General features: G+C 34.6%; 1 pseudogene; it reads right to left on the reverse strand.

The window, feature by feature from the left end:
* Nucleotides 1-29,777: 29,777 nt before the first annotated feature.
* Nucleotides 29,778-121,629, reverse strand: LOC149553404 (floricaula/leafy-like protein; annotated as a pseudogene).
* Between the last annotated feature and the right edge of the window lie 5,600 nt (nucleotides 121,630-127,229).

The following is a 127,229-nucleotide window of genomic DNA, read 5'->3' on the forward strand; positions in this document are numbered from 1 at the left end:
ACATATATGTATATATATGTATATACATATATATATATATGTATATATACATATATATATATATATATACATATATGTATATATATATGTATATATACATATATATTCATATACATATATACATATATATATGTATATATGTATATATGCATATATGTATATGTATATATATATATATTTGCCTAACTAGGATTGTTGTATTTGTTGTAATAGAGAAGTGAGCTTCAAGTAAGTACCTAAGTGCATGTACATTTCCTATTGTTTAACATGGTTTTATATGTGATAGTATATCATCTTGTGAGTTTTATCCCCACTGGGGCTTTCCTTGAGAATAAAATTTTGGTGATATATGTTATGGTATTATTTTCTTTGCATTGCATATAATATTCAAATCAAATGAGTTGTGAATGGTTTAGTGTTTTCATCTAGCCACAATTGATTCACACCCCCTCCCACCTTAGTTGTGTGTTGTGTGTTGTTAGTCCTAATAGGGTCTCACTTTGTTGATTGCCAACATGACCATAAGGTATATTAATATAGCCACCTAGTAGTTTTTACCTCTGTTTCTTTTGATTTAGTTAAATAAAAACATTAACATTATAAGTGGAGACTAAACAATGAGGATCATGAAATAATATTACATGTTCTCCAAGAGTGGGTTGAACCATTTGAGCTGGTCTAAATAATAGTGTAATACCCTTCCACATGTTTTAATTTCTATCTCCATGGTTAAGATTTCTTTGAATGTACTGATTGTTGTGATGGACTATTTTTCACATTTTCATTATCCAAAACTTCATTACAATGACATATGATAGATAATACTTTGGTGACATGTTTATGATAACAATGTGCTTATTCAACTATTGATGATACCTTTATCTCATTTATGTGTCTATATGGTTGGATATATTATTTTTACATCTTTCTTTGTTGATGTATTATAGCTGGTTCAATATATTATAGATGTCTCAAATTTATGTACCAAATTGAATTATTTACATTTACATGTCTTAAGGAGATATATTAAATTGATATATTTATGTTTACATGTCTTAAGGGGATGTATTAAAATTTTGTATTTACATTTTGATGTCGTAAGAGGATGTAGTAAATATGTTGATGAGATGTTCTAGGTCTATTACTTTGCTAATGATATAAAAATTTATGTTTTCATTTCTTAATTGGTGTATTAAATTGACATTGAATAAATTAAATTTCCCTAAGGATATGTATTCAATCAACAAATAGGATTAACTTATGTGTTAAATAGGTTTAATCAATAAGAGAAGGCTAAATTTCTTAAATGACCTTAAATAGCCCAAAAAAAAATATTAAGGGGGTGTATTAAATTGATGTGTTTGAATTTTAATGTCTTAAGGGGACATATTATTTGACATAAAGTATGTGAAATTGACTAATTGATGTATTGATTCTAATCCAAATATTTAAAAATGTGAATCATCATAAATGCATATAAAAAATCTAACATGATATATACAAACTTAAACACATGGAAAACATCACTAATATACATATTATTTACACATGTGAACATCATAGACACATATATGCCTTGACTATTATAAACACACATGTTTAACTTCTAGACAAACATCAAATATACAAACAAATACATGTAAAATATTGCTAATTTATATATTAATTATGCATGTAAAACATCATAAACATGTGTATTTTGTTGTCTCATTATAAAAACTTGTGTAAAACATCTAGATAAACATCATATATAAAAATAAACACATGTAAGATATATCTAGGTAAACATGTGTAAATAAGCATATGATCAATTATAAACAACACGTAAAGAATATTGTATCTAGATGTCAAGCATAAAAAAAAAACTATTTATTTCTACATCTGAAGTATATAAATTTATATGTCAATCATAAACAACACATAAACATGTATTTAGATGTGAAGCATAAATACATAAATCATATATTTCTATGTGTCAAGTATATAAATATATGTCAAATCATAAACACATATATCAAAATATATAATACTGAGATTTACAAGTATAGTAGAATTAGAGATGCAACATTGTACACTAGGTCATCAAGGCACATACGAACTAGGTGAACCTTTGACTGTGAATTGTGCTTACAATTGTCTCCTACAAATTTAGTACAATAATTAGTTAAGTATATAATACTGTAAAGTTTGACAAGTCAAAATAATGTGTAGGCTTATAACCTATATATAAAAATATAAACTTTACATTTACACACATGTTTTATTATTTAAAAATTCACATTCCTAGTAGAAGCTCTCAGATTAACTAAAAATCTCTTGTGCACACACCAACCCCATTCTAGGGGTAATGTGACAAAATTGCACCTCCAAAAATTTATACATACCCACCACTACACATGAGTTATAAAATAATTGAACTATTTATAAATAAATTAAAAATTGAATAAGTGTATATTCATGTTAAAAAGAGAAACTTAAATACCTAGGTTTCAAGTGTAGGCAGATCATGTGCTAACATCATATGCTCCATGGAAGTTGCATTGTGTTCAACATCTTTGGTCCTAATCCACTCTAGTAATGAGGGGGGGATGTGTATCTAAGATGGGAGTAGTGTAGAGTCTAACTATAGTAGCATATCCATATACCACATTTGAACCACATGATTTAATCTCTAAAAATGTTTCTTAAATGTCTCCAGACCCTCAAGTGTGTGTGTGGTTTCTGTGTGTGTGATTCATGTACATTTGAGAAATATCCATATAGCATATTCATGTTGTGTAGAGTGATGTGTGGTTGATTCACATTACGTAGAGTGATGTGTACACTAGATATGACTTAACATGGTTTGATTCAATGACACTACAAGTTGTCAAATTGTAGTCAAATCTCTAAAACCTATATTCTTATGTGATGGATCTATGAAATAAATTAACATACCTATAGAAGGTCCTTAGCAAAATAACCTAACATACTGTCTAATTTTGAGCTCTTTGAAGGGCTCATAACTCTGATGGTATGGGGAGGCCAACAACTTTAATTGCCTTAAAATTTCTTTATGTATTGGATGATGCCTCTAAAGATGATCTCTCTCAAGGCTCACTAAAATTATATCTATCAAGTTTTGATGTAATAGTGGTGGTTGTTGATGCAATATCATTGACTATGTCAATTTCTTTCCTTTGGGAAGAATTGAGAACACTATTTGCAGTAAGTGTCATGGATGGTGCTATATTAGAAATATATAGTCAACTAATTATCTATGAGATGGTGCAACTTTAGAGACCCTATGGTACTACTCATGATCAATAAAGATACTATGCCCCTAACCATAATAAGTATAAATATAAAGGTAGTTGATACTAAAACCCAAATGGACCTAAATGTATAACTAATGTGCAAAATATAATGGAATCTAATCATTATTAGGATAATCACCTTGTGTGGTAAGGAAGCATGGGTAAATGTGAGTGGATATCTCTAGATCAATGCATCATGTCACTTGATAGGCCCTCCCCCTAGTCTTCCCCTCATAAAATGGGAAGACCTCTTATTTGATGATATCTTTGGAATTATCTCTTTGGACCATTTCTAAGGATGCAATCCTTGAGATATATTCTCTCATTGACTAGAAAATCTGAAAAAAAATTCATGGATTATATGTGATATTAATTCTTAAGCACTCCCTCAGTCTCTGAAGACTTGAAAAAAAGATCGTGTATATATCTTTCTACACCCTATTAGATATATGTACAATAAATCTTAGTCTCCCCATATAAATATGAGTGCATTAAAAAATAAATATTAGTGATGTTAGGAATAACATGCTCATCAAGACGTGTGTCATCATGAGGTGCATCATTATGAGGATGGGTCATCTAGAGGTAACATGGTTTTTCACAAATTACATGAGTATGTATGTAACATGCAAATAAATTTGATATTAAACCATGTCATTATCAATTAATTTATATTAAAATCTAACATACATATACAATTCTAATTGATAAGAAAATTAATTTATGTATTTAATATTAACATGTATATCACCTAAATTAGATTAAAAATAACATGTACATCACATGTATTGAATTGTAAATGAGATAAATCATAACCTGTACATCCAATAAAAAAAATCATGTATTTAAGAAAAATAATTTAAAAAGGGGTTTAGAGAGAGTGGGGGCTGAGGGTATCAAGAGAGGGGGGGTCTTAAAGGTTTGATTATGTCTGTGTGTGTGTGTGTTTAAAAGGTTTTCTAAAGTTTTTGTATTCTTGTTTCTAAATCTTCTTCAAGTTTTTCTAAAAAATTATAAAACAATAATTAAAAGGTAAAATGATGAAGCATGTAAATAAGTCTTAAGTTTTATAATCATTTTCTAATTTATTTAATTTTTTCTTATAGTTTTCTAAATTTTTCTAGTTTTAAATAAAAATAATTAAAACTTATAGAAAATAAAAAATATACAAGTGCATAAGATTAAATTCTAATAACTAAATAAAAAAATTAAAAACATAAAATGTACAAACATAAATAAACAAAAAGGTTGGAAATTGATGTGCCTAGTATGAAATTTCATCAACGTCCACAACAAAATAGCTTGAATGTCATCTTCAATAGCCTCCTCTATCTATTTTTTTTTCTCAAACTATTCTAGTCCTCAAATGAAATAGTTAAAAATGACATAATACATATCATATATAGTATAGTTAAAAGGTGCTTCACACAAAGTTCCCATTTGCATGAGCTAGCCAACTTTACTAGGTCCACATGAATAGGGGACTTCATTCGACCTTTTTGACATCATCAAGTTCACATGAAATCCCTTGCATTGTGTGAACCATTGTCTTTTTGTAGATGATCATAGTTTTTTTAGATTCATTTTCCCTCTTTTCTTTTGTGATAAAAAGTGGGACACGCTATTGTATGATCAACCTTGCAAACTATAAGTTTATCGCTTGAGAAGTTCAACTTGGAATAGAAATAATTAATTATGCTAAAAAAATATGATTCAATGTAATGTCTATGAGAACGGGGTTACTATATAACAAAATGGACTCTAAGAGGGTATAATGTATGATACTTGTGTTAGACTAATTAGATATTTCCTAATTAACTCTGGTTTTCTTAAGCTAAACTTTAGGCATATAATAATTAATTATTTTATTAATTATTATGATGCAACCTAGGTTAGACCTTTTTAGAGTTTTTATCTCCTTTATAAGTATGATCTCTTATTATAAATATTATTTTGAGAACCAATTCACTTTTGATAAAAGAAATTTCTCTTTTTACTCATCAAGAATGTCTCATCTGTGGATTTGGGAATTCCAGCCTCCATAGCTTTTTTCTTCTCTCTTTTTGTGATAGGTGTTTTCATGTAGGTGATTCTCGGGAGCTATGGGGTTGACCTTTTATAAACTTCAACATCATATCAGAGCTCCAGATCTTCATGCCCCTGTTCTATTTGTGAGAGATTTGGCATCAATTTTTAGATATGAGCTTTCAACATAATTTTTATTGGATTTGGGGGCTCATTGATTTTCAAGGAACTTTGAGAAAAAATAGACATCACCGTTGAACTTAGAATGCTCGAAAATCCCCATTTCCATATAAAATACATCTGTTTTGGATGTTGTTGAAATTTGAGGCAAAGTTTTTTGTATGCAGGTCATTTTGACTTGGGCATGCAAACCAAGGTGAGGCCCTTTGATGTTGTCAATGTCATATTGATAGCCAAAAACTCTCCTAATCCTAATTTCTATGCCCCACATTTTCTATGGGTCTTTTTGAGTTTGATTGGCCACGTGGACTCCTTATCTTAGGGTTGGCACACATCTATTGAAAGAGAGATTTCAACTCAGTGGCATGTTTTGCATTGAGGATTTCATCCCTTTTCTTGATCAGTTTGATCTTAAAGGATTTTATTGTGGCATGAAATGAAATCATGTTGTTTTTGATGATTTTTTTGTGAAAGTAATTGAGGATCATGTTACTCATAGGGAGAGTATTGATTGTGATGCTAATGATGATCATGTGAAAGACTTGGGCGACATGCTACTTGACTTGGCCTTGTCACTAATCTTAGACTTCCTGCACTTATCTGCTCACCGTCCTCAAGTAGTGGATAGATTTGGAGATTTCATGAAGGATTCTGCATGGAAGGGTCAGATATCTATTATAGCAACATTATGGATGATAAGCATGTTTCCCATGAGGAGTGAAAGTCATGTCATATGGCCAAGTGGAAAAGGATGGAGATCTGGTGGTTTTTCCATATATAATTCTTTGTGCCATGTTTCTAAAATTTGGGCCCTCCCATTACGAGCTACACAGTGCCATGATTTTTTTTGCAAAGTTCCTTCACCCTCCTCTATGTGTTGGTTTTCTTCCAACTACACTCTTTGGTTCAGTCAACATTGAGCCCACTGTCTACATCAACTAGCACTCTAGCTTCTCCCACCATTTACATTTTACCTTGTTGGGTGTTTCTCATGGCAGCTTTCTTGGAGATCTATACCTTATTTTTGGGCATGTCCTCCCTTTCCATCTGGTGGTAACAAGCTTGTCATGAAGCATATGCTAAATTTGTGGAGGCACCTTTATTTTTGGTGCCAATGAAGGAAGTTGGTAGGCATTCTGATAGGTCCCTTGACCCTTAGCCTCTTATATCCTTGGCACCATGCACAAGGTCAGCAAAAACTTTCTCAAGGTTTTTATCATTCTTAGAGGAGAGAGTGATCCTAATTTGATGTAGCTACTCCTGAGATTCTTCAAGACCAGCCTTCATGGGTTTCATCATATCCATAGCCATGTTTCTCCATGTGGTTCACCCCACTAGGATTTCTTAAAGGTTATAATAATTTCTAGCAACTTTCATGTTTGTTGTCAAATTTTTGGTGATGCCTTGACCTTGCAATTTTCTTGGATTTTTGGTCTCATGTGTCTATTCTGTGTCTTGATTTTTAGCATTTTTCTTGTCATATATGGGATAGTCCCTAAGTAGATTTGATGGAGGATGTGCAATTGGCTAGGTAGTTAAGAGTATGAGACACTTTTTTTTGGGGGAGACTTTAACATCACTCAAAAGTTCCTATGCATGGTGACTTAAAAAATTATAATGGATGACTCCAATTATTGTATGGTGGTAGTGTTTCATTTTTTTTGTTGGCAAATCACATGACATTTTTCCATTATTCATGGGAGTTTTGGTGGATTTTGCCAATCATGTGGCAGGCATGTTTGGAGCCTCTATGACAACACATGATTGGACTCATGTTTTTTGAAGCTCAGGAAGACATGACTCCAATTTGGATGATTTTTTAAAATATCCAAATCTTTTCTCAAACTCATGTTTGACCTATGATGCTCACTCATGCCATGTCACATAGGCCCCACACTTATCTATGCAACATTGATTGGCTCAGATCTGGAACCCATCTTTTGTGACCTTGTTGGTGGTCTATAGTGGTTTTTTCAATATGATTATGCTTTTCTCCACATATTGATTTATGGCCCTTTGAGAAGATTTTTTTTTTTTCTATTATTATGCTTTTTCATTGGCCACCAGTTTTTAATCTGGCACTAGTCCTTTGTTTTTGGGGAAACTATTTTTTTGACAAACTTGGTGTTTTATTCTCAGACATCAGGGGTCATTTTTTATGCTTTTTTTGCCTTGACAGTCATTTTTCCATCAAATTTGGGCTTGTCACTTGCTGATGTCAATGTCACATCAGCATTACATTAGTGTTCATGACACCTCCTTAGGCTCTATTTGAACCTACCTTCGCTTGTTTTCTCATATCTTGGGCAAATAGACTTCATTTTTTGTAAATAAGATATCACCAAAAATTTGGTTTCGAGCCCATCATAGTGGTACACATTATTTTCTATTTTTCTATTTTTTAATGGCTTTTTTCTGTCAAAGTCATGAGTTCCTTCTTTCAATTTTGCTATTTTTTTATGGCTTTTTTCTATCAAAGTCAGGAGTTCCTTTTGTAATCCTAGAAAAATATCTTGAGCATTTGATCTTCAATTTGGAAATTCTTTATATTGTTGGAAATGTCTTTCCAAGATCTTTTTAGTGATACTAGTTGTTTTCCCAAATTCTGCTTCAGGCACATTTTATTCAATTTTTTTGCATTTTTGAATTTTGGTGGATATCTTGGTTGTTTTAGGTCCAAGGATCGATTTCGTTGCTTCAGATGATTTTTCATGACTTGTATTATCTATTGTATTATTCTTATGTCTCTTCTGGTCTATTTAGACATCATTTATATCCATTCTTGCAAACACATTGAGATAAGGTGTCACATTGCATTTGTATTTTCATATTAGTTGTTTTGTCTTGTTTTTCATTCTAATTCAAGCAGTGTCATCTAAGGACACTCATAGAGATTATTGTATTCTTGGGATTCACCATTTCTTATGCCTTATTGTACATGTACTACTCTGATAAAGTGCCATGGGGGATTGATGTTTTGCCTTTTTTTACCATCTTCCGTTGTCTAGTGAGTGTCCCTTTTGTGATATTAGCCTCATGATGTGTCTGAGATTGATCACCTCAGTACACACATATGTACTATTTTGTGGATCTTGATCATGGTTCCTTCATATACAATTCTTTTGGCCCACTTTTCTTGTTTTTTGTTAGCTCACCCTTGTCTGCATTGGGGGGGTTTCTTCTATTGTTTCTCATGCTTCCTTGGTTTGATTTATTAGCTTATCAGGCTTTGATGTTTCATGTCATCTATATCTTTGAGTTTATTTTTTTTCCTCTGTGTGCCTCCTAATTCGATGTAGATTACAGGTCTTCTCTACTTGGTCAAGTTTTATTTTAGTGGAGGTTGTTTAGATCAGTATTTACTTTTGATAGAGCTTTGTAGCTTTGACATGCTTTAGTAGTGTTCTTCATGATCATCATTTGTTCCTATCTTCTGAGACATTCCCTAGTTTGGAGGATTCTTTAGTCCTTCACTAGTCTTTCAAGCATTATTTCCATCTCCTTTTGGAGTATGGTTTTCCCCATGTGATTTTCTCTATTTATCCTCTTTTCAGAGATTTGGTTGTGCTTGGGTACCTTATCAGGCCTTGTTTTTTGAGACCCAAATCTACTTTTTGTAGTAGTTTCTAGGTTTTTAGCTACTACCTAAGTTTATCTTAAGGGGGAGTGTTAGAGTAATTAGATATTTCCTAATTAACTCTAGTTTTCTTAAGTTGAACTTTAGGTATATAATAATTAATTCTTTTATTAATTATTATGATGCAACCTAGGTTAGACTTTTTAGGGTTTCGATCTCCTTTATAAGGACAATCTCTCATTGTAAACATTATTTTGAGAACCAATTCACTTTTGATAATATCAATTTATCTTTTTTCTCATCAAGAATGTCTCATCTATGGATCTAGGAATTCCAAACTCCATAGCTTTTTGTTTCTCTCAATCTACGATAGGTGTTTTCATGCAAGTGATTCTTGGGATTGTGGGGTTGACCTTTCATTAACTTCAACAATAAGATGCTTACAACTCGAACCCTCACACCATATTACAAGTAATGGATATAGGATCATTAAAATAGTCAATTATGATACATGTCAATTGAGAAATAATCAATTCTACAACTACCTATTTTCTATTTAGCCAATTTAAAATTAATCAATAAAATAATGAAAAAATACTAATAAGTGTCTATTAACTCAACAGTATCATAATTGATATTTTTTCCTCATTATGAATAATGAAGTGGTGAACAAATGGTCCAAAATCTATTAAAATATAATCACTAAACCCATATGAGGAATATTTTGGATATTAATTGACCTTAGCTAATAATCTATCATAATCATTGAATTATATAAAAGAGCCAAAATTTATAATAGATAAGCATCAAAATAGATGACTGAAATAGATAGTTGGATTATATACAAGTAAAACTTATATAAAATAAGCATCAAATAAACTAAGGAAAATAAGATTTAGAGGACATGATAAAATCTTTCTAATGAATGAAGGAAAGGGCAAGTGAGAATCATGATAGGAGGAGCGAGCAAAGAATTTTGAATCTTGCATAGGAGGAAGGAAGAAATGTTGATGATGACAATGATGATCCAAGAAAACAAAGGTAGTTTGTGGTTGCTTGGCTTTGTTCTCTATTTGGTAACAGTTTTTGAAAAATTTGGATGGGGTTTTCTTGCCCCTTGGTCTCTATTTTTTGATGGCTCTCCTAGTTCTGGGAATTTCCCCCTCCCTTGAATGGCATTTTTTGTATCTTTGGTTGTGTGCTCTTTAATGAAATACATTTTTTCGTGTATCTATGGGGTTTTTTCCCCAAATCTATGGTCATTCATACTAGTTACAAGGATGGAGGTGAAGTTTTTCTTGCCTTTGTGTTGGCTGAAGGATTTCTCTCTCAGATGCTTGCAAATCATAGGCCAATCTTTCTCTTGGATCAATTTGTGGAGGACCATTCTATGGTCTTGTTTTCTAGTGACATTAGTATGGGTTGGAGGCATCACTCTACTTTTATGGAGTGAAAGAGAGAAGAAGTGACATTGGGGTTTCTATGAGCACTGGTGAGTGTTGTGGTTCCACAATGTACACCCCATTTCTAGAATAAATAGGGACCCCCTAGTATTTTTTTAAAGCTTTCTAGATCCCTACTCTTGCATTTGAGTCTTTTTTAGGGTTCTATCTAGTGTTTAATCTAGTTTGGCCCTTTGCCCAAAAGACCCATTTTTTGAAAGTTGGAATTTTAAAGTTAAAAAATGAATTTTTATGTAGAAGGGTGCACTAGAAAACTTAGTGCACCAAGAACACCCTTCAAGGTGTGCTACTATGCTAAATACACCATTACAGGAGCACTTCCCTTTGGAAGTGCACACTTGTGCACATGCACAGGTGTGCTCCTCCAAAGGTGCACTCTTTCTTGAGCCTATAAAGCCCAAGATCCTTCCCCCTTTCCTCAATTCATTTTCTTCCCCCATCTTCTAGCAAGTGCACCTCCACACTTTGTGAGGTGTGCTAAATCTCCTTTGAACCTGCACACACAAACATTATGTTAGAAGGTATGCACCTTGCATAACTATCTAAGGTGTGCAAGGTGTACACCTTTTCTCCCAAAACATTTAGTAAAACTAAAAACCTAAGCTAATTTCACCCAAGGAAAAGTGCACATGTGCACCTTTACAAAGACAAAGCATCCCCAACATTCAAAGTAAAGGGTGTGCACCTTTTTTATTTTCAAACATGAAACTTTGCACTAAAAGGTGAGCTATGTGTGCACCCTTAGTTTTAAAGTCTTCCTACAGAGATAAGGCACACCTAGCACACCCTCAAGGTTTGATAAATGTGTCCAAAATCTAAAAGTTGGGTTTTTAGGTGTTTTAATAGTTTTTAATGTTTTGGGTCATTTTTTTAGTAATTAAGGCTTATTTAAATTAATATTTTCCACCTTCCAGACTAATGGATGTCTATTTTGGGAATATAAAATGAATTCCTCCTTGTCCTCCCTCACTGCAAAGATGGCTCCAAAGCTAGTGGTCTTCAAATTTCAAGGTGTTCTATCAAAGTCATTCTTCTAGGATACTCATTTGGAGATCTAAGACATTGAGTTAGGCCATATTGATTGGAACACATTCTTAGTTCTATGCAACAAACCAACTGAGAGGCCTCCAATGGTATTTGCACTTGTCAAATTGGGACTAATAAATGTAGCTTCACACCTTGTTTTAGTATAACCTTCTAAGTTGATCATGACATTGGCAAAAAATTATGTTTCAGAGGAGAGAGTTATGAAAAGAATAAGTAGAGAGATCATCCTAGATCTAAGGCCCAAGAATATAGAGAAAGTATTTCATCTTCTGAGGGAAAATCAACATATTAGGTTGACATGCCATCAAGTGAAAAGGTGGTATAAAGAGCATGAACAAGAAGCCTCAAAAATTATTTAATCCTCGTATCTCATTGATAAGACTCTTCTTGGGTGAAAAGTAGGCAAAGTAGATATGACAATAGGTTATAATAAAGATAATATTGGACATTCGATAGTGCTCTTGAGAAGAATCATGGGATTGCCAATATTAGGACACTTAAACATATGGATGGTACACTTCATTGAAACCATGAAAATGGTAAAGATGCCAATTGACTGGGCCTCAATTCTCAATGAGAATTTAGATGAATAGCTAGTGGTGGTAAAAAATGATCAAAGGTTTTATATGACATCTTATTTAGTGTATCTATTAGCTACAAGAGCAATAGATTATCTAGGGTTGTTAAAAAGGGAGAAACTTGCAAGATGTTGATGCATGACCTTATGTGGTATAACCCCAATTGGTGAGGAAAAAGATCTCAGATCACATCAAGGAATACATAATAGTTAATAATGCCTTCATTTTTGCAATCATCTGATTTATTGAGGAAGATTATGCGAAAAGGATGTCAGAAGAGGTAGCAACAAAGATTACAAAAATAGGTGCCTACTACATCCAATTTAAGACATTCACTTATTTGAGGGTAGTGGATACAAGTATAAATCCAAAGAAACTCCCTATGTATTCATGTGATAGACTTATATTGCTAGAGATTGCATAACAACTCTCATCTACACATGAAAGAGTAAGGAAGCAACATAAGAAGACTTGGGTATGGCCCATCATTATAGGTCCATTTTGTGTCAAATAGAAGCAGGATATCATGAATTATGAGTATGAATGGGATCAATATCCTTTGGAGGATTATAACTCCCCTCATCCCTATTTTGATAACATTGGTAGAGTTTAGTACTTGGCAAGAAAATAGTTCCAACATGAAGATGCCATAGAGGATCATTGGATGATTGCAATAGATGACTATGAGATTTGAATAAGGGATTATTGTAGGATGACTCTTTATTTGGCAAGTAGTGCCCTAAAAATGAAGGTCACATTAAAGGTTGTGCAAAAAAACACTAAAGAGATCTTAAATCCCTTATATAACCAAGATAAGACATATGATTGACCTATAATGAATGTAGATATTGATAGAGAGGAAAACATAGATATCAATCATAGGGTGAGGCATATCATCCAGTTAACCAAGGAATGGATTAAGAGACCATTCAAGCTAGATCCAATTCCACAAACAATAGGTTTCCAAGCTACAACCTACCTAGTGAAAGGTAGAGGAGATAAAGTGGTAGTGCTAACATTCAGAACTCAGTCTCCAGTAGGGCCAGAAATGGTGCATCAGCTTGATAGAGAAGTTGGATACTTTAGGGCATAGAAAGGTAAGAAAGAAAGGAAAAGAGCTTCCCTTTAGCAAGATGAGCCTAAAGAGGAGGCTACTCAAGTACCTGAGAGTCAAGGCACAAAAAATGTAGAAGTCATTTAGATGCAGGATAATCTGCCAGTGCCACTGCCGGAACAAGGGCAAGAAACTAAAGTTGAAGCATAGGAAGTATCTCCACCTGCCCAAGAGGAAGAAGCTTCTCCATCAGCTCCCAAGAAAATAAATATTAAAACTCTAGTTAAAAGGACAAGGAGACAAAAGGTGATAAGAAAGGTTATTCCTTTTCCATTAGCACCAAAAGTTATTCTGGAGGAAGAAGAATAGGATGAAAAAGAAGAAGAGGATAACCTTCCATTGAGTCAAAGGACTCATCTTGCTAGGGCTACTAAGGTAGAATAGAGAAGGAGCTCTAGTATAACACCACCATCCATTTATATACAACCTATTCAAGTTACAACTTTGGAGGATGAGTTACAACAATGGATTGATGAGCAGGAGGACCAAGCAGCTAATGTCTTTAAGATGTTAAATTTTGATTTCTTGCTTGTTGGCACTGAACTGGTAGGTGATTAGATAAGGGATACACCAACAAATCAACTTCAACAAGAGGATTGGAGTTAATTGTCACCTCAGCCACAAGGACCTTTAATTTCTCCACCATCACCAAGTCAAGGTTTATCCTGTGTGGATAAAGGTTCAATCACTCCTCTCCCTCCAGCTAATGAAGAATAGGTACAAGTTAAATAGGAAGAAGAGCCACAAAAAAGATCTACTAATGAAGTATTAGAGTAGAGGAAAATATATGAGGAACCTCAATAGAATTCCCAAGATATAGAGGTGAGGACTATGAACTCAACAAACAAAGATGCTTGATGTGGATCTCTCACAAAAGGAGAAGACTCTAGAGATGAGTTATAAGGGAAAAGGCCTAGTGGTACAAGCTCCCTCTTTATCTAAGGATAAATCTCCAATGGAAGATACTCTAAGATGGTTGAGAAAAGAAGTGATGTTTAGACACAAAAAGTAGTTGTATTGTACTGAGGAAGAGGGAATGAGAGAATTAATCAAAGCTCTCAAGAAACCCAAGCCACTTGTGGGTGTTGCATGAACATTGGCCTTCATTATGAGTAATCAAAATTAGGACTTGTTTGTCGATGTTGCTATCCCTCCTCTACATGTAGATATTGAGGATTTGACCCCAAAATATTATCAAATCAAAGATGTATTTCTTGGGAAACCCATTGTGGATACTACTAAATTAATGGTCACTGCGAGAATCAAAGAAGTGTTTAGGCACTTAGAATAGGATGAGTCTAAATTGCTAAACCTTTGGAGGTAGAATGAAATCCTAAGAGGTTATTTGAATGAAGTAGTTGGTCTATTGGATCCTAAAAATCTCAAGGAGACTTTAGGTGTGGCACTCGATAAGAGGGATAAGGAGACTGTACAATTAGATCTATTTTTGCATGCTTGTTAGCAATGGCAAGAAAGTTTTGAAGAAAAAGGTGTGAATATTATACAAGGAAATATTAAGCTACTACACCACATGTAGAATATTATAGATAAACTAGTTGCTATATTGAACCAAGATTTTAGGGTAATGGATGAAGTACATACCTGGGGAGATGACCTTTGAGCATTGTAGTCAATAAAAGGTCAAAGGTATTAGATGCTAATGGATTTATATATGATAGATGAGTTAGATAAGATAAATGATTTGATTGAGAAGATTGCAAATGGTAATAAAGTAATTGAGACATTATATGTAGATATTCAAAAGCTCAAGGATCAAACCCAAGAATAGATTTTGGAAGTGGAGAGACATTACATTGATGCTTTCCTTGACATTTTTGAAGATGAGTCAAGGGATAGACTTATGACTATTCAAGTAGTTGTAGAAAAAATTGAGAAGACTTTTGAAGAAGCTTCCATCGATGAGTTGGGAAAGTATTGAAAAAAGGTAAAGGATAAATATGAAGCTTTATATTTTCTAGATGTGACCCAAGTGACAGAGATTATAGAGAAATTTAAGAGCAAATACCTAGACATAGGTCTGGTATGAAGGGGAAGAAAACCCAGAAGCTAGAATTTTAGTTTTTCCACTTGGTAAAATTTTGCATTTTTTGAACTTGTCTCCAAAGGTGGGCTTCTCCCAAGGTGCACAAGTTACACAAGCTGTGTTTCTCCCAAGGTTTCTTTCTCCAAAGGTACACCAATTTTTTTTTAAGAATTCAAAGGTGCGAGAACAGTTAACTTCTAGTTCTAAATTTAGAGCTTTCCATGCATCGAAAACACCTTTTGATGATAGTTTAATTCCTACAAACATCTAGAGAAGGTGGAGCTTCTATTTTTGGCATCTTCAGAGACTCCTACATCATCTAATGGCTTTCTTATTCTTATTTTATCATGCTTTCTTTGTTTTAAGACATGTAAAGGCTCATGCACTCATTAAATCATATAAATAAGGTTGGATTCCTATTTAACACCAGTTAGAGAGTCAATTTGCACATAAATAGATTTGTTTTATTAGTTTAGAAGCATATGTTTCCATAAAGAGATCTCTCACTCTCAACACAGATTGAGGAGATGATTTCTTATAAATTCAGGAATGTAACATGTATTCTAGGTCATTATTTTGATACAATAATATATGTTATTGGTGCTCTCATTTAGAGCGTAGTTATTCTTGCTTGATTGTGTTATAATTTTTGAATGTATGTTCATGGAATGTAATGGAGCCAATTGTTTTATTGTGTTATTTTGATTAAGCAATCTTTTAGTTTTGGTGTTTGCCACATATTTATGAATTTTGTTGATGCACTTAGTTGGAGAAGAGATCAACATATTGTTCTTGCATAGCTTTTTGTCTTGTATGAGTGCCCTTTCTATGGCCTTATGATCTAATGAAAAGTGAAACATCTTATGGCAACTAAATTCCCATTGACACTTGCATCAGTGGAATTGAGGAAGCACTACTCCTATTTTCATTGGTTACCTACTGATCTTTTCAAAGGCTTAACTCGTAGACATGTTGTTTCCTTAGTTTATGTCTGTTAGGGATTTAGTTTTCAAGTTATTTTCTTAAACTTCTTGTTACCTTATCTTAATTATTTTCTTTTACAAACACTTGGTTAATTTAGGAATTCATATAGTTGCATAGTTAAAACTGCATTCATTATAAATAGAAAAATACAAAAATATATTCCTTTTTTGTGTGGTAACTTATTTTGAGATAGCAAGTAGATTCAACATCTTATCTAAAATTGGTCAAAACCAAAAGAGGCCTCCTCATGAACACTCACATTTATCTTCTACTAAGCGGATTCCAAAGGTTAGAGTTGATCCCAGATCATCTTTTCAAGAGATGAGTTCGAAAGGATTCATCTATTAAGCATCATGCAAAATGATAGCTTAATAGTCAGGAAGGATATTTTGTGGAAGATGATAGCTACCCACTTCTTGTTTGGGTAGATTTGATGTTAGAGGCTCTTTGTCTTCTATCAAAGCTTTTTCTTTGGTGCAAGATTTTGGGTTAAAATGTGGTCTATTGTTGTTTATAGAGGAGGGACTTTTTCTCTTCTTTGTGTCTTACAACCCCATTATTGGTTTTGCTAGTGGCATGGAAGGAATTTTGGAGATGAAGTTTCCTTTTGTTGTTTGGTTTGGCCTTGTCCCAACTTGGAGTAGGGGTGGGTTGTAGCTATTTGGTGATGCTACCTCTTCCTTGGTTTATCCCCACTCCTCACAGGTGGGGAGCATGGTTACTTGTCGAATGAAGTCAAGGTTTTTTTTTCTTAGTTCCCTTGTTTGGTTCCTCCAAACTCAAATAGGGATGAATAAGGAATGGCCATAATGGTTTTGGTACATTTAGATGGCTTCCTCTTTTTTAGTTTCTATGGAGATGGATGAGTCCCCTATTGAGGTGGTGACTTCTATTGTGAAGCTGGAGGTTGTCATCTCTCCTATTAAGGTGGATTTTTTTGGTGTAGACCCTCTTAGGCTTTAGCTTTTGGAGATTTTTTAGGCACCCTCCTATGAAAAGGTTTATGGTTGGTGGTTTTTTGGCTTCTCAATGGTGTTGTTCATTTGGCTTGTTGTTCCTATTAAGGTGGACCCTTTTTCTATTAAGGTGATAAGGGAGATTGTAGTTGGAACTCCAAATGACATCCATGTTATTTTTGTGTACAAGAAGATCTTTTTCAGGGTTTCCCTCTCCAAAGGTTTTTTTGATCTTTCTTTTTTGGGCAGCTGTCAATATCTTGTCGGTTTCCTCACTCTTAACTATAATGATAGTATCTTTTAGTTTCTTTTCTTCCTATGACCTGGTGATTTTTGATAGTTTTAAAGGGCTCACTTTGGTCCCTTATTTTTATTTTTGGTCCAAGCTTGTATCTTTTGTGGGGCTTGTCCCATGATGATCTCTGAGAATGTTGACAATGTTTGGTGGCTTAGTCACTTCCAAACATTTTTTTTACAGAGGTAGATCTAAGTATTGTTTCATCTAGTATTGTGGTACTAGTCACAGTTATTACACTATTAATATTCCATTAATGTGTTGTTAATGTGATATTAACATGTTGTATAATTGTGTCTAGTGTCATCCCTTTGGGCTTTCTCTCTATTGTTCCATGGTCTAGCACCATTTTTTTGTTGCTTTATTCAAAAAAATTATAATGAATGACAATAGGCCCATGATAAATTTGATGTCAAGTTATATAAAAAAGGACCTTTAGAAGAGTTAATGATAAAAAAATTCTAATGAATGTCAATAAACCCATAACAACTATGATGTCAAATTATCAAACAAAATGACCTAGCTTGACTATGGACCAATGTGTGTGTAATGAACTCCCTTGATATTACTTGTCGTAGTTTCCTATTATAACCATGTATTGGTTGATTTTATAGAATAGATGTATTGCACATGGTCTTAATAGGTTGGATTTGTCCACCTATATAATTTAAAGGTCATACATTATCGTCATATTCATGAGGGGTTGTGATCCTTTATAATTGACCCTCTTTCTAAAAGTCACAACACTTCATAATCATAATCCTTTTGAAAAGTCACAACCTTTCATAATCATGGTCATTTCAAAAAGTCACAACCCTCCATAATCATTATTGGAAACTACAATTGGAAAAAAATTTGTGTTGTCATTGATGTCAAATCTATTAGTGAAATAGTTTTCTATCTGATCTAAATGTCATATCTATTTTATTGGTGAAGATGATTTGAGAAGTTGTTCATAACAAAAGAATCTAGAGGAAAGGTTGAGTTATGAAGAGGAAACTACAAATGGGAATTTGATTGGTTAGACTTTGATAAAACAAAGTGATTGTTTAACTCATGTTGATAGAGGAGAAGATAGTAATGTTCAAGTCATGGAAGTGTGAGAAAAGTTAGATCACTTGTGTAAGCTTGACTGAGAAATAGAGTAAAAGACTAAGGAATTTTTATGAACATGTCAAGTGATGCTACTGTCAACCAAGCCAAAGTAAGTGCTGAGAAAATTTAGTTTTGACCAAGGATTAGTATCAACTAAGTGATAGTGTTGATCCCAAGTGAGAATTTTTATAGCAATTGAGTAATTTAGTGATGACCGAGAGTTAGAACTTAGTGTTGGCCAAGGGGAAAAAAAAATTGTTTGCAAGGAATCATAATTTCCATCCAACTAAGTTGATTTCTTGGGATATGGAAAACATATTGAAGATAAGGATTAATTAGTTGGATCATTTAATTCTAATAGAGGATTAGGTAAACAATCTAAGAGATGAATTCAAGGAGAATTTTCTAGAAAAGGAGAAATAAATAGAATGGCCATTAGATGCATTCTATCTAATGGATCAAATCATGAACCCTAAGACCTATGGTGTTGATTAAGTGTAAAAATATCATAACTTCCTATTTAAGGAGGTACAAAGATGAACTTTAAGTGTATGCATGCATGGAAGAGTTTAGAGTGAATAGAAGTTGTGTGCATGTGAAGGTGATGAAGGAGAATCCTAGGCTTGCTTGCAATCTTGCATGGTTGGAAGTATTTTGGTTAAGTGTTGTGGACTTAGTCACAAATAGTGGTGCATAGTCAGTTAAGGGTCCAGTTTTGGCTATGGAGCTTGATTGACATTGGGAGCTCAACATACTCTTTGGAGCTTGACATACTCTATGGAGCTTGACATATTCTTTGGAGCTTGACATACTCTATAGAGCTTGACATGCTCTTTGAAGATTGGCATACTCTATGGATCTCAACATACATTGGAAGCTTGACATGCTTTGGGAGCTTGAAATTTCTTATGGTTTCATTGATGCTCGGCTTGGTTTTCTCTAATAGTTGGCTTGGTCTTGGTTCTTGTTGGTTTTGAGTTGTCTATGAGCTGACTTTTGGCATTTAATTTATGTATGGGTACTTAATTTGTGTTGTACTTGACTTGTGCTTCAACATAAATTTTATGTGAGGGATTTAATTTAATTTGTAATGAAATGGGCTGACTTGTGACTTAGTTGGGTATAAGTAGGAGGTTTTGTGGAGTTTTTAGGCATTTTTATGATCGTCCAACTTGGAGATGAGGATGAAGGGTAGATGCAAACATTGAAGAGCTAGTAGTTGTGTTTTGAGAACCAAAGTATTACTTGTAGACCTGAGGGTACAAGTGTGAATTCTTCAAGGTGTTCTTATCCAATAATGGATCTGGACTATTTGGGATTGAGATTGTAAGTTGGATCTTGTAGAACTGATAGTGTAATTGTTTTTTGTATTTGGCCCTAACCCAGAAGGCTTTAAAGCCAAGCATAAAGAATGTAATCAGTTATTTTATGAACAAGGAGTTGTGATTTGGTATCAGATCTTGCATTATTTTTGCTTGTTGTTGTGTTTCCATTGTGTGGTTATTCATTGGGGGTTTGGACATCTTTGGGGATTCTCCTACCTTGCACTGCATTAGGTGGTATGAGAGAGAAGGTTTTCCTAATTGTGTGGATAGATCACCAAAGTTAATGTAGTTTGCACCAAGAACTTGGGTTGGAGAAGGTTGATCTTGTAGAGCTAATTGATCTTCTAGATTTTTGGATCTACTGGCTAGGGCATACAATTTTTTTGGAAGATTCCTCCAAGAATATTGGACTCTAGGATGATTGATGATCTTAGTGATGTTCTGGATGAAAGGATCTTAGAGAAGATTAGAGTTGAATTCAGATCTAAGATTGTACTGATGAAGAGTGAAATGATTTCTGAAATTGTAAGTTCTTTAGGTGGTGTACCTAGGCATGTGGGTACTAAAGGTGGTTATGAGAAAGTTGTTGAAGACTTTGAATAAACTAGATTTAGTAGTGAGGACAAAAATGATTGTGTTGAGAGACCTATTGTAACTAGGGATGGTCAGTTTGTTAGACCTAGATCTCAGTTGAATTTGAAGCATAAGATGGAGCTTTCCAATTTCTTAGGTACTTTAAATCTTGAAGACCTAATTGATTAGATTGGTGAATTCGATGAGTACTTTGATATTAAGGATATTGAGGATCCACTTAGAGTGAGGTTGGTACAAACTAAGTTGAAAGGACATTCTACTCTTTGGTGGAAAGAACTACAAAGAGACAAAGAGGAGGAAGGTTAAATAAAGATCACTAGATGGAGATTGATGGTGACCAAATTGAAGGCTAAGTTCATTCATGCTGATTATGAACTTGAGTTGTTTAAGAAGTTGCAAAATCCAAAGATGAAAGATATGTCTATCAAAGATTATACCAAAGAGCTATACATGTTGACTATTTAGTTAGAGCACAAAGAATTGTCAAAGGAAAAGGTAGCTTGATACATTAATGGTTTGAGATTCAATATTCAGTATGAATCTAGTATGTTGAATATCTCTTTAGTTGAGGATACTTATCAATATTCTCTAAAGGTAGAAGATAATTTGAAGAGGAAAAGTCAAGGTAATGCTAGAGGAAAGGAGAAATAGGATAGCTTGACAAAGGCTAAATTGAGTACAAAAAATGAACTAGAACCTATTGATCAGAATAGGAGGATAGGTGGAGGTGAGTTTAGAGGTACTTGCTACAAATGTGATGAATTAGGGCATAGATCTTTTGAATATCCTCATGGTAGGAACTTTATTGTTGTGAATGAATTTGTAGTCCAAGATGGTCAACTTGAGCAAGGAGAGAGTTTGCAAGCTCAATGAGCATTGGTTGGTCAGAGGACTAGTTTGTTCAGGACTTGTTGTAATTATGGTGGTAAAGTTTGCAAGGTGATTGTGAATGGTGGTAGTACGGATAATCTTGTTGCTGATGAGATGGTGCAAAAACTTGGTTTGAAGAGAGTGAGACACCCTTATCCTTATAGTATTGGTGGGTTGCAAGGTGAACATGCTTTGGAAGTGAGGGAGCAATGCCTTGTTGATTTCTAGATTGGGCAGTATAAGGATCAAGTGTTGTGTGATATTGTGGACATGAATAGTTGGCATGTGTTGTTAGGTAGACCTTGGCAGTATGATTGCAGGATTGTGCATGATGGTCTCAAGAATGTGTTTATTTTTGAGAAAGGTGGCATGAAGTTTTCCCTAATTCCTTTCTAGAATGAAGAGCTTGATAGGAGGAACTTGAGTATTGGAATCCAAGTAGAGTTGGTAGACTCTAAGAAGGTTGAAAATCAGTATGGAAAGTAGACCTGTGGCACACCTAGGATGGATGTAAAGAAGTAGAAGAAGAACAAGGGAAAGAGTGTAAAAGTTGAAGACTTGAAGGATATGTATGTGAAGAACCAATTTTGGATCTATGAGTTGAATCCCAGAAGATGTTCTTCCAGCTACTAAAAACATCTTTTTGAACCTAGGGTGTCTAATGCAAGAGCATCCTGGGCTTGCTTGTAATCCTACATGGTTGGAGGTATTTTGGTTAAGTGTTGCAAACTTGGTCACCAAATAGTGGTGCTTGGTCGCTAAAGAGTCTAGTTCTAGCCGTGGAGCTCAGTAGACACTAGGAGCTTGACATACTCTATGGAGCTCAACATATTCTTTAGAGCTTGGCATACTCTATGGAGTTCAGTATACTCTTTGAATCTTAATATACTCTAAAGAGCTTGGCATACACTAGGAGCTTGACATGCACTGGGAGTTTGGCATGCTCTAGGAGCTCAATATTTCTTATGGTTTGGTTGATGCTTGATTTGGTTTTCTCTGATAGTTGGCTTGGTCTTGGATCCTTTTGGTGATGAGTTGTCTATGAGCTAACTTTTGGCATTTAATTTATGTATGGGTATTTAATTTGTGTTGTAGTTGACTTGTGGCTCAACATATTTTATGTGAGGGATTTAATTTAATTTTTAATGAATTGGGCAAACTTGTGGCTTATTTTGGTATAAGTATAGGGTTTTGTGGAGTCTTTAGGCACTTTTATGATCATCTAGCTTGGAGAAGAGGATGAAGGATAGATGCAAACTTTGAAGAGCTAGTAGTTGTGGCTTGAGAACTAGAGGATTTTTTGTAGACCTAAGGGTACAAGTGTGGATTCTTCTTGTTGTTCTTATCTAGTGATGGATCTAGACTAACTAGAATTGACATTGTAAGTTGGATCTTGCAGAACTAATATTGTAATTTTTGTTTGTATTTGGGTCTAACTCAGAAGGCTTTACAATTAGGCATATTCCATGTAATCAGTTATTTCATGAATAAGGAGTTGTGATTTGGTATCAGATCTTGCATTATTGTTGCTATTTTTTGTGTTTCTACTATGTGGTTATTTGCTGGGAGTTTGGACATCTCCTTTGACAATTCTCCTATCTTGCATTGGGTCAGAAGGAGTTCCATAGATTAGGAGTTATTACTGATGTTGTTGAATGGTAAATCTAAGTATAAGGCTTAGTTGAGTTGAGAGGAAGTGAAGGGTGATCAGTTGAAGGGTTGCCAAGTGAATCTAAGATTGAGATGACAATGGGGGCTAGACAGTAAATTAGTATGAGGAGTTGAATAGAGATCTGAACATGCAATGTGAGTTGTACTTAACAGATCAAACCTGTTATTACTTTCTAACCATTGTGAACAATATTTGAAATCCTTTAATCAAGGTTAACCTAACAATCATGAAGACTTAACAGTCTATTTAAATCCTTTAATTAACCCGGTGACATTCTAATGGAATGTTCTAAAGTCCTCTAAAAAGGTCACTCCTAATACGGTGATTAAATCCTTTAACATGGTAACATTTAACATTATGTATTGTAACCTATAAAAAGGTTGGCTTTTAATAGGGCTCACTTCAGAGGAGTGAAAATTAGTGACATGTTGCTAGTGGGTTTTCCCAAATTGGGTTTTCATGATAAATCCTAGTGTCAAACTTTGTGAATGTTATTATGTTGCTTTATTGGTTTAAGTTTATATTATGAAATCTTGTTAATTTTTAAGAATAGTGGATAGCCAACTAATGTTGCAAATAGTTTACACTAAAGGCCAAGAAATGGAATCATAAGATTTGAAATTGTTGAGTGTTTATTTGTTCAAGTGGTACATCTGGACCTTGGATAACCAATTCATAATTATGACCATTTTGAAGAATCACACCCTTTCAATACCATTGATATCTTCTAGAAAAATCACTTACTTATTTTCTTGACATTACTTTCTTCTTCCATTATTTCTTCTTTTACTCCTACAATTCCTTCCTCTTCCTTCCCCTTTGAAATAAATTTTTCTCCCTTTTATATCTTTTTATTTCATTAGATTTAATTAGTCTATATTATTGTATATGTTACTATCCATTTACTTTTTAAAATTATTATAGCTTATTATTAAACCTTATTTAGAAAGGTACATCATCTTTTTACAATATTAGTTCTTTGCAGATAATTTTGATTTATTTATTCATGGTAATTTTATTTTTTAATTAATATTTATTTTTAAATCTTATGTTATCGATAATAAATTACACCATATGGTGTTATTTATCTTATTATATTAAATATTTAATTATAGACTAATATGGAGGGCTGGTAAGAATGGTAAGTATAGTGTCAAAAAGGGGTACAAGATTTTGGTCAAATCACAATGCTGGGATAAGATAGATATTCCCCTTAACCTCTAATGGGGCCTAACATGCCTTCCAAAAGATAACATTTTTCTTTGGGAAGCCATTTAGAAAATAATCCTAATATTTAACATATTTACAAAGATGGGATTTGAAGGACCATCAAGATGCCCTTTATGTGAAAATGAATATAAAATAGTGGAGCATCAGTTGTTCCAATGCCCATTTCCATCAAATGTTGAAAATAGTTATGTAACAAGATCAATTGGAAGGTAGCCTTTCTTAATAAATTATGGGACTTCCTCAGAAGTTGGCCTCATCGTGAAATTTTCAAGGTTTACAATTTTTTTTGCAAAATATCCCCCTCCATTCTCCTTTGGGAGATGTGGAAAGAAAGGAATAGAAGAATCTTCACCAACAAAAAGATGGATACATAACCTTTCCTCAATAGAGTAGAAGCCAATATAGTAGAGGTAGTAAAAAAAAAGTCTTTGGAACTCATACAAAGAGGAAGGCTCCTCTAATTGGGATGTTGAAATGTGAAAGCATTGGCATAATTTAATCAACCCCCCTTTTTTATACTCTAAGGTTAATAAAAGCTAGGTCTAACTTTATCTAGGAGCCTCCTTTGATTTTCTAGGAAAAACTCAAATTTGATGGAGCTCTGAAAGGAAATCTAAGCATCACTGGGTTAGGTTGCATTATTCATTTAGCTTCAAGAGCATGGATATGCAAAAGGGATAAACCATTAGGATTTCAATCTAACAACTTGGCATAAGTAGAAGCATTGATTGAAGGCTTAAAATTGCATTTGAAGTGAGGAATTAAAAAGCTAGTCATTGAAGGTGACTCTCAAATCATTCTAAATGTTATTTGGAAAAGAAACACCCCCAATTGGATTCTAAATACCAAATCAGAAGAAGCTCTTTAGATTTTGGATAAGTTCCAAGAAATGAGGATTTCACATATCTATAGAGAACGAAACAAAGAAGCATATGTCCTAGCAAATAAAGGTACAAATGGTAAAGAGTTCATACTAATATTAGGGATCCCATCTCTTGATACCAACAATAACTAAGATAAGAAATCAAACACAGTCACCAACCAAATTAAAAAGACTAGTAATATTCCTAAACTTAAATAGGGAGGCTTCCCCCTTTTCTTAACTCAGTTCAAAGCAATTAATCATTGATCAAGATCCCTATTTTCATAACTATCTCTATAATTTGTAAAAAAGTTAGAGTATATATCTATTGACATGTTTAATTAAAGTTTTGTATTATTTCCTTTGACCTTTCTTTGTTTCTTCCAAACCAGCTTTGACTCTCTTATTTAGTGTTTTTCCTTCTATATGTGTTTCTTCTATGTTTCTTCTAAGCTTGTTCTTGAAACTCTAAAATCCAACAGACAAGATAAATCTGAAGCACTAGGTAGACCCAAAAAAATCCATCTTTCACAAGGATGGACAAGAAGATATAATTTGGTAGATATTTCTTAAGTTTTCAATTCTTTGTAGATTTCAAAGTTCTCACTTAAGGAATTGGGCCAAAGGAATTACATGTAATCAAATCCACTACACTTTAAAAGCTCTTTTTAGAATACTTGAGAAACAAGGTGTGGATTAATTTTGGGCAAATAGGAAATTCGTGTTAGGCTTTGGTAATCTATCAAGATTCATTTGAAAGCATCGTTGGTTAAATTAAAAAATACACTCTTCAGGTTTAAAATAGACATAGAGATTTCCCTCATGCTTCATATCTTTTAGAGATGACAAATCCACAGACAATGGAATCTAGACAAATCGATAGCTACCAACTCCAAATAGTTACAATTCAACATAGCTCTCAATGAGGTGCTTTTTACAAACTAAGGGATAGGACCCAAACAAGTGAATCATAAAATAGAGCCTCCCTTATTGCACATAACTTTTTTCTTCTTTTCTCTTTATATTAACAAATAAATTATTTCAGCACTAAAATAAATATTGAAAATACTAGCAGACCGTTAGTTGATAATACCAAGAATGCTAGAATTAGACCTCCAATAGTTAAACAAATTTCATATATTTGAACACAATGTATATAATCTAGAATATTATATAATCTAGAAGATGTCTACAAACATAACACTAATTGGACCCAAATGTGTGAGGCTAATGGACTATATTTAAGTAGATAACTCAAATTTGCATTATTAAGGTTAATCTAACCTATGTTATAAATAACAATTAAGGATGGCAAAGATAAAGGAGATAAGTAAGAATGAATGTTTTAATTGATGCAAACTTTATTTTAAAAAATGATATCTATTTCTAACATTCATAGACAAAAAGAAACTTCTAATCAATTAAAGTAGTTGGGTATGTGTAGGATCATGGTGGGCCAAACTATACCCTTAAATGGTAGTCTAAAATCAAAAAATCAAGTTTATATAAACTTGACATGCAATTTTGAGCTAGTTATAAAAATTATATTAAAAATTTGTACAAATAGAATCTGTAGGAAATTGAATGTAGTTTCTATACTACTAGGCCTTATCTGAAAATAAATTAATTTGATTGGTCAAAAATATGTATTTTAATGTAGTAGTTCAACACTTTTAGGACAAAAATAACTATAGGTGTATGTCTAACCACCTAAATCACAATCATATGATGATATTTTTTTATAAGATTCTAAATACAAGAAGTAGATTGATGCCTAGATGTTACTATTGGAAATAATCAAGACTAGCTAAGGTTGCTGAGAGGGGGGGGGGGGGGGTATGAATTAGTGACCTCAAAAATTTTCATAAATTCAGCACTTAAAAATATAAATCATTCAGCATTAATTGATCTACTTTACTACATGCATGAAAAGCTGAAAGATAAACATTCATAACACATGAACACAAAATTTGGCGACCCAGAAACCTTCCAAATAGAAAGTAAAACTAGGGTGGGGATGATGCCCACAAAACTTCACTTCTGCAACATAAACTTGGTTGGTTAAGGCTTACATTGAACACTTCTAGTGATCTACCTTGTTAGGAGAAAATACGATTGCTAGGTCCACCTTGTTAGAGGATTTACAATCATACAATGAAGTATGCACTCTATTAAGAGATTTAAAGAAAGACTATTAAGTCTACCTTGTTAAAGGATTTAGAAGCTAATTCACCTGTTAGGATGAAATAGTATATCTGACTTACAACTTGATTTTTGATTAGATCCTTGAAGTACATATCACCTCTTATGATTGATATAACTTTACTGCTCCTTATAGACCTTGCTAAATACTCTGCTCTACTGATGATTCACATTCACTCTTCTCAAAACATTACTTCATACTTATTTTATCCATTTATTGGGTATGATATAATGCATTACATATATACCATTCCAATATTTACAATTACAAGGTTGGCTAAAACACAAGTAAATAAAATATTACTAAGTTGGCCAAATAATAGAAACTCAGGTTATGTAGGCTGACTTGGTGACCTTCTAATACTTGGCATCCACTGCATTACTCAGCATCATCATGCACTCGATAGAAGTAGAGGTTTGTTCCATACTAATCACACAACATAGCTTCAAACTTGATGACCATTGGAGACTTAGTAGATATAGTGTCACTTGGTAGATACTAAATACTATGTTTACCTTGCTTGAACTCGGTAAACACTACTCATCCATCACTTGGTTAGCACTGGCTTCACATCATAGAAATTGATGACTCAATAGACATTGTGAAGCTCAATAACCACTAACTACTTGGTGATAACTACTAGACTGCACACTATTTGTTTTCACTCGATAGCTTCTAAAATGCTCAGTGTGAACTGTGAAACTTGGTTATCACTAGATTGCTTGGCAAACACTGGAGATTGAATGATGAGCTCAATAACCATATAGAATTGAATAATTTTTGTCACTAATGACAAATATAACTTAATGACAACAATCTCCCCCTTTGGCATTAGTGACAAAAACACTTATAAGCCAAGACTTATGTATACTAGCATACTAATTTTTTATTTTTTTTCAAAATTTATCTTTGTAATGTTGCTATATATACATTTGCACATATCTCCCCCATACATAAGACATAATATATACATAGTCACTTTACATAATTATACACATTTTCTCTCTCCCTTTTATTCTATACATATGTCAATGTATTCTCTCCCTCTTTTTCTCTCCACAAAATATCTCTTACTCCCTCTTTTTGACAATAATGCCAAAGAGTTATACAATTTATTCATACAGAGACACCAAAACGTGAGAGAAACTTGAAATGTACCTTGAGAATAAGAGCTAGTATCTTATCTCAATTTTCTTGCAAAATTTTGCAAGTGTGAAGTGCCACTTGAACCTCTACTGAAAGTTTAATCATATGGTCTGCAACTGAAAAATTGTTATCTTGGACCAATGACTTTGAATATGAAATATTCTTTTGCATTGTGTCCATGATTGGAAAGATCATGTTTTGGATGTCTATCAATGTGGATCTAATCCTTGCTTCCTCTCTTAGTAGTTCAACTTACATATCTGATAGAAATCTCACCTTAATGTGATGTGCTGAGCTTGAGCTAGGGTCAAGCTACAACCTTTAAGCACTGGCCTTCGTATCTTTATCAATCTTATTCAATTTCTCTTTTACCTCCTTAGTGAGCTCAGTAACATCACATAGCTTCGAAAAAAGTGATGTTACAATTGTAAAAGAATTTTCAATGTTAGCCAAAATGGAGGATAGTTCTAACTTATTTATGGAAATGTGCTGAACAATGTGTTCAAGAACTTTATTATCAAACTTTTTCTCTGCCTTTTCAATTAACTTTTCCTGTGTGGTAGAATCCTCATTAAACTTGTGCACTACCTCCTCTAACCAAAACAAAATGTGTTGAGATGAATCCACATAAACACCTATGGCCTTTGTTAGTATATTCTTTGCACTTTCAATTATTTTGAATTCCCTATCCCTTTCATCTCTTAATTTCTTTTTCCTTGCCTTCTATTCTAAAAGTTGGCTAACCAATCTCATTTCACCAACTGTAGCAATATCAAGATCCAACTTAAGAATTACAATTTCTTTGTCTAAGTAAATATCTTCATCAATTTATTTTCCAATAATCAGAAGTTTAAGAGGTGTCCTTGGTTCTACTTCTGATATTACTACCTTAGACTTAGGAATAGAGACAATTGTAGAGATGGTTGGACTAGCTGTAAAAACTTGAATGGGACCAACTAAAGAAATACTTGCAGGAGTGCTAAAAGAATCCAAAATTGATGTGCTATCCAAAATTGAAGTAATAATAGGTGGAGTGCTGACTGAAGTACTTGCAACAAAAGAACTTATTGGAACAAAAATTGGTGCAAGCAAAGTTGTAGTAGTCAAAACTATAGAATTTGAACTTACTGCACATGTTGCTGATGAAGTTCCTAACTCAGGAGCTGAAGAAGAGGGCTACAGCTTGATAGATGAAGTGGCTAGCACTTCCATTGATGATACCTAGAGCTGAGAGGTAGCAAAGTGTGATTGAGTAGGTGATATATCTGTTGATGTTACAATCACACTTGCTAAAGCTGTCTCCATGCCAAATAATGTAGTAGTCTTTGGTGGAGAGTGAGGAAGGGAGGCTATAACTTGTGCAGCTATCCTTATTGGATCATTTTCTTCATCTACTTCCTTATCTTCCTCATCATCCTTCAATGCCCGATAATCCTCAGCATCAAAAGTGATGCAAGGTGTATTATCATTTTCACTATCATCATCATCATCTTTGATCTCAACTGGGTCTTCACTTGGCTTATGCAAATGATAAACATTTTTCCATATATCTATAGCATCTTTAACTACATACTCAATATCTTTGACCAAAATCAAACAAGTATGAAATCTCATCATCATTTTCTCTTCATTTTTCTTCATTGCTTCCTTAACTTCTACATTAGTAAGATTTGGTAGCAACTATTGCAAAGATTGCTCAAATATGTCCTTAATAGTTTGAGTAGTAGATTCCCATCTTGGTTTTAACCTTTCTAATAATTCATTGGAAATTTGTGGGGCAATTTGATCTGGGAAATATTTCCATTTTCCCATCTTTGATAGCACTAGCTCCTTAATTTGCATCTTCTTTGCATCTGTCCTGGTTTCAAAATTTAATGCCTTGATGTTTGTAATACTAGCACCTTCTTCTAATTGGTTCAATATCTCTTGGAAGGTGAGAGGGGGCTTAATAAGCACAACTTCACTACCTCCTTTCTTCTTAGATCTCCTAGTAAACACAACTATGGAGGCCTTGGGTAGCTTGGTTATAATCATCTTACCTCTCTTTCTTATAGCTCTTCCTCCTTTTCTAATTCCTACTCTTCATCCTTTAATTCTTCTTTATCCTCTCCTTTTCCCTTGGTAAGCATAAGAGGGGCACTTGTAGTTTTTAGCTTTTCTATCTTCTTCTTACCTTTGTTTACCGCCTGAGGTAGCTTGATCTCAAGCTCTATTCTGGTTTTTGCTTCTTCATAGGTTCCAAAGGTAGGTAGCTTTGGATCTACTGGCTCACTGACTAGGGCTTCAATAACATCTTTTGTCTCATCAATGTTAACCTCATATGGAAGAGGTTTCATCAATGCAACTCTAGGCCTGACTGCCTAGATATAAACTTTATCACAATCAACCATGAAGCATACATCATCTTTATAATCTTCAACTAGTTTAGGAGGAATCTAGAATTTGTTGTTCATCCTGTCCTTGAAAACTTCAAAATAATTATCCATAATACTTTCAAAATTTTTACCCATTTCTACAATGAATTCATTAATCTGATACAAAATGGGAGTATCTTTCCTCCATACAACTGAACCTTTGGTGGGAAAAACTTTTGAACATAAAAGAAAAGACAAGTTAGCAAAGAAACAAATTTATAGGGGTTGTTCTTTGATTTCCTAATGCTTTCCATGTTCATGTTTAACTGTTCAACAATAAATCTGACAGATCACATTCTAGATTCTTCTTCACAACCTTGTATGCTAGATCCATAGCCTCACAAGGCACACTATTCAATCGATTGGAGCTATATATCTTATGTGCAATGATGTAAATTCCAAACCTAAGTTCCACATTAGATACATTACTGATCTTCAATCCTCTATCATCCCACTCAGCTAGGGTTTTCTTCTGAAGCTCTTCTTGACCCAGGGTTTTGGTTGTTTTAGCCTTGATGAGCATAGGGAGACCTATGATCTTATGAATCATTTTCTTTGTGATGAACACAATCTACTCTAATCATAATTGTCCATTATGTACATGGCTTAGAATATACCTAATCCACTTAATTTGGAAGTTCCTTGGTAAATGTGAGATATGGGTCAAGCCTTTGACCTCTAGATGCTTATGCTCGGGTTTCAAAGATCCATCAACACACATTTCTCCTAGGGCACTATCCATCTCTAGGGTTCCAATTTCTTGCACAATACATTTAAAATGAGTGTGAATATCATTAAAAAGGAGTACCTTTGGAGCACTTTGCGATTGAGCTCCATTTAGGTCGAGTGACTCTGCAACTGCTGGTACCAACTTGAAATTTGGTGCTTTCCATTCCACACCTTTCACTAGCATCTTGGAACCTCTTTTTGTCTTGCTATTGCTACTGCTTCTAGATGCCATGGTTGCTCGGTAAATGAGAAAATTCTTCAAAAAATCTTTGCTGCAAATTTTCTTGAGATTTCTTGGATGGACTAAAAATTGCTCTGCTCTGGGTATACTGAAGTTGTGGTGAAAAATGAAGTCAAATTCTATCCTTTTTGATGAAAATTTTCCATTAATGCTTGGTGCCATAATGACATAGTGCATGATAGACTGTCATCCACTGACTATGCTTGATAAAAGCTTATAACTCGGCGATCGAACAAAACTTTTATTACTCCCAACCTAGCTCAGTAGAGTCTATGACCAACCTTTCTCGGTATGACCTAATCTTACTCGATGAATGATGATGTTAAACTTTTGTGATCCCTCTGTATCTACAATACAGATTTGGATGGTTTGTTTTCATTTATTAGAATTGCTTAAGATATGGCTTGAAGATATAGTTCTAGTTCTTCCTTTAAGAATCTAATTGGCAATGGTGGAGTCACCCACTTCTTGAGTGACATGGCCATCATTTGAATTGGCTTTCTCGGTAGATTTGGGAATCCACTACTATCTCATTTACTTCCTAATTTTATTAGCTTTAGCTTTCTTTTCATCTTCAAATTTACCTATATTCATGCAATTCTTAACTATATGAGCAAGTTCTATACATGTATAACAACTTATTGTGGTATCCTTCTTTCTCAGGTGGTGCCTTGCACAGTTTATGCCAATGTGTCCATATTCTCCACAGTAATGACATCTACACCAAGTATTGTAGTTTCAACCAAACATTGCCTTTACAAATTGTTCAACTAGATTGAATGGTTTAGATCTGCATTCAAATGCCTTGTGAGCTTGTTTCTTGCATTTGTGACATTCACCTTCAAACTTTGATTTCTCCTTGCATTCATTAGCTTTATGACCATGTTGATTGTAGTTGTAGCACTTTCCATTGAATTTTTCCTTTCCATTGCTCCAACATTTTTTTGATGTATGACCTATCTTACCATAGTGATTGCAAGTAGGTCTTTGATTCCTTTGGGCTTCTTGTTTGGAAGATTCACCTTCTTCTTTGTATCCAAGTCCTACTTTACCCTTTTTATTATAAAGATTCTACTCACTTTGTTGATTCAATTGATCCATGTCTACTTGAGATTTCATTATTCTTTCATTGAGTTGCTTCTCATAATTCAGATCAACTTTCAGTCTTTCATTGATTTTTCTTTTAGTGATTAAGTCATTTCTTAACCTTTCATTTTTAGATCTTAGACTCATGATTTCCTCATTTACATTGTAGAGATGATTGATAAGACTTTCTCGCTAAAGGGATTGATTTTGAGTTTCATTGTTTCTTGTCTCCAAGTCTTCATTTGCCTTATTTCTTTGTTCCAAGATTTCACACAATCTTATTGACTAAATTTCTTATTCTCTTTTCAATTTTCTTACCTCTTCTTGCAAAGAGCCATTCTTTTCTAGGAGTTCTTTGATTGCCACATTTGCTTCATCTAAACTGCTTGAGGGGAAGAAGTATTCAATCTTCTCTTCAACATACTAGTGGTCATTCATCTATTTTGCAAGTTCCTTCCTTCTTTTTAGGGATTTAGAAAGATTCTCTTTTGCTTCCTTGAGTTGAGCTATGGCCATCTCTAGATCTAGATTTTCATTTTCAATAGCTTTGTCAAGTCTGAACATCTCCATTATTCTTTGATCTTTGCTCAAGCTGTTAAACTTTATCCTAAAATCCATAAAGCTCTGATGCCAATTTTTGGAAATAATCAAAACTAGCTAAGGTTACTAAGAAGGGAGGGGTGAATCAGTAACCTCAAAAAATTTCATAGATTCAACACTTAACAATAAAAATCATTCACCATTAATTGATGTACTTTACTGCATGCATGAAAAGATGGAAGATAATCATTCATAACACATGAACATAGAATTTGGTGACCTAGAAACCTTCCAAATAGAAAGTAAAATCGGGGTGGTGATGATACCCACAAAACTTCACTACTATAGCATAAAGTTGGTTGGTTAAGGCTTATGTTGACTACTTCTAGTGATCTTCCTTATTCGAAGCAAATAGGACTGCTAGGTCCACCTTGTTAGAGGATTTACAAACATACAGTGAAGTATGCACTCTGTTAAGAGATTTAAAGAAAGATTGTTAAGTCTACCCTATTAAAGGATTTAGAAACTGATTCACCTATTAGGATGAAATAGTAGATTTGACTTACAACTTGATTGCTGATTAGATCCTTGAAGTATAGATCACCTCTTGTGATTGATATAACTTTACTGCTCATTATAGACCTTGTTGAATACTCTACTTTTCTATTGATTCACATTCACTCTTCTCAAAACATTACTTCATACTTCTTTTATCCATTTATTGGGTATGATATAATGCATTACATATATACCATTCCAATATTTATAATTACAAGGTTGGCTAAAACACAAGTAAACAAAATATTATTGAGCCAGCCAAATAGTAGAAACTCGAGTTTTGTAGGCTAACTTGGTGACCTTGTGATACTCGGCATCCACTACATTACTCGACATTGTCATGCACTTGGTAGAAGTAGATCCTCAATGCATACTAATCACACAATGTAGCTTCAAACTCGGTGACCATTGGAGACTCGATAAATATAGTGTCACTTGGTAGATACTAAATACTATGTTTACGTTGCTTGAACTTGGTAAACACTGCGCATCCATCACTCGGTTGACATTAGCTTCACATCATAGAAACCGATGACTCGATAGACACTGCAAAGCTCCATAACCTCTAACTACTTGGTGATAACTACTGGACTGCACACTGTCTATTTTCACTTGGTGGCTTCTAAACTACTCAGTGTGAATTGTGAAACTTGGTTATCACTGGATTGTTTGGAAAACACTAGAGATTGAATGATGAGCTTGGTAATTATACAGAATTGAATAAGTGTTGTCACTAATGACAAATATAACTTAATGCCAACAGTTACGCATATTTTTGAGTATTTTTATTCCAAAAGAAAATTAATTATGATTTTTTTGCTACAACATTTTCAAAAAAAAAGGCTCGTGTCTGACCATCTTAACTAATTCAATACATTACCATTTTTATAAAAAAAAATTGTAGTATGTGAAGCGTAGAATGTGATGCATCTTTTAGATTTTGAAAATGTTTTATGATTTGAAAGTAATAGCCATTTTTTAATTAGTATGTAAATCAACATTGTATAGATATTTTCATTTAAGAATACATAATAATTACTTCTTGAACTCATATTTTGACAAAAATTATATTGCTAGAAAGCTGAGAACATCCTCAAGAAGCCCTTTTCATTTTAACAAATTCAGTCATGTTAAAAGTCATCAGGTACCTCCTCAAATTTTGGAAGTCACCTAAATGGAGAGAAATCACATTTTTTGAGTTGAACAAGGAGGTTTCATAATTACAAATCCTAATTGAATATTTAATATATTAGGTATTTGATATATCTTGCCTAAATAAATAAACAAATCAAATTAAAATAGAGGGTGGGGATGGAAAGTTGAGGAAGGGTCCTCATTATCCCCTCCATGATCCATGTGAGGTGTTATAATTATTACAAATAGTATTTTTGTTAAAGTTTGTTATAAAATATTTCTATTATAATTTATTATATTATATTATATTATAATATGCTATATTATATTATAATATGTTATATTATATTATATTATATTATATTATACTATATTGTATTATATTATAATATATTATATTATATTATATTATATTCCAATATAAAATAAATTATATTAAATTATCTGATACAACATATGTCCCTAAGGTTCCTAAGACCCCTAGGGATATATGGTATCATCAAATGTGTCAAAAGGGGTCATAGGTTAACATACGACCCCTTTCGACACATAAGATCAATTAGAATATGTATGTAGGGGTCCTAGGACCCTTAGGGACATATGTTATCATGAAATGTGTTGAAAGAGGTCATATTTTAACCTAAAACCCTTTTCAACTCATATGATCAATTTTAATATGTCCCTATGGGTCCTAGGACCCCTAAGGACATATGTTGTCATCAAATGTGTTGAAAGGGGTCATAGGTTTAGATATGACCCTTTCAACCCATACAATCTTCTAAAATATGTCCCTAGGCATCCTAGGACCCCTAGGGACATATATTGTTATCAAATGTGTCAAAAGGGGTCATAGGTTGAGCTATGACCCCTTTAAACCCCTATGATCAATTAGAATATGTTCCTAGGAGTCCTAGGACCCCTAGGGACATATGTTGTCATCAAATGTGTCAAAAGGGGTCATAGCTTGATCTATGATCCCTTTTGACACATATAATCAATTAGAATATCTCCCTAGGGTTCCTAGGACCACTTATAGGGGCATATATTATCATGAAATGTATCAAACCCTTTTGACACATATGATCAATTAGAATATGTCCCTAGGGGTCCTAAAACCCATAAGGACATATGTTTTCATTAAATGTGTCAAAAGGGGTCATAGGTTAATCTATGACCCCTTTCCACACATAGAATCAATTATAATATGTCCCTAGGGCTCCTACGACCCCTAGTGACATATATTGTCATTAAATGTGTCAAAATGGGTCATAGATTGAGCTAAGAACCCATTTGACACATACGATCGATTAGAATATGTCCTTAGGGTTCCTAGGACCCCTAAGGACATATGTTGTCATACAATATGTTGAAAGGGGTCATAAGTTGAACTATGACCCCTTTTGACCCATATAATCAATTATAATATGTTCCTAAGGGTCCTAGAACCCCTAGAGACATATGTTATCATCAAATGTGTCGAAAGGGATCATAGGTTGAGCTATGACCCCTTTCGACACATGCAATCAATTACAATATGTCCCTAGAGATCTTAGGATCCCTAGGAACATATGTTGTCATGAAATGTATTAAATGGGTCATATGTTAAGCTATGACCCCTTTCAACCCATACAATCAATTAGAATATGTACTAGGACCCCTCGGGACATATGTTGTCATGAAATTCACTATTAGCTAAAATGCCCTCCTGTGAAAAAGTCATCAAATTCAAATGATAGGCCACTCAATGGTCACCTAGGGCTTCAAAAATTTGAATACTTGAAAAGACTTCACAAAATATTTCTAACATTGGTTATATCTTTTTATCCTAAGTTTCGTGGTCCTTATTTTCATATTATGCCTTTAAGCTTTAAGTTGTGACCATGTGATCACCCCTTGATTACATAGTTGCAACAAGTTAAGCATTAACCAACATTCAAATGACGAAGTGAAAAATTCCTTTGTTAGAAAGTTTGTTGATGGTTAGGCTCAAACCATGGTTAAGGCAATGATGAGGCAATTTATTTATGATCAATCAGTCATAGGGGTTAGTATTGGAGCCATGATTTAAGGATGTGGACGTGTGATAGGCCAGCATGTGGATACACTAGAAACATGGTAGGGAATTGTCTAGTCAAGTTGGCATACAATAGGGCCATGATTGGTCAAAGTGTTGATATGGGTTATAGGGTGGGCCACCCTTTTTTTGAACTATTAGATCTTGGAACATCAAGGGTTGTCACTTTGTCACTTTGTGAAGATGCATAAGTTTTATTTTATGCGAGATAGTGATGAGCCTACGTGTGTCATACAAGAACTATTTTAGTGTGGCCTTCAAGGTTAAAAATAATTTTTAGATGATGTTGAGGTTGAGTTCATACCATTTGTCTTGTCCAAATTTGACATAGATCTATGTGAATGCTGAGGTAGATGCTAAGTTATTAGGTGCCTAAGTTTGTGATGGTGCAATAAGGGAAAAATACTTAGTGCTTCAAAGATGAATTTTATGCTATTAGATCCTTTAGATCTACGACCAACATGCTATCGCAAGGAGTTAAACTAAAACTATGGTTAGAGTTATGATACAGTGATTCCCTTTGTTTCTCTTGGTCGCAAGGTTAAGAGATGAACCTTGGGTTAGAGCAGTGATAGTGCGAGTGCAATTAAGTTTCAGTCTTCGCAAGGTCATGGTGGTTAGTGAAGAATGTCAAGGGTAAGCCGCAAAGAGGAAATAATAGTTTGTTTGCACAATCATAGGAATTTGATGTTAGTTAAAAAGAAAGGTGGAGAGGCTACGATGGTATAAGATGGTCAAAGCATAAAGACATCATAGGGTGGCAAAACATGGTAATATGATTGGTCCATGTGGATCTTTTGGGTTGATCAACTCGATTGACCTACTGACATATCTAATTTGGTAAGCCTAGAGTAAAAGAAGATTGGTTTTCCCTATGCAATCTGATTTTTATGATCAACCTAAACACTTTTGAGTTATGATCATGCTAGAGGGATGTAAAAGACATGCTTCCACCAACTAGTTATCCATCTATAGGGTCTTTTACATTAATGGTTTCATTTCATGTCAAAATCAAGGTTTTTTCGATTGGAGTTTGATTATTTGAATGTCTCTAAAGTGTACAATATCTGATCTATCATCTAGATCTGAATCACCCTCTAATAGTCTTAAATGCTTGAATGAATTATAAAGCAATCTCTAAGTTATTCTTGAGCTATAAAAGAACATTTTTGTAATCTTGTTAATAATGGATCTTTCTCTAACTCTTTGGCATTGCTTTGCAAGCACATTGTAATATCCTTTTTGCCTCTGACGCATTGTAATCCTTTGTTGTATCTCCTTCAGCCATTAGCATACTATTGAAGACTTCTTTTCCTATAGTTAATGTTCTTATCTATGTTCTATAACCATATGACTATATCTCTCTTCGCATTTGAATGATATTGAGTGAAGTTTCCTCTCTATAGCATTCTTGTGTTGTCTAATCTATATGTGGTTGTTGGATTAAATGATGTCTAAACCTATATCCTTTGATATTATAATTAATTAACTATGAATTTATGGGTAGAGATAAGATCAAACACTCTATTTGGTGCATCACCTCTTTAGAATAGATTAGGTAGTTTTCTCTCATGCATTCCTTCTCCCTTTTCCTCTTTAAGTGTTGTTTAGGTGCATCCTAATAGTAAAGAAAGTCGACCTTCTCCTTAGACTCAACCTCATAGTTCAAATCCCACAACTTGGAGGTTTTTTCCATGTTTCACAAGGTTTTCTTTAGGTAAAAACTTTAGACAATGGTGCAAACTTTTGTGACAACATTTTGTGGCACACTCGGTGGGACTATTCTATCATGTCCCCTTTTCAAATAATTAAAAAATAATAATTTTTGCTAAGGCAGGCAGGCCCAAGAAAGTGAAGTTTCGGAAAAAGGGGGTTAATCTTTGGAAATCGTTGGACTAATAAATGAAAATTATTATTAAAATATGTTTCATTAACCTCTCTTGGATGTGATTTACAGTTATTCCCTCTTTTAAGGGGTTTTGGAGGCATTTTGGGCTCATTCCAGAACTTGATTTTGCTGATTTCTTTGTTATTCTTCAGGGGCTGCCAAACCTGTGAAGAAGGAGACCCAAGAACGGGAGTTTGCAGGTTTCCAGGGAGACCCAAGAACGGGAGTTTGTAGGTTTCTAGGAAGGCTAAGAATGAGAGTTTGAAGCCATTCCATGTGCATGCTCATACAGAGTTTGCCTTTGTGCTGAACAATGTAGATTTGTGGGTTTTTGGGTATGTTTTTTTTGCATGAGTTTGGTGTTTTCAGTTGAGCATTTCATATCAGTTTTGGTTGCTGCTGTATTTCAGACTTAAAGCTGTTAAAATAGAGCTGAATATATGTATTGGGATGTGATTAAACTTCTGAGATAGATTATTAGTGTTTTTGTGGTGTTTTCGGGCATTTTGTGTAAATTTCGAGAGCCCCATGAGCATAGTTTTTGTCCTACATTTGAGAACTATTGTGTAAAGGTTATACGGATCTGGAAATGTCATTTTGTAGGCTGTTATGCTGCTGAAATTTATGTAAAAATGTCCACTTTCAAATTTATTAATAATTGGTGAAGTTGTGAAGCTTTTGGCACAATTTCTGGCATACCCGATTTGGGGTTTCTTGAGAAATTTGGAGGATCTTTGTGATATTAGTTGTTTGATCTTAAAGATCTGATTAAAGGTTGGAAATATCATGAAAAATCAGAAAAGGAACATTTCAGTGGTATCAGAGCCATGATCTTGCCAGCCTGAGGGTTTGTAGAAGTTGCAGGTCAGTTTTGACAACTACCCAGATCTTGCATGTCAGTTTTGACAACTACCCAGAATTTGCATGTCATAATTTATGGTTGCATGTTTCTTCTAATCAGCTGCATGTCAAAATTTATGGTTGCATGCTACTTCTAATCATTTGCATGTTAGTTCTTGGTGAATTTGGTGGTTGTAGATGTCCCTTTTCTGATTTTACATGATATTTCAAGCCTCAAATCAGATCTTTAAAATCAAACAACTAATATCCCAAAGATCCACCAAATTTCTCCAGAAACCCCAAATCGGGTATGTTGAAAATAGTGCCAAAAGCTTCACAACTTCACAAATTATTAATAAGTCTGAAAGTGGACATTTTATAGAAATTTCAGCAGCATAACAGCCTAAAAAATGACATTTCCAGATCCTTATAGCCTTTACACAATAGTTCTCAAATGTAGGACAAAAACTATGCTCATCGGGCTCCCGAAATTAACACAAAAATGCCCGAAAACACCACAAAAACACTAATAATCTATCTCAGAAGTTTAATCACATCCCAATACATATATTCAGCTCTATTTTAACACCTTAAATTTTGAAATACAGCAGCAACCCAAACTGATATGAAATACTCAACTGGAAACACCAAACTCATACCAAAAACACACCCGCAAACCCACAAATCTGCACTGTTCAGCACAAAGGCAAACTCTGTATGAGTATGCACATGGAATGGCTTCAAACTCCCATCCTTAGCCTTCTTGAAAACCTGCAAACTCCCATTCTTAGGTCTCCCTGGAAACCTGCAAACTCTTGTTCTTGGGTCTCCTTCTCCACAGGTTTGGTAGCCTCTGAAGAATAACAAAGAATGAGCAAAATCAAGTTCTGGTATCTGCCCAAAATGCCTCCAAACCCCTTAAAAGAGGGCATAACTGTAACTCATGTCCAAGAGAGGTTAATGAAACATATTTTAATAATAATTTTCATTTATTAGTCCAACGGTTTCCAAAGATTAACCCCCTTTTTCTGAAACTTCAGTTTCTTGGGCCTGCCTGCCTTAGCAAAGATTATTATTTTTTATTTATTTGAAAAGGGGACATGACAAGTCCTCCCCTCCCAAACATTGCTTGTCCTCAAGCAATGGATGAACAATAAACCAATCAATCCATTTGGATCCCAAATGTAGTCATGAACTATACTACTACCAATTAACACAAGCTCCTGCAATATCCTCTGCAATATGACCAAGAGGAATCCATAATCAAACTGACAATTATAGCTCAACCAAACTCCAAAATCACCACTACCACAATCAAAAACCCATGAGGCACAAATTCTTAGAACATCAGAACCCAAGTAAAGTGGACTACCAACACAGTAAATACCATCAATGCATTCCACTGGCCTATACGGAATGTACAATCTAACTTTGCAACAATGGTGAATGCTCCCGAATGAAACTATACCAAGTATGGAGAATCCACACACTATACAATGCTTGTAGTCAACACAACTCTGTAGATCACCAACCACTATCTCATAACCATAACTACCATGCACCCCAGATGGTGAAAATCCATCACAAGATAAATAGCAAGAATTGGAACCCAAACCAAATTTTCCTGCCATCAACTCCTCAACACAAGGATCAAATGCTAACTGATGTACATACCCTACAATATAATGTTGATTAAAAAAACCAACCTCAGTCAACAGCTCACCATGAACAAGTGATACAACCCACTGTGACTGATCACTAGCTAAGTCAAGAGATGTCATAGCCAAAGGTGTAGAATCAATAACAACACCCACTGAAGCATCATTCCTAAACTCCTGCTCTAAGTCACATATTATCAAGCTGTCAATTGCAGAACCTATCACCATGTCATGCCCATCACAACTCTCATCTTGAGGCATCAAACTGTCCCATAACTGATGATAAGCACTAGGAACCAAAGTACATCTCTGTATCATCATCTCATCAACATGGTCATCAAAGGTAAATTGATGAGCGTACCTCATAGTGTAATGCCGATAGAATGCACCAATCTTAGTCAGTGGCTCAGACTATAATCTAGATGAAACTAACTGCAATTGATCATTAACCATGTTGGAACTAACTACTACCTCCGAAGATATCACCAAGGGAGTAGTATTACTAGCAGGAACCATGCCAACTGCCGACTCACCAACATCACACATGATCTTTGATACATCTCTAGTCTCCGTGCCTTTAGTACTAGAGGCCACCACCCTGTCAGGCATACAATAATCTGCTACAATACCCAACTCAACTAAACCTGACTCTAGTGGGAATGAACCTGATATGCCAATGTTAGTATCAAAGATGTATGCATCCTCATCTCCACTGTCTTTGACAATCTCGGCCATGGACATCCTCGGATCACCAAACACCACAGCTTGTGACTGTATAGAATCAGGTAAAGACTATAGTCGCTCTAACTCCATGGTCACCTTAGCCAAATGAAACTGTGACTCCTTGAAAGCCAACCGTGTACTCTCAAGAATCTCAGAAGTCACCTCAAGCTGCTCAGTAAGCTCACTCACCTCATCTTCCTTGGCCAACAATGCATCATATGCTGTACTACCCCACTCTATAAGACAATCTCTGTCGGCTAACAACTGCATATAATTCTGTCTCAAAATTCGAATAGCCTCCCATAAAGAGTGGATCTCTGTCAAGGAAAGATAACTGCCTTCCTGCTCATCACTAGTAGGAGAACCCCATCCATAAACTGCTAACAACTGACGAGCAGCATCGAAATGCTGGCAAGTGATAGCAATGTCTCGGTCACTAACTCTCAACTGATTAGACACATGATGGCACTGGCTTGACTATCTCCTACAAACCTCCTCTGATGCACTGTCTAAAGGAGTATCCTCAAAGTTACTAGTCTCTAGAGTATTACCATCCATATCCTATGAATCAAAACTAAAGCTCATATCAACATACGGAGTATCAAAAACATTAGCATTGCTGTCCAACTCCTCTATAACCAAGGAAACTAAGTCTTCAAAACTGCCCACTACATCCTCCTGGATGTCATCAATGCCAATATGATCCTGGGACTCATCTATACACACTGCCAAATATGAAATATCATCAACACATTCTAGCAAGTATGGTTGACTGGATATATGAACAATGCCCAACATCGGTGTATAAAAACTAATACCAACATCGAATAAGATACTGGCACAGGAAAAGACAACACCGTGTAATCTGCTAATCAAATCCATGATAGCACCCAAACAAACACTGCTACCAAAAAGTGTTAAAGATCTCCAATCAACTAAATTCCAAACGCCAATATAACAATCTTGAGTCCATATCTGTAAACTAGAATCAACTAGTAACTCAAGAAAACTCCTCACCTAAGTAATATGACCAATACCAACTAACTCCACATACCTATCATGATGAGATAATGAAGTCACAATACTATCTTTGTTCACCTTCAGCTGGTTGGACAAATCATGTGAAGTACTACCAGCCTCAACCTCATGTGATGAAGCATCTAACTGTGCCTGGTGCTCTTTCTCAGAAAATTCATGAATGATCAATGTCTGCTCATCCCTACCAGGTATCTCACCATCCTGCACAATAACATCCTCATAATCATCATCTGAACCCACTACACTATAGTCACTACCTGTTGTAACTATACCATCCTGAATACCTGTGGCATCACCCTTTGACAACCTGTAAACAATTGTCTCAATTTGAGTATCAAGTTTACCATTACTATCAATCTGTGTAATATCCTTTCCCACCACCTCCTGTGGCAGAGTAGAATCTGAGACCTCTACCTGGCTATCAGCTAGTTTCTCAAACTCCTCATGCAAGTTCTTGGGAATTGTGTCATCTGTCCTATGAGAAAATTTTCCAAATAGAAATCGAGTCAACTTATCCACCTTAGCTGGGTCAGATAACATGTCATTCATTATACGGTGGTGCTCAACCAACTATTTAGACATGTCATGGCTTATTTTCATAAGTTTATCTCGAATGTCTAAATAACCATCCTTTCTACTATTTTGACTCTAGATATCAATTGTCCAAGATCGTGTCCTCTGAGACTCTGTACTATACCTGTCCATTCTGGATAAAGTAGAGTGTAACCCCAATAGGATATAACTTCTTCAAACACCAAGAACTAACATGCAAATCATTAGAATTAGCATGCAACCATAGATTTGGACATGCAACTGATTAGAAGCAACATGCAACCACCAAATTATGACATGCAAGATCTGGGTAGTTGTCAAAACTGACATGCAAGATTTGGGTAGTTGTCAAAACTGACATGCAAACTTCTACAACCACCAAATTCACCAAGAACTAACATGAAAATGATTAGAAGTAGCATGAAACCATAGATTTGGACATGCAACTGATTAGAAGCAACATGCAACCACCAAATTATGACATGCAAGTTCTGGGTAGTTGTCAAAACTGACATGCAAGATCTGGGTACTTGTCAAAATTGAAATGCAAACTTCTACAACCACCAAATTCACCAAGAACTAACATGAAAATGATTAGAAGTAGCATGCAACCATAAATTTTGACATGCAGTTGATTAGAAGAAACATGCAACCATAAATTATGACATGCAAATTCTGGGTAGTTGTCAAAACTGACATGCAAGATCTGGGTAGTTGTCAAAACTGACCTGCAACTTCTACAAACCCTCAGGCTGGCAAGATCATGGATCTGATACCACTGAAATGTCCCTTTTCTGATTTTACATGATATTTCAAGCCTCAAATCAGATCTTTAAAATCAAACAACTAATATCCCAAAGATCCACTAAATTTCTCCAGAAACCCCAAATCGGGTATGTTGAAAATAGTGCCAAAAGCTTCACAACTTCACAAATTATTAATAAGTTTGAAAGTGGACATTTTACAGAAATTTCAGCAGCATAACAGCCTAAAAAATGACATTTCCATATCCTTATAGCCTTTACACAATAGTTCTCAAATGTAGGACAAAAACTATGCTCATCGGGCTCCCGAAATTAACACAAAAATGCCCGGAAACACCACAAAAACACTAATAATCTATCTCAGAAGTTTAATCACGTCCCAATACATATATTTAGCTCTATTTTAACACCTTAAATTCTGAAATACAGCAGCAACCCAAACTGATATGAAATACTCAACTGGAAACACCAAACTCATACCAAAAACACACCCGAAAACCCACAAATCTGCACTGTTCAGCACAAAGGCAAACACTGTATGAGCATGCACATGGAATGGATTCAAACTCCCATCCTTAGCCTTCCTAAAAAACTGCAAACTCCCGTTCTTAGGTCTCCCTGGAAACCTGCAAACTCTCGTTCTTGGGTCTCCTTCTCCACAGGTTTGGTAGCCTCTGAAGAATAACAAAGAATGAGCAAAATCAAGTTCTGGTATCTGCCCAAAATGCCTCCAAACCCCTTAAAAGAGGGCATAACTGTAACTCACATCCAAGAGAGGTTAATGAAACATATTTTAATAATAATTTTCATTTATTAGTCCAACGGTTTCCAAAGATTAACCCCCTTTTTCTGAAACTTCACTTTCTTGGGCCTGCCTGCCTTAGCAAAGATTATTATTTTTTATTTATTTATTTTATGATCATGCTAGAGAGATAGTACTACCTTCACTATTCAAGCCTTCAAGAGGCTCATTCTTCAAGTAGTTGGTGACTCCAAACTTCAAATACATCTAGTTCTAGACCTAGTTATGGTGATTCATGCCCAAAGCTCACACAAGGGCATCTTCTAGAGGTAATTTTTAGTATTTGGAGCTTTCATTTTCAAATCCTAGAAAAAAGAAGTCTAGATTGTCTCTATTGCTAGTTAAGAGTACTAAGGAGATACATACACTTGTTAGATCCATATCTACCCCTCATACTAATAGATCCCAACCTAGAAATCCATCTGGTCATTTCAATAGGCCACTTGTTTATATGCCTAGAGCTCATACTTTTGCCACCTTTAATGGTGGAAGTCCTCTCCTTCTAGCCCAAAGACATGACATACTAGTATCAAATCTTTAGAGTATACCTAAGTTTACTAGTGAAACTTCCATCTCTCCCTTAGAACACATCCAAGAAGTTGTAAATGTTTGCAACATACATGGAATATCTGAAGACGATGTAGAAGTTAGGCTTCTAGCCTCATCTCTGAAGGGAAAGCACTACAATGGTATAGTTTCTTCACAACTCTATTACTGATTGGGATGGGTTAGGAGCTGCCCTATGCAATCATTTTAAGGATAAAAGTGAGCATTTATCACTCATAGGATAGTTGACTACCATAAAGAGAGCCCCTCATGAATATATGATAGATTTAAATTATAGATTCCAAAAAAAATGGAACAAAATACCTACTACAGTGAAGCCTACCTATGGTAATGCTTTCTTACATTACCTTATAGCCTTTAATAGTGATATTACCACTACAATCCAAACCATGGGAGGGGATACTCTATTAGATGCTTATGAAATAGAAATAAGGGTAGAAAATATTTTGATACAAGGAGGAAAGTTAGCTCCAAGGCCTCCTATGCCCTTCTTCCTCGATATCCCAAATCACCAACCAATAGTAGCCTCTATTCCCCCACCTTCAACACCACAACCCCTTGCTATTTTCCAAAAGCTTCTAAATCTTCAAATGGAATGGATGAAATCAAGGAGATGATGTAGGCCTTGATGCTAAGTAATCAAAGGTTGCAAGACCAAGGCTCTACAATAGGCAAGAAGTTATAGGATCAAGAAAGGAAGTTGGAAGATAGCTTATTTGTGATTCAAAAAGTGAGAAATGAGGTGGTGAATTTGAAAAGGAAGAAATCTCAAGGTAATAAGGCTCCTCAACTGCAAAATCAGACCCCAAATAATGCAAGGTCTCCAAATCATAACCAAGGAAATGCTTCTTTCAATCCGAATAGGCAAAGTGGTCATGCTTCCACTTCAAATGCAAATCAAAGTAGGGCCTTAGTCCATCAAAACAATATGGCTCAAGATCAAGATTTTTGCCTCTCTTGTAACTCCTATGCCTATTATATGTGTCAAAATGTTGAATTGTATTTAACCTTGACCACTTAGGAGCTTGTAGTAGGACAATCTTTTAGTGTAAGCCAACCTAATGATGCCTCACACTAACAACAACAGGGCGATTTCTCCTTCATGAATCATCAAGTGGAAGAACATTGTCATGTTAACCAAGGTTGCATGGCTCACAACACTAGGAGAAAGAGAAGAGCTACTAAAGATTTCATACCTTCTTCACCTAATCATGCTTCAACACCAAATGCAATACCTCATGTACAAGCAAAAAATGATCAATCTATTGTCCCTCACCAACAAAGGCATAATGTCAATAGAAAAATAGATGTGAATGATTCTTAGGTTATTCCATCTCAACCTCCTACACATGTAACTCCCAAGGTCTCTACCAAGGAACCTAATGCACCATTCAGTGTGGTAGATTAGATGAAGAAGACAAATGTGAATGTTTCCATGTGGGATGTTGTGGCTACTATACCTATGCAAAAGAGGTTGCGTACAACAAGAATATGAGAACATTGAATCTAGAGATCAACCACCTAGCATGGAGAGTTCCACAAATATTATACAACCATCAAAGGAAGGAGAAATGAGTAAAAAGGTTAGACCTCCTCCATTTAATGTTTCTCTAATTATAGGAGATAAACTAGTCCATAATTGCATGATAGATTCAGGGGCTAGTAGTTCAGTGATGCCTAAAAGTGTTGCTGATGTCCTAGGAATGAAATATAAGCCCATTATTAGGTATGTATTGTAGTTGGATGGTAGTAATATTATGACTTTAGTGATTCTTAGGAATGTTTAAATGTCCCTACATGCATGCCCCAATTGTACTGTGGTGCAAGATATATTAGTTTTTGAAGTCAAGCCACACTTTTCCATCTATCTCTCAAGAGATTTCACTATCCAAATAGGTGGCTACATATCCTTTGATTGGTCATACATGCTTTTAAGAACAAGATATGGAATCAAATCTTTAATAAAAGTGGAACCCTTAGCCTCCACCATATCGAGCCCTATACCCCTAGTCCCATAAATATGAATTGCACCATTTATGAAGAAGAGGAAGGAGACATAATAAATGATCCTACTACTTCATTGGCAATGATACCTAATTTTCTCTTAGATGAATGGGTTAATGCATATTAGATTGATCCTATATCAGAAACCCTTCAGATAGGCCTTGGCACATATTGTATATCAAAGAAGGGTGCTCTTGTTCCTAATCTAATGAAAACCAACAAAGATATTGGTGGGATATGGATTATTTACTTTGAAGGATCAAGGAATAAGAATGGATGAGGGGCTAGTGTAATGTTGGTTTCTCCTACATTAAAAAATTATTATTTCTCCTTTAGGCTTCAATTTAGTTGCACAAACAATATAGTAGAGTATGAAGCATTGATTCAAGGTCTCCCACTTTCTCAAAAAAGAGGAATTCAAGCCTTAAATGTCTATGGAGATAGTAAATTGGTTGCTAATCAGGTAAGAAATTAGAACATTACAAAGAATGGTCTGCTCAAGTCTTATAAACATAGTGTGGGATTTGCTTGAATGTTTCAACACATTTAATATTCAAAGCATCCCTAGAAAAGAGAATAGACATGTCGATAGACTTGCAGTAGTTGGTGCATCTTATGATGTGCCAAGGAACCTTGAAGATTGTAGATGCTAAAAAATGGTTTGCATCTATGGTTTCATCACTTCTTCATACTAATTTGTCCCATTTTCTCATTCTACTAACTTTGATCTTTTGGCCAAAATTGATCATATTTCATCATTTGTATCCTTTTTCACATTAATTTCATGTCATTTCAAAATCATTTCATATCAACTCAAAACCATTTCATATCAACTCAAAATCACCCCAAATCAACTCAAAATCACTCAAAATCAGTCCTAATCAACCTGAAACATATCAAACATCCCAAATCAATCATCATTTATCCAATCCTAGGTATTGTTGTTTCTTTTAGTGCCTTGGAAACCTATCAACCTATCAATCTTATCAATCTGACCTTAATACTATCGTAGCTCTTAGTGCTAGGTCAAACTATCATTCATGTCATCTGATCTTTGATGTTGTTGAGGCTTTCAATATAGAATCATGGCATTATCAACCATTTTAATAATATTGACAATGTTTGTCAATGTTATTATGATCAACCTTATCAATCAACCTCGACCTTGTAGCATTTGCAATGTCAGTTAAATGTTACATATCAATCGATTCATGTCATGTGTCCTTGGCATGTTATCAACTTCAATCAATCAATTTGACCATGGCTTTGGTCTACTTGTCATCATCTCATTCGATCTATATCATCATCACATTTTCATCAAAGGATACGATCGCATTTATTTAATCAATTTGGCCAATCATCTACTAACTTTCCCTATAGGATTAAATAACCCATAATTTAATCCTATTATTCTTTCTAATTATTCTTCCTAATTATCATCCTTAATTAATTAATTTTATTATTTAATTGATTCATTTATCTACAAACCATGGAAATTCTTAATTTCCTAAGTTCCATTTTTCATCATTAATTCCATTTTCTACTAATTCTTATTTTGTGGAATAAAAGGATTTTTAATTCAAATATTCCATGAAATATTGCATCATAGTGACACTTGGATATGACACCTCATGGATTATAATTTGACACTTGGATAAGATATTTCATAATCAAATATTCTTATTCTCTTACACACATCCATATTTGGCTTATTTGTCATAGATTCTTGGCTTTAAGTGGGCTTGAGGTGTCTTATGAAGTGTCATAGATTCTCTTCCACATTTAGTCAAGTTTGACTTCCATGTGTCATAGAATCTTATACTTGGCATCTTTTTTCATATGTGTCATAGATTCTCAAAGGAATCTCTTGCCGCATTGCATATCTATGGGTGAAAAATCCAAGGCTCTCATCCTCCATGCCAATTATAAAATGAGCATTCTTCCTCTCATTTTCGATCCTTGATGTCATAATTCTTGAGCCTTTGAGTCCCTATTTTCTCTGCATTTTGCATTCTTTCTCTCACACTAACATCACACTTCAAGTATTCTCATGGCATTATCCCTATCATAGACTTTGCTTCAATATTGTATGCACTATAGGCAAGTTGGAGCTACATCATTTGGAGAAGAAAGAAGGACATGGGAGCTACAAATGAAAGAGGGGGTTTCTAACCTTGTGTTTGATTCTTTTGATTAGTTTGGCTTCCATGGTAGAATAGTGGGTGCTAACATATGATTATTGAGTTTGTGATTTTCTCATAGTATGTTATGTATTTAGCCTATTTTCTAGGTACTACAATTGGTGAACCTGACGTGAACATGCATATCTAACTTGGATTTTCTTGTTTTGTGCTTGTAGGTGCAAGGAAGGAGCTAACTTGGAAGGGTATAATGACTATCTACTCTTCCTTTTCACACCTATATTAATTAGGGGGTTTAGTAATATGGTTTTATCCTTTCATTCTATGCATTTTGTCAGCTTGTTGTCCTAGGGTGCACTCTTCTCTGTCAGGGCGCACTTGGGACCCCTAGGAGTAGTTTTAGGATTCTAGGAGCCACCAAAACCTATTTTTGCTATTTTTTACTTACCAACTACATCCAAAATTTACTATGTCATTGACATAGTTTTCACTATTTGGGCACACTTGGTAGTATAGGTGTCAAAGTTTGCAGTTTATGGGTATCATTTAGGGCACCATTTCCCCACAGTTTGCAGTTGACCTCCCAAATACATCCTAAAACTACCAACTATGCCCAAATAGCCCCCAACTATGTCATTGATGTAGCCTACACTATCTGGGCACACTTGGCCATGTTTTGAGCCATTTTGGTCTTCTAGGGTGCAATCTACTATATCAGAGCACACCTGGTTCACAGAAAACACACCTATCAATCAAAATCTGCATGTAAGGTTGCCAGTTACTTATAGAACATAGATTAGAGGATTTTTTTTTACTAATGGTCTACTTAAAATATGTGGCAATCATGGGGTGAAGACATGATCATAATAGACTACTAATGCTTTTTTTGCAGGATGTTGTCAAAGACATTGTGTGTTTGCAAAAACCATGTGTGTGGATTTCCCAGAGTAGATAACACTTCATTTAGTGCTTAAAATGAACTTTTTCTTTTCTACTTGGTGTGTCTATAGTGTTTAAATCCCTAGGAGTTACATTGGACATATCCTCTCCCCTTACCATTCATGGATCTTGGGTGTAAGAGAAATCCATGTAACTTCTATAGGACGCCTACCTTGGACCAAGATACTCAATATTGGGTATGCCAGGGGAAGACCTTAGAGTGGTAATGGGCCAAAAGCTAGGTCAACATTCTAGCCACTATATAAAACTCAATTACGATGAAAGACATGTTGGTGGTATTGCTACGTGATAGCTCTCCTCCAGTATCCTTGTGGTTCGTCAAACCCCAATTCTTGGGGCTGGGAGACCTTCTATAGTGTTTTATCATTCACTTGCTGAATGGAATTCCCTTACTAAAAATTGTGTTTTAGTGGCCAAAATCCTTTCTATCCACTAGCTCAAGGGGTCACCCATGCTCGTGAAGACATCCTAAATTCTCGTGGTCCTTAGTAGAAGCAACAGTCCCTTGGGAAGCAAATCTTGGTAGCCCCGAGAAGTGAGTGCACTGTAAGGGGGAGCCTATGGTGCCAAGATCCTAGGTTGTCCACTCTAGATAAGAATGGCTAAACTTCAGTTCAAGTAGGAATTCAGTTGATATAGTCCTAAAAGCCTAGGTTGTGGTGTGCTTGTTCACTTTTAACAACAACTATTCTTGTCTTAATGTGTCATGCATGTGTGTAAAACATAATCAAGATAATAGCCAACATTCAAATTTACACCTTTAATCTTCTCCAAACATTACACATTGTCAAAACTTTTTAACCTTTGTCCAAACTTTGCAAACTTTGGTTTAACACATTCAAACCTTGGAAAACATGGCAACTTGTGCTCCTAAATGTGCTTGGCAAAATGTAGATTTCATTCTTGCATAAACTCCACTTGCATTTACCCTAGTCTAGGCCTCATTTGTGCATCATATAGACTTCATATTGCACCTTTTAGTCCTCATTTAGTATCCAATACCTTTCATATTTCATCCATTTGGGTTTAGTTTACCTCCCTTAGTTTTTGCATTCCAATCTCAAAATCTGCACTTTACATCCACCACCTTGCATCTTTACATACCCAATCCTCATCTTGACCACTTTAACCATAATTTTGAGTGTCCTAAGAATCATTTGGAGCATTCATACTAGTCTTAACACTGTCCCCCACTGTTTACCTCTCTATGACATCAATTTGGAAATCATAGCTCCCAGAATTGCCTTAGTTTCAACCCAGTTTACCAACTGCGTCCTAAAATTACCAACTGTTACCAAAAATTACCAACTAAATCATTAATTTAGTCTACATTTTATGGGCACACTTGGTGGTCCTCAGACCTAGTTTAGGATTCCAGCTAACATTTTGGGGCTTTAACTATGTCTTTAGGTACCTGGCTAGCTCCCATTGCATTAGCAGGCCCAGATTTGTGTTCTGTATCATCTAGTCTTCATTACCTCCACTTAGGAAATCATTCCTTAGATCATAAGCTTTTTTTTACATCTCCCAACCCATCCTAACATCAACCCCAACACCTTATCTCCCTGGCATATCACCTTGGTAACCATACCCTTCAGAATTAGCAAACATTCTTCCTAGCTTACCAACTACACCTAGAAACTACCAAATGCATCCAGAACTTACCAACTACATTGGAGTGCACTTGGCACTATTAGGGTGCATTTTGGCACCTGTAGGACCATTTTGGGCCTCCAAACTGCACTTTAGAACCCTAAAACTACATCTAGGAGCCTTCGTACCTCCTCATTCTGCACTTGACCCAAAACCACATCTTGCACCCAAAATCCCATTTTTCATCATAGGTGTTGTCCATATTACATATTTTCTCAGCATCACCACCATTTCAAGTCCCTAAAACATCATTTTAAACCCCTGAAACCTTTGAATTTGGTCAAAAATCTAGACAAAGTATGAGTCTTAGAGTATCTCCTAGTGTTGACGGATAATGGATCTTGATTAGTCTTTTTATCTTTTCTTATGATTTTATTTGGTCAAAATATATCTATATCTTGATATATTTGACCTTGTCTTCTTTTATCAATTTGATCTTTTCATCTTTTATCACTTTTTGGTCAAGATCCAAAGTCCTTTATCACAAGGTTAAACTCCTAGACAAAATACTTTCTAAAGGTTTTACCTAAGTTCAAAACCTTACATATACCTCTATCATTAGAATAATAATATTCCTAAACATAATTTTGACTTACCCTAGTGGTATATCCCCTTCATCTTTCATTGATCAAAATCCTAGCATCATTTTCACTACCAAACCCTATAAAATTGTCCATCAATCAAATTGCTTTCTTGAGAATTTATCCTCATTTTGCATATCAAAAACATCATTCCAAACCCTAGAACACCATCCTTTGCATAATAAAACTTTCATAAACCTACCTTTAGTTTCATTACCAAGTCCAAAACATAACCCTAACCTTCATCTTCATCTTGCATACCATAATCTTCATCTTGCATACCTTCAAAACCACACCTTACATTCACATTTGCATAATATCCCTAGCACATTTTCACTTTTCATGTCAAAACCCTAGTTCATTTAGCATTTCCTCACATTGCATAACATCCATAAATGCTTGAAAATCCCAAAAACACTCACATCTTGTATACCCACATCTTAATTATCAAGTTTTGACCTATTTTACCAATTGCACACTTCAAGTGCACAGTTGGTGTTTTCAGGATGCACTTGGTAATTAGGTGTTTCTTTCTAGGTTCCAAAACCCTAATCTACACTTTCACACCTTGCATTGCATCCCAAGACCTCAGGAAACACTCTAAATCACTTAAAATACTCACTCTAGCACCTTTGTTTACCCATTGCATACCTCCTACTTACCAATCGCTTACCTTTAGACCCCCAACTACGTCATGGGTGCACTTGGTACTATCTGAGCATAGTTGGTAGTTTAGGTACACACTTGGGAGGCAAAAAAAGTCCATTCAGGTTTCCCTCCATTGCATCTGCATTCTTAGGTATCATGCCAGCACTCACTAGGATACAATCAGCTCAAAGACCTGAAGAACTTTACCAACCATTATTTTATGACACATCAATGCAACCAAAACCTCATCCAAGATAGAAGAAGGGAAAGAAAACCCAACAAACATTTGACAAAGGCTAAATCGAGGCATCACAACCATTATTAGCAGACCCCTTGAACATGTATCCGCAAGAGCACCATAATCAAGCTATGACACAACAAACCTTGAACAATGCACCTACCATGAGATTTCCTCCAAAAACTTCCCCCACACATGGGATGGTTTAATGGAGTCCTAAATTTGAACCTATATTTGTGTCGATACCACCTAGAGGAGGAAGTGTGCCAACCACACCCGAAGATGAACAATCACACTCCTTTGAATTCAACCAACCTAACACAAGTACCTTCAACTATAACACACAAAACATACAACAAGGTACTATACACCTAAGTGATGACTCTAACATTGACTATGGCATCTCTGATGAAGAAATGGCTAGGGCATGTCAAGACAAAAACTTTCGTAAAAACTTCAAACTTTTGGCAGCCCAAGAAATTGTCAAATTCAATCCAAACGTTGAGGGACCTATGTCCAAACATCAAACCAACACAACCATTGAAAATGTACAACCCATGATCAATTTGGACTTAGATAAGGTAAAACAACCTTTGGAGTTTTCAAACATGATAATGGCACTTGTAAGGTCCCATCAAGAATCAAACATCGAAATCCTCCAAAGTACATTCAAACACATCAATGTTAACCCCTTGTTTGATGAAATACCACCAATTCCTAAACACCCCAAAAGGACATTAAGACTTGATTTTAGTCACATGATGCAACAAAAAGACACACCTAAAGGGAATTGTGCTCTAGGGATGCTAGACATACCTTCTTTGGAGGCAAATCAACAAAGTGCACCTTTGCTCCTAACCCTACCAAGTGGTATGACATCAAATGTTACGGAGCCTCCCTCAAGTACACTATGTGCAACATCAACTATAAAAATCCCTATTGATGCACAAAGGAAAAGCCTTATTGACATTATACCCATTCCCAACAGGAACACATCTCATAGTCAAGTCAATATGATGTCACAAGGAGGAACCTCTAAAACACAAAGGAGCCAAAGCAACAATACCAACATGACGATCATTTCTCAAGGACATAACCAACTACCCCAACAACATCAACCTGTGATAGTCCAAGGACCTAATCTTTCCAACACATATCCAACGTATCAACAACAACATCCACCATGACAAAAACAACCTTGAGTGGTGCAAACATCCAACATCCCTAATATGCAATCCAACATAAACCCACTTGACCTCCATGCAATGTATCAACAACAATTAAAAAGACAACAAATGATGTTTGCTAAACAACAAGAGCAACTCAAGCAACAGTTGGAATACCAAATATGCCTTGAGCAAAAAATTGCATACCAACAACATTTGTTACAACAACATGTGCCACAACAACCCCAACAGATACCTCTACAACAACAATCACATACATGGTCTCACATGCAACCAACAAAGGTATCCCAACAACAACACATGGCACATCAATTGCAGTCGGTACTGCAACAAGTACCACATCAAATACCACAATAAGATCCCAAACAATAGGGGCCCTTTTTTCTTCAAGGTTCCAACATACCTCTACCACCTAGTGACACTTCACCAAACTCATCAGATATAGAAATGTCAGAGCCAAGTAGACATAGCTCTTGCCACAACAAACAATCTACTCATAGACAAAAAAGACTTGAAGGAAAGACTATCACACAAATTCCCAATGAAGAGTTATTACAAAAATTCAAACAACATTCCAAACAAGTCAAGGCATTGGGAGTCCAAAAGAAATAGGCTCTGTATATAAAAAGGGTCTTATGTCTTAATCCATTCGATAAAAGTCTATTTATGCCTCCATTCCCAAAATACTTTGAGGCTCCAAGGTTCGATAAATACTGAGGAAAAGGAAACCTTATTGATCACATTAGAGAATTTTGTGCTTGATGTACCAAACTCAGTGATGAGCCCACTTACCTGATGAGATTGTTCCCTCATTCTCTAGGTGGGCCCACACTTGAATGGTACTCCAAACTTCCCAGTAATATCAAATCTTGGTCAGAGCTAGCAAAAAAGTTCATCTCCCACTTTGCCTTCAACATTACAAATGAGGTGACACATTTTGATTTGTGCTCAACTAAACAAAAGATAGGAGAACCATTCATCACATTCTTACTTCATTGAAGAAGATTAGTCAACCAATGCTCACTAGACATTCCTGAAGAACAACAAGTTAACTTGTGCATTGAAAACCTAATCCCAGACTTTATGTATGAACTCAAAATCAAGAGTCCAAGCACTATTTCTAAACTGATGAAAAAGGGGCTAGTATTGAAGATGCTCTTATCCATAAGGGAATCCTCAAGATAAACAAGGAAAATAAAAACACCAGTTCCTCTAATGATAAGCCAAATTTTTTTTCCAAAAACAAGAATGTGACTAATGATCGTATTGTGGATGCACAAACAATTAGCACAACACAACCTCAACTAACTTTGAAAGGTGCAAATCCTACAAATTCACAAACTACTAATCAAACATCAGCCCCATAATAGAAGACTGAGACTCCCACGCAAGACAAACCTCGAAGACATCCTAGAACCAAGGATAAAAAATTCACGAAGATTGCATTACAACAATTAATAAGTAATAACTTCTTGGAATTACCCCTAATCAAAGATGAACTATTAACTAAAGTAGATTGGTGGGATAATAAAAAGTATTGTGATTACCATCGCACCAAAGGACATAAGACTTCATCGTGCTTCCAATTGAAACATGAAATACAAGACCTTATTGGTGATGGTGTAATCATGGTTGATCTGTCATTATTAGCATCCAACTTTGACCACACTATATTCAAAGATCCTTTGGGTAATCATGACAAAGAGAAACCCTCAAGTTCAAACTCAAACTCACAAGGTAATGTGAATTACACATGGACCAGATATGACTACACCATTAATTTCTTTAATGAGTCTAATTCCTACATATCCACATTCACATTGAAGGCTCAAGACCCTCATTTCACTATCACTACACACCATACCAAGATCACCCTACGTGGAGCCCCATCTAAACCTACTACTTCTACTAGACCTGCACCCTCTAGTAGACCTGCTGCTCCTACTTTGTCTGATTATAGCCTTGTTGAATAGCTCAGAAAAACCCCTACACAAATATCCATTTTGGACCTACTGCATGCCTCTCCCCAACATTATAAGATCTTGGATCAAGCCCTTAAAGAGTCAGTAATCCCAGATAACATTGATGTTGCCCAGTTCCAAGCCATGGTTGGGAACCTATCTGCATCATAGCATATCACTTTTTCCCCTTGAGATGTTCCTAAAGATAAACCCAACCACAATGATCCCCTCCACCTCAAAGTCTTTGTCCACAATGTTAAATTCAGGTGCATCTTGATAGATGGAGGAGCAAGGCTGAATATCTATACACTTAAAGTAGTCAAAGGTTTGGGTTATTCTAAAACTGATGTGGATCCCTCTCGAAGGATCACAATCAAATCCTATGATGATGGTGAATGTTTCTCTACAAGGGTTATCATCTTACCTATCAGATTTGGTCTAGCTACTAAGAACACTTTATTCCAGGTCCTAGATATAGAAATGAACTGCAATATAATACTAGGCTGCCCATGGATCCATGCTATGAAAGTAGTTCCTTCTACATATCACTAGTGCCTAAAGTTCTCCTATAATAATGTAGAGGTAACCATCCTAGGTGATCCAGATCCCTTCCAATTCTGTGCCAATCTTAGAGGAACCACTACATACCACTTCTTGACAAACCATGCAGCAAATCCCCTAGGGTCCTCCAAGTATGTTGATCCTTCCACACTCATACTCACATCCAAAGGAAAGCTCACAATCCAAGACCAGGGTTATGGTGAGTACTCCATGTCTCATGCCTTTCACATTGGGAAACTTCCTTTATCCACCAAGTCATATGGTAAACCTCAACTTATACAGAGCAAGCCTAAGTTCACATTTCAAAAGAAGCTTTATGTAGCTTTCACTAGTGGAGGTAGACTACATGAAGAACATGTCTATGAAAATACCTCTACATGGATTGAAAAGGCCAAAGTAGAACAAGAAATTACTCCTATATCCCTCGATAGGTATGGACTTGGATTCACCATCATGCAAAAAAGGGATATGACAGATGTAGTGGCTTGGGACTCCAAAAGCAAGGCATTGTCTAACCCATCACTGCATCAGGATGACCTCATAGCTTGGGACTTGGATTCAAACCATTTTTTTTGGGTCTTCCTAATATTGGGTCATCCTCATTTGAGGAGGTGAATGCTTCAAATGATGAAAAGGCATCTAAGAACAACCAACCCGAACCCACCCAGTTGGTATCTAACATTGATGATCCTGATATCTCCCTCGATCTTGATCATATGTTTGTAGACCCAAATAGCCTACCTATGGAAGATAAATATGTCAATCCACCTATCACTCAAACACACTCTTCACCTTGGATCAAAACATTTTGGGATCCAAGCCCTCCTACTTTTGAACATGATCTTGATGACATCACTGAAGTAGATATCCGTATATATGTCTTTGACCAAAGCTTATTCAACACCGATGATGGCATTTCCTTAGTTTTCCTTGAACTTATTGATTCAGACCAACAAGGACCACCAATGTTTGACCAGTTTGAAAATGATGATGCCATTGTAGAATTCTTTGAGCTCCATGAAGATGTACCACAAGGTGATCACAAGTCTAGATTTTCCATTGATCTCAACATCATGGCATATTTTAGGGAGTCAACTCCATATTCCAATCGCAAAATTGAGAAAATAACAAAAAAGGCACAAGTAGGTCTCTTGATGAAAATTGAAAGACACCATTAGACCATGAAAAAGTAAAAATAAAGGATGTATTTGAGGGTGAAAACCTCTCTAAGGCACCTGAGGATGGAAGATGGGATGCACCCCCATTGAAGGAAAGATCAACACTACTTGTGGAGATGACAGAAGAGATTAATTTGGGAACTCCTAACAACCCCAAAGTCATACACTTTGTAGCCTCATTATCACCAGAAGAAAAAGATGAATTTGTCAAATTCTTTCTAGAGAGGTGGATCAACTTTTCCTAGTCCTATGCAGACATGCCTAGATTAGATCTTAAACTAGTTCTTCATCACTTGCCACTAAAACCAAGAATGAAACCAGTAAAGTAAAAGTTGAGAAAAATGCATCCTAAAGTTGCCCTCCTTATCAAAGCTGAATTGAAGAAACTATTGGATGTTGGCTTCATAAGACCCATGATTATGTAGAATGGATATCTAATCTAGTACCAGTAAGTAAACACTCTGGGGGCATCCAGATATGCACTGACTTCCATGATCTTAACAAGGCATGTCCCAAGGATGATTTTCCTTTACCAAACATAGATATCATTGTAGACATGATAGCTGGGTATGAGATGTTATCACTAATGGATGGCTTTTCCAGCTATAATCAAATAAGAATAGCCCCTAAAGATCAACACAAGATAGCTTTTACATGCCCTTGGGGAACATATAGCTAGAATGTCATGTCATTTGGTCTTAAAAATGCTGGGGAAACATATCAAAGAGCAATGACCACCATCTTCCATGATTTCATGCACATCTTCATGGAAGACTATGTTGATGATTTACTTTGCAAATCCTATAAAAGGAAAGATCATTTGGGAATCCTAGATTAGATATTCACCAAAATGGAAAGCTATAAGCTCCATCTAAATCCAAAAAAATGTGTATTTAGAGTTGTCTCTAGAAAGCTCCTAGGCTACATTGTTTCTCAATGAGGCATTGAAGTGGATCCTGAGAAAGTAAAAGCAATACTTGACATGCCTCCAAAAAATCTAAAAACCCTAAGAGGACTAAAAGGAAGATTGCAATCTATCCATAGATTCATTGCACAATTGGCAGATAAGTGTCACTCCATTCAACACCTCTTGCGTAAAGGAGTATCCTTTCAATGGAATAAGCAGTGCCAAGAATATTTCCAACAACTCAAGGACTATCTTCTACATCCACCAATTTTAATGGCTCCTATTCTAGGAAAACCATTCATTTTATATATATTTGCTACAGATACAACATTAGGAGCTCTCTTAGCACAAAATGATGAACTAGGAAGAGAGCGAGCCATATATTACATAAGTAGAACACTTGTGGGCTATGAGCTAAATTATTCACTAATTGAATGAGCATTCCTTACTATTGTCTTTGCAGCCCAAAAGATCAGACATTACATGCTTCATTAGAAAATAATGCTCATCTCTAAGATCAACCCAATAAAATACCTCCTCAATAGAGCTTCTCTCACAAGATGCTTAGCCAAATGGGTCATGGTCCTTAGTGAATTTGACATAGAATATGTAGACAAAAAGGAAATCAAAGGAAAAGTGACAGTAGATCAATTAGTAGAAGCCTCTATGTTAGATGATCATCCCATGTTGATAGACTTTCCAAATGAAGCCATATTTTACATGGATGTAGCTAATGAATGGAAGCTTTATTTTGATAAATCACATACATGAAATGGTTTAGGAGCTAGCATCATGTTTATCACTCCTCGAGGAGTCATAATCCCCAAGTCATATAGGATTGCATCCTATTATACAAACAACATAGCAAAATATGAGGCACTGATCATAGGACTCAAGATAGCTATCCAATGGAACATCCAACATTTACAAGTCTTTGGGGATTCCCAGTTGGTCATCCACCAAGTCAATGATGACTATGACACCAAAGATGATAAACTAATGCCCTACAAGTAGATGTCAGCCTTAAGTCTAAATTTGTTACTATCTCTTTTATTCAGCTACCAAGAATATACAACAAGCAAGCTGATGCTATGGCTACCATCACTTCTATGATTGATATGCCTCAAAATGTGGAACGCTATGAATTCCTTGTTGAGCAACTTTTGATTCCAACATTCAAGCTCCCTCAATCTGAGTTTTTGTGTGAACTTGTTGGTCCTAATTCTCCTTGGTATCAATACGTTTATGATTACCTACATGCCCAAATCCTACCACCCAACTTATCCAAAAATGACAGTTGAGCCTTTATCTATCAAGCCGCTAGATATGTCATCATCAGTGACACCCTTTACAAGAGATCCTTTGACCAAACCCTTCTTACATGCCTTGACTTGCAAGAAGCTGAAACCACCTTGCATGAGGTTCACGAAGGTATATGTGGAGGCCATTTCAATGGTCTAAGTCTAGCCAAGAAACTTGTCAAAGCTAGGTACTATTGGCCTACCATGGAGTAGGATGCCCATGACTTTGCCAAAACATGTCATAAATATCAAATACATAGCAATCTGATACATGCACTAGCACAAGAATCACAGCCAATCATATCACCATGGCCCTTTTCACAATGGGAATTTGATCTTATTGGAGCTATTTCTCCTCCGTCCTTTGATCATCATAAGTTCATTATCATAGCAAAAAAATATTTTACCATGTGGGTTGAAGCTGTCCCTTTGACCTTCACCACTGGCAAGTAGATCTCAAGGTTTATTCTAAACTACATCATATGTCAATATGGAGTCCCCTTGGCTATCATTACTAACCAAGGTAGTCCATTTCAAAACAAAGATGTAGACAAGATTTGTGAGAAGTACAACATATACCATGAATATTCTAGTATTTACCATCCATAGGGAAATGGCCAAGCATAAGCATCTAACAAGACCATTGTTAAGATTCTCCAAAAGATTGTCAATGATTTGGGTCAAGACTGGCACCTCCAACTAAATCTAACTCTTTGGGCATACCAAAAAGTGTGTGCGCTTCTACTAATGCAACACCATACTCTCTTGTCTATGGCACTAAGGCCATGCTTCCCATTGAAGTTGAAATTCCATCATTGAGAGTTACCCTACAAGATATTGTTGATGATGAAAACTGCCAAATATCTAGACTCCATGAGCTGGAAATGCTTGATGAACAGAGATAAGATACCTTGACACATTTGCAAGCTTACCAAAATTGACTCAAATAGAGCTATAAAAAGAAAGTTTGAGGTTGTCATTTTGAGGTAAGTGATCTAGTCCTGAAGATGAACTACAAGACTCAGTAGCATAGAGACAAACAAGGCAAATTTGAGCCAAATTGGGAAGGACCTTATGTAGTTACTGCATCATTTGGGTCCAAAGTATATCATCTTGCAACTCTAGAAGGTGAACCATTTCCCATGTCCATCAATAGCATGCATCTTCACAAGTACTACACTTGACTCTATCTAAAAGTCCTGAAAAAATATCAATAAATAAATAAATAAATAACAAAAGGTCTTGAAAAAAAAAAAAAGTGAAAAAAGTCATGAAAAAATGGATGCCTTGATGAAAACCAGGCAAAAAGGTGTCTTGGCACAAAAAATTGAGTCAAGAGAAAAATTTTGTCGAAAAGTGAAAACCTAGCAAACAGGCACTTTGGGCAAGTACCATGGTGAAAACCTGGCAAATAGGCACCATGTATAATCAGTTGTTGCTCCTCCATCTATCGAGATTCCATCTAGTTTTTCCCCCTCTATCATTCCTTGATCATATCCTTCATATTGCAAGACATCTTTGGTCCCTTATCATGGCTCATGAACTGGTTAATGTCCTTTATTATCTTTCCTAAGCATCACTAGTCTACACACACTCTATCATTGGCCTTTGTACATAGTTTGCGTCTTGTCTAAGGGCATATTACCGACATAATGCATGAGTTTGAATGTGAACTAGGGGCATATCCCTAAGCACTTTTTATCCATTGGACCTATTGCATAACGGATTGGAGCTAACACTTGTATATGCTTATATGATCCCAAAAAAATCCTAAAAATTCAAATACGATTCTGAAAAAATCATAAAAATCATAAAATGTCCTGAAAAAATTGTAAAAAACATAAAATGTCCTAAAAAAATCTATAAAAATCATAAAATGTCCTAAAAAAATCACTAAAAATCATAAAATGATCTTGAAAAAATCCCTAAACATAATAAAATGTCTTGAAAAAAGAACTAAAAATCGTAAAATGTCTTGAAAAAATAAATCACACAAAAAAATCAAATATCCTCAAAAAACCTAAAAATCACAAAACCCATCAAAAATTTGCAATAAATCTTATACATATTCACTATGGATAACCATCCCTTTTGTATATACACTTGTACTTTGCAAATTGAAACTCAAAGCACTACACTTGCGAGACAATCACACTATCCGAGAAATGTGAATCGATAGTCAATCCAACATGTTACTATGAACCAATTAACTAAATCCACAACCAGAACTATCACATCATCAACATGTCAAACACCATCTGAATACCTAAAACACTAAAAAGAAAGTAATAATGGACAAGAATAGTTGTTGGCTCATGTTGTTTACTAAGTGATTTATTTTTTCTTTCTTTTCTTTTCAATCATGTTCCTATGCCACTCGATGATATAAAATTGATCGATAAGACTAGCCAGGATGGTTCATGGTCATCTTTTTCTATTTTTTTCTATTACAATGTACCTTTGAGAGTGTAGGGCATGTACATATGCCTCAGGAAGGACAAGGTCATTCTCTATCTACATTGTGCTTGTTTACAGAAAAGGCTTGCATTTGTGCTTTGGCCCTTTATGCCATGATGTGTTGCATTCCATTTGCCATATCAAAATAAAGCTCCATTTGACATATAGTGCACTTTACAAAAGCAAAAAGTCTTCTCATCGTACTAACAATCCTTCATTTATCTCCTTTGTCTTCTGCATCTTCTTCAGCCACTGCCTTGGTCTCATACTTTGATACACAAAAAACATTGTCATCCTACATTCCTACATGTGTCCAAAGTCCAAAATGATCTAAAGCAATAAACATGGCATTTATATTATATTCACATTTCATTTGCATCCATTTTACATTTTATTCGCATTCATTCCCTATCATTTTTAATTTCATTTGCATTCATTTCATTTCATTTACATTCATTTCATATCATTTACATTACATTAGGCATTCATTCATGAGAAAAAACATGTGGCAAAAATAAAAAGATGGCATTTCCTACACATAACATGTGATAAATAAACACATGATGTCATCATATATAAGTCCACATGAAAAAGCATAAATACATCCATATAAAACATCTAAAGCATATGCATAATTCATCTCATGTAGTCATCATAACATAAGTCCATCTCATAAATGTCTCACAAAGGTGTTAGAGTACATGACCACGGTTTACATCAATAATAACTGCCCGTAGGTGCGAACCATGAGAGGGAAAAATAGAAACCAAAAAGCAACATAGAGAGGCCCCTCTATATGTGAGTCTATCAATGTCATCCTGTGCTATCCCTAGCCTCTTGGCCTCTTTCTGGCCTCAAGGATGATCCCTCTACTCTTTATGGTGGCCTCATAGGCCCCATCACCCCTGAACTACTCTGTGCCCTATGTGTCTTGTGGGAATGAGATCTCGATGCACATAAAATCTCTACTCTCTACCCCAGTGGCACCACTCTCTCATACTGATCTCACCAATACTGTGCCTCCATGTGAGCCCTACTCATCATCATCGCTAGATCTCAAAAAAATTCATCTCGAATGCTACTAATGAACCCTTGAGACTCTTGAGCTACTATCTTTGCCCTGTGTACTGCTGCATCTCTCTTAGCCCTCACCTAATCTCTCTCAACCATCACCTGATCTCTCTCTGTTGTAACTGCATCCCTCTCTCCCACCATGACATCCCTCTCTACCACAATCTGATCTAACTAAATCTATAGCCCTCTGATCACCTCCATCAACTCTACCTAGCTAGGCCCTACCTCTACTAGTACTAATGCTCTCCCAGTGTCCTCCACATCCATTGTAGCTACATCCCTATCCTCCCAATAGTCCTCCTCATCCTCTCCCTTATCACCACCTCCAACACCATCCCCACCCCCACTACCTCCACCCTCATCATCATCTCCCTCCTCCTCTCCCTCAGCACCCTCCTCATCATCTCCCTCATCCTCCTCCTCAACATCTTCATCATCACCCCCCACATCACCCTCAACATCCTCATCTCCCTCGTCCTCCTCCTCCTCTCCTCCCCCCTCATCATCTCCCTCATCCTCCTCCTCAACATCATCCTTTTCCCCATCACCATCATCAAATCCCTCCTCATCCTCTCTTCCATCCTCCTCCTCCTCATCATCCTCCTCATCTTGTGGCCTCCCTTGGGGTACTAGTACTACTAGATCTATCAAAGGTCTTCGCCGATGCTATGCAAACCACCTATCATACGTTGTTGTCATGCCTGCATCCACTATATATGTTGTTGGCCCCCATAGTCTTGGATATAACTCTATTAACTATGCATATGCTACCTATGTCCTGATAGGTGGTCCCCACTCTCATACCTCTCCTCTAGATCAGGAAAATAATGCTAACACTATCGGTACATCCTGTGTCTCCCCAAACTATCTTTGTACCTACTCTAGCAAGTACATCTCTATAACTAGGTGACTGATCACTGTGTGCCATATGAGGTAGTGCTCCTACCTACAGTATGGCAAGTGGATTTAATCATCATCCCATCTAGGGAAATCTCTATATGGTCTCCATATGAACTATGTCATTGTATCTATCTAATGGCAGAAGTATCTCACATATCCCAGTGGTCCTTGGGCTAGGAGACCTCTATAGCTGTAAACATATGGCATATCATCCACCAAGGCTCACTCAACTAGAGGCCTAAATACTAAAATATACTCATAGGCCCAGATCTATAATAATGTGATGCCAGTGCTGAAGGATAGTCCCCCTCTATATGCTACCTGATGCAGATAATAATATAACATCCCCAACATGCATGTGCCTCAAGCAAACATGGTACCCTCCATGATTGTTTTCTCAAGTACTTGACCCCATCCAACCGAGAATCCATGTCCCCATCTATCTAGTATCAGCAATTTGCTAATCACTAACCAAATCACAACTGTCACCAGCTCATGGCATGCCACCAATAGGTCCCATCTGATCTCATAGTCTCAGATCCCTAGCTCTACATCTTTGCATCCAAATAATTGGTGTAGAGCTACTTGCCCTATAACTGGGTCATACATTGCTAACTCTCCATGGATAGGGATCCTAAGGATGTTCCATACATCCTCTAGTGTCACAGTCATCTCCCCAGTCTATAGGTGGAATGAACTAGTCTCTGAGTGCCACCTCTCCATCAAAACTATTAGCAAAGCCCTATTCCCCCTCACCTTTGGCATAAATGTTACATGCTATAATCCCAACCCAGCCAATATCTGTCACTCATCAAGTGTCATCTAATGATGTAATTCAAGTCTCTTTGGCCTATTTCCCCTTATCTATAGTAGGGGCAGCTCCTTCTGCATAATCATACAGTCTATGTCAATCTCCTATGGTTTTACATCCAGTTTACCCTACTTTTGACCCAAGTTTGACTCTAGTTTGACTCTATTTTGACTAAGTTTGACTTTTTTCTAAGCATGTTTGACTATTTTTACTTATTTTTTGAACTCTTCCTATGGTTTTGAACATGTTTGCTAAATTTCAAATCATTTCGAGCTCATTTGCATCATTTTGACCCTATCCCTATCCATCGGTCAACCTTTCTCCTCCATCAAAGCTAAGTTTAACCAAGTTTGACTTTTTTCTAACTATCCTAGCCTTAGTTAACCTATGTTTTCAACTCTTCCTAGGTTTTTGAACACATGTTCCAAATTTTGAGTCATTCCAAGTCTGTTTGCACCCTTTCGAGCCCTTTGCACGGTTCTCTGTCAACATTTACCCAAGTTTGACTTACATCTACCATATGTTTGACAAAATTCTAAGAATTTTGACCACCTTTGACTTAATTTTATCATTTTTCTAACATCCCCCTAGGGTTATGCTAGCCTCTCCCAAGTTTTAGCTCGATCTGGGACCATTTGAACCCCGATCGGAGCTCCGACACATCCTAGGACACAGTTGGGGTTCCCAACTACGTCATTGACACACTTGGTCATACCAACTACATCATTGATGCACTTGGGAATTTCAACTATTTCATTGATGCACTTGGCTACATTTTGGGCATAGTTGGGGCATTTGGATGCCCTACCTGGCCCTGGAACCCCCATTTGACCCCGTTTGACCCCTGTTTCCCCTTGACAGATTCCTAAGTGACTTAAAAGAAATAAAAAGTAGTAAAAAGCATGAAAAAGTTTTGAAACTACAAATATGGCCTTGATGTACTCACCGAAGGTCCAACATCTTCCCTCCATCGAAAGGTCTGCACCCGTTCACCATTATGTTGCTCCCTAGGTAGTCGATCCATTCTCCTTGCTCCAAAGCTCTTTTCTTCCAAATGAGAGAGTGAAAATGACATTCAAAACCCTTTGAAAGATTTTTTATAGCTTGCTAATACCTAGATGGATGTGCATGAGGTCCTTTCTGTGTTGACTGTAGTGCCCTTATTCACTTTGGAGCCCATAACTTTCATGTTTAACCTCTAATTTTTGATTCGTCAGTTGCTATGGCTTTGTTTTCTAATTGTCAATGAAATTGACCTATCATATTCCTACGTTGGTCAATTTGTTCAGGAGGCATAAATATATACCACATTTCTCGGGCATGCTTTTATGGCTTTTCCATTAGCATTCTTTGACACAACTCTCTAAATCACATTGTATCAAAGAGGGGCAAAATGTAGACGCTCAAAAATGGTTTGCATCTATGGTTTCATCACTTCTTCATACTAATTTGTCATATTTTCTCATTTTACTAACTTTGATCTTTTGGCCAAAATTGATCATATTTCATCATTTGTATCCTTTTTCACATCAATTTCATGTCATTTCAAAATCATTTCATATCAACTCAAAACCATTTCATATCAACTCAAAATCACCCCAAATCAACTCAAAATCACTCAAAATCAGTCCTAATCAACCCGAAACACATCAAACATCCCAAATCAATCATCATTTCTTCAATCCTAGGTATTATTGTTTCTTTCAGTGCCTTGGAAACCTATCAACCTATCAATCTTATCAATCTAACCTTAATACTATCGCGGCTCTCAGTGCTAGGTCAAACTATCATTCATGTCATCTGATCTTTGATGTTGTTGAGGCTTTCAATGTTAAATCATGGCATTATCAACCATTTTAATAATATTGACAATGTTTGTCAATGTTATTATGATCAACCTTATCAATCAACCTCGACCCTGTAGCATTTGCAATGTCAGTTAAATGTTACGTATCAATCAATTCATGTCATGTGTCCTTGGCATGTTATCAACTTCAATAAATCAATTTGACCATGTCTTTGGTCTACTTCTCATCATCAAAGGATATGGTCACATTTATTTAATCAATTTGGCCAATCATCTACTAACTTTCCCTATAGGATTAAATAACCCATAATTTAATCCTATTATTCTTTCTACTTATTCTTCCTAATTGTCATCCTCAATTAATTAATTATATTAGTTAATTGATTCATTATCCATAAACCATGGAAATTCTTAATTTCCTAAGTTCCATTTTCCATCATTAATTCCATTTTCTACTAATTCTTATTTTTTGGAATAAAAGGATTTTCAATTGAAATATTCCATCATAGTGACACTTGGATATGACACCTCGTGGATTCTCCTTTGACACTTGGATAAGATATGTCATAATCAAATATTCTTATTGTCTTACACACGTCCATATTTGGCTTATTTGTCATAGATTCTTGGCTTTAAGTGGGCTTGAGGTGTCTTATGATGCATTATATATTCTATTCCACATTTAGTCAAGTTTGAAATTCCATGCATCATAGAATCTTATACTTGGCATCTTTTGTCATATGCTTCATGGATTCTCAAAGGAATCTCTTGCCACATCGCATATCTATGGGTGAAAAATCCAAGGCTCTCATCCTCCATGCCAATTATAAAATGATAATTCTTCCTATCATTTTTGGTCCTTGAAGTCCTAATTCTTGAGCCTTTGAGTCCCTAGTTTCTTTTCATTTTTCATTCTTGCTCCCACACAAAAATCACACTCAAGTATTCTCATGGCATTATCCCTATCATAGACTTTGCTTCAATATTGTGTACACTATGGGCAAGTTGGAGCTACATCATTTGGAGAAGAAAGAAGGACATGGGAGCTAAAAATGAAAGAGGGGGTTTCTAACCTTGTGTTCTCTTCTTTTGATTAGTTTGGCTTTCATGGTAGACTAGTGGGTGCTAACATATGATTATTGAGTTTGTGATTTTCTCATAGTATGTTATGCATTTAGCCCATTTTCTAGGTACTACAAAGATAAGAATAAGAAATAGATTAGAATGGTGGTTAGGCATGTTGTCCCTAATAGCCATGTTAATTGGAAAGTGTTTGAATCTATTGCCCAATTTGTGAGATTCTTGCAGAATGAAGCAAATTTTTCAGAGAGAAATTAGTTAAGACTATATGACCAATATGGGGATCAGATCATCAATCTCAGTTCCAAAAAATTTCCTAAAGGTTTGATTACCTTAGAGAGTGCTTTCACTCTTGATGATAACATGAGAGATAGAGGCATGAACCTTGCTACAAGAAAGGATGATCATATACAAGTCATAGTTGCTGATGGAAGAACCTTAAACATGGGAAAGGTATGTACTAAAGAAGAGCAAGAAAATTTCATTCATCTATGTCAAGAATTTAGTGATGTGTTTTCATAGACATATGATGATCTAAAGGGTTTTGACCCAAGCCTATTTTAGCATACCATAGACTTAAAAGAAAATACCAAACCAGTAAGAAAAAAGAAAAGGCCAGTGAATCCTAAGATTGAACCATTAATGAGGAAGGAGCTATCAAAATTGATTGAAACCGATATTATTTTCCCAATCAAACATTCTTCATGGGTAGCCAACCTTGTCTCGATTAAGAAGAAAAGTGGAGAAATCAAATTGTGTGTAGACTTTAGGGATCTTAACCAAGCCTCCCTTAAGGATCATCATCCCCTTCCTTCCATGGAGAAGATTCTAGCTAGGGTCAGTGGTTCAGAAAGATTCTCCTTCCTGGATGGATTCTCAGGCTGCAATCAAGTGCTAGTTAAAGAAGTTGATAGATACAAGACATCATTTACCACAAAATGGGGCACCTATGCTTATAGTAAAATGCCTTTTGGGCTAAAAAATTCAGGTGTCACTTTCCAAAAGGCAATGGAGATGGCTTTTAAGAATATGATTGAAAAATATGTATTGGTCTATCTTGGTGATATTACTCTATATTCAAGAATGTGACAGATCACTTTGGCCATCTTAGACAAGTCTTCCTAAGATGTAGAGAGTATGGAGTGTCACTAAATCCAAGCAAGTGTGTCTTTGCCACTAACTAAGGGAATTTTTTAGGATACATTGTATCTAGGGATGGTCTAACTATTGATCCTAAAAGAACTAAGGTCATTCTTTCTCTCTCCCTTCCTAGCCACAAGAAAGGGCTGCAAAGTTTTATTGGTAGAATAAATTTTGTGAGGAGATTCATTCCTAATTTAGCTACCATGGTAAAGCCTCTTACAACTATGTTCAAGAAGAACATGATCTTTTCATGGACCAAGGAAGGGAATGAAAGTTTTGAAGAGATCAAAGTAGCCATAGTCTCAGCCCCTACTCTCATAAATCCAAATTTTGTGAAAGATTTCATCCACTATACCTTAGGATGGGAGTCAAGTATTTCTATTATTTTGACTCAAATGAATATAAGGATGAAGAATAACCCATTGCCTTCTTTAGTGAAGGGCTTAAATGATATGAAATTAACTACAGTTATGTGGAGAAGTAGGCCTTGGTAATCATAAGATCTCTGAAGAGGTTCAAACATATTCTATCCCATAATAAGATATATTTGTTGGTACCTCATGCAACTGTGAAAGACTTCCTTTTGAGCAAAGACATCAATGAGAAGAGACTGAGATGGATTACCAAGGTGATGGAATATGATGTGGACATTCAAATCACCTAGTTGGTAAGAGGAAAAGGATTGTGCAAGAAGATGGTCTCATCTCAAGAATCAGATGAAGAGGTTACCTTGGTATTGACAAAACAACAACAAGCAAGGGATGAGAATCCAAAGAGCTAGATAGATGACATGAGGACCTTCTTAGGAAGAAATTAATACCCTCAAGAAATGGATAGAGTAAGAAGGAGATAATACATATTGTAGTCAATTCCTTATGCCATATTTGATGGTATTCTTTATAGGAGGGACTTCAATGGAGCATTGCTAAGATGTATAGATGCATATCAAGTTGAGAGAATGATTAAGGAGCTTCATGATGGTTCTGATGATGGCCACTTTTCATAAATAACCACTTCCATGAAAATAATGAGGGATGGTTACTATTTGCTAACCTTATTCTATGATTGTCATAGGTATGTTAAAAAGTGTGAGAGATGTGCCTTCTTCTCAAGTAAGCAAAGACTTGCATCCCTTCCACTTCATCCTATTCAAGTGGATAAATCTTTTGCACAATGGGGATTGGATTTTATAGGCCCTATTAGCCCTCCTTCTAGCTCTAGTCATAAGTGGATTTTAGTTACTATATATTATTTTACTAGGTGGACTGAGGTAATTGCATTAAAGGATGCTACTAAGAATTCAATGGTTGAGTTCTTAGATGGAATAATCACAAGGTTTGGTACTCCTTCCACCATTATTTTAGATAATGTTAAATATTTTGTAGGATCTCAAATTTGTTCATGGGCAATTGATCATGGTATATACCTCAACACATCTTCCAATTACTACCATCAAGGTGATCGCTAGGTTGAGTCCTCCAACAAAATTTTGATTAGAATCATGAAGAGGACTATTGAAGATAATCAAAGGTGTTAACATCAGAAATTGAGAATAGCCCTATGGTCTAACAGGATAACACCTAAGAGATCCATAGGAAATTCTCCATTCATGCTACTATATGGTAGAGAAGCAAGGATTCCTATCTCATTGGAGTTTTCATCCTTAGAATTGGCTCATCAATTGGAACTAATAGAAAATTATGCTATGATAGTAAGGATAGAAGAACTAATGGAACTAGAAGAAAAGAGAAAATAGGCCATGCAAACCTTGGAAACACACCAACAAGAAGTTAAGAAGTCCTTTGATAGGAAGGCAAAAGTTAGAATTTTTAGACAGGGTGATCTTGTGATGAAATGGGATGCTGACAAGACAAAACCTAGGAGGCACTCAAAATTTGATGCATTATGGAGTGGTCCCTATGTGATTATTAGTTGCAAATAGGGAAAAAAAAATCAGTTAAGTAGGTCTAGTGGTGAAATCTTGCCTATTCTAGTCAATGGAATATATCTTACACATTATTTCTAATTAGGGTTAGGGTTTTCATGTATATAGTTAGTTTACTTTTAGTTTTTTCTAATTTTCCAAGAAATGAAAGGTGCACATTGTGTTGTTCCTCTAGAATGATATTTTTGAGTAGTTTCTTTGCAAAGTTATAGAGGTAGAAGGGCATGTTTTGTGGTTCAAAGTGCAACAGACATAGTCAAAATAGATAGGTCTTTAGATTGTAGAGACTCCATAGCCCAATGGATTTTCAAAGGTTTACTAGTCATATGTCAAGTAGGATTGCATCCCCTCTAAGTCACCAAAAATGTTAGCCAAAATGACTTCTTGCCAAAAAATATCAAATTCAAATGATAGGCCACTCAATGGTCACCTAAGGATTCAAAATATTGATAACTTGGAAAGACTTCATGAAATATTTCTAACATTGGTTAGATATTTTTACCCTAAGTCTCCCAACCCTTACTTTCATATTATGCCTTCAAGATTTAAGTGTTAACCAACATTTTGATGGTGAATTGAAAAATTCCTTTGTTCACAAGTTCACTGATGGTTAGGATCAAACCATGGTTGAGGTAGCGACGAGGTGATTTCTTTATAATCGCTTAGTTAGAGGGGTTAGTATTGGAGCCATGAGTTAAGGATGTGGACGTGTGAAGGGAAACCACATGGACATGCTAGAAAAATTGTAGGGAATTATCTAGTTGAGTTGGCATATGCAGGGCCCTAATTGGTCAAAGCGTTGACATGGGTTATAGGGTGGACCACCCTTTTTTTGAACCGTCAAATCTTACAACATCAAGGGTTTTCATTTATCTCTTTGTGAAGATGTGCGAGTTTTATTTCATGCAAGATAGTGATGAGATGACACATCTAATATGAGATCTATTTTAGAGTGGCCATCTAGGTTAAACAGAATTGTCAGATGATGTTGAGGTGGATTTCATAACATTTGTCTTGTCCAAATTTGCCAAGGGTCTATATGGATGTTGAGGTGGATGCTAAGTTTTCAGGTGGGTTAGGTTGTGATGGTGTGATAAGGGCAAAATATTTAGTGCTTCAAAGATGCGTTCCATATTGTTAGATCTTTCAAAATTTATGGCCACACAATGCTATTATAAGGAGTTATGCTAGAATCGCAGTTAGAGTTGATCGAGTGATTCCCTTCATTTCACTCAGTCACAAGGTTAAGAGATGAACCTCAAGTCTAAGTAGAAATAGTGTGAGTGTAGTTAAGTTTTATTCTTTCCAAGGTCATGGTGGTTAGTGAAGAATGTCAAGGGCAAGTCATGAAGCAGTGATAATATTTTGTTTGCACAATCATAGGCATTTGATGTTAGTTGAAAAGAAAGGTGGAGAGGCTGCGATGGTATAATATGGTCAAAGCATGAAGATGATGTAGGGTGGAAAAACATGATAATATGATTGGTACATGTGGCACTTTTAGGTTGATCAACTTGATTGACCTACTAACATATCTAATTTGGCAAGCTTGTAGTAAACAAACATTAGTTTCCCCTGTGTGATCTAATTTCTATGATCAACCTCAACCACTCCCAAGTTATGATCATGCTAGAGGGATGTAAAAGACATGTTGTCACTAATTGGTTATCCATCTATATGGTCTTTTTCATTAATGACATCATTTCATGTCAAAATCAGGGTTTCTTTGGTTGGGGTTTGATGATTTGTATGTCTCTAAAGTGTACCAAATCTGATCTATTATTTAGGTCTCACCCAATCACCCTCTGACAATCTAAAATGATTGAATGAATTGTCAAGCATTCTCTAAGTTATGATTGAGATATAAAAGAACATTTTTTTAATCTTGCTAATAATGGATCTTTCTTTGATTCTTTGGCATTGCTTTGCATGCACATTACAATATCCTTTTTACCTTTGAGCCATTGTAATCCTCTATTGTATCTCCGTCATCCATTAGCATACTGTGCAAGACTTCTTCACCTCTAGTTAATGTTCCTGACTATGTTATGCAACCATATGATTGTATCTATATTGGAATTTGAATGATATTGAGTGAAGTTTTTTCTCTATAGTATTCTTGAGTTTTTTGATCTATATATGGTTTTTGGATTAAACAAGGTCTAAACTTATATCATTTGATATTATGATTAGTTAACTGTGCATTTATGGGTAGAGATAAGATCAAACACTTTATTTGGTGCATCACCTCTTTAGAATAGATTAGGTAGTTTTCTCTCATGCATTCCTTCTCCATTTTCCTCTTCAATTTTAGTTTAGGTGCATCCTAATAGTAAACAAAGTCAGCCTTCTCCAAAGACTCAACCTCATAGTTCAAATTGCTCAACTTGAAGGTTGTTTCCATGTTTCACAAGGTTGTCTTTGGGTAAAAACTTTAGACAAGGGTGCAAACTTTTGTGACAACATGTACCTAAGGGGGCTATGACCCTTTTTGACTCATATAATCAATTAGAATATGCCACTAGGGGCCCTAGGGACATATGTTGTCATAAAATGTGTTGAAAGGGTTCATAGGTTGAGCTATCTTTTAACACATATGGTCAATTAGAATATGTCCCTAGGGTTCATAAGACACCTAGGGACATATGTTGTCATGAAATATGTTGAAAAAGGTCATACATTAAGCTATGGCTTCTTTCGACACATACGATCAATTAGAATATATCCCTAGGGGTCCAAAGAACCCTAGGAACATATGTTGTCATGAAATTTGTTGAAAGGGGTCATAGGTTAAACTATGGCCCCTTTTGACTCATACGATCAATTAGAATATTTATCTAGGGGTCCTAGGACCGCAAGGGACATATGTTGTCATGAAATGTGTTAAAAGGGGTCATAGGTTAATCTTTGAAACCTTTTGACCCATACAATCAATTAAAATATGTCCCTAGGGGTCCTAGGACCCATAGAGACATTTTTTCATCAAATGTATCAAAAGGGGTCATAGGTTAAGCTATGATCCCTTTCGACACATATGATCAATTATATATATATATATATATATATATATATATATATATATATATATATATATATATATATATATATATATATATATATATATATATATATTGGGGTCCTACGACCCCTAGGGACATATTCTAATTGATCAAATGTGTCAAAGAGGTCATAAGTTAATCTATGACCCCTTTTGACCCATACAATCAATTAGAATATGTGATTAGGGATCTTAGGATCCCTAGGGACGTATTTTATCATCAAATGCATCAAAAGGGGTCATAGGTTGAGCTATGACCCCTTTTGACACATACAATCAATTAGAATATGTCCCTAGGGGTCCTAGGACCCATAGGGACATATCTTGTCATAAAATGTGTCAAAAGAGGTTATAGGTTTAGTTATGAAATATGTTTAAAAGATTCATAGGTTGAGTTATGACCCCTTTCGACCCATACAATCAATTATAATATATCCCTAGGGACATATGTTGTCATCAAATGTGTCAAAAGGGGTCATCAGTTGAGCTATAACCCTTTTCAACCCATACAATGAATTAGAATATGTCCCTAGGGGTCCTAAGACCCCTGGTTACACATGTTATCAAATGTGTCGAAAAAGGTCATCAGTTGAGCTATGACCCCTTTCAACCCATACAATCAATTAGAATATGTCCCTAGGGGTCCTAGGACCCCTAAGGACATATGATTTCATCAAATGTGTCAAAAGGGGTCATAGGTTGTGCTATGACTCCTTTTGACCCATACAATCAATTAGAATGTGTCGAAAGGGGTCATAGGTTAAGCTATGATCTTGTTCGACAAATACGATCAATTAGAATATGTCCCTAATGATCCTAGGACCCCATGGGATATATGTTTTCATGAAATGTGTTGAAAGGGGTCATAGGTTGAGCTATGACCCCTTTCAACCCATGCGATCAATTAGAATATGTCCCTAGGTGTCTTAGGACCACTAGGGACATGTTTTCATCTAATATGTCAAAATGGGACATAGGTTGAACTATGACCCCTTTTGATCCAGACCATCAGTTAGAATATGTCCCTAGGGGTCCTAGGACCCATAGGAACATATGTTGTCATCAAATGTGTCGAAAGGGGTCATACATTGAGCTATGACCTTTTTTGACACATATGATCAATTAAATTATGTCACTAGGGGTCTTAGAACTCCTAGGGACATATGTTATCATCAAGTGTGTTGAAAGGGGTCATAGGGTGAGCTATGACCCTTTTCAACACATATGATCAATTAGAATATGTCCCTAGGGGTCCTAGGAGCCATAGGGACATATGTTTTCATGAAATGTGTCGAAAGTGTTTATAGGTTAAGCTATGAACCCTTTCAAAACATATGATCAATTAGAATATCTTCCTACTAGGACCCCTAGGGACATATTTTGTTAGCTAATGTGTCAAAAGGTAACCTATGATCCCTTTTGACCCATATGATCAATTTGAATATTTCCCTAGGGGTCCTAGGACCTCTAAGGACATATGGTGTCATCAAATGTGTTGAAAGGGGTCATAGCTTAACCTATGACACCTTTTGACACATATGATCATTTAGAATATGTCCCTAGGGAGTCTAGGACACCTAGGAACATATGTTGTCATGAAATGTGTCAAAAGGGGTCATAGGTTGAGCTATGACCCCTTTTGACCCATAAAATCAATTAGAATATGTCCCTAGGGGTCTTAGGACCCCAATGAACATATGTTTCCATTAGATGTGTTGAAAAGGGTCATAAGTTGAGCTATGACCCCTTTTGAAATATATGATCAATTAGAATATGTACCTAAGGCTCCTAGGACCCATAGGGATATATGTTGTCATGAAATGTGTCAAAAGGGGTCATAGGTTAAGCTATGACCCTTTTCAACACATGTGATCAATTAAAACATGTCCCTAGGGGTCCTAGGACCCTTAGGGATATATGTTGTCATGAAATGTGCTGAAATGGTTCATAGGTTAATCTATGACCCCTTTTGACATGTATGATCAATTAGAATATGGATCCCTAGGGACATATGTTGTCATGAAGTGTGTTGAGATGGGTCATAGGTTAAGATATGGCCCCTTTCAACCCATACGATCAATTAGAATATGTCCCTAGGGGTCCTAGGACCCATAGGCACATATGTTGTCATCAAATATGTGAAAAGGGGTTATAAGTTGATCTATGAATGTTTTTGACACATATGATCAATTAAAATATGTCCCTAGGGGTCCTAGGACCCCTATGGACATATGTTGTCATGAAATATGTCAAAAGGGGTCATAGGTTGAGCTATGACATCTTTTGACCCATAGGATCAATTAGAATATGTCCCTAGGACCCTTAGGGACATATGTTGTGATCAAATGTGTCGAAAGTGGTCATAGGTTTAGCTATGACCCCTTTCGACCCATATGATCAATTAGAATATTATAGAATATAATTCATATCAAATAATATAATATATTATAATACAATATAACATATTATAATAGAATATAATGCATTATAATCTAATATAATATAATATAATAAAGTAAAATAGGAATATATTAGAACACACTTGAACAAAATTACCATTTGTAATACTTAAAACACCTGACATGGATCATGGAGGGGGTAATGAATACCCTTCCTCAAATTTCAATCCCAACCCTCTATTTTTCATTTGATTCCTTTATATATTTAGGTGGGACATATCGGATATCTAATATATCGAATACCTGAAATTTTACTAGTGAACTTTTTTTAAAATATGACTGTGGTTCCCTTACCAAAGACATGCAAAAATCCAAATGCATTTTCACGAGTTTTTAGATTTTTGTAGGGAAAAGATAATTTGGGGCCCATCATTTTGGAAAGTGATCTAATCAGTTCATTAGGTGTGTCAAAATTGTTTACACTATGGTGAGCAGTAGTAGGCAAAAGTCTAAATGAAAGAGGAAGGTGACAAATAAAGGAATTGAAGAATATAGGGAAAAAGATAGGGAACATTGTCATAAAAAGAGACAAGGTATGTTAAATGTGAATGAGGGCGAGTCTGTAACTATATTTTCTAGTGAAGATGATGTTGAATATTATAATATGAATCAAGTTAATGTTGTCAATGACAATGTATTAATCAAAGAGGAAATTGTAGAGCTTGAAAGGGAAAATATAATAATTGAGAATGATAGTCATAATGTTGCAAACAAACATTACACGTCTACTTTTTATACTTGAAATGAGGTTCTTTGTAATGAAGAGAGACAAACATCTAACCTTAAACCTGGTAGAACACTGAAGTGGTTATTAGAGATTGTTGAGGCTATTTTGAGCACATTGGAAGGGAAAATGTCACATAGAATAGTTTGGTTGTGGGCTTCAAGACTTTATCAACATTTTTTTGGCAATAAGACATTGGTGGAGCAATGACAACTTTTTGTACAATTGTTAAAGATGTAAAAATTAAGACATATGCTATCGAAATTGAAAATTTTTGTGAACAAGAAAATGGAGATAAATTCCATTTTTGTGAAGAATATTTTTAGTGCTCTCAATAGCGTAGGGAAAAAAATCAAGGAAAAGGACAAGACAACTTCTTGTGAGGTTATTACAACTTCCTTGGTAAGTCATCATTTGAGAAAAGGGAGATTTATTTGACAAACTTTTTTTGACTTAAACATAAGTCCTACAAATTTTAGTAGAAAACTTCGAAGAAGAGAGAGAGAAACTTGACAATCCTCTTCAAATTGATACATGGGATTATTATAGAAGAATTCCATGTTTTTATAAGAAACTAATAGTGGGTGTGAGTGAACAAATTGCACAATTTTGGCACTCTAACTCAAAAGTTTCACCAAATGAAAAGGATATTTTAAAGTTTAGAATTGGCAATAAAGATCATACCTTGCATCCAAAACATTGTTTGGAGGTAAGTCAAATAATTTTGTGAGACTAATCCAACATTGCATATATCACAAAGGGATTTTGAAGCAATGAAGTCATTTTATTGTGTGCCTATTAAGATTCAAAATACATGTTATTGCAAATATCATGTGGATTTTCTATGCACCATGAAGTATTATGCTCCATCTATTCTTCTTTGCATACTAAAGAAATGTTGGAAATTTGTGGTGCTAATTGCCTTCCCAAATCATCAAGATCATTACTGGATCAATTCTTATGTCCTAGATTTGATGGTTGTTTCTTTCATAGAAATTTTCTTAAATGAGAAGTTCTTACCATGTGGCAATTCATCAAAAAAATTGACATGTTTGCATGAGGGGTGTGAAGAAGATATTGGAAAGATGTTATTTTCAAAGAAGGTTTATGAAACAGTTAAATACGCATTGAAGAATGAAGGTGAAGGCTCTAGATGTGAGTTGGTTGCAAAACAATTGTGTGGGGCTGATTTTATTTCAGATTTCAAGGAAAATATCTTTTACAAGTATGCAAGGCATAGTCATAGGACTTAGTGGTTGGATCAACAATTTAGAATATGTAAGGACACTTTTCCAATTAGCACTATTATATTAGTTGTTGACTTTGCAGAGAACTATACATTACAACCCCAAAATGAGGCACAATCTGAATATTAATACTCCATTTAGATTTCTATTTTTGTCCACATAACATATAGACATGCCCCTGATAGTGTGGAAGATAACCAGAGAGTACCACTTTTATATGAGAAATGATAGGTCTAACTCTCATGAGTTTTTTCAACATTGTTTCAAGAATTATTTTGAGTTCTTGTGAGAACATGATAGTGCTATAGATAGAACATGATATTGTTATAGATAGACATCTCATTTGGTCAAATAATTACACAGGTCAATTCAAGAATGCTCACATGTTTTATTGATTGTGTAGAATTCATGTAAAGATGGATGTACCTCATATTTGGAGATTTTTTGAGTTTGGACATTGGAAAGGGGAGCATTATGGAGTGGGTAAATGTGTAAAGAGATCTCTAGTAAAGGAGAAAATGAATATTTTAACAACACAACTTCTTGATTCTCATACCATAGTTGATTGGTGTACATCTGCATTATTACAGGGGGACTCTAGATTCAATAGTGTGTAGATTCTTTTGGTTGGTTGAGGAGGGATCCTTAGGTGATAGATTAGATTGTGCTATAGTCAAAGATGCATTCCTTCTACAACTCTGATTGTAGTACATGGACCATTTTGACATGATAGCTAGCTTTCTTTTTCCACAGTTGTTATCAGTGTGATTGAAATCATTGTGAGTTGAGTGAGTGGGTGGATACATGGGCTCCACATTATCTCTCATGCCATCTATTAGAAACTATAATATGGAGAGTTGTGTTGACCATAACCATCTATCAGATCTTCTTCAGCCAGGACATGTCTTTGCATTATTTGCACCATAAGGAATGATGAGAAATTATATTATTGGTTAGCATCTTGTGTAAGAGGTAAATAAAATCTTCTACAATCAATTACAAATGATGATAGATTCACATATCCTACTGGTTCAGTTGTTGTTGCTGGAACATGGCTATGGACATACATGCTTAGAAAGAATGAAATTCTTGCATTCAAAGAATATGAGAAGAAAAAATAAATTCTCATATATTCACATATTATTATAGTAGAAAATGTGAAGTTGTTGAAGCATCAAAGAAGATCAAAAAAAAAAAAAAAAATTACTATTAGTAATGTTGATCACAAAGCCCTATTGAGACCCTCAAGCAGAGAGATGGCCCTTTAGGAACACTTCACTAGGTAATACCAACTCACAACAAGGTTTCATATGCTCATTTTATGATTTAAATTTAGTTTCATATGTTAATTATATGCCTATACTTGTACTTCATATTAAATGCCTAAAATACTAACATTTACTGTGATATTGGATTGTAGGTGTCTTTAACAGTAGCAGTGCATAAAGATAGAAACAATTTTAAGGAGTAGAATGAAGATAATTTTACGATAGTTTAGTCTCTAGTATTTTTGATAGTTGTGTACATAAAATATGGTTCTATCAATTATATACAAAAGGACATTAGCATGCACAACAATGTAAATTGTGTACCTTTTTTTCCATATACATAACTTTGTATGACAAAGATATATTCATATTTATATAATTTAGTTGTGATTAAACACTTGAAATATTAGAAATGTGAACTCATTGATTTATTATATCTTTTCATAAGGTTCACTAATTTTTGTTTTCATATTAAATAGATTAATGGTAAATTCATATGGACATCTATGTAACCATTTAGCCTATTAGTTTGTATTGGTCAAAGGTTGATCAGAATGGTCAAAGTAGTCATAATCATTAAATAACATGGAGGAAGCATAAAAATCATATTTTTATTTCCTCTAATAATTATTGGTCATGTTTACAATGTTTGAAAGAACCTCGGTGACACTACTATTTCGACCATAGAGAGCCTAGAACATTCACAAGCACCCCAAATTGGAGTTCCTCCAAGATGCCCTAAGAACATTTGGGATATGATCTTCTAACACTTGTTACTTAGAAATCATGAGGCCCATAAAATAACTATAAGATGCTAAAGTATCATGATATCAATTCCCACAATAACCTCTCTCAGTTCTAGGAGATTCAATTTCATTTAAAATTGGCACAATGGTCTCGGTCAATGCCAAACGTCGCAATGTTCCTCAATGAATTGGTGCACAAATGTGAAACTTTCAAAATGTTCATTGTGGAATCATTTTGTTGGTTCCACTAGCTCCAGATGGCCTAGTGAACCCCAATGACACCATGAAGAGCCTAGAACATTCACGAGCACTATGAACTAGAGTGTCTCCAAGGTGGCCTAAGCACATTTAGGTTGCAATCTTCTGATGTGTGTAGCTCAAAAATCTTGAGGCATATCAAAGAACTATCAGATGTTAAAGGACTGTGATATCAATTCCCACAATAATCTCTCTTATTTGTAGGAGATTAAATTTTGTTTGAAATTGGCACAATAATCTCGGTTGATGCCTAACCTCACAGTATTCCTTAGTGAATTAGTGCACCAGTGTGCAAATTTTGAACTGCTCATTGTGGCATTGTTTCATTGATTTCATTAGCTTTGGATGGTCAAGTGAACCCTTGTGATACCACTATTTGGACTATAGAAATCCTAGAATGTTCGTGAGTACTCTAAACCAAAGTGTCTCCAAGGTTCCCCAAGCACATTTGGGCTGCGATCTTCTGATGCTTGTAATTCGAAACTCATGAGGCCTATCAAAGAATTGTTGGATGATAAAGGACCATGATATTGATGCCCATAATAACCTCTCTCAATTTTGGGAGATTTAATTTCTTTTGAAATTGGCAAGGCAATCCTGGTCAATGCCAAACCTCATAGTGTTCCTAAGTGAATTGGTGCACTAGTGTGCAACTTTTGAACCATTCATTGTGGAACCATTTTTTCAACATTGTTAGCATCACATGGTTGGTTGAACCCCAATGATACGATTATTTCAATCATGAAGAGTCCAGAACATTCGCTAGCACCCCAAACTAGAGTATCTCCAAGGTTCCCTATGAATGTTTGGGCTGCAATCTTCCAATGCTTGTAACTCAAAACTTGTGAAGCCTATCAAAGAACTATTAGATGTGAAAGGACCATGATATTTATGTGCACAATAACCTCTCCTAGTTCTAAGAGATTTAATTTTTTTTTGAAATTGGCATAGCGATATTGGTTGATGTCAAACCTCACAGTATTCCTTAGTGAATTGGTGCACTAATGTGCAACTTTTGAACCATTCAGAACATCATTTAATCAGTGGTGTTAGCTCTAGATGGTCAGGTGAACCCCAATGACACCACTATTTTGACCACAGAAAACTTAGAATGTTTGCGAGCACCCCGAATTGGAGCATCTCCAAGGTGTCGTAAGAATGTTTGGGCTGCAATCTTCTAATGCTTGTAACTCATAACTTGTAAGGCCTATCAAAGAACTAATAGATGCTAAAGGGCCATGATATTGATGCCCACAATAACCTCTCTTAGCTCTAGGAGATTCAATTTTGTTTAAAATTAGCATAGCAATCTCGATTGATGTTAAACCTCATAGTGCTCCTTAATGAATTGGTTCACCAATGTGCAACTTTTGAATCATTCCTTGTGAAATTATTTCATTAGTTTTTTAAGATCTAGATGGTCTAGTGAACCCTAATGATTTTACTATTTTGATCATGGAGATCCTAGAACATTCACAAGCACCACAAACTAGAGTGTCTCTAAGGTGCCTAAGCACATTTGGGTTGTGATCTTCTGATGCTTATAACTCAAAACTTGTGAGGCCTATCAAATAAATTTCATATGATAAAGGACTATGATATGAATTCCCATAATAACCTCTCTTAGTTCTGGGAGATTCAATTTTTTTTGAAATTGCAATAGCGATCTTGGTCAATGCCAAACCTCACAATGTTCCTTAGTGAATTGGTGCACCAATGCGCAACTTTCAAACCATTCATAATGGCACCATTTTGTCAATTTCATTAGCTCTAGATTTTTGGGTGAACCTCATTGACTCTTTTTTTTTACCATGGAGATCCTAGAACACTCATGAGCACCCTAAACCAGAGTGTCTCCAATGTGTGTTAAGCATGTTTGGTCTACAATCTTTTGATGCATGTAACTTGGAACTCATAAGGCCTATCAAAGAACTAAAAGATGTTAAAGGACCATGATATCAATGCCCAAAATAAACTCTCTCAATTCTAGGAGATTCAATTTTGTTTGAAATTTGCACAACAATCTCAATCGATGCCAAACCTCACAGTGTTCCTCAGCGAATTGGTACACAAGTGTGCAACTTTCAAGCCATTCATCATGGCATAATTTCATTAGTATTTTTAGCTCTATATGGATGAGTGAACCCTAGTAACACTATTTTTTTAATCATGGAGAGCCTAGAATGTTTGTGAGTACCTCAAACAAGAGCATCTCCAACGTGTCCTAAGTATGTTTGGGCAATGATCTTCTAATGCTTGTAACTCATAACTCATGAGGCCTATCAAAGAACTATCAGATGTTAAAGGATAGTGATATCGATGCCCAAAAACCTCTCTCAATTCTGGGATATTCAATTTCATTTAAAATTGGTACAACAATCTCACTCGATTCCAAACCTCATAGTGTTCTCCATTGAATTAGTTCACCAGTGTGCAACTTTTGAACCATTCATTGTGGCATCGATTCATCACTAGAAAGTTAGAAAACATGACACATCAAAGTGCCCCTAAGGTTCATTAAGCACATTTTAGAAATGATCTTTGAGAGTTGAAACTCGAAGAGCTTGTTGTTTTGTGTGTTCATTGTGTTCATGGTTAGTTGGATGTTAACCAATTTCAAGGGTTTGTCTTCGTTTCTGGCTATATTTTCTTAAGGAGGGATTTGTTAGAGTAAAGCATTAATTTAATTTTAGTTATTAAATGTGCTTTACTTCCTCCTTTTTCACTTTATGCACCTTTTGCATTCTCATTTAATAATTAATTACTAATTATTAAATAGTATTTACCTTTTAGGTTACCCTTTTTGGGTTTTGATCTCCTTCTATAAGGATAGATCATTTGTAATTATCTTGCATCTTTTTTATCTCTAAGAATACAATTTGCATATTTTTTAGAGAAAAACCCTTGTCTCCTCTCATCTTTTTCTTTTGTGATGGGTTTTTATAGGTAGGCATTCTTCAGGCTTTGTGGATTTGTATTGCTCAAATCCTTCATGGTATCAGAGCTAGATCTACTGTAGCTTGTTTGATATTTGGAGAAAAAGGAGAATGAGGGTTTGAAAAATAAAATCTAGAGTCTTTCAAGTATTTCTTGTGAAAAAAATGGGTGTGTCTAATTTTTGGAGCACTTTGAGGCCAAAAAAATCTCACAATTGGATTCAGAAGGCATCAAAACCCCCATTTTCATATAATGTTTGTCAATTTTGGACGACATTGATCTAGGAGGCAAAAAAAAATTACTGAGGGTCGTACAACCTCCTACATGCATTATGAGGCAATTTTTTTTAAAATTAAAAAGTAAAAATTGAGCCCGCTTGCCATTTTCTAGCCCACAGACCCATTTTCCAATACAAGCACTATTTTCCAAGCACATTTTAAAAAAATCCTAGTCCACACTTATTTTTCTGGCCCATAATTGTTTTGTCAGTGCCAAAGTTGCTTCACGATTGTGCTGCCTCCCATGAGCTATGCAGCCACTTCCTGCCACCGCGTCACCCACCACCGTGTCACTCTGGCTAACCACCTTTGCTCCAAACACCACCACCACTCCACCATGAGTTTGGTGAAGTTTTTTATTTATTATTATTTTTGAAATATTATTTTTATTGCATTTGTGGGGGCCCTATCTTTCTTTTTGCGATATCTTGAGCATATGGAGGTCTTTTTTTTATCCGAAAGAAGCACCAAAAATATGGTTATGAGATGGAGACAATGGTGTAGGTATTTTTGATATTTTTTTCTATTTTGATACCTATTATTGAGCTTGAAGTGCATTGATGACTTCTATCTTCTAGGGGGCATAATTTCTTCATTATAGCTCTATTTTCTATTCCAAAAAAAGTGTTGGAAAGCTCTTCTCAAGTACTTTTCAGATTCTCTATCATTTTACCAATGTTTTTTATACTAGATATTTTTGATTCATTTCTGAATCCTTTTTTCACTTCACTCATTTACACATTATTTTGGTAAGTTGGGGTTTGGTTATTTGCATTGTGGGGGGTGTTTTATATTACTTTTTGTTATTATAGTAGCATATCAAAAAACATCAAAAACCCCTTCTAAAAAAATTGTCAAGACCTCTTCTTGTCTAAAACTTCTAATCCCTCACAACTACTACACTTGGAAGACCTCAATGACTTAGCTTCTCTAGTCAAAAGGGTTGTGGTCATGTTAATATGTTGTGCAGTCTATTTTTTAGAGGCCTTATGAGATCATGTAGTACTGAAACAAGATGGATGAGGCAATTGGGTTGATTGCATTACAGGTATCAAATAGTCTATAGTTTTATTTGGATGGGTGCAATACTCCTCTAGCTATGTGGACCAAGCTTCATGGCTTGTTTGGTACTGTGAATGAGTTTAGGGCACTTCAGATAGAGGCAGATCTTGCCTCTCTCATACTGGATTGCTTTTCGACTATTGATGACTTCTTGATGAAGTTTAATCAATGGAGATCTATATTGTAGGGTTGTGGAAAGATGAAGACTAATGTTGAGTGTATCTATCTGATTCTCTCTAAGCTTTGATGGAATTTTCAATTTTTTCTTCCACCTTCTATTCCACCAAAGATGCTTTTGGGAATAGATTTTCTATGCCTACTTTTGAGGTCTTTTGTAATCGCTTGACTAGGGAGCAGTTAAAGCTTATATAGTTTGATACTATGACTAGTTCTAAGATTAAGGCATTGGTAGCTTAGACATCTACAAGAAATTTGAAGCATAAAATGAAGCATAAGTTAGATTCAGTAGGCAATGAGAGTTCTTCCAAGCCTACTCCCAAATTAGATTCTTAGAAGCCCTCTTAGAAGGGTAATTCTTCTAAGTCTATGGAGTCTTCCTCCAAGACTAAGAAGTACATAGGTGAACCTTGCAAGTTTTTTGGCAAGGAAGGACATCCAATTTTGAGGTATTGGAAACATCTTGAGGCATTAGAGGAGGCCATGTAGCATTCTAGTAATGCTTCTCTGAAGCCTCCACTTCCTCCTATAGGGAAAGGACATGCTCTTTCTATATCAGCATTATCTTCTACAACTTCTTGGATTCTTGATTCTAGAGCTTCCCATTATATGACACACTCATGTAATTTGGTTACCTCACATACTCAAAGTATTATTACATAGATTTTAGTTGGTGATTCTTCTTAGCTTTCAATCACAGGTTTAGGAACTATCTCTTTAGAAGGTAATTCACTACAAGATGTTCTCTTGGTTCTGACCATAGATTTTTTATTCAAGATCTAGAAAGAAAGTTCAGTTCTCACCACATGATGTGGTTATTTGAGACCTCTGTAATCCTAATTTGGTTATTGCTATAGGGAGTTTTGATCTTTACTCTCACTTATATTAGTTTGATGGCTTTAAGAGCTCCAATTCTACATGTGTTTCTCTCATTTCTCATGCAGACATAGTGAGAAAGCTTTGGCATGAGTTTTTTGGCCATGTCAACTAAAAATATCTACAGAAAATGAGTACAAAGGAGCTAGTGACTGGGTTGCCTCATATCCCTTATACAGATGGTGTGTGTTAAGGTTGTGCACTTAGAAGACATCACATAGATCCTTTTCTGATAGGTAGATCCACACATGCTAAGGCACCATTGGAGTTGATATATACTTATCTTATGTCATTTCCCACTCCATCTTTTTTAGGTGCTTGATATGTGATCACATTCATAGATTACCTCTCTAGATGCAAATGGGTGTACTTTCTAAAGTACAAGTCTGATGTCTTTCATTCCTTTTGAATCTTTAAGACATTTATGGAGAAGTATTTTGGTCTTTCTATTAGGCATATATATGCACTAATAATGGGGGGAATATGTGAATTAGTCTTTTAGATATTTTGGCATGGAGCATGGTTTACAACATTAGTTTTATGTTCCCTATACACATCAGCATAATGGGGTTGCAGAGAGAAAGAATAGGACATTATGGGAGATGGCCAATTGTATGATTCAGTCTAGATCTATGAGTTCTTCATTGTGGTATGAAGTTTTCAATTATGCCAACTATATCATAATCAGATGCCTCACAAGGTATTGTGACTCATGACTCCTAAGGAGGCTTGGACTCATGTCAAGCCTGATGTTTCTACTTTTGTATTTTTGGTAGTGAGGCTTGGGCATTTATTCCATATGCTCAATAGAAATCCATGGAAAAGAAGAGTCAACCACTAATTTTTTTAGGCTATTGTGAGGATGTGAAGGCATACAAATTATTTGATCATGATTCTAGAGATGTCTTGTTTTGAAGAGATGTTCTATTTGATGAGCATTAGCCTCTAATGGATCCTCCATCTCCAGCTTCTTCCTCACTACCAAGTACTTCCTCTACTCCTCTATTGGATTATGCATCCTCTGAGGAAGATATAGATATTGATCCCCCTTCATCACCTCTACTAGATGTTCCACGAGTGTCAAGTGGGCTCGTGATACTATTAATGTAGCTTGATCTTTGGTAGGTGATCCTACAGATGCTCTTTGCACTCAGGCTCAGACTACAGGTAGTGGCCTTTTGAGTCATGTCATTTCAAATGATCCTCAAAGTTTTCATAGGCAACAAGACACTTAGAGTGGGATAGGGCTATGGATGAGGAGTACTCTTCTTTGATGAAGAACCACACATGGGATATTTTTCCTCTTTTGAAAGGAAGAAAGTTGGTTCGGTGCTAATGGGTATACTGTACCAAGTATGTTGCAAATGGTTCTATTGATAGGTACAAGGAATGTCTTATTTTAAATGATTTTTCATAGGTTGAGGGTATTTATTACTGTGAGACCTTTTCTCCTATTTCTAAGATGAATTCTATTCACCTTGTACTCTATCTTGTAGCTTCATAGGGATGGGTAGTTTTTCAGGTAGACATGAAGAGTTTTTTTTTTTCATGAAGGCCTTCATTAGGAGATCTAAATGGAGTAGCCTCATGGGTTTGTGTAGGACTCTTTATTGCTATGCTAGATTTGGAGGTTTTTATATGGTCTCAAATAGGCCCCTAGGACTTGGTATGAGAAGATGGATTCATTCTTGCTTGCTTCAACATTCACTCAATGTCATTTAAATCCCATAGTTTACATTCAATGTCATGGGGCTGACTTATTGATACTTGTGCTTTATGTTGATGCCCTCATCATCATAGGAAGCTCAATCTCCATGATATAGGGTGTTCAATAAGCATTTAGAGAGCAATTTGAGGTGATAGATCTTGAACTTCTACACTATTTTTTTGTCCTACAAGTTTTTCAGTCTTCGGATGGGATAGGTATACTCCAAAAAAGTATGCTCTTGATATACCTCATAGATTCAGCATGCTTGATTGCAAGCCTTCTTCGACACCTTTTTAGTTAGGTGTTGTTTTATCTACCACTTTCTCTACTCTTATAATTGATTTCACATTATACAGACAACTTGTGGGTAGTTTTTTGTAGCTGACACACACACGTCCTAATAATTCCTTTGCAATTGGACTTGTCTCTCCATTGTCCCATTATCCTCATGAGAGTCATTGGCAAGCTTCCAAATGTATCTTGAGGTATCTTAGAGGTACAACATGTTATGGCATTCACTACAAATTAATGAATCCTCACATTTTTGGTTTCACAAATTTAGATTGGGCTAGTGATATTGATGATCGCAAGTCTTCTTCTAGTTTTTTCTTTTGTCTTGGTTCTAGTCCTATCACATGGTCTTGCAAGAAGCAACATGATCATGCATTATCATCTACAAAGGAAGAATACAAGGCAGTTGTATTGGCTAGTTAGGAGGTTTTTTGGCTTTGATAGTTGATGATAGAGTTTAGATTTTCTCCTAATAGTCCCACCTTTCTCTGGTGTGACAATCAGAGTGCTATACACATTTCATGCAACTCAATTGAGCATTAGGAAACCAAGCACATCGAGCTTCACATGCACTTCATCAACTACATAATTTAGGATTATGCTTTGAGCTTGGAGTACATTCCTACTGCTGAACAAGTTGCAGACATCTTAACTAAACCTTTTTCATCCCCATAGTATCTTGAACTATGTTATATGCTTGGGGTGAAAGAAGTTGTCCTTGGGGAGTCTCAATGATGAGTCCTTCCTTCTTTTTCATGCTATCTCTTTTTGGAGTAGAGTTTTTCCCACTAGGTTTTCTCTATTTCTCTATTTTATAGAGATTTGGCTATGATTGGATACCTCATTAGGCCTTGTTACTAAGACCCAATTTATCTTTTCCCATTGCATTGTAGTTTCCTTGCTCTTTCTGCATTGTTTGTAGCTGCATTGTTTCTCATCTTAAGCGGAGGTGTTAGAGTAAAGTGTTAATTTAATTTCATTTATCAAATATGCTTTACTATCTTCTTAAGATTTCACTTTATGCACTTTTTCATTCTCATTTAATAATTAATTAGTAATTATTAAATAGTATTTACCTTTTAGGTTACCCTTTTCAAGTTTCAATCTCCTTCTCTAAGGATAGATATTTGTACTTATCTTGCATCTTTTTCATTTCTAAGAATACAATTTTCATATTTTTAGAGAAAAACCCTTACCTCCACTCGTCTTTTTCTTCTATGATAGGTTTTTACATGCAGGTTTTCTTTGGACTTTGTGGATTTGTATTGATCAAATCCTTCAGGATTTTGGTTTGGGGATGCTTAAATCTTTGGAGGAGTTCAATTCTTTTCTATTAGTGTGTTATTGATTTCATAAAACATGAAGAATATTCTAATAACCAAGACTACAATGAATAAGATTTCATAAACCATATACAAGATTCCAATTAACGAGAATTCAATTAACAATATTTTAATGAACATTTTAAAATAAAAAGATTCCTTACACTATAAAAATACACATGTGCATCAATTCACAATAATATAATATATCAGAATATATAATCATATATAACTTTGATGCAAATGTATGTCAAAATATACATCCATATAAAAAATATGGCACATGCCATCAAAATATGTCTATGAAATCAAAGTTTATATATAAAATATGGCATATGCCATATGAAAATGTGCCCTAAGGCATCCCTAAAAAATTGTTATATCTTAGGCTATGGGAGGATCATCAAAATGAAGCCTCTTTGATACACTTTCTAAACACTCATGCTCCTATATGAATAAAAAAGACAAAGTCCAAGTTAGACTAGTTAATTAAATGATTTATACATAAAAAATAAAAAAATTATTCAAATTCATATTGATCAATAATGAAGGCAACTTCATTTACCTCTCTCCATGCCTTCCTTTGCCACTCAGGAGTCCTCACATATGTCCTTGGCAAAGTACACACCTCACTAAGTCCAACCTAAACATGTTTGTATGGTTGTCAGATTGATCTAATACTTAAACTATAATGTTATTAATGATAAAAAAATCAATAATTCAAATTATAATTTACCTCAGGTGATCTGTAATCAAAAAATGACAACTAATTGAGAAAATATACAAATCCCTATTGATCTCCCTCCATTACATCAGGTGTTTCCTACAGTAGTTAAAATATAGTTTTTACAATGATGACAACCATTTATTTATAATATAATAACATTAAGATAAGTAAAAAATAAACGATGAATATACACACTATAAGAAATATAAGAGTAACTAAGAGGGGAGGGGTGAATCAGTTACTATAAAAATAAATCCCAGATCCCTCAGATGTCAGTACAAAATACAAATAGATAACTGAGTACTGATGAAGCTCGGTAAACACACAAAATGTTGTGACTTAGTAATAACTAGACTAGCTTGGTAAAAGATTAACATATAAACCATTAGATGTTATCTATGATTACCATTACTTTAACTTAGTTGCAAACACATAAACAAAATAGCATGAACACATTTGACACCAAGATTTAACATGGAAACCCAATTTGGAAAAAACCACCAATAGCAACTAGTTATTGATTTTGACCCTTCTGAAGTGAGCCCTATTAGGAGCCAACCCTGTTAAAGGTTACAAAACACACTTTTAGGTGTGACACTATTAAAAAATTTGATCACCCTGTTAGGAATGGTCTAGTTAGAGGTCTTGAGAACAATTCAATGGAATTGCTACCTTGTTAGAGGATTTGAAAATAGCTATTAAGTCAACTCTATTAGGAGATTTAGATCACTACTACAATGGTTAGAGAGTAACAATGAGATGACCTGATTTGACTGCAACTAATTTTCGAATTTTAGATATCTGTTCTAGCTTGTACTTGATCCTTCCTAATCAAATATGGCTTTGTTGCACCACAAGGATATTCTATTTATCCTTCAAATTTGCTTCCTCTACTCATCAATAGATCTTCAATCACATCATCATAATTTTCATATTCTTTTGCACTTTTCTACACACTTGAAATCACAACTTGATCTTATATTTATACCTTCCACTTTGTCAAGTCAGCTCAAATACAACTTACAATAATCAATATTCATCACCTTAGTCGGTTGGAATCAAGAGATAAGTCAATTAATATTAATAAAAAAAAATAAGAAAATCCTTAATTACCTGACCCTACTCGGTAGGAACTAACTCTAAAACAATTTCCTTTCTTAACCAACAGAAGCTTGGTTAACACTGTAAACTTACAAAAATCCTTTGGCAATTGAGTGAGCTCAGTTAGCACTGGTTCCATCCAAATTTTCTTCAATGCTTGAGTGAGCTCAATTAACACTCGCTTTCTACAACTTTTCTTTTGATGCCCAAGTGAACTCAGTAGACACTACCTTCTAAACTAGGCAAACACAGGAATGCTTAGTAGACACTGAGAACTATCTTCACTACCTGAGTGAGCTCGACATATACTGACTGATAATGATTATGACATTTTTGTAACATCAAAGAAAACACACAATTAATCAATTGTATCCAACACATACTATAGGGCTCTTGATATGAATGGAAATACTCGAGGGTCTGTGATGGTGAATCTAGGTATGTGTAGCATCAAAAGCCACCCCTTATAAAATAAATAATGAAATAATATTTCATTAGTATAAATAATTAAAAAGTACATATCTATCTATATATGCATTTAATGACTTCAAAACATATAATTACCTTGCCCTTGTCAATGATCGGTGGCACAACCCTCTCACACATCCCCAACTAATAGGTGAAACTTACAACAGAAAAAGAAGATGAGAAATCATGTAAAATATAATATCAAACAAGAAATTAATGAGTAATCAAGTAATACATACCATAGATGTCTCAAGGCCAAATGAAATGGCCGAAAGTGTGACAACATCCAAACCTCTCATCTCCTCCTTTATCATTAGCTAGACATAATTGAATCACATAATGTACATAAGTATGAATTTATAAATTTTTTTAATATAAATTTTGATTATAAATTAATGATGCTATGACAAATCAAATTTATAGACATACCCTAATAGGAGTCCATGTCTCTACCCACCCCTCCTCATCTCTTATAGAAGCTATGGCTATCTCTGCATCCATGTCTATTGTGTCATCATCCCCAACCTTAAACTAAAATTGAGAATCAGTAATGGGACCCAAAAAAAAACTCTTCCACATAATGCAAGTATGTGACACACAAACATGTGAGGAACTATCAAATGTACTAGTGCCAAAATCATCAACACAAAGAAGCAACAATGACCTAGTTTGGGTGACTAGTGCACTACTCAAATGATGATTGGCTCTAATAGATGTCACACTAGCTTTAGCAATGACATCAGGATGTTGGACTGGAGGAGGGGTAGGGATATCAGGGGGGGACAAATTTGGTGTCTTTCTTCCACTTTACCTTGGGTCTATCCTACAGAGCTCCACCTCTTACATGCATATTCAACTTCATGCTCCAATAATTAAATTTATGCCCTTTGACAAGTTCAGCATATAATTTTCTCAAGAAATATATGAGAACCTCCAAATTTTTGTGTGGTATTTTTTCAAAAACAATCCACTAGTGATCCCAAAAATGATTTCTAATGGCCTCATTAATGCACCATTTGATTGACTATTTTGTTTTTTTACGGTCAACTTTTATACCAGTTTTGGGGTCGATAAATAGGTTGATTAATTATTTTTTACTAATATTAATTGTCGCAACCCTATCATAATCCAAACCACTATCAAACTAGTTGTGCATCTCACCAAGGCAATGAAGAGCTACATCATGCTGCTCGATAAGGGCCTCAATATTAGCCAAAATAGAATCAAGGGTGGCTAGCATGGGAAATAAAATAGGGATAGTGTTATATGTTTGTTGCACAACCCTTAATTGATTTATATTTTCTTTAATTAGGTCTTGAATTCGGGGAAAGCTTGGAGGGGGTAGTGGTGGTTTTGGATTGTTTTGAGGATCATCATTGGGTGGGGGATTGTTTGGAGGTTGGTTAGGGTCTGTCATGCCTGTCTATAATGCAAATGAACATATAATTACAATTTGAATGAAGAATTTAATAATGAAACTAAAAAGCTTCCATTTTCATTACAAAAACCTAATTTAAAAAAAAAAAAACTAAATCATTAAAAATAAAATAAAAATTAAAGTTACTTGTCTTTGGATGCAATGTGGAGTGACAAAATGGAAAAGATATTTTGTATACCCGATTTAGAAGTAAATATGTGATAGCAGAGTTTGTTAATGGTGAGAGAAAATGACAAAATGTGTGTTCATATTTTTTTAAAAATCTATGTGTAGGTTCTGGGTACCCATATGCTCTGGTAGGTTTTTTTTTTCTTTGGTATTAGGATTGGGGGAAAAAATTCATAGCAAATTTCAAATCTCTTTTGGACATTTTGGACTATTTTTTTCCCACATTGCTAGTTTTTAGCCCTCCATGATCCTACACATACCTAGCTAAGAATTTGTAATAACTTAAGGGAATATATATGTGTAGTCTAAATATCAAAAGGCAAGAATCTAAAAATATAAGATGAATAACTCATCCAACTAGGAACACATTTAAGATTAAAGAGAACAAATTTCTACAATCCATTATATTGTACTGATATGTTTCTAGATTCAATTGTGTTAAGATTTTTACCATCAACGTTTCGAATCGCACTATGTGATCCATCATCAGGATGAAGAGCAAGAGATGCAAAAAAAATCTCTTTTTGCATCTCTTGCTCTTCATCCTGATGATGGATCACGTAGTGTGACTCAAAACATTGATGGTAAAAATCTTAACACAATCGAATCCAGAAACATATCAGTACATTTAAGATTGTTATTTGAAAGATTTCATGAAATTCAAACATAAAACTTACTTAATAAGATTAATGTTAACTCAAAATATTATGCTATAATTTTGTTTCCTAAAGCTTAAAATCTTCATAACTTAAACTAGCTCATTTTATGGATCTAACAAGGATCTTGGACAAAAGGTATTTGCTAGAAGGTCGACATTTTAAAGCATAAAGGCTTTGAAAATGGAAACTCATAATCATATGGAAAGAGACAAGATAAATGAAAGAATGGGACAAATTAAGATACAAATGTTGTAATGTGGGATCCTTGTCAAATGTTTGTAAATACGGTAAGCCCTTAGATTACTATTTGCATTTAAGGGAAGAAAATCCTTAAGAAAGAATGAAGGTTTTTCATGACTCTATTCTTTCCTACCGATGTCCGTTTGAATGGAAGAACATAGCAAATTTTATTAAAATAAATAAAATATTGACTTTGAACTTTTACCGATAAAAAAAATGATGATGATAATAATAATAATATATTATTTTCTATTTATTAAATATTTCTAATATTATTATTTAAAACTTTATTGTTTACTTATTATTTAATATTAAATCTTATTTAAAATGGGCATATTGCATTGTGCACTTGAAACTTAAAGAAATCTAGAGATAAATTTCTTCTATATGGATAGAGCATCTTATACTTTATAATAATTTAAGAACTATCGAGACTTACCTCTTGTCACTCAAATGGATAGTTGTCTTCATCTCAACAATTTACTTATGGTGCTTGCCCTCAATCTAGAGTGTTTGTACCTATGGATTCAATTTGATCATCTATAACTTGATTTACAAATGCCAGGACATTTATAAAGGGAAATGCACGCATGTGGACCACTCTTTAAGAAAAGTTGATCATTCAGCAAAAGAAGCAGCTTTGCATGTGGACCAAGAACTCCTTTGTTTCTCTTTCATTTATGTTTTTGTTGGCTTTGACATGTCACCATTGGAACTTAAAACTAATCCAGAACCATCTCACATTTTCAGCAGAGTAGATTCCTAAATAGATAAAACATTATCCTTGGTGATGTTTGATTTAGTGTGATCAAGACATGCAGATAGCGAGTGCATTTTCATGCCCAACTTATTCATTTTTCCAGCCACCATTCACAGATCACTCCTACGCTGAAGATGGTCCTTACCTTTAAAGGGCTTGTGATATTATATAATCAACAACATGTATATTATAATATATGATGCAAGAACATAAAGTAGAATCCTGATCATTAACTTTATATTGAACCTCCCCATGTCCTCCACATGAGATTTCTGTTTTTGGGCTGACGTTCAAATGTGCAGTTTTGGGATTGAAGCTATCCAATGATGTACAAATTTCAATGTGAGTAAAGGTAATGATTGCAACTGTGATTTTAGTGATGATATGAGTGGTGATTTTGGTAGTTATTTAGTAGTTATTTGGTCTTAATCATTTGTTCAAAGAGGTGTTTTACCGCGCATGAATCTTGCATGAAGTGGTTGGATCTATATAAAGCATGCTTCATGCTTCTTTTAATAAGTAATAATGAATGGATTATGATTTTATTCAATAGATCTTTATGTGCTCTATTTTTTCCCCTACAAGTATGGTTTCTCTTTATAGCTAGATTTGTGTAGCATTAGCTGCAAAATTTTACATGATATCATAGTTTAGGCCGTTAGGAAAAAGAGAAAAAAAAAATTATTACAAAAATAAAATATTAGAGCTTTCAATAATGGAGTTTTCAGCATTTATCTTTCTCATGTCATTCAATTATTTATAATAGAAGCCACCAATTCTTCTTAGACTCACAAGAAGATCGAAATATCACAACATTAGAGCTTGGACCCGATTCTACTTCAAAAATAGGTCAAGATCGTACTCTCTTTGCATGGATCTTGCCTTTCTTTTCTCTCTAGAGACACATTGTTTTTGTGGATTTGTCATGCCTCTTGGTGCGAATGCTTCATTTTCTTCCATACTTGATTAGATTTATAAATGATTGGAAGCTATATTTTAAATCAACAATTTATCCTTGCATGGTTGAGTAGTGTCATTAGGGTTACTCATACAAAATCTTATGTCAGTTACATCCTTAAGTGATAGATGTTTTGCATTTGTTTTCCATCTATACTTTGTTTGTGGGAGCTATGCAAATTATTGTCTAATGTATCTTTGATTTGATTGACAAATATTTTTCCTCTGTTTGTCATATGCTCATTGTTTGAGTAGTGTCATTGGGGGCACTCATGCAGATTGATCGTAATCTTTATCTTGGTTTTAGTGGAGGTTCTTCATTGAACACCTTGACAATTATGATTCTACAAGTGTCCACAACTTTTTCATGTCACAGAAGATTTTCTCTTATAGATTTTGAGGGGGGATTTTATTCCTATTGGGTTTTCCCTCTTTCTTTCTTTCTTCATTAGCTTCATTCTCCTTAATTAGAATGAAGGGAGATATTAGTGTTAATTAATTCTAACTTGATATACCTTCTTTTTCTCCCCATCATTTTTGGCGATTTCAGCAGATATTGCAACTATGATTTCAATAGTGATATGCATGGTGATTTCACTATTTATTTGGTCTTAACCATTTGTTCAAAGCATTGTTTTAATGTGCATTAATCTTGCATACGGTGGTTGGATTTATATAAACCATGCTTCGTGCTTCTTGTAATAAGTATCAATGAATGAATATAGATTTTATTCAATAGATCTCTATTTACTGTATTTTTCTTGCAAGTATGGGATCTCTTTATAGCTACATTTGAGTAGCATTAGCTGCAAAATTTTACAAATTGCAGATTAAATCGCTCAACTTGGATTGCATTACATGACCTTACATGTATTAAAAAAATTAAGATTCACATAATATTTTTGGTTTAGCTAAGGATTGATTTGTATCCATTTCACTAAAATCTTTTTGAGGCATGATCCCTGCCCCATTCTTTATAGTGTTGGAGTCATTCACTCAACATGATTTGATTATGATGGGCTTATCAAAATTCGATGGCTTAAATACCATACGCTAAAGCTTGATTCCTAGACCAAAAAGTATTAAATAGTCAAAGTTGACTTACTTTTTCTAAACTTAATTTCTTTCTCAGTGTGTGATGTTTAAGGGTGGTACATTTAAAACCATTCAACTTCAACTTCACTAATAGACCAAGAACCCATCCACTCCTTACAAATTTTTAAATAAAAGATCACATCTTTATATACTTTTGAAGTACATGAGCATTGTACTATAGACACCAACTCTCCCTATAAATTCAAATAGATTATCCACCACATAAAATTTGAAAAAGTGGTAGAAAGGAGAAAAAGAATATGAAATGTAGATTGGAAGATAATTCAAAGAACCCTCTAAAAAAAAAATTCATGGGATTAAGGAAACTCTTTGGATCTCTATTTAATCAGCTAAGCAATGAGTGGCTAATCTCTAATCCATGTCCCCGCTCGCTATCTTAAGGTCATCACATCTACTATGGTTAATGGGTGACCTCCCACATCTAAGAGATCAAGGTGGAAAGGAAAAGGTTTGTATGTAGGTTAATAAGAAAAACAACTATTACATTAAATACATTAACATGTGGAAATGAAAAGGAGTTTGACTCAAGAAAAATGGGTCAATGAGTTTGATTCAAAGAAAAACATAGTTGAATCCTAATATAAATATCAAAACTTGACTTGGCATGGAAAATATCTCTTACTTATCAATTGATAAGCTTAAGGAGCTTTCTAACGAATGGTTTATAAAGCATAACACTTATTGAAGGTTCTATAAATGGGATTTCAAAAAGTAGTCGAATCTATTGTTTTTACACTCCATAAAAAAGATAACTAGGTTTTGATTTTCAATTCCTACTTGCTAGTAGAAAGTTGGAAAACCTAGTTTTGAGGCAAAATTGGAAGTCTAGTATTCTAATTCCATTTTGCCAATTTTGAAACAAACACAAAAAAATTCAAATATGGATTTTGAAAAAGCTAATTCCTATCATCTTCTAGGAACCAAATGGACCTTTAAGTCATTCTTGGGAATATAAATTTTGTGCAACACTTTATAAGAGGATTTGTAGAGATGGTTTGCCCCCTTAATGATTTACTCAAAAAGGGAGCAAAAATAGAATGGGTTCTAGAGTTTAAGAAATTATTTGAGGATATCAAAGTGGCCATTCCATGGCTCCAATACTGGTGAGTCTATATTATGGACTGCCTTTCAAAATATAATCTTTTGCTTCAGAACATTCATGCATCAAGATTCTTACACAAAAGAAGGATAAAGAAGATAAAAGATCCATTGCTTTTATGAGTTGCCCTTTGAAAATTTTTGAGTTAAATTATTCTAACCTCAATAAATAGTATTTTTCTTTAATCAAAGTGGTAAAGAAATTTTTCCATTATATACTAAGGAGTAAAGTATATGTGATTGTGCCTAATTCTATGGTTAAGACATTACTAATGCAAAATGAATTGGGTGAAAGGTGAGGAAAATGGATGGCAATCCTTCAAGAATTTGATTTGGAGATTCAACCCATAAAGTTGGTAAGAGGGAAAGGATTATCAAGAATGATAGCTGATAACCAAATTAAGGATGAGAAGAAATTCAAATTTGATGGGGAAACAGAGATGGAAGAGCAAAAAAAGATTATAGTGTCTCAAATTAATATTGAGCAAGGTATAATAACAGATGTTTGGTACCAGGATAATGTTTACTATCGTCTACAAAATCAGTATCCTGATTGGATGAATATTTCATAGCATAAGGTACTCAAAATGAAGTGTAAATCCTACATGCTACATAAGAGGAAATTATACAAAAGGAGCTATGAAGGGATTTACCTAAAGTGCCTAGGACATGAAGAAGTAAAAGAATTTTTGGAACAATTTCATGATAAGTATGGTACATGGCAGGGTTTAGTAGAGTCTACAACCCATATGATTTTAAGATTAGGCTATTTCTAGCCTATGATCTTTGAAGATACATTTGAACATGTGTGTACTTGCCACATTTGTTAGACTGGTGCTAACAGAGAAAGACATCCTGCAATGTCATTAAAGCCAGTGTTCGATGTATGCCCCTTTGTAAAGTGGGGGCTAGAATTCATTGGTCCAGTAAACCCACCATCATCAACTGAATACACTTTTGTTCTCATAGCTACCAATTATTGTACACGCTAGATAGAAGATGATACTTTCAAAATTTGCACGACAAAGGTGGTTATAGACTTCATACAATAACACAATGTTACTAGATTTGGGATGCCATTCTTTCTAGTGTGCAATAATGGATCAAATTTTACATCAATATTCCTTACTCAATGGGCACTTGAAAATTAGGTTATAATCAAGTTTTCTTCAAATTATTATCCACAAGGAAATGGTGTGGCCAAATCTATAAATAAGAAATTGATCATAGAAATAGAACATTTGTTGAAGGAAAATCCTAAAGATTGGCATACTAAACTCAAATATGTGATATGGATAAGACTGAGTCAAGGTCAAGAATGTTTTGGGAAAATCTTTGTATTTTCTCATCTATAGACAAGAGCCAGTATTCCCACTTAACCTCAAGATTATTTCTTTAAAATTCATGAGTGGGTACACTGAAGATGCTACAAGGTTGAAATTATACTAATGAATCTCTTGGAGATGGATGAGAAACTGGTAGTTGCATTGAAGCATATGGTGAAACGTTAGGTTGTTGTTAAGAGGTGGTTCGACAAGCGGGCCATGATAAAATCTTTTAGAATGTCTAACCTTTTTCTCTTGTGGAACAAGGCAAAATAAATTTGGGCAGCCATACTAAGTTCCAATGCTTTTGGATTGGTCCTTTTTAGATCGCAAAAATTCTAGGAGAAAATTCTTTTAGGATGAGTTCCTTACAAGGGGAATTGATTCTGTTGCCAGTCAATGGGCAGTTCTTGAAACATTACTTTGAGGCCTAAAAGTACAAAAAATAAAAATAAAAAAATCCTCCTTTCTACAAATGTATTTATTTGTGCAAGTGTATTTATTTTTGCAAGTGTGTTTACTTTTAGTTGTGAGTTTTCTTTAAGTTGTGTGGTTACTTTCAAAGTTGCATTAGTCTGAGAGTTAGGTGTACTCAAGATTTTATCTTGATGTATCTCATTTAAACCATTTTTGGTTTCAACTTTTGGGAAGAGGTATTTCTTTGTCAAGACATTTTAATGATATTGTGTCTTATACCAACTGAGGAACAAATGTTATGTGCAGTAATAGAGGACTTTCAGTCTTGAATTCAGAATTATAAATCAAAAAAATTTCAACACTTAAAAAATTTAAAGATTGATTGTCTTAGGTGTTTTCGAACCAAGGTCCATGGCAACAAGGGATAGTCCAAACCCTACCAGTTCTGACAAAAGGGTATTCTCAAAGGATTTTCTAAGATCATTGTTTGGTGTGAGAGTTTCCATAAAGTTCTTAAAAAGAGGAATGCAAGGGATGATAACTAAAGATTGAATTTGAGAAATGACACCAATGTCTTGGCCACACAGTCTAAGCATGGCTAGGGTACATAAAGAAAATAAAAAAGAAAAAATAGTGTTAAGAATGAAAGATTCTACAAAGTTTGAGAAAGGTAATTTGACTATAGGGATACACATTCCAAATAAGCTATCTAGTATCAAAATAATTGCTTCATCAAAGAATCAAATGGTGACATGTAAGCTATATGAAGAAAATATTCATTAGATTACCTAGGACTTCAAAATGAAAAATGAAAACTCATTAAGAGCCCTGAGGACTTTTTCTCTCATCTAGTCAGATAAGTGATTGATAAACAACTTTCATGAGGATTCCCAATGAATTGACTAGTGGGGTGGAAGATTGTTTCCAAATTATTGGAATTTTTTGATAGATTGAATTCTGAGATGTCAAAGAAAATGGATACACTAAACATATAGTGAACTTAGAGATTCAAGATTCTAAAGTTTCGACTATGAAGTGACTCAAAATACACTTGGAGTATTCAAAATTTAGTAGATATTTGACACATATTAGAGGAATGTTTGCTGATGAAGAAATGCCTTTATCATTTCTTTCCTTTTGTCAGGGCTATTTGTTGTGGTTTCACAACACATGCCCCATTTCTACTAGAAATGGGGACCTCCTAGTATATTTTTTTAGCTTTTCAAATCTATAGTCATGGGTCTGAGTATTTTTTAAGGTTCTACCTGGTAGCTATGCCTAGTTTGGCTCTCTGCTTGAAAACCCATTTACCAAAAATTGGAGTTTTAAGTTTAAAAATGAACTTTGTATGTGAAGGGGTGCACTAGCACACCTAGCACAAATAGCACACCCCTCAAGGTGCACTAGTGCACTAAGTCCCCTAGTGTGAAGCACTTCCCTTTGGAAGTGCACACATGCACATAGGTGCAGGTAAGCACCCCCAAATGGTGTTCTCTATCCTAGGCCTATAAAAGCTTGAGATGCCCACTCCTCTCCATTCACTTTCTTTTCCTTCATTCAAGTGATTGCACCTCCACACTTTGTGAGGTGCGCTAATCTTCTTTGAACTTTCACACACACAAATACTATGTTAGAAGGTGTGCACCTTGCACACCTATCTAAGATGCACAAGGTGTGCACCTTTTTCCCCAAAACACTTAATAAAACTAAAAAAACTAATCTAACGTCACCATGTGAAAGGTGTGTACATGCACACTTTTCAAGGAAAATGATCACTCTTTTATTTCACACTTGGTCTACTCTTTCATTATAAGGGTGCGCTATAGTGCACCCCTCAAAGTGCACTATGTGCACATTCTTAGTTTTGAAGGTTTTCCAAATGGAGAGGTGCACCTAACACACCATTAAGGTGCATAATGTGCACCCAAATTTGTCTTCTAGAGGTATAAAATAGATTTTTTAGGTGTTTTGTGAGCAGTTTTCAGGATTTAGGGTTTCTGGGTCATTTTTTCAGTAACTAGGGTTTGTTTAAAAAAAAATTCAAACTTCTAGACTAATATATATTTTGGGTAGATAGAATGACTTCCTCCTCATCCTCCCTCATTATAAAGATGGCTCCAAAACTAGTGGTCTTCAAATTTCAAGGTGTTCCATTGAAGTCATGCTTCTAGAATGCTCATTTGAAGATCTAAGACACTGAGCTAGGCCATATTGACTGAAATGCATTCTTGTTCCTATGAAACAAACCAAATGAGAGGCCCCCTATGGTGTCTATACTTATAATATTAGGGTTAGTAAATTTAGCCTCACACCTAGTTTCAATACAATCTTTTGAGTTGGCTATGACATTGGTAGAGTATTATTTTTTAGAGGAAAGAGTGGTAAAAAGAATAATTGGAGAGATCATTCTAGATCTAAGGCCTAAGAATATAGAGAATTTTTTCCATATTCTGAGGGTAGATCAGTACATTAGGTTGGCATACCATCAAGAAAAAAGGTGGTATAGAGAGCATGAACCAAAAGCTATAGAAATCATTCAATCCTCGTATCTCATTGACAAGACTCCTCTTGGGTGAAAAGAATGGAAGGTAGATATAAAAGGATGTTTTATGAAAGATGATTTTGAATATTCTATAGTTCTTCTGAGTAGAATCATGGGATTACCAGTAGTAAGCACTTAAACATATGGATGATACAATCCATTGAAACCATCCAAATGGTGAAGATGCAAATTGACTGGGCCTCAATTCTTAGTGAGAGTTTAGAGGAATAACTAGTTGTGGTAAAAAATGACCTAAGGTCCTATATGACATCTTATTTGGTGTATCTATTAGCAACAAGAGCCATAGATTACCCAGGGTTTTTTAAAAGGGGCAACTTGCAAGATGTAACGCATGGCCTTATGTGGTATACCCTGAGTTGGTGAGGAAAAAGCTTTTAGATCACAACAATAAATACAGAATAGTGAATGATGCTTTCATTTTTGTAGTCATCTGGTTCATTGAGGGAGACTATGCAAAAAGGATGTCAGAAGAGGCAGCAACAAATATTAAAGAGATATGTGCCTATTACATCCAATTCAAGATATTCACCTATTTAAGGGTAGTGGGTACAACTATAAATCCAAAGAAGCTCCCTAGCTATCTGTGTGAAAGACTCATATTACTAGAGGTTGCATGATAACTCTCATCTACATATGACAGAGTTAAGAAGAAGCATAACAAGACCTAGGTATGGCCCATCACTATGGTTCCATTTGGTGTTAAAAAAAAGTAGGATATCGTGACTTTTGAGTTAGAATGGGATCGCTATCCCTTGGAGGACTATAACTCCCCTCCTCCATGTTTTGACAACATTGGCAAAGTTTAGCACTTGGCAGGAAAATAGTTCAAACGTGAAGATTCCATAGAGGATCATTGGATGAATGCAGTAGATGATTACAAGATCTAAATAGGAAATTATTGTAGGATGACTCTCTATTTGGCAGATAGTGCCTTAAAAATGAAGGTCCCATTAAAGATTGTGCAGCAAGATACTGAAGAGGTCTTAGATCCCTTATATGATTGTGATAAGATATATGATCAATCTATCATGAATGCAAAGATTCATGGATAAGAAAACACAAATATCAATCATAGGGTGAGGCATATTATCAAATTAACCAAGGAATGGATTAAGAGACCATTCAACCTAGATCTGATGCAATAAACAATAGTTTTCCAACTTGCAGACTACCTAGTAAAAGTTGGAGGTGTGAAGGTGATAGTGCCAATATTCATAGCTCAATCTCTAATAAGGTTGGAAATGGTGCATCAGCTTGATAGAGAAGTTGGATACTTCATATCACAAAAGGGTAAGAACAAAAGGAAAAGAGCTTCCCCTTAGCAAGCTGAGCTTGAAGAAGAGGCAACTCAAGCACCTAGGAGCTAAGGGGCAAAAAATATAGAAGTCATCTAGACTTAGGATAATCCACCAATGCCACCACCAGAACAAGGGAAAGAAGTTTAAATAGAAGCACAAGAAATACTTCTACCTATGCAAGAGGAAGAAGCCTCTCCATTAGCTCCCAAGAAAAGAAAGATGAAAACTCTAGTTAAAAGGACAAGGAGACAAAAGGTGATAAGAAAGCTTATTCCTTTTCCATCAGTCCTAGAAGTTATCCTATATGAAGAATAAAAGGATGATGAAGACAAAGAGGATAACCTTCCCTTCAATCAAAGGACTCATCTTGCAAGGTTTACTAAAGTAGAACAAAGAAGGAGATCCACTATAACACCACCATCTATTCCTACACAACCTATTCAAGTTACAACTTTGGAGGATGAGTTACAACAAGAGATTGATGAGCAAGAGAACCAAGGGGTCGATGTCTTTAAAATGTCAAATTTTGATTTCATGCCTATAGGCAATGAGCTAGTAGGTGACAAGATAACGAATACCTGAAAAATCAACCTCCACGAGAGGATTGGATTCAATTGTTGCCTCAACCATAATGAACTTTAATTGCTCCACCATCACCAAGTCAAGTTTTATCTTGCTTGGATGAAGGTTTAGTTACTCCTCTCCCTCTAGGTAATGAAGAATAGGTACAAGCTAAGTAGATATAAGAGCCACAACAAAGACTTGCCAATGAAGTATCAAAGGAGGGGCAAATAGATGAGGAACCTCAATAGACTTGCCAAGATATAGAGGTAAGGACTATGGACTTAATAGACACATAGATGCCTGGTATAGATCTCTCACAAAAGGAGAAGACTCTAGAGAGGATTGATAAAGGAAAGGGCCTAACAGTACAAGCTCCCTCTTTATCTAAGGATAAACCTTCGATGGAAGATACTCCAAGATGGTTGAGAAAAGAGGTGATGGTTAGACATAAAAAGTAGTTGTATTGTACTAAGGAAGAGGGTATGAGAGAATTAATTGAAGCTCTCAAGAAACCTAATCCACCAACAGGTGATGCACAAACATTGGCCTTCGTTATGAGTGATCAAGATTGAGAATTGTTTGCCCATATTTCAATCCCTCCTCTACATGTAGATATTAAGGATTTGACCTCAAAATATTATCAAATCAAAGAGGTCTTTCTTGGAAAACCTACTATGGATACTATCAAATTGATGGTCACTATGGGAATCAAAGATGTGTTTAGGCACTTAGAACAGGATGAGTCTGAATTGTGAAGCCTCCAGAAGAATAATGAACTCCTAAGTGGTTATTTTCACAAAGTAGTTAGTCTATTGGATACTAAAAATCCTAAGGATACTTTAGGTGTGGCACTTGATAGCAGGTACAAGGAGAATGTACAATTAGATCCATTTTTGAAGGCTTGTTAGCAATCATGAGAAAGTTTTGAAGAAAAGGTGTGTAGATTATTCAAGGAAATATTAAGTTATTGCACCACATGTAGGATAATGTAGACAAGTTGGTTGCTATATTGAACTAGGATTTTGGGTTGATGGATGAGATACATACCTGGGGTAAAGACCTTCAAGTGATACTATATTGCAGATGAGTTAGATAAGATAGATTATTGGATAAAGAGGATTATAGATGGTAATATAGTAATGGAAGCATTACATGTGGATATTCATAAGCTCAAGGGTCAAGCCCAAGAGAAGATTTTGGAGGCAGAGAAATATTACAATGATGCTTACCTTGAGATTTTTAAAGATAATTCAAGGGATAGACCCATGATTGTGAAAGTAGTTGTTGAAAATTTTTGAATAACTTTTAAAGAAGCTTCCATTGATGAGGATATTAGACAGGCATATAAGATCGAAGAGGCATTGCTATAATAGGATGTGAAATTGGGAGATTTTGCAGTGACTCGCATAGAGGTGGGAAACTATCAACAAAAAGTAAAGGATAAATATGATGCTTTATATTTTCCGGATGCAACCCAAGTGACTAAAATTATAGAAAAATTCAAGAATAAGTACCTAGACATAGCTATTAAGGGGAACAAAACCCAAAAGTTAGAATTTCAATTTTGATACTTGGTAAAATTTTGCATTTTTTGGGCTTGTCTTCCAAGGTGCACTTCTCCCAAGGTGTACAATGTGCACAAGGTGTGCTTCTCCAAAGGTGCACTGGAAGTTTTTGAAGAAGTTAGAGGTACGCTGATAGTTAACTGCCAATTCCAAAGTTAGAGATTTATATGCACTAAAAATGCATTCTGGCAGTAGTTAAACTCCTACAAACATCGAGAGAAGGTTAAGCTTCTCTTTTTGGCATCTCTAGAGACTCCTACATCATCTGATGGCTTTCTTCTTCTTGTTTTCTCATACTTTCTTTATTTTAAGACATGTAAAGGCTCATGCACCCATTAAATGATATAAACAAGGGTGGAGTCCTACTTAGCACCTTTTAGGGAGTTAGTTTGTAGATAAATAGATATATTTTATTAGTTTAGAAGAATATGTTTGCATAAAGAGATCTCTCACTCTCAACACAAATTGAGGCAAATATTTCCTATCAACTAAGGAATTAAACATGTATTCTAGGCCATTGTTTTGATGTAATAATATATGCTATTGGTACTCTCATTCAGAGTGTAGTTATTCTTGCCTGAGTGTGTTATATTTTGTGAATGTATGTTCATGGAGTGTAATGGAACCAATAGTTTTGTTGCATTATTTTGATTGAGCAATCTTTTAATTCTAGTGTTTGCCACATGTCTACAAATTCTACTGATGTACTTAGTTAGAGAAGAGATCACCCTATTATTCCTACATAGCTTTTTGTCTGGCATGAGCGCACTTTTTGTAGCCTTGCGATCTGATAAAAAGTGAAACATCTTATGATTACTAAATTTCCATCGATGATTGCATCAGTAAATTAAGGAAGCATTGCTCCTATTTTCATTGGTTACCTATCAATCTTTTTAAAGGCTTAACTCATAGACATGTTGTTTATGTGGCTTATGTCCATTAGGTATTTACTTTTCAAGTCATTTGGTTAAACTTCTTGTTACCCTATCTTTGTTATTTTCTTTTACAAACACTTGGTTAAATTAGGAATTCATATAATTGCATAGTGAAAATTGCATTTATTATAAAAACAAAAAAAATACAAAAATATATTCATTTTTTTGTAGTTATTCTTTTGAGATAGTAAGTAGATTCAACATCTTATATGAAATTGGTCAGAACCTACAAAGACCTTCTCGTAAACACTCACATTTATCTTCATTGAGAAAATTCCAGTCTGTTGCAAGATCACCCAAAACCTTGGAGTTAATCCTAGATCAGCTTTTCACAAGAGGAGTTTGAAAGGATTCATGTCATTAAGCATCATGAAAAATGACAACTCAACAACACTCTCTTATTGACCATTACACCACCCTTGATCAAAAAGACCTTAGAAGAGAAATAAAATGTTTTTTTTTTGCTTCATTGATTTTGAAAAGGATTTTGGCACAATTTGTAGAAGTAAACTCTAACACAACATTGAAGATTTGGGCATTCCAAAACAATATAAGGCAAATATTATGTAGGCTTTATAAGCAAGTTCAAGCTAAAGCTAGAAATAGATGGGTCTATTAGAGAGTTTTGGAAGGAAGCTTGGTTTCAAACAAGGGTAATCATTATCCCCACTTTGTTTCTTCTTTACATAGATAACTTAGAGAACTAGATATAAAAGTCATGTGGTAAGGATGTATATTTGGACATCTTTCTAACATAGTTAATGCTACATGTCAATAATCTCCCTCTATTGGCTAGAACAATGTATTGTCTTATAGTTGCACCTAAGGGCACTAGAATTGAATTGTAAAGAGGTGGGAACACAAGTAAACATTAAGAAAGTCAAATTCATGGTCTTCAATTTGAGAAGAAAAATGAAGCAAGTTTGAATTTGAAAAGTAGCCCCTTGCAAGTAGTGAAAAAACACAAATACTTTGTCTTTGATTTTCATAGAAATCCTAGTTAGGATTCTTGTAAAGAAAAATAATAAGAAAGTTTAGGAATTTGTATACATGCTTTGAAACAAATTCACATCAATCAAGATACAAGATTAAAAGATGAGAAAAATGTTATTTAGATTGTATGTCAATCAATGGTGTCAAATTGTGAGGCATGAGACAACTATTGAAGTTGATGAAAGGTTGAAGTTGGTGAAAGATCAACACCACAGCTCCCAAGAATCACCTATATGCAAACACCTATCATAGAAAGAGAGAAACAAAAGCTATGGAGGCCAGAATTCCTAGATCCATAGATGAGACATTCTTGATGTGTAAAAAGGAGATTGCTATTATTAAAATTGAATTAATAAAATTACGAAGATATCAATCCTTATAAAAGAGATCAAAACCCTAACAGGTAAAACTTAAGTTGCATGATAATAATTAATAAAATAATTAATTATTATATGCCTAAAGTTTAGCTTAAGTAAACTAGATATAATAAGTGACTTAATAATTAAATTTAACTTATTTAATTAACAAGGAAATATATTATTAGTCTAACACCCCCCTTAGGTTAACTTAAGGAATAGCTAAAATCTTAGAAACTACTGCTAAAAGCAAATTTGGGTCTCAACAAAAAGGCCTGATGAGGTACCCAAGCACAACCAAATCTCTATAAAGAGAAGAAATAGAGAAAACCAAATAGGAAAAACCCTACTCTAAAAAGAGATGGAAATAAAATGTTCCAAAAGATAGGAACAAAAGGATGATCATGAAGAGCACCATTGAAGCATGAAGCGACAAACACTACCAAATTGTTGATCTAAAGAACCTCCACTGTATAGAATATGACCAAGTAGAGAAGACTAAACCTAAAGAGCTGATCAATTGAAGATGAAAGGTATCTTCATGGCCTCCAAAAATAGGAATGGAAGAATGTCTATATGGTAAATGACCCATCTCCCCAAAATGCATGGGTATCCAGCCATTACAATCACCTAGTACATAGAATCAAATGTTGAATACATAGCTCACTCCATCAAACCAAGAAAGCAATAGAACCAACATAATCCCTCTATAATGCTAAGAGGTAAGACATAAAAATTGAAATTGAATGCAGTATCTCTTGGAGAAAGAAGAACTAGGAACATTAAGAGTGCAAAAGAAGTACAAACACCTATAATGGCACGTGTCATTGACACATCATGAGGCTAATGTCATGGAAGGAACACTCACTTAACAAAGGAATATGGCTAATATGGCCAACATGAAACCCCCTAAGGCACTGTATAATGTAATGTGAGTACAAAAAACACAAAGATGTGCAAGATCCCAAAATGCAATACAGTGACACTTTATCTCAGTGCATTTGCAAAAATACTACAAAAGGATGTCAACAAAGATCAAAGGAGACATAAGGTTGATGCAAGAGATAGTACAACTCATGAAAAATCATTTGAAGAAACATAATCAATCCCCAGACCTGAAACAACCAACATATCCACCAGAATGGAAAAAAAACAAAAAATTGAATGGGATGTGCCTGGAGAAGAATTTGGAAACATAGAATGTTTCAAAATATGTCTCCCAGAGTGTAAAATAGAACATCTAACTTTGAATTGGGAAGTGTTTTAGTTTTGTATCATAACTATTATGATTTGTGTGCCAAACATATTGGTCTATGTGTCAAAAACCTCAATTTATGTGCCAAAAATATCAATTTGTCTACCAAAAAATCTTGATTTTTCATACCAAAAAATATTGATTTACACACCAAAAAATCTCAATTTTCATACCAAAAATCTTGATTTTTGTGTCAAAAATCTCAACTTTGATGCCAAAAAATCTAAAAATCGTTGCCCCATGAAACATGTAAAATCATAAAATTGTTGCCTCGAGAAACATACAAAATCATAAAATTGTTTCCATGAGAAGCATTCCAAAAATCAAAAAAATTCTGCCTTAAGAAATGTGTCTAAAAATCAAAAAGTTGTTGCTTCAAGAAACATGCCCAATTTGGAAGCAATATTATTTTGCCTCAAATTCAAACTGTGTCCAAATTGGACAAATTTTATATGAAATTAGGGGTTTTTAGGTGCTCTGAGCTCAACAGAGATGTTCCTTTTAGGCTCAAAGTGACCCAAAAATTAGTGACCCCCTAGATTCAACATAAAATAACTTTGAAAAATGAAACCCTCCTAAAGAAAAAGCACAGATCTGAAAGTCAAGCTAAACTTCTCATAAACATAATGTAGTAAACATCTATTATAGAAAGAGAGAAGCAAAAGCTATGGAGGCTAAAATTCTTAGATCCATAGATGAGACATTCTTGATGAGAAAAAAGAAGATTGTTATTATCAAAACTAAATTATTAAAATTACAAAGAGATCAATCCTTATAAAAGGATATCAAAACTCTAACAGGTAAAACTTAGGTTTCATGATAATAATTAATAAAATAATTAATTATTATATGCCTAAAGTTTAGTTTAAGTAACCTAGAGATGACAAGAGACTTAATAATTAAATAAAAATGATTTAATTAATAAGGCAATATCTTATTACTCTAACACCCCCCACCCCCTCTAAGATAAACTTAGGGAATAGCTAAAAACCTAGAAACTATTGTTGAAAGAAAATTTGGTTCCTTATTAATAAGGCTTGATGAGGTACCCAAGCACAACTAAATCTTTGTAAAGAGGAGAAATAGAGAAAACCACATGGGAAAAACCCTACTCCAAAAAGAGATGGAAATAAAATGTTCTCAAAGATAGGAACAAAAGGATTATCATGAAGATCACCACTAAAGCATGAAGCTGCAAATACTGTCAAACTACTTAGCTAAAGAACCTTCACTGTATAGAATATTACCAAGTAGAGAAGACTAAGTCTAAAGACCTAATCAATTGAATATGAAAGGTATCTTCATGGCCTCCAAAAATAGGAATGAAAGAATATATGTATGGTAAATGATCCATCTCGCTAAAATGCATAGGTATTCAACCACTACAATCACCTAGTACATAGGATCAAATACTGAATACATAGCTTACTCCATCAAAGCAAGAAATTAATAGAACCAACATAACCCCCTATAATGCTAAGAGGTAAGACATGAACACTGAAATTGAATGAATTATCTTGTGCAAAAAGAAGAATAGGGGACATCAAAAGTGCAAAAGAAGTAAAAACACCTATAATGGCACATGTCATCAACACATCATGAAGCTAATGTCATGGAAGGAAAACTCACTTGACAAAGGAAGATGGCTAAGATGGCCAACATGAAACCCCCCAAGGAACTTTATAATGTAGTGTGAGTAAAAAAAAACACAAAGATATGCAAGATTCCAAAATGCAATAGAGTGAAAATTTATCTCAGTGCATTTGCAAAAATACTATAAAAAGATTCAACAAAGATCAAAAGAGACATAAGGTTGATACAAGAGATAGTACAACTCATGAAAAATCATTTGAAGAAACATAATAGATCCCCAAACTTGAAACAACCAAGATATTCAATAGAATGCAAAAAAAGAAAAAAAATAGAATGGGATGTGCCTAGAGAATAATTTGGCAAAATAGAATGTCTCAAAATATGTCTCCCAAAGTGCAAAATAAAACCTCTGACTTTGATTCGGGAAGCATTTCAATTTTGTACCAAAACTATTTTGATTTGTGTGCCAAATATTTTGGTCCACATGTCAAAAATTTTGATTTATGTGCCAAAAATCTTAATTTGCATGCCAAAAATTCTTGATTTGTGTACCCAAAAATCTTAATTTTTGTGCAAAAAATTTGAAAATCATCGCCTTAGAAAACATGAAAAATCAGAAAGTTACTACCCTAAGAAGCATGCCAAAAATTAGAAAATCATCACTTTGAGAAATGAGTCTAAAATTAAAAAAATGTCACCTTGAAAAATGTGTCCAATATGGAAGCAATATTTTGTCTCAAATTCCAATTATGTCCAAATTGGAGAAATTTTATATGAAAATAAGGGTTTTTTGGGCACTCTGAGCTCAACAGTGATGTTTGTTTGGGCTCAAAGTGACTTGAATGTCAATAACCCCCTACATTCAATCTAAAATCACTCTAAAAAATGAAACCCTCTGATAGAAAAACATTGATCCAAAAACCAAGCCAATCTTCTCATAATTAGAACATGGGCATAAAGATTTGGTGCTCTGATACCATGTTGAAGTTGATGAAAGATCAACCCCACGACTCCCAAGAATCACCTGCATGTAAACACCTATTACAAAAAGAGAGAAGAAAAAGTTATGGAGGTTGGAATTCCCAAATCCATAAATGAGACATTCTTGATCTGCTAGCAAAAAGGGGATTGCTATGATCAAAACCGAATTAATACACTAGTAAATTTTGACACATTTTTTGATGAAATTTGGTCAAAATTTCAATGCATGGTGGTCAAATTTGCGACCAAGTTGTGTGTTGCTATTTTTGTTGTCAAAATTTTGACAAATCCTCCAATTGTTCAGAATTTTGACCAAGTATTTGGTTGAAATAGACTACATTTGGTCTGAGCATTATTGGTGGCCATTGGTCAAAATTTTGACCAATCTTCATCAAAAATTTAACCAAACAACGGTCAAATTATTGGTCTAATTTTTTATCAATCTTGGTCGAAATGGCCACAAAACAATGGTCCAATTATTGGTCAAAATTTTGACCAATATTAGTCGAAATGACCACCAAAGTGTGGTCAAAAGTTTGACCAATTATGGTCTATCAATGACTAGGATGCCAAACCCACAACCAATGGATTGTTCAAAATTTTGACCAATTATGGTCTTTCATCGACCACCATGCCATACTCACAACCAAAGCATTGCTCAAAATTTTGACCAATATTTAGTATAAATGTCGACCAAGATTGGTTGAAATTTTGACCAATCTAATTTCTTTAAAAAAAATTAGTGCAAGATAATTGTCCAAAGTAATCACCAGTCTAGTCAATGATTAGTTTGGATATTTATCTTCGAGTATTTGGTGTGTCTACTACCACCTTGACATAAGATTTCATAGACCTATATTGATGGCACTACAAGTGGCTATAGATGGATGAGGTTCTGATATTATCTGCATATACAAGTCCAAATGTGATTGTACCTTGATCATTGTCTACATATGGAGTTGGGGGTGGAGTTCTTAATCAAAGATGTGTAAGGTTAGGAGTTTGCAATGAGGGCAGCCTCTACTAAGACAACTTTCCTTATAAAAATATAAATAAACATTAGAATTGTTGACATATATTATCCATTGAATGGACCCAAAACTAGGGCTTAAAATCTTGATGGAGTCAAGAAGTAGTTGGGTTAAATACATTTCAATATAGACTATGGGGTGAACTTTCAAGCTAGCCCATTTGTTAGAGTTAGTGTTGCACCATATGACTCCCTGGATGTGAAACAACATTATGAAGAAAAGGGTGAAATGTTAGTTTAAGTAGTGAAAAATACACCCACCTAATATATTTAATTTTAAAACTCCTTCTAGATGGAAATTGTCACATGTCTTTGAAGATAACAAATCTAGCCACAAATCATACCTATATCATTGACTATATGTAAATATTAAATCAAAAAAAAATCATAAGATCTCTATTAGGCTACCACTAGCTAGTTATGTATACAGTATGTAAAAAGGGAAGTAAAATTTTATATGGATCCAAACAAAAGGTCAATTAATTTAAGGTAAAGAGTCTCAATCGTAAAGATTGTACTCATAACCTTAGCCAATATCATAAGACATAATGAAGAAACTAAATATGCTCTATAAATGATAAAACTACTAGCTCTACCACACCAACACATTCTTGGACTCATGGCATAAGGATCTATAACTTCTACTAGTCCAACTGCCCTTCTACTCTACTCCTATTACTACTACTCTACTCATATGCATATAGATAGAGACATTTTCATCAATTTAGATGATAATCATTAAAGTAGTCAAGATCAAATTAAATATAGAAAAAGATAACCACCATGGGACTACTAGCTTTGTATCTATGAAGTTTTTTTAACATTCATGCATGTTTAATTCAAATTCTATTAAATAATTTCCTATTTTCATGAGGCATGACATATGAAAATTGTATTTAATCATTTCCTACTTTCATGAAGCATTACATTTCAGTCTTTTATGATAAGATTTATGGCTTTTCACAATGAATGTTCTTATTTCATCCAAGTGTCTACAAGATGTCAGTATTGACAAGGACTCTTTTATAAAGGAACCTCTAGAGCAGTTTCTTGGAAGCTCTCTCTTTATGACTTTTCCCCTAAATTAGTTCCTTTTGTTGCTAATAAAAACCAATCAACCCTTAAATTCCATTTTACATTGTTTATGTGTGAGGCCTTCTCTCCATGTATCTTAATTATAATCTAATTCTAGCTTTAATTTAATGGAATCTACCTACTCTCAAACTTTTCCTTCTTTAAAATGGTTTATATTTACATTTTTAATATTCAAAGTTTGTATAATGCCAGTGTACCTGATCTCTATACAATGATTGATAAGATCCATCGTTTATAGTAATGTCTAAATAGGTCAAGTAGTTTTTGACAAAATTATTTAACTGCTCCAATAGGAACACCTTGAGTAAAGTTTACCAATGACCAATGTGAAATTTTGGTGCCCTTAAATGTCATTAGCAACACCAAATAGTAAGCCAAATCATAAATGAGTTATGAATAATAGAGCTTACTTACATAGGAAAGCCACTAATCAATACTAGAATCTAAAATATTTTGTCATTTCAATTTACATTAGAAAATGCTTCTTATCAAAAACACATTAATAATATTGTAAAGAAATGCATAATTTATAACTAAAAAAGTGTAGTCTTCCCCAACTTTAATGATATCAAAGTTAGATTCCCAAATTAGATCTTTCAAACTCGATTCTCAAATTTTCAAAATAGGTTGTCTTCACCTCTATTAGTTTTCTACAATAATTATAAAGATTTATCACCTTTTGTGCTTGAACATGAAAAACATGAAGACCTAAACAATCTTTTTCAAGGTTAAATATGTAAATACTCGCACAAAGTCAAAGTACATGTGATATTTTCACTCCATCACCCCATTGCAGATGGAAAACCATGGGAAACCTTTTTGCTTGGAAGTTTTGTGTTTTTCCTAGGGAGCCCTTGGCCAATATTTTTGCAAGTCTCAGGTAAGAAAACTCAGGAAACATAGAGGTTGGAGGGAGTGAGAAGTGAAGCATTTGAGTAGTAAAAGAATGAAAGTGTAAGGATTCTCTCAATCAACAAGTCAAACTCCTAGCACCTATGGAATACCGATCACCTAGTCTCCATCACTCTCACAAAATGTAAACTTTAGACCTTCATCTTTAAAAAATTTGTGCAAGCTCATGTTCACAACCAATGCTTAGATGATAACTCTAAGAAACCATAGGTGGTTGGACATTAGATGGTGAGTGTGAATCTTAGTTTCACGTGGAAAGAATAAAGTGCTATGTTGAGGAAGGCAATGAGGATTGGAATGAGTGTGAAGAAGTGAATCAATCTCATGAAGTACAAATATTAGAGAAAAAAAGTATTCTTTTGAAAGAGTACCCCAAAAAAATCAATGAACCATGTGTTGCAACCCTTTGGTATTTGTTAGCAATTGAGAGAAAAGTTGTAGCAAGCTATTAAACCTGTGGCATTGGAGAATAGGAATTCATGTAAGAGGATCAAAGGAAAGACATGGAGGAGTTCACAACTGAATTATATCATTGTGAGGGTGTGATAGAGAGAATATCAAGGTATGATGATATTCAAAATCAGTTTAAGAGCAGCTTCAAAAAGAAGAATTCAATCCAATGAACAAGAAGACTACCAAAAGCTAGTTAAGGCTAAAAAAATTTAAGCATCTACTTAAAACAAAAGAACCATTTGAGACTAAGAGCACAAATAGTCAAATGACCTATTGACCAAAACATTTAATATCATGAGCATTTTTATTTTAATCTATTACTACTGAACCTAATCAAAAGAAGCCATAAAGCACCTAGAACATACCAAAAACAAAATTCATAAAGCATGACAAACTTAATTAATATCTATGTGTGTGATAGTCATAGTGGATAAGTGAAGAATAAAGAGATAATCCTATGATTGTTAACAACTTTTTTAGGTGATGCATAACAATGGTAGTAGAAGATCAAAAGGATATGGTTACATGAAATTATTCTAAGGGCAACTTCAAAAGGAAGAACTCGGTCTAATGAACAAGAAAATAGTGTCAAAAGCTATTCAAAGCCTAATAGTTTAAGCATCTAACCAAAATGAAAGCACTATTATAGATATATTAAGACCACAATGGCATTAAGCATGATAGATTTAATTTTCTATGATAGTTTACACACCTACCTAAATGAAAGACCTATTATAGATGACACATTAAGAGCATAGTTAGTGAATGGAGTTTTGCATGAAATATTTAATACTGTGACCATTTTTTTCTTAATCTATTCGGACTCTAATTATTGGATCTAAGAGCATGTTAGCAAGAGTAGTCATTAAGCATGACAGAATTAATTTTTATGTATGTGTTATAAAAGTCATAGTTGATCAATAAAGAGATAATCTCATGACTGTCAACAAATTTTTTAAGTTATTCATAATAGTGGTAGTCAAAGATCAAAAGGGAGAGCAGTTTGAAAAGGAAGAGTTCAATCCAATGTAGAAGAAGACTGTTAGAAGACAGTCAAACTCATAATTTAAGGATCTCCCTATAATAAAAGCACTACTGTAGATATATCAAGAGAAGAATTAGTAAATGACCTTTAACCTAAAACATTTAATACCATGACCATATTCTTCTTAATCCATTCAAAAATGTAATAACCTATAGAATCTTATGCAACTACTACAAAAATTATTCAATCATAGTGAATAAGTAAAGAGTAAAGTGACAGTCTTATGGATGTTGATAGCTTTTCCAAGTGATGCATAGAAATGGTGGTAGAAGATAAAAAAAGGTGTGATGATATGAAATTAGTTTAAGGGTAGTTTCAAAAAGAATAATTCAATCCAATCAACAAGAAGACTTCAAAAGCTAGTTAAGTCAAACAAAATTGAAGCATCTACCTAAAACAAAAGAACCGTTTGAGAATAAGAACACAAACAGTCAAATGAACTCTATGAAAACTCATCTTCTCTAATGAATTCTATGTTTTTGATTCATTTATTTTGACAACCATCTTTTTTAACATCTATATATGGGTTGCATTGATGTAGTTGTTCAGGTTAAGTAATTTGTGAGGACATATTGTGATGATCAGGAGGGAATCATTTTAGGAATAGCTTTCCTTTAGCATTGTTTGAAGTTCATGATATGTTAAGAAGAGCTTAAGAATTTTCCTTCACAGTCTTAAAGTAAGTGAGTTTAATTCTTAGGTTTTGTAAGAAAATTGTAATAGGTTTTCCATCTAATACTTGAGAAGGTCTCTCAACTCTTGGAGATATGCATGTATTGGTAGACAATATTTTGATTTCTCATGACATATATAAAAAAAAATCTCTATCATGTTTAAATGTTGTCCAAAACAAGTCCATGAACCATTTGGAATGGTAAGTGTATGGAAGTAAGCTAGTTTTCAAACAAACTGTCATAAATAATTAGCCAAAATAAATCACAAATTAAAAATTTGGCATAGTTATAAATAAAGCATGTGGTTTAAATTTGTTGTAGGAATGAATACCTTGTATGGTGCTTTTCTTGTGCTCACTGCATTATTTTCATTGAAAATTGGAACTACACGTAGCTCTAGCAAAGAACCTATAGTTTCACTCAATTGTTTTCTAAACTCTACATCCTTATATTCATTATTAGTTACAAGAAGTTTCGATGATGAAACATCCAACTGCATGATAGAAAGACATACTTTAATTTGTGTAGTGTATTGAAATAAATTCTCTTTTCTATTTATGTCCTAAGAAAGTATATTGAGCATCAGGAAATATGACAATCATAAATAAGATTAAGGCTATTGTAAACTTGACTAAAAATACTATCATACATAGCCATGAGATGAATTTTCCCTACAATGACACATGGTTTTCCATCAAGTTCCACGTGTGGTTTCTGGAGATCTACAACAATATTTAATATCATAGACATCAATGTCAATATAATGAGTCTTATCAATTCATGGATAACAGGGATGCCAATGCAACCACATTAAATATGAATATGAGCATTATAGAGGATAGCAAAGCATGTTGAACAAGGTCAACCATACATTTCAACACACATTCAAACATTTGTCTGAACATGTAAGAAGAGTTACTACACTATTAATCAAAACATTTTTTCAACCAATTAAATACACTTTGATCCATGTCACAAACAACATCAATCTCTTTTGATAAGTTATCTAATCTTATTTGAATAAAAGAACCTATATTTGGTTTTAAATTCTATGCACTATCTTTTTAAGGTGATTGTAGATCATTATAAACAAATACCTTTGTAGGACATTTCTTCACTCTTTCCTTAGCGATGTGTTGAACATCCAGCAGAAACTTTCCATACTACTCATAGAGATCAAACAAATAGTCAAGCCCATTATTTTTTCCTCTTGCAAGTTCTCCTATTTCAGTTACAATAAAAGGGTGTTCTCTTTGCCTATCTTTGCCATCTTCTTCAGACTCTTTTGAGAACCTTCTCCTCTGCTTTTTGCAAGCTTTGAGTTATTGATCACTACAATAGTTGTTATTATTAGGTAGCATCATTAACCCACTCATTGTAGCACTCAAATGATTGCTATTTTGGAGCAGCAACACATTATTATTGCATGTATTTAGGTTCAATAGATAGTTATTATGTGAAAGAATCATAGTGCTATCTACATTAGGTTCTTCCACTGATAGACCTATATCAACAACCCAACAAAGTTATAATTATATGATCTAATAGAGCCTTATAATCCATATATAGTCCCTCTCTTCACCAAATATTAAAAAGAACCAATAAATCAAAGAATGCATTTCATATAGAAATGATGAATCTTAGAAGTTATTCAATCTCACCTCCTTCACCACTAATCATTATTCATGTCACATATATATTATATTTAATTACTAAAGTGTATTAGATTTCCACAATCTATACTAGATAATTATTTTCTCTTCTTGAATAGACTATAAGATAGTTTTGAGTATCAATGTTGATCATAGTACATGATTCATAATCAGAATGCCTTTTCTCATGATGTATAAGACATCCTTAAGCATGATATGAAATGCCAATGCTAAAAACTATCAAAAAATTGATCTCAGAAGAGAAAATTGCCATATTTGACACTATCAAAGAAGACAAGCTTTAAAACCCATTAAAGAGCTAAAGTATAAAAAATAATTTCATCTTTACAAATGATGCAACAATGGTACTTGGAATAATATGAACAATGAAATTGTTCTCAATTCTCATTTTAATGGAAGGGTGATTACAAGAAACTATTTCTACACAAAGGTATATACAATGCTACAAATATTTACTATTTTAATAGCCTTAGAGGCTACCTACTAATATGATCTAAATTATGTGACTTTGTGAAGAGAATATCAAGAGGAAAACATGAGGAAAATGTGGACACTAGAGTACAAAATATTGTTCTTAGAAGAACAAACTAGAGCTATCATGTGCAACTATATAATTGATTAATTTCTCAAGAGTATATATGTCCTCCAAAGGTAAAAAAGCAAAAAATAGAGTAATGAATCATCTATATGTGCACACAAAAACCAAGTATAATGATAACTCTTCCATTCAAACATATATAGAAATGAATAGGCACAAATTACCTTCCTAAGACAGTGTTTCTAAGGCATCCTCATCACTCTTGCATTATTTTACATCCATGATAGAAAAAGGTTCCATATGCTTCTTCCAATCTACTTCATCAAGCCTTCTCCTTTCTACCCTAATTATAGATATAATGTCGTATTTCTCTCCAAGATATAATATCGTATTTCTCTCCAATAAGAAGATCAAGGATGTATGTTTCAATCATGAACATAACAACAACATCCAACTCTTACCCAGTCAAATTGACCAACGTGTTTGTAGTGAAACCCATCTCAACCATCTTGCTCAGCATTCCCAAAGGACTGATTAATAAATATTTGCCAAAATTGAGAGATGATAGAAAACTATACATGTAATCTCTTTCTATAATAGAGGGGTAACCAAATTTTGGTGTAAAATGATCTTTTGTTTCAGAGACAAGAATAGAAGTATGTGATAACATTTATTTTTTGTTCCATGCATATATTAGTCAGTGTATTTATTATAGGTTAGATTAGAAATCTAAAGACAAATAAAGATTTGTTTCTCTTTTTGATTTAACAAACTAACAAAGTGGTCAAAGAATTACTAAAGTTAGAAGGAATATTTTTGTCATGACTTTATATCATTTCATCCTAAATTTTATTTATACTACAAGTTTTCATAACTTCAGAATCAATTATGTGGATTCATAAGATGTATCAATTTTTGGAGTTGATCTCATTTCAAGACCAATCTATTGCCTAAGTTATTCCTACCTAGGTCTAACTTGGTTTACCTCTTCTATTCTTTGGCCAAGAACACATCATAGTAGGATTAGAGACAAACAAATTCTTTGAAAATCACCTATGAGGGAGTTGTACCTATGATTCAGAGGGAAATTAGTTATCAAGTAACATTTTCCCAACTATTGTATTTAATTGTTCTTCAAATATTTGGGCATTTGAGAGTTATTAAAGAAATGACAATATATTTACCAACATGATGGTAATATGTTTGGTAGGCTTGGAGAGGTATTGGGATCAAAATTATATTGCTTGGTAACTAAGCTAAAGATGGTCAATAATAAACTACTACTTTGGTAATAGTTTTGAAGAAAAGGAAAGAATAGAGTAGGAAAATGAGGAGCCTAAAAGGGTAGTGATTTATAAAGGAATGAACATGAAACTCTATCTCAAAGATAAGAAACTATTAGCTAGTTAGGAAGATATCCTTGGTATGTTAGTTTGAGCTTCACTTGGTTTCAAGAAAATTTTAATATTCTATACTAAACAAGGCAACCACGTGAAGGTGAAATCTCATTTGGCCTCACCCCCCCCACCCCAACACTCACTCTAACATCAATCTAAAATCCCATCTAATTACATGTTTCATTCATTCATTCACTCATTCATCAATTTATGAACTATAACATATAATCAATGCAATCACATAACATTCATTGGTATGATATAAAATTAATTAATACACAATACTAATCAAGACTTCATTAACAAATAACAATATTCATTAACATGAAATAAAAATCAATATTAATAAGCAACATTCATAGATAATTACTTAAAATAATGTTTGTTCATTATCAAAAAAAGTTTATCAAACAAGGTTTATCAAAGAACATTTTTAAAAAATCATTTCTTCTTTTTATTTTTCTTAGCTCTCCTAAGAAAAAGACTAATAGGAGCATCAATATCTTCCTCATTTTCCTCCTCTTGTGGCACATGTAATGTCAAATTATGACACCTCCTCCTATTTTGAGGAGTGGGAGGTTGCTACACTAAAGGGAGCTCTATTGCAAGAACAAGAAAATGGGTTAAATTGGCATACTTTTTTTCTTTTTCTAATAGTTACAAGTATTTAATTAACTAGTACAACATAAGATGCATTTTTCTTACATGAAAATTCCACATCATGTACATTAACATTTTGATCTATTTCCACTTCAACATGAACACTTGGAACATGCTCCACTCATTCACCATGATGTTCAACATGCTCTAAAATATTCAAAAAAAAATTACACATCAAATTGCAATTGAATATGTTAAATTATATTCATAATTGTGTAATTAATTTCCAATAGAAAATTAATAACTCCACCACTATGATGCACATCATGGCCTTCATCATGTGCAAGGTCTATGATAGGATATGAAGGTTACAGTGAAATGTTATGCACATTGTTATGCATTCAATTTAGGTTGGAAACTAACACCAAAAAAGAAATTTTTCAACTATTCAAATTGATTTACTTTTCATTTGACCAATTTACCTATCTCATTTGGTGCACCAGATTCTTGGGTATGGCTTTTAAATTCTTGGCTTAGGTGTGCAACCATGACTTTATAGCCTTCCTTAAAGGTATTTTTTTATCTTTATCTGTGTGCTCTACATTTAATTTGGTGCCCTATATTTTTTTCTTAATATTGTTAGTTTTGCATTTATGATTTGATTAAACAAAATAATTTTCAACAATATGAAATTCCATTGCTGCTACTTACAAGTGGAGACTAAAAATTCATATAGCCACCAAAGCCAAGTTTGTGTTGGCTAACGTTTTTTGCTCTCACTTTTGTGGCCACTAATGTATTCTGTAGTCTATGAATAGTTTGAAACATGTTAGATAATATATTTAAAAAGATCACTAATTAGTTCATGATTAAATTCTACTTAATAATATCATGACATGTCTTCTTTCTCCCTCTTCTAGTTCATTGCCTTTATCACATAGCCTTTTCTATTTTGCATCTTCTATTATTTCATTCCACTCCATTAGTGGAAACATAGGAGGACGGTCATATGTTGGGTTCTCCTTTACACCCCTTCTATATTGGTCCCGCACATTCTTTATATTTTTGGTGCTCTTTTGAGAAGTAGGGTAGTGTCAAAATGTTTTTTTCCAAAAAGGTCCTCAAAAGATGTAATGAGCTGATTTTTTATTCAGGACCCTAGTCATTCCACCTTTTTTAAAAATAAAATTGTTAGATCAATAACTTTAATATAGTCTAATAAATAGAAGAAAAGAAAATTATTGTAGCAATGATATGAAACTACGTACATTTTCTGTATGGTGTATCCAAATAGCCTCAATGTCATATCAAAAAGATGACCAAAGAAAACAATATTTCCTACGGAAACAACATGGGATTATCAGTCCAAAATGAGTTATGTATAAGCAAACTACAATTATATTGTAAGTAATAACAATTTTAAATCATCTAGAAGCTTTCATAATTTTAACAGAAACATAGTTTTCTTGTTCAATAACAATGTCCCTGCAAATGAACCAGTACTAGTCACACAAACTACTCTAGGAAATGGATCAGCTTCAATAGAGTAGGTCTCTATTTCTCTATCAACCAAAGTTCTATCTATTAGTGTACAAAATAGGTACATGAGTATAAAATCCACCTAACAAAAAAATAATGCATCATTAACACATTAAAAAATATACAAAACAAGGTTTTAGCAGTTGTACTTGGCATAGTCAAGGATGTTTGCATGCTCCTTGTTGCCAATAATGCACTCGGCAATATTGGAGCGATGATTGAAGTAGGCATCCACACTTCATCATCAGCTGAAGGATACAATATTGTTAGTAAAGATATTTGCAATGGATAAATATCAAATGGATACTAGCTAGAAGCATCCGAAAATAAAATTCAAGTTTTATAATGTTGATGAAAATAAATAATGTTGCACCAATTTCACTTTCAACATTAGATGTCCTATTTCAACACTGAGTAGGATGGGATAAAAATCAAACAAATATAAATATAATAGTCATAAGGTTACTAACACAAACACAAGGACCAAGTTAGGTAAGATGGCCAAGGGAAATCCATGTCATTCTTCTCTACATACCTTTCATTTGTGAAATGGCTATAAATTTCTTATACACTCAATTTAAACATTTCTTGTATCTACTTAGTACATAACAAATTCTTAAGAGAATGATAAATTAGTAATTACCCAATATTATAAGATTCACTTTTAATAGTCATAATTCATTTGAATACAATAAGCATAGAATTAATCATTTATTTAAACGGGATGGAAAAGGAAAAATAGGTTAACCTATAGTGTAATCTTGTTGTTATTCTATCAAAAGAGGCATTGAATGTACTAGTTAGTAGTAGAGGAAACATAAAATTATCATTTATTTCACTATGTTCAAAATGGTCCACCTATTGATGCCAACACAAATAATCAACCTTACTCATGTACCTAACTTTTGAAACACATTAGTGCATTAAATAAATTTTGTTGATCTTAATATATTGTTGGTACCTACCTCTAATGTTACTTTTATATTAGAATTTTAAACTTTTATGACACATCTTACACCTCTAATATTACTTCTATATTAGACTTACAAACTTTTATGAGACATCTTAAACCTCTATTTATTTACTTATGGTCACTTACAATATTGTTGAAAGCATATTAGATATATTCAAATTCTAAGGAATATAAATTTAGGTCACTTCATTAAATCTATTAATTTTAACTCTAAATGAATTATTTTATTAAAATTAATAGAATAGGTGACATGGTATTTTTTGAAAAAAAACATTTATTGTTCTTACAACAACAATCTAGATGTTGTTGGAATATTCAAATGGGAAGAGTACTTTTGAAAAGGCTAGGGGGGTGAATCAGAAATAACACGCTTTAACCTTTTCAACTCCTTTAAAACAAAAAACTAAAAGTAAACTACATGCATGTAAACATATTAAATAAACATAAAGTAAACACATGCATCAACACACATAACACCAGATTTGGTAACCTAGAAACCCTCCAGGAATAAGAAGGTAAAATTGGGTTGGGGATGATACCCATAAAAATTACTATAGCAATAATTGTTTGACCACTTCTGATGGTCTGCTCTATGAAAAGCCTGCCCTGTTAAAGGCTTTACACTATGTCAATAGTGACTTGGTTAAAGGATTTACAAACACTTGACATGAAGTGTCACCCTGTTAAAGGATTTAGTCACCTCTTTAAAGGATCTACAAAATAGTTGTTAAGCTAACCTATCATCATAGGGTTTTCAATAACTAATATAATGGCTAGAGAGTATTAGAAATCTTTGACCTGATTACTTACAATCTTCAATTGCTGATTTCAGGCACTTGATCTACTCATTCTGATGTGATCCTTGCTTGATCTGATATCTATTTGTATCCCTTGTTCTGTTCTAATAAATTGGATGTGTAATTGTTGCTCAATTCACTAAGTCTATGATGCCCCTAATGTTTACTTTGTTCTACAATTTTTCTATCTACTTAGCAACTTCCTTAACTTCTCTTTAGAAAATTAAAATTATGGGGTATAAGCTTTCTTATAAAGACTTCGTAGACTTAGGGTTAGGTATGGATCTCTGATCCATGTTGAATCTTGAATTCCTGCTCATTCCTTGCATTTTTCTCATTGGTTGCATGCCTTCTCCATTTTCCTTATTGGCTACATGCTAATTGCATATGAAATACAAAAGATTCATTCTTATCCTTGTTATCCTTCAAAATCCTTCTATGTCGGCTCCAAAAATGTTTTACATCTGAGTTTGTGAAGGCACAAACTCATATGTTAATTCTGTGTTATTTGACACATACTATACTACTGGTGCTTGGCACATATACTATCCTACTTTACTTGGGACCTATTGCATTCTATCTTGCTTGACACATGTATGACTCTGGCTAACTTGACATATGAAGCGTTTTGCTTGCTTGGCATCAACTATGACTCGACACCTATATACCACTCACCACCTGTATAATACTCGACAACTGAAGTCACTCGGCTTCAATGTAGAAAGTGGTTAAGTGTGTTGCCACTCAAATTTCAAAACCATTCTAAGACCAACAATCTCCCCCTTTGACATGAGTGTCAAAAACACTTAACTAA

Source organism: Cupressus sempervirens, chromosome 6 (assembly GCF_028749045.1).
Source record: "Cupressus sempervirens isolate cs-2001-9-10 chromosome 6, ASM2874904v1, whole genome shotgun sequence".
In the NCBI taxonomy this organism is placed as follows: Eukaryota; Viridiplantae; Streptophyta; class Pinopsida; order Cupressales; family Cupressaceae; genus Cupressus; species Cupressus sempervirens.